Source organism: Balaenoptera physalus (genome assembly GCF_965194825.1).
Source record: "Balaenoptera physalus genome assembly, chromosome: 5".
Taxonomy (NCBI): Eukaryota; Metazoa; Chordata; class Mammalia; order Artiodactyla; family Balaenopteridae; genus Balaenoptera; species Balaenoptera physalus.
Window position 1 is genome coordinate 98,766,506 of NC_138884.1, and position 144,179 is coordinate 98,910,684.

Here is a 144,179-nt window from a genome sequence, read left to right on the forward strand (position 1 = left end):
TAAGGTTCACAGGTCAGCCTGGCGGGTTATGTGAATCAGAACCCATCTGATGCTTCTTGTTACACATTTAAATGTGTTAACTTGTTTAAAAGTTTCCACAAGTTATGAACCTGGTTAAGAGAATGTAACAGTATCATCCTGTGATTCTTGATCTTAAAGTCTGTGGTAGGAAGCCATCTACCTTTCACTTCTTTTACTTGTTCAAAGTAGAAAGGAGGCAGGATCTTCAACTTGCAACAAGCCCCGTCTTCCTGCCCTCTGTCTGGATCTAGCCCATGGGACGAAGGTGACAGAGGTAGACTAATTCATTCAGCAACAAATATTCGAGGCACTCTTTTGTGCCAGGCGATTTGTAAGTCCTGATGTTTACCCTGCTTCCTGAGATGGGCTTTTTCCCTTGCTTTTTCTGCAAACAATTTAGCATGTCCTCCAAATTCACCCACAGACAATATCCTAAGGTGAGAATGGACTTGCCTTTGTTATTCATGAAATGCGTTTTTGGGTATTATTTAATGTTCTGGGGTGGTGTGTGATTGTTAGCACAACTGATGCCACCTTGGGCACGTACAGTTCCTCCCGTCCTTCCACTGCCCTACCCAGGACTGTACTGTGCGGTAAATCACTTCTCTGTCAAGGGCATTGTCGTTAATAGATAATTGTTTAATAATCATTAGGACCAGGTGGTCTCTATGCTCTGTTAGTCCCCAAGCAATGATGGAGACCTTCCCTGACGTATTCCTGGCACCCACAAGACTAGTTACCCATTAATAAATCTTGACTTAACGAATGCACTTCCTGTTTCTCTAGGTGAACTATAAAATTGTCCCAGTGGTCCTTCGGCGATGCCGAGTGCAGCTGTGAATGCTTCCAGACCGTTGTCTGCTTGATCCCATCCTGTAAGTTACCGGATAAGCGGATCCATGGATTATATAATAGCTGCCTGCCTCATAGTCTGATCTCAAGATACCTTCTCCATCCTCCAACAGGTGGCAATAGATAATCTACATGGTGGGGGTCCAATATCTTTATCCGCTTAACAATCTTATGAAAACTGAATGCCCGTTTTCCAGAAACTTATCCTGAATATGAACCCTTATACAACACATGGAAAGGACTGTTAATAGAACTATACACTCAGTGCTACAAGACAGGGGAGAGTAACTACCTGCATATTATGAAACCTTCACAGAAGAGTATGAATTACCCAGAAGGCATGTATAACAACACAGGAAACAGCATAGTGTGAAGTTCCAGATGTGGCCATAGCACCTCATTCGTGTCAGTGGGAGTGGGTGGCAGGGATTGTTACTGGAAATGATCCAAAGTAGCCATAGGACAAGAGCTATTAACACACGGTGTTTCCAGCCTTTTCTTTTTTCTCACTGCCCCATAAAGGAGACTTTGGCTTTACCCACTACATTTCTTTGCCTTCCCCATTCTCTAAGGAAAACACTGCTTTGTCAAATTGGTTTACTTGTGCTTATGTGGCACAGGATCAAAAGGAAAAGGGGGAAAGGCCCAGAGATCAGGCATTAGTGCTTTTTAAGAAGGCAAGGACAGGAGATACAAATGTGCAGAGTGGGAGGTGGGAAAGGGGTGAGGGAAATGAAGAGAAAATAGACTTTAATAATTCCCATGATGTATATATCTATATCTAATCTATCCTCTTCCTAGTGCTTGAAAAGAAAATGCAGTGGCTAGCTCTTTTGAAATAACTTTTTGGTAGCTGGGCTGTTTCTTTGATTACTACACTCCCTGGGCTAGCTCACACCGATGGCACCTTTCCACATGTTATAACGGTGTGGGGTTGGATTCTGAAAGGCAGGAAGTTGAGAACAGAGGTTGTTGGCGCAGGGGCGTGTTGTTGACGGCATCACACTGGTTCATCGGTCATGCAAGACCTTAATTCTTGTGCCAAGGCTGATGATGGGTTAGAAAGGAAGGAAGACTAGTTGGGCAGAGGCGGGGGAGGCGAGAGGCGGGTTGCAGGAGGTGATTCCAGAGACATTTCTGAAGTAGGATAACAAGAACAGATTATTGATTAGATCGGGGGAATGAAAGCAAGGGAGTAGTCAAGACAGGTTGGGATATTTGGATGCACAGACTCAGGGAGTAGAGAACTGGTTGTTGTTGGGTGGGGTGGGATATAAGGGAAGTATGAGGGGAAGGGAGGGAAAGTAGACCAGAGCAAAGGAGTTCAGTGAGGACTACGTTCGGGTGGAGGTGTGGTGTGAAAATCCATCTGTGATGGACAAAAGGCAGCTGAAAAGGCAGGTGTGAAGGGGAAAGGTCAGGGCCTGAGCAGAGATGTGGGACTCACAGTGTACAGGGATGGAAGATGGAGTTGTGTGGGATGTGACTGATCCAGGCCAGGTGGAAAGGCTGTTATTTTGAGAGGCCTATGTTGAAGTCATAAAATAAGTGAAACATACAAAATAAGCAAATTAACTGGATTTGCTGGAAAAAAATAAATGTTAGTGATAGAATCTCTCTGCCCTGCCATGGTTGCAGTGGCACAAGTAATAACTAGAATGTGTCGGCTCATGTAAATTACAAGTCCAGTCATGGGGCCAACTTCAGGGCAGACTAGATCCAGCAACTTGGAGTCACCAGGGACCCAGCTGAAGGTGTGCACTACCATGAGGCTGGCTCCCCATGTGGTTGCTGGAAGACTGCCGACAGCACCTGGAGCTACAGGCTTCCTCATTCAGAAGGAAGAATGAGCATCTCTTCACCAGTCACAAGACTAAAGTACTGAGCTGGCGTTGTAATTAGACCAGCCCCTATCGTGAGCCTTGCTGAAATCACTCACAGGTAAAGGGGATGGAATTATGCCCAATAAAAAGTCCTCCCCAAAAGCTGGAGCGGATGTCAGTCAACCCTCTCCCAAATCCCACAGCAGGCACACAATGGAACGGGTGGGAATGATGGTGGCGAAGCGGCCCATCCATAGTGTTCAATATGACAATCGATCATTACTACTCAAAGGGTGGTTTTACGTTTGAAGTGCGTCTGGGAGATGTGGGTCTAGACTATCAGTTCGTGGTGCTTTGCTTGTCTCCCACGACCACTTCAGTTGCTGTTCGGAGAGCAACTCATGTGGCTCCCATCTGGAAAAAAAGTTCTAAGAGCTACAGAACCAGTATTCGTATGTATAGGAACTTACCTTAAGGAAATAAGATTTGAGTATAAGTACCATAGAGTAACTTATACATAGAGTATAAGTTCACCATAGAGTTGTTTACACTAGTGAAAAATGCAAACAACTTAGATGTCCAACCATAAGAGACTGATTAAATACAGTACATGCATACTGAAGAAGAAGAACTGTTGTTACAGGTATGAATTGATGTTCACAACATGTTTATGAGAAGGAGAGGATTACAAACAGTATATTTTAATAATTCCATTTTTGTGGGGGAAATTTTAGAGTGTCTATATAGCTTTTACACAAACTATCTTTGGAAGAACACACACATACGTGTGACAGTGGCTATGTCTGGGTGGTAGAATTAGAGTTACTTTTCATTTTATTTGACTCACCTGGCTCATGTATTAATTGTAAAGTTAGCAGGCAGCAACTTTTATTTCCTTTTGTCCTCTTTAAGCATGTGGAATGTTTAGGCCGTCTACCTCTCGTTTTGTCCCATTCCTCACCTCCACATTGTCAGAGGAAGAAGCCGGCCCATCTAATCAGCCTTCGTTTCTCAGAGATCACCGGATGTCACACTGCTAGTCTGCAGGGGTACTAAGCAACACAGTAGCGTGAGAACCTTGTGACTGTCCAGCTAATGGGATAAAACTCACCCCTCAGATCTCTGAGATCTGCTTGCTTACTTTTGGTGCTTTTTTCCCCCAGTCTTGCTGAGTTAACATTTATACTAAGTCGCTTGAAATCAAATAGTAGAGTTCTTATCTTCACTTTTTTGCAGTGACCTTCTAGCTGACCCTCAAGTAATTTTACCCATGTCCTAATGTTCCAATTAAAACCGCATCAAGTAGGTCAAATTGGATTTTCCTTTGCATTTTTTTAAGCTTTTCTTCCTTGGGCAGCTCTAAGTGTATTAGCGTCTTACTGACAGGCGGCACAGTTGGGTTTGGGGGCGTAAGTGGCTATCTCCATTCACCCGGTCCATATTTAGGAGCAGCTTCTACTTGGAGGGTGGAGAATGGTGTTAGCCTGGGCGCCTGCTTCCCAGGCTTGTGGGAGGAGGAATGAGGCCATGCATACTGCAACTGGTTGTCTCTGATATCACCGTGTGCAAGACACAGCTCTGGGAGCCAGTGAACATTCACGATGATGTCCACAGGCCCCTACCATCAACGAGTTTCTAATCTACATGGGGGAAACAAGCACAAAGAGTTGTTCTAATGCAGGGCATGATTTAAGCACCTGAAAAGAAGTAGAAATGAAAAGACACACAAACACACACCTATTTTTATTTCACTGGTAAGAGACGTACTGTTCCACTGGACACACCAACAAGGACATCACGAAGGAGGTGGTATCAGACAAGGAAGGACCTTTTATAGGCTGTGATTTTATATTTAAAAATTAAATATCTTGTTTTATTGTGCTTCGCAGATATTGTGGTTTGTTTTACAAACTGAAGGTTTGTGGCATCTCTGTGTTATGAGATGATGTTTAGCATTTTTTAGTAATAAAGTATTTTTAAATTCAGGTATGTGGATTTTTTTTTTTAGACAATGCTACTGCACACTTAACAGACTACAGTGTGGTATAAATGTAACTTTTAGATGCACTGGGAAACCAAAAAATTCATGCAACTCCCTTCACTGAGATCCTCAATTTCTTGCGGTGGTCTGGAACCAAACCCACACTACTTCCCTGATGTCTGCCTAGAGTCAAGCTTCTCCCAGATGCCTGGTATTTTACAAACTGCTTTAAGAAGGGCAGAAATCAACTTAAGTGTTTTTCTTAAAATAACCTTGAAAGCTGAATTATTCTAAGTTTAAAGACTTCCAGATAAGGCTGCCAATCTTGCTCACATAGCACATCCCAACATTTAAACCCTCAGTGTTGGGATAGTCCTCCTGTTGGCTCTGAATTCCTCCCAATATTGTTTAGGTCTGTTTTCCTTTTTTCAGTCCTTCTAAGAAAGAGAAAAAAGCAAGTCCTCTCCATATCTTAGGCATGCTTACCGTTAGGGAATGAATTGTGTCTCCCCAAATCTGCGTGTTGAAGTCCTAACCCCCAGTACCTCAGAGAGCAACTGTATTTAGAGACAGGGCCTTTAAAAGGAGATGACAAGTAAAATGAGGCCATCAGGGTGGGCCCTAATCCAATCTGACTAGTATCCTTATACAAAGAGGAATTGGACACACAGAGACACCAGGAATGCACACACATAGAAGAAAGCCCATGTGAGGACACAGTGAGAGGGTGCCATCTGCAAGCCAGGCACAGAGATCTCACCGGGAACTGAATCAGCAGACACCTTGATCTCGGACTTCCAGGCTCCAGAACTGTGAGAAAGTTAATTATTGCTGTTTAAGCCACCCAGTCTGTGATTTTTTGTTATGGCAGCCCTAGCAAATGAATACACCTACCACCTGAAAACCTCTAGAAAATTCCATGTTTTCATCAACTTTTTACTGAGCACCTACAATACATAAGAAAGACATGAAAGTATAAGAAGTGGGTACTGACCTGAAGAAACTGAAACCTTTCGGGGAAACAGAATCTGTCAATATAATCACAGAATAATACATGAAAAGTGCCTCAAATGTGGCGCAGAATAGGAAGGGGTTTGGAGAGGAAGGTACTGGCTGCTATCAGGGACTCACGTGAGGCTTCCCAGGAGAGAGTGGGACTTGGGCCAGGGCCTAAAGGCTCCATAAGACTTTAACAGACGGCTGTATGGAGGGAAATATTCCAAACAGAAAGAAGAGACTAGGATGAAAAGATTGGGGCGTACTGTAGAAATAAATCAGTCTAAATATCAGACTAAATGTAGGATAAAAAACTGAAATCTGATCATCCAGGGCCTTTACAAAGTAACTCTGTATTTCATTACATTTTATAATATAAACAAGAAGTAGAATGAAATTTAGCTGTAGTTATTTAAGAAAAACGTCCTTTTAAAAAGCTTAGAAAGTTTTATCTGTCAAATTTCAGGAATTTTCTTCTATTGCTATTTTGAGTAAGTATCTTAATGTTCAGATAGGCAGATTTCTAATTAGAACAAATGACCTCATCTCCCATCACACTTTACCTCCCAGAGACATTTTTACATTCTATTAGTTTATCCTCTGAGAAAAGAAAGAGATTAAGTCCTTAAAATTAGTATTAACTGAACAAAAAAACAGAACCATCAAATTTCCTATTTTTAACTCTCTAAGGAGGTAACAAAGTTTTTAAGTACAAAATTCCTGATTATAAGTAATACCCTATTTGCTCAATACGAAGATGGACATTTTTTTCACATTTCAATATTTCTGAAAAAAGATACATCTAAAATTTAACATATACAATTAATGAGATAAAGGTGTTTTCTCCCTGAAAAGCTATGATTACATCGAAAATGCATTTTACAATCGACGGTATCTTAAAACTAAGAAAATATGGTGATGATAAAAACCATTGGCCATCAGGACCCAATTCTTCAGCAGTCATGGTCCCTCAGCTGTCTGAGTTTCTGGGGAGATTTCAATAGATTTTAACCACGGTATCGTGGACACCATGGAAGTCAGGCAATGTCCACATCTATGCCTGAATCAGAGAGGGGAACTCTCACAATGATTGTACAAGGTTCATATCTCATCCAGTCACCTCAAAATCTGCCCCTCCTATCACCACAGGAACCCAGGTTAAAAAGGGGGCAAGAGAAGAGTTTTCTGATGCTTGTTAAGTCCAGGAGCTTAGCTCATCTTTTGATATAGCCTGATCTACCAGGACCACACTGATCAGGGGCACATGTGCGTATTCCACATCAGGCAACAAACCATCCTAACTTAAATACCAGGTGGAATTTAAATACCAGATGGAGTGCAGTTCTTCTACCTTTACTCTCAGGGCTAGCTAAGCCCAAGCAGAGATGCCTCCAAACCTGCTCTAAAGCAGTCATTTGGGAAAGAGAGAAAAGTCATTGTGCAAATACAAGCCATTCTAAACTACTAAGTCTTAAGGAGATAGTGAACTGTTTGTTCAAACTGCTCCCTTCCATGCTACAATACCTGACCACCCGGTGATTACCCTTAGTGCTCCGCAGCCATCTTCATTTGTTAACGTTTCTCACGGGTAACAGGAGAACTGAGAGCCAGGGGCATATGCCTCATTTAATTTCACCACAAACAAACCTGAGGTCTAACTATTATTGTCCCCATTATAATAATGAAGAAACAGTAGCTTCTAGAGAATGAATGACCTGGCTAAGGACATACAACCAGGAAGTGTTAGAATAGGAATGAGGATCACCAAAATATCCTGCCTTCTGCTACTACTTTTACAAAGAGAGAAACATACTGCCTAGGTTAAGAGACACGAAGATGACAGAGCAAGTCATAATTCTAAATACCTCACTCATTCAACAAACATTTAGGTGATTCTATACCATCAAAGGACAACTGCAAAAAGTATTTGAAAAATAAATATTTAATAATAATAATGTAACCATAATCGTAATCTTTATATCTTTAGACTGCCTTTGTCAAAATTCTTTCCATCATCTTCAGATTCTGTCTAAAAAAAAATTATATATTGTATTTCTCTTTACAAGTGGGGTTTAAGCCACTGTACAATACTTTAATATTTAAAATATCGAACTTATACTCTTATGTTCAATGTAAACAAAACCTCAGGTTTTCATTCTCATTTTCTTCTTTCTTCCTGCAAAAGGACGCTTTATGCCCATTTTTCAGATAAAAGAGGCTAAAATAATACGACTGGAAGAGATTTAAAGACAGAAAAAAGGCACTGAGAGCTAGCAAACCAGCTAAGGATGGAACAACTCCCCAGGTCTCCAGAGGGGCTGCTGGGGGTGAGGAGGTCTATAAACTAGCAAATACCACCTGCCTACTTTCAAGCTTAGAGAGGTGCATACCTTTGAAAGCGACAGAAGTTAAGTCCAGTGAGGCACTTTCAGAAAATGGCATCAAAGGTTGGACTATAAATCTTTCTTATTCGCCAGCCACTGGACATTTAAGAGCAAAGATATTGATGAGCTCTTTCTCTTCTCTTCTTCTTCCTTGTAACAGATGTATGATTCATGGACTGTCCTTTAGTGGTCTCCATTTTCATCTTATTGCTCTTTCTTTGCTTCTGCTTTCTGACAGCTCTGAAAAACAAGGTGCTAAATTATTTTGTAGAATGAGCACAGTGAATTATGTAATTATGTTGAAGTTTAATTAACTAGCTAACCAAATAAGAAAACAGAGGGAAAGAATTTACTGTATTATAAGCATAAATCCTCAGAATCCTAACCATAATAACAAGGAGATAGAGTCCTGACCAAGCAAAATGTTTGAGAAAAGAAATTTCTTTGAAAGATGGTGACTACAGATTTAGAACAATCTATTCAGGACAAACACACCACAGAAGTAAATAGTCAGGCCAATGAGTTGGGAGGTTTTTTGGTTGGTTTTTCTTTCTTTCTTTTTTTTTTGGTACATCTGTACTGCTCAACTCAGCACTTCAATCTCCAAATCCCTGAATTACATTTTTCATTAAAAAGACCAATACACTGGCAGTTAGCAGTGGTAGAAAAATGAAATAGCACAATGGAAAAAACTGAAAAGGCTTAAAGAGGCCCATCTTATAGTCCTACAGCTAATTTTCCTTTCCTCAGTAGATCTAAAAGTCCTGACAAGTGCCATACAGGATGCCCACATTTTGTGGTCTCTTCTTGAAGACTAGCTTCAAAATGAACAAGTTGAAGCCACTATGGAGAACAGTATGGAGGTTCCTTAAAAAACTAAAAATAGAACTACCATACGACCCAGCAATCCCACTACTGGGCATATACCCTGAGAAAACTATAATTCAAAAAGATACATGTACCACAATGTTCACTGCAACACTATTTACAATGGCCAGGACATGGAAGCAACCTAAATGTCCATCGACAGATGAATGGATAAAGAAGATGTGACACATACATACAATGGAATATTACTCAGCCATAAAAAGGAACGAAATTGAGTTATTTGTAATGAGAGGGATGGACCTAGAGTTTGTCAGAGTGAAGTAAGTCAGAAAGAGGAAAACAAATACCTTATGCTAACACACATATATAGAATCTAAAAAAAACGGTACTGATGAAGCTAGTGGCAGGGCAGGAATAAAGATGCAGATGTAGAGAACGGACTTGAGGACACAGGGTGGGAAGGGGAAGCTGGGATGAAGTGAGAGAATAGCACTGACCTACATACACTACCAAATGTAAAATAGATAGCTAGTGGGAAGCTGCTGCATAGCACAGGGAGATCAGCTCGGTGCTTTGTGATGACCTAGAGGGAGGGGATAGGTAGGGTGGGAGGGAGGCTCAAGAGGGAGGGGATATGGGGATATATGTATATGTATAGCTGATTCACTTTGTTGTACAGCAGAAACTAACATAACATTGTAAAGCAATTATACTCTAATAAAGATATTTTTTAAAAAAATGAACAAGTTGAAACCCACTCTCTAAAAAACATTAAATCACACCAGAAAAAAAAAAACCAAAAACCCAGATCCTTTGTTTCAGGTGCTCTCTGAACTACATTACAGGCAATCTATAGCTGAGGAAGATTACTGGTCTATCCATTCACTTTCTCCAAGCTAGCAGAATCATGCCATTTATCATATCATGAACAAAGGGATGGGCTGGGGCTGCCAGTAGTGGCAAACCTGTGCATTTCCATGGCTGCCCAGCAATATCAATTGTTAGATTCACTTCTCCTAAACCACCACGAGTCCTAGGGAAACGCTTCTTCTTGATCGTCCCAGGACCAAAACCTGGGAAAGGAGCTTCATAAACAGTATATAATCTCCTAGTGGACCAAACTCAGCCTCTCTTTTTGTTCATTCAGTATATATGTTAAGTGTTGGGAATACAAAAATGAATGGACACAGTCTTTGACTTCAAGGAGCTGGGAGACTGAGACAAGGCAGATGTCACCCTTCCCTTTCCTTCCCCCCAATTTTTTTTAGGGGAAGAAACAGAGGCTATGAAATCATCCATGAGGAAGTGGCAGAACTAGTTTGATTCAGGAAACTGTGTTCTGAATTACCTTGATACTACATACTCTACTATAAATTATTCAGGTATGTAAAATGCTAAGCATATAGTAATTAATAAATAAATATTAGCTATTATTAGTAGCTCCACATGACTACTACTCAGAATTTTGCTTGGCAATTTTATATTTTTCCATGTTTAGATTTTTCACCATGGACTGGGGTATCCTATAAGTTCAAAATAAAACAAATAAAACAGTCATCTTTATACCATTTTGTGCATGTTACATAAATCTCCTTTCCCTCCAGCCATTTTTTAAAAGTAGGATAATGTCCTGATAAGTGATGATTTAGCAAATTTAATGAAGTATAATCTCTTGATGGCAAAGTCAATGAAGCTATGCATGTCTGTATACAAAATTTAAACAAATTTTCTTTGGTTTGTCCACTCAGAAGAAGAACTAAACATGAACCAGATTTCACTAGAAGATACAGTAAACAAAAATAGAAAATATTCATTTGTAATATGAATAAATAAAACTTTCCAGAGATAAAGTCTCTCAACAGTGATAAACTGAGTATAATAAACTGATTGTTTTATTTTGCCTTAAAAATAAATTGACCTAGTATTTGTCCTCTAAATTATAGGTATTTATGTAACTGATAAAATGAGCTCTAACCACAAGAGGGAGCCAGCGCCATTCCAGATCACAACCAAAGGAAAATGAATACCAAGGAAAACCAAATTAACATGACAACTATAAAACATATAAGATGAAAAGATCTTTTATGCCATATATGCTAAAAAAGCTATTAAGATTATTTTTTACTATTATAAAGAAAAAATTTTGCACTGTCAATTTCATTGTAAAAGTTTTTTGAAAGCAATATCTGAAGATCACTGTCCACAGTTTAGGAGTCCTCTCTAAGAGAAGAAAGTGATACTATTTAAGAACTATCAGGTATAACACATCCTAAGGAATTTGGTCTTGAATTAAAATTGATAAAATCTAGTACTAAGAGATACTACATGATTTCCCTCAATGAAAACAACATATTACTATCAAATAGACTAGTCAGGGCTATTTAAGAACCAATAAAGAGCCTACATTGTATTACCAAAATGCAAATTCAGTTTCCACGTGTCATAAGATCACAGAATCAAAGGCTAAGCATGTTGTTTGCAAGCAGAATTACATTGTAATAGTGCAACAACCCCAGATCAATCCTTTATTAGGTTGTATTCTATTCTTAAAGCTTTATAAAAAAATATAATACTCTTCAATACACCTCTTTAATTAATTTTTAAAATTCCACTTCTACCCTAGATTACTTAGTGGAAATAATTATTTAAAGTAAATTTGATAAAAAGTAATGGAAAAGGTAGTTTAAATACTAGGCAGAATTCAAATGGCTGGGCTTCAATGGAAAAAAAATAATTTCTACTGACCAAAAAAAACAAATGGAAAAGAATTCTAATACAATCACAAGTAGCTACTAAACCATCACATACTTCTAATAATAATAGATGTTTTTTTTCATCACAAGTCATATGATAGCTCAAAATTTTTATCCTGATCTCAACGGTCATGTAATGTTAAACTTGGTTATCTGGTTTTCACATCAGTAAAACAAGAGGACTCAATAGCTATAATCCCTTCAGTTTAAAAGGAAAAATGTGTAACATTCAAGTTAGCCCAGTTGAAATACCAATAGTTTTTCTAAATATACTATTGTCATTGGTATAACTTTGCTCTGAACTACACAGCTATATTACACAAATATGTAGGAAGTTAGTCACTTTCTACCTTATATTTTGGTTATTTTCATGCCTTACCTGTAAAATTTTAAGCTCTTTGACTCACCTTCATATCCTCCCTCTCCCCATCTATGCAAACAATACCTAACAGTGAAAGCAACAATTAATTTAGCATTTCTGGATCCTCTGATTATTGTGTACTTCTGTGGATTGCTCCGTACAAATAAACAAGGAAAATTTTTTCTAGTAAATAAAAGAATTCAACTAACTTGTTAACTTTCTTAGATGTAGAGATGTTAGGACAAGTACTCCGTTTATGATCTAATTCACCACAAATAAAGCAGCCGTCTTTAGGGCCCGTGCAAGAATGATCTGGAAGAGCACAGTGATTGCAAATGTTACAGTGGATCCAGGCTGTAAAATAAAAATTAGGTATTAGAAGAGGTTCATTTAATATAATTTTTCATTTGATTAACCTTTATGATAATGAAGCGTGCATAGTGTTTACTTCAAATATTGTGATTGCTTTGCATAGCTAATTATAATTTGGCTAAAGAGGCCAAGGTTAAGAGGTTGGAATCCCATGTAAACCAGCTAACTTCTTTCTGATACATGGCAACAAATTCAGCCCTTCTGCCATGAGTCATGAGCTTAGAGCCACTGACAAAATGGAGGCTGGCTGAGTGATACAAAACCCTGTTAAAACAAGCCAAAGCAAATGCAACACTGAAACAGGGTAAAGTCATGTCTCTCTTAGAAGGAGAGAAAGTACATTTTGGCAAGTGTAAAAATTAAAAAGCAAGTAAATTCATGCAAGTCTCTATATTATTTTTTTCTTTTGTAAATAGTGAAATAAAAATCCTATTTAGATGAAGAAAAAGTCAAATATTTTCAGAAGATCTCAAACACTAAGTCTAAATACTTACAAGGCTTTACACACTTTTTGCAGAGAAAGCAATGATTCCATTTCCTGCCATCCTACAAAAACAATTTTTAAATTATGTTTAACTTGTCACTAAAAATCAAATTTCCACAATTAAAAATTAAAATGTCTTATTAAAATCTGTGTAAATTATTCATTCCTTATTTCTCACTTTCCTGGGCTTTACAGTTAAATACTTTGATTTTAATTTATGCATTTCTCTACTCAACTCAAACGCCTCCTTGATGGGCCCCAATTTCCTTAACTCTAAAACTGGAGGATTTATCTAAATGATCTTGAAAGTCCACTCCAGATTGAGCAACCCAATCTGCATAAAGAAGGACTCAATGAAAATTTCAAGAGAATTAATGATTCATAGTTTTTAATGTGTCTAGCTGGTATAATCCTTAATAACATTCATATTTGAGAACTTAATGTAATTTAGAAGGATAGAGGTTACTATTTGGGTAATTTAAAAACTGTGAAATAAAACATACCTAAAAAAGTACATGAGATGCATATGTCCAGTTTAATGAGTATTATAAAGTGAACACTGATGAACCCAACAAGTCAAGAGACAATACCATCAGTACTCTAGACACTTCCCCACATGCCCCTTCCCAACCCAGCATTCCTCCTTCCCCACTGAGAAACACCTATCTTGGTTTTTGTGATGGTCACTTCCTTGTTTTTGTTTATTTTTTCCACTTACGTGTGCATCTCTAAATAATAAAATTTTGTTTTCCTCATTTTGTACTTTGTATGAACTGAGCATAATTTTTTTTAATGAAGAATACAGATAATTTCTAAACTAATTGGAAATATATAATCAGATGTGTTACCATAGTTAAAAACCAGTATAACCAGTAATATAATTATAAAGTTATAAAAAATGTACTTTCCAATAGTTATAAAAATATAGCCTTTCCTCTGGAGAATAATATGTGCGTATCAGCCAACTAAACTTCACATGTTCTTTCTGACTGTATTTAGTTAAAATAACCGAGTAACCTAAAGGTGATCCCACCTTCCTAAAAAAATAACTAGGAGGTATGTCCCCTGTAGTCCTTCCTCATCTGTAAAAAGCCCTGTCTACTAGTGCTGTGAGGAGTAAATACACAGCACATGTTATTAATTATTGCTTCATCAGAACAGTGATGGTATCTAATAGTTCAATTCCTTATTTGAAACACCTTAATTTTGCCCTCAACAAAATTTAGCCCTTATTTAGTGCCTTATTTGAAACACTAATAATTTTAGCAGTCATACAGTACCATATAAAAATAACTCAAATAGTTGTTAATGATGATGAAGGCAACTAAGTATTTTTAAAAGCCTGCTGTACTTTATAATTAGAGAAAAAATATTATATTAAAGTATAATTAATAACTGATAATACATTAATACAAATTATAATATTAAAATTAATAAATGATAATACATTAATACAAATTATAATATTAACAAAACAACATTAAACAAATGTAATGAAACTAGTGACCTAAAATAAAACTAATATGTTTGAGTAAAAACACATTCTAAAGAAAACTGTACCTTGGATGTGCAAGAATTACAGTGTTCACAGTGCTGGTTCTCTAGAGAAACATATCGCTGACACAGAGGGCAAAATCTAAGGAGAAAAGAAAGACTGGAAGAAATCAGCTGCATATACTTACTGAGATTCACAAGGTAGATAAAAGTTCACAAGGCATTTGTTACAAAAGTTCGGTGTAATTCAAATTAAATTCAATATAACATTATAGGCCAAATTTAAAAGTAATAAAAGAACTACATGAGTCAATATGAAAGGCATTTGGTGTTAGATATATGGAACTTTATTTTCAGTGACTTGTGTATTTCAAGGTCTCTCTTACCTGTACCCTTCTTCAGTAGGAAGGATTATTTTGTTGGGTGGGATATTGGTGAAAATACGCACAGGAGACTGTTTCCGTCCTGTCTTTCCATGTTTATAAAGTGCATGATTATCATAATCTACCTAGAAAGATTAAAAAGGAAAAATTTCTCAAATGAGTCAACATTCGTTAAGATTCTTTTACCAATACATGAACAAACTGATGCCAAGATACAAATTAAATCAGAGTATTTAATAAGTTCTCAAAAGCAAGAGTTTACTTATTCACCAACAGCCTCAGAGGGGCCTCTATGAGAGTAAAATTTCATTATAAAAAAGGTAAAATGTTATGACACATTCATGTTACCTAGGATTCAAAAAACAACTCTAATCTTCTTGCCAATGCAACAGAATTTGCAGGAAAGGCTTTTATATAATTAAGACTTTAGCTTTGGGCATTAAAACATTCCACCTTTGATGATCTGTGCCAGCTTGTAGAGGGCTTTTCATTTTTTGCCTGTGAAATTCACTGCGTGTCCGTTTTCAGTTCCCCAAGGCTCAGTGCAGCCTCAGTGTGGCCCTCCACCATCACTCTCTGACAGAGCCAGGTGTGGGGGCCAGGCAGTGGCTCTGCCACTCACTTTGATGTGACCTCAGGCAAGTTGGCATCATTTTCATCTGGAAAAGGAGATTACTGATACTTACCTTGGAGTTGTTATGAAAGTTAAATGAGACGATGTATGTAAAACACTAAATTCAGGACCCGGCATATGGTAGAGACAGATAGAAGGATGGAGTGCAGAGGGACACCTATAACTATAGTTTTCCCCACAATGACTATTTCGAACGTTTACCTCTCTCCTCAAGATCCCTAACTCAACCTTCCATTTCTGCAGATTATCTGGAAAGTAAACTGAGGCCAACAAGCATGATTTCTATTAGCTTCTTGCTCCCGTCTCCTCCCCCACCCTATCATCCGTGCACATTCTCCGTTTGGTTTTAAGCCTGCCGTGACTCCACCTGGCCACTAAGTGCATCCGTCTTCAGGTCAGTCATTCTCAAGGCGTGGTGTCTGGGTCAGCAGCATCTGCGTCGCCTGGGCTCTCGTTAGAAATGCAAATTCTTGCCCACCTAGGACCTAATAACACAGAAACTCTGGAGGTGGGACCCTGCAATCTGTTACTTTTAACAAGCCCTCCTGGCACACTAAAGTTTGAGAACCACTGCTTTACATGACCCACAAGAACACCATGAGATTTTTATAAGGTTAATACAGGTAGATCGCAACTTTCAAGTAAGTTGTAATAAATTCTTTAGATTCTAAGTAAGGTTACACTTAAGAATTTACAACAGAACTGACTTGCAAAGTAGCTATTTAATGAGAGAATTACAAAAATGTAAGGAATCGATGACAATGGAAAGAGAGGCCTTTAATGGGAGGGAGATTCCTAAGCTCTCTCCATGGCCATGCCAATGCCTGCTAGATTTACAGGTGAACAAATTTAGGAAGACTGATTAACAAGCTTCAGCAGTGGGAAAAAAATAAGTACAGGATGAGGAGACTCAGCTAAATGAGAGACAGTGGCGGGGGGGGGGGGGGGGGAAGCCCTAGGGCGTTCGGCATGTGAGCACGCACAGTCCAACGTGGGGAGTCCACAGTCTATCACGAAGGTGTAAGAGCTGGTGCAGGCTCACAGCCAGCTTACACAGAACTGTAATGTCGTAACAAGGAAAGGAGACGAAGTTAGATCACATTTGAAGCCCTCCATTCAGCTGCTACATTTTAAGAGAGACATTAATAAAGCCAGTTCATTTCTATTGAAAGAAATGGGAATAAATAGGGCTTATAGTTTAACAGATTGGGGGTGTTTATTCAGAAAAGAGATGACCGGGAGGATCTGATAGCTATGTTATAACTGAAGGCGTGTCATGTGGAATAGAAATTAGACTTATCCTTTATTGCTTCGGAAAACAGAAGTAGGACCAATGGTTAGAAGTTAATAGGGAGCATATTTTATCTCCATATGAGAAAATTTTCTAACGATTAGAGCTATTAAATAAATTGAGTTGCCTTGTAAGGCTGTAGGACTTTGCTCAGGGAAAGCATTCAAGTGAGACTAGATGACTGCTTGTCATGAATTTAGTGGAAAGGATTATTACATTGGGAAGTCAGCCTATGTTAAAGCTATGCATCTTTACAACTTTAAAATTCTATGAATATACGTTACCTATTAGAGGCTAAGATACAAAAGTAGATTTTACTTCAAAATCACCGTAAAATAGTACCTTATGTAGTTTTCTTTTAAAATGATTTAAATTCATAATTTTTCCCTAATGCACCTTCTCTATGTATTCAGTAAATATACGGTACCATATTAAATTCAACAAAGATATTTTGAACATTTATGAGTGTCATAAGAAAAAAAATTCTTCCCAAGAGAATCTTATGAAGATTTTCAAATGCTGGAAAAGAGTATCTTAGAAAGATTTTTAGTAAATGGAATAGTCCATGCAATATAATAGATAGCAGATGGAAGAGAGGGGAAAAAAAAGAATTTCTTTATGGTTACCTAAGGAGTCAGAGAATGTGTGTGTCAGGGAGGTGGTTGATTACTTGATTTTGCATAACCTAATTGAGATTATTATTATTTTTAAATGTGGGTTTGTTGTGCTAATTAACTATAAACATATGGTATGTAAAATGCATGCTGCTAGGATAAATTAATGAACCTCTAACATACATCCATATTTCATAGCTTCATCCACACAAATAAACCTCCTATGGAAGTGCTGTAAAGCAAACACAATTTTGCAAATTGCGTATCACTAGTGGTAGAGCTGATACACCATTTTCCCATCATTATCCCTGACATTTCACTCACAATGATGATGAGAGGCATTTTCGAATAGAAAATTTCTCCCATGGAACTGATTAATGTGATGAAGTACTGTATAGAAATGAGGGAAAGCACAAAATCTCTGCAATTCCTAACTTTTAATTTTATCTACACACAAATTTCTTCTGCAACATGAGACTGAAACTAGTTATACGGAAAACAAGACATTCAAGTTGACAAACATTTATTATTCTGCACCTACTATGCTCCAGGTATCATGCTAGGAAACAAAGCTTAAATAAAACAGAGTACATGTTTGTATTTTCATAAATCCCTAAAGTGTGTTCTGTTTAATTTCAATATATTCAAAAGATTCCAAGTGAACTCTTCAGCTCCATCAATCAACTTCTACCATAGCAATAAGGTTTTTTAGTCACACCATATTCCATGTAACCTCTTATTTTAAATATCATATGTATAGATATATACACAGACATACACATACATATATGTCTGTGTGTTATTCCTCATCACTTCAAATCCATTAAATGTTTTATGTTTATTGTATATTGAATTTTGAGAATTTCACGTGTCACCTTATAATTTACAATCATTTCTCAGAAATTCCTGTCAAAACCTCTTCATTTCTGAACATAAAACCAGACTTGAAAAACAAACAGTTTTCTAAACAGGATGATTTTTTAAAAGACAGCTTTATAAAAAAGCAAAGATCTCTACTTTTAACAATCCAGACAAATGTCCCAGATTAAGCAGAAACAAGAGATCATAGCATGTTCAAGGTGGAAGAGAAGTGAGAAGATCTAGTTCAGATATGGTAAATACAGGACCTGAATGCCATCACTCCCTGACCCTGACCCTGTGGCAGACATCACTAATCAGTCACGCTACTCTCTGCCACTGAGCCTGGTATTCTCAACAAATTCTCCAGAAAGTCACTACCAATTTATCAGGCTTAAGTCTAAAAGTAAAACTTATCTGGCATCCCTTTTCTGGTTCAGTCATTTTATTTTATAGGTAAGGAAACAGAGACCTGGAAAGATAAAGTGACTTCCCTCAAGATTATATTTAATCTTCTGGAAGGCAGTGCTAAGACTCAAACTTCTTCTGACTCTAAATCAGAATTTCTTTTCATTACCAAATCCTTCCTTTCTAATCTGCCCTTAATAAAGCTCTTGGTTTTCTAGGTCTTTGATAGCTATTTTATTCTGTACTCATCAAGTGCTTTATCACTGAAGAGTCTACATGATTTATATTTTATGAAGATTTGCAGCATTTCCGCTTTCCTCTTACCTAAAAAGTATTTCCAAAAAAAGAGATTTAGTGATTTTTTTTTTTTTTTTTTTTTACTGCATTGTGGTTTCGGGGCTTATAATCATCTCAGGCAAAGTCAGAAAGAAGGCCTAATCAAGGTCTATGGGAAAGACCTGTGAAGGAGGAGAGGAACTTTCAAATTTTTCATTTGATGAAGGTGGCTAATATAAAAGGAAAAAAATTACCACAAAAAGAAGTTAACGTAACAAAAGAAAAAAAAAAGAATGCAAAAGGCTCAGAAAGGATAATAATAAGTCCAGAGAGAGTTTCAAAAAAAAAAAAAAATAGTAGAAAAATCATCAAAGGGGAGGTACAACAAACAAAGTTTACATATACCCTAGGAGACCTGGCAAAATCAGTTTCTCCCACTGAGCATATAATGGGCAGTAGTGTTCTTATCTTTAGTAGGAATCATAAAAAATGAAGGTTTTTTTGTTGTATAGGTTTTATTCTAATTCTTCTTCTCAACGGTTGGCTTTCTCTTTATTGGAAAGACTGCTTTTCACCCTGATACACATGGCCTAATTAGAACCTTTTCCACCAATGCACTGAATCATATGATTATTTTCAGTAAGCTTGGACCTCGGAACTAGTCCTTAAAATTAAAACTACAGTATTTCCAAAAGTTCTTTCCTAGTAACACAGGCTGTCTAAACAAACAATAACTGGTTACTCCACATTAATAATCGCTCTCATCTGCTTTATTCTGGATCTGCCTTCTTTGCCTCCTCACCAACTGAAACTCTTGCCCACAGTGAAAACTCATCTCTAAATGTGGATGAAACAGTTTTCTGAGGAACGATGTGTTTTGCAGTTAAAATAATGTGTTTCGTGACATTAAAATTGAAGAAAAGTTTTACCCCCACTCTGGGGCCATCTGAATGATGACTATAGTGATGGTTACGACAATGCTAATAGCAATAACCTTTTTTCTCTATTTGCTGTGTGTCAGGGATGAGGCTAAATCTTTTAATGTATTATCTCAAATAATTCTTAAAACCTTATGAAGCAGATATATTATTACTATGCTCATTTAACAGGTAAGATGAGTTTCAGAGAGTTAGATAAAATGTGTAGGCCTAGCTAGTAGGTGGCAGAACCAGCATTATAACCCAGTTCCTTTTCAACTCCAGAGTTCGTGCTCTTTTTCATTCAAATATTCATTCAACATGTATAGGGCATCTACTACGTGCCAAACATTGTACTAGATGATTATTCACTGTCAAAGGCAGCAGGTGCTCCTGGAAACCAGAAATAGTTTACTTAGTTAACGTCTTTAGGATATGTCAGCTATCTCTGCATTGCAAATGTCCATATTAGAAGCATCCTTCAGATAAGAAACAGAAAACTGGATGCCCGAAAAAGGAAAGTAAACCAGCTTTGAGAAGATATATGGTATGGATTTGCCTAAAGCAGAGCTCAAGAAGTCAAGGTTACAATGACTTGTGCTACACACTTTTGGAAAGGACACTGTTAATATGGTTCAAGAGCCATAAAAAAGTCCATTACATTTGATAACGTAACTTTTGTAATTCTATTTTAGTTTTGGCAATTTATTTTAAGGGAGTTATGGAAAATATGGAAAAATTATATGAATAAAAGATGTTCATGGCAGTGTTATTTATAGTACCTTAAAGGTGGGAGCAACCTCTAAGTCCAAAAAGAAGAGAATGATAACATAGCCTATTAATGGAATAATTTACTTATTAAAAGCATAAGATTATGTAGCTACATTTTAAAATATACACTTATATAAGGCACCATGAAGAAAGCAGAATTCAAATTCATCTTCTATGATTACAAATATGTAAAAGTGTTTTTTAAAAAGACTGGATGTGAATACAGCTGACCCTTGAACAGCATGGTTTGAACTGTGCAGGTCCACTTATTCGTGGATTTTTTTCAATAGTAAATACTGAACCAAAGTTGGTTGGATCCACACATGTGAAACTGCAGATATGGAGAAACCTCACATACAGAGGGCTGATTATAAGTTATACAACAATTTTCAACTGCACCCCTAATCCTCCTGTTGTTCAAGAGTCAACTGTACCTCAAAATTATAATATTTGCTATGTGAGGTAGAATCACAGGTAGGATCTGTCCCCTCATTTCTGGTAACACTGTTTCATTATTTCTAAATAATTTTCATAATAGTGTGTATCTTCAAGACTAGAAAGATTAGAACCAAGTGCTATAGGGAATTATACCCATTATCTTGTAATAACATATAATGGAATATAATCTGCAAAAATACTGAATCACTATGCTGTACACCTGAAACTAACACAATATTGTAAATCAACTATAAAAAAAAAAAAAGAAACAAGTGCTACCTTGGAACAACTAGTGAAGACGGTTACAGTTCTAGAGCTGAAAAGCCTTAATCAGAGGCTAGTCAACTGCTCAGAAAAATCAAATAGAAAAATGTCATTACAAAAGTGGAAGCAGTGCCCACTTGGTGACCACACATAGTGATGGCGACAACAGCGTTAACCGCAGAACCCAAGGAAACGAATCCAGGAGAGTGGACACTGAAACAGAAGGTGAAGGACAAGGATGCAAAGGAGGAGGTCCGGTCAGTCTGCCCTGAATCAGCACACCCACACCTCAGCATCTCTGCTTCTCTGACACACCACAACCTCGGGCACACCCCTCCTTAGAGCTCCTGGCATCCTCTGAGCAGCAAAGTGAAATGTACATGGCATTCCACCCACCAGAAAAAGCAATTTATTTCTCTACAGCCTCTGAATGGAGAAAACCCATGTTCATAATGATGATCCTGGGGTGCTGCACAATCTTCTGGTGATGATGAAAGATCAGATCATTTGGTCTAAAACCTGGCTACAGTTCAGAATCACCTGGGAAACTTGGTAAAATATTTGTTCTTAGGGCTTTACCCTCTGATTTTGATTTAGTAGGTTTATTTTGGTACCTAAGAATCTATATATATATATATTTTTTTTTTTAATAGCTAACATTTTTTTTTTTTTAAGTACATTTATTTTTTTTTATTTATTTATTTTTTGACTGTGTTGGGTCTTCGTTTCTGTGCGAGGGCTTTCTCCAGTTATGGCAAGCAGGGGCCACTCTTCATAGCGGTGCGCGGGCCTCTCACTATCGTGGCCTCTCTTGTTGCGGAGCACAGGCTCCAGACGCGCAGGCTCAGTAATTGTGGCTCACGGGCCTAGCTGCTCCGCAGCATGTGGGATCTTCCCAGACCAGGGCTCGAACCCGTGTCCCCTGCATTGGCAGGCAGATTCTCAACGACTGCGCCACCAGGGAAGCCCCTATATTTTTAATAAGCACCCTAGAGATTACAGACATTTAGGAACCACTGCAGTAAGTTACATATGATATAGTTTTAGTGTTTCATACAGCTTACAGTGTTTGCATTTACTAAAATTGATGAATCATCTTATCAGAATATTTATTTAAGCAGAATATCCATTCCCCAACCATGTCAGAAAACAGAATATTTACTATACCTGGTAATCCAGCATGCAGAAGCTTGGGAAAAACTGACAAATTCGAGATTCAAAAAAATAGGGAAAAATCCAGAATATGGGTAGTTCTTTGTGACTGTTATCTAATGGATCACAAAAAAAGAGAAAAGAAAATAAGAAACTGATATTAAAGAAAAAACTAAAGTAGAAAGCTGTTACTGAAAAACATATGGTATCGGGAGAAATTGTAATCCTTCAATACATTTAAATCATACAAAAGAAAGGATGATTTACCAGAGTACCATTCACAACTTGACCTTTCCCAAAAGTCAATGGAAACATTCTTTTATATCTAAACACAGCTACACACGGTATGTAAAAGTTATCTTTACATGCATATCACTATAGTCTAGGTAAAGGCAAAGATATTACAAAAAAAGTGGGAGATAAAAAATGAGCATCACTTTGAAGCACAAAGGTGGTTGTGATATGGTAGAAGGAATCCTGGACCAAAAGGCAGAAGGCCTTAGGTCTGAATCTTAGCTCTGCCATAACTCACTATGCCAGTTTGCAGGGTGAATCCATCTCTTCTGAATCATGGAAGATTCTTATGAACAATTTTATCCAAATTAATTTTTATGAGAGACAGGGGACATAGCTATTAATTACAGAGCACCTGATACAGGCTGAGTACAATGCTAGGAACTTTCTGTATGTTATCTCCTTAAATAACCCCTGGAGTTAGATGTTAATATAGTAATCTCATTTCACAGATGCGGAAACTGAAGCTGCAAAATTTAAGCAATTTGTTCAAATTTATGCAGCTAATAAGCAGCAGAATCAGTTCAAGCTCACAAAGCTTTTTATTGCTTTCCCAACAACGACTTTATCCACTCTGATAAGTAGACTTCACAACCAAAAATAAGTGGAATACTTAGCACTGTGAGTCATGTTTTAAATTTCATTTGCATCCCGTCCCCAAAGCACACTATTTATATAGCACAATTAATGGAGAAGCTTGATCACAAATTCCTGACACTCTTACATTTATCAACTTGCAGGTTGGAAACTGAAAAATGATTATACTGACTAATTAGATAATTACATAAAACACTTTGAAGTCCTAAGCCATTTTAAGCTGAATATCCCCCAGTCATTAACCCAGTTCTAGGGCTGGGTATCCACGTGACACTGATAACCACTGTTACGCTACTGGACAGCCAACCTTCCCACACAAATCTTGGCACAGTTTAGAGCTGCGGACCAGGGCCGCGGTGCTCTCCTAGAGTTCTGGGAAAGACTTTTGGAAGAGGAAATGTAAAGTCTATGAGGGCAGAGATAAGTGTCTGTCTTGTTCACCCTTCCATTCCCAGCACCTGAACAGTACCTGGAACATAGTGGCCATTCAGGAAATATTTACTGAAGAAATGCCAACAGTTCACTGCTATTCTTCATAATGTCCCCTTATGCCCACCAAAAACAAATACTTTACCTATGAGCCATTTTTAAAACACATGATTAGAATAATACGAAGTGCATCATGACGATAAAGTTATTATCAAATAAGCCTACTTTTAAAAACAAGACGAGAATGCAAGACGTGTATTTTATCAGTGCTCTGATTCACTGAGCTCTGCTAATTTTTGACAGGAAGTATATACCTAGATACATGTTTATTTTGCAGTAAGTAATAAATTACACACCTTGGCTTTGACCTTCTTTCCACATAGCAATTAACTTCTTGAATGTAACAGCCAGAGGTTCAACCAAGCCACCAAAAGGAGGATCTGTCACCATAATGACTCCTTCACCTTCATCTTTCTGTAAAAATGTTCTGCATACTTCAAGGGCAGCCTGGAACAAACAGAAATTCATTTCTAAATTAGGACTAAAGGGAGGTACTTCATCCTATTGGGAGGAGAATGCATTAGGCTCAGTCTCACTCTTCGTACTGAACTTCACCCATCCTGCCACCCGAGTCCCTCAGTGACATCCTCAAGCCTCTCTCATTCAGCCCCCGTAAGATTTTATCTTTGGGTTCCTTGATAAGTGGGTTTTTAAAATTGCAAATTCAAACACCATCACTATCAGAGGACTACACATTCAAATGGTTAAATTAAAAAACTAAATTTAGTAACCTAAAAGAGAGAAACTCATTACCCATGAGGACTATCTAAAATGCTAAATTCAATTCAACAAACAGAAGCAAGGACTGTGCTAAACACTGGAGACACAAAGACGAACAAGACATATTTTTTCCTGTCTGGTTTGTCCACCACCATAAGTTCAGGTTAATGAGAGCCAAGTTACCAGTTAAACATGCACATGTTTTTGAGTGCCAGGTAAATGACAGGCATATTTGAACATGCAAAGTAAATAAATGAAAGCTTACAAATAAAGCTTATCCAGGCCATAAAACCATGCTATTAACACATTTTCCCAATAAGTTGACGTGTTTTTAGTGATTGCAAAGTTAACATTAAAAATTGTCTAGGATATTTATCACTTTATTGCTTTGGGAGAAGTCAGTAAGAGACAGACCTATAATATTAGCTCTAATCTACTGACTTTGTAATTGCTTTCAAGTACTTATCTATAAAAGCAAATCAACACTTACAGTATACAAAATGGCAGAAGATTTGAAAGCTTAATGGCATTTAAACTTTAATAAACCTATATGTACTTTATAATAAAATATATATTGTTCTACTACTAAATCAACTTAGAAGACCCAACTGATTAAAGGAAAAAAATCACAACATCCTAATCCCTTTTCTCTAGTAAAGTCTTTATTAAACTTCCTCCTGAAAGTCCTACAGCAAAGGATGGTGTCAAGAAGGTTAATCATTTTTCAAGTGCTGCCTGGCACTTCCTTAACCTGCCTACACGAACAAGGACTAAAAGTACAGATGATGTGACTGAAAAACCTTCAAATTCCTTAGAGTAAATCAGCTATACTCCAATACAAATTTTAAAATAAATAAATTAATTAAAACCCCTTACAGTTAAAAGTAGAAAAAAGAAAATAAGTAAGTGAACGAGACCTGAACCCTTAACCAAATTAAAAAAGAAATTAAAGAATATCTTCCCAGGTAAGAATCAATGGTGGGATGTCCCATCCTAGGTTGCTGAGGGTCCTAATATTGACCACCTATGGGAAACAGACACTTGCTTATGCCACCAAGGTTGACAATAACTTAACTCTGTTCTTCATCTCAGTCATCACTAAAAAAGTGCTCGGCATTTTAAATAGCCACCCTCTGTACACACTTTAACCACCTTACCAATAAGGCATATGACATTTTTTATTACCCAAAAGACTATATTATTTGCTATGAAAAAAATCCTGTGCAGAGAACTCCTACTTTTTAATCCCATGAACTGTGAAGAGCTTCTGTGCAGTGGCAGAGGCTTAGATCCTCAAAGGCACATGGTACCTCAAAGGCTTATATGCCTTCACAGACAGACACCTAGTAGACACTTAAATACTTTGGTGATTGATTAGTAGATGGTAATCTCTACTGAAAACCCTGACTCCGTAAGTAGGTAGAAAAAGGGGAGACAGTAAAATCATTAAACAATAGTTTTCTGTAGATCATTCTCTACAGTTGCAGTGCTATTTAGTGGCTGCTCCTAAAATATAGAGAAAGGAGAGCCTGAGCTGGATGACTGTTTTCTTCTGTGAAACAGAACATGGAGCTCAGTCTTGGCAGCTTATTCCAACCGTTATTCTAGAAACTTGTAAGGTAATTCTATAAACTCTCAATAAAAGTTACATAGAATTTCCTAGAAAAGGCTACTTACATGTTACTTTCTTAAGATATATGAAATTGCTAGCCAACTGTTCGGTATTTAAATGTAATTTTACTCTTGTCTTTATTGTTCAAATTAAAAAGCAAAATCATGGTCTGGTTGGTATTAAAAACAAATAAACAAATACCTGACCCACTACTGCAGCATCAAGCAGTAATATGAACTCAGTTCCTTCCTCAGCTGTGTCACCAGTGCTGACAACCCCCCTGAGCTCAAAGCCCCCCAGTTTCAAGAGACCACATTAGACACTTGCACGTCGATGTCGTGCCAGCCCCACAGACTCAACACTTCCAAACGTCACTTCCACACTTCCTTACTCTCTGTTTTGAAGAATGGAAGATGAATCCAGATCACGGCCCCATGTCATCTTTGACTTCACCCCCGGTACACTTATCACCAAGTCTTCTTTTTTTTTTTTTAGATTGAGGTATAATTGACTATAACATTATATTAGTTTCAGGTGTACACAGAGTAATTACACCCAGTCTTCTGGTTTCCATCTGTGAAATGCCTTCAGAATCCACTTCTTTCCTCTCTTTTCCCCACTGTCACTGTCCGAGGTGAGAAGCCCCTCTTCATCTACTGTCAAGCGATCTGTCAATTCCTCGTTCTCCTTCATGCTCATCTAATCAGTTCTCAAATTCTAGTGGTTATCAACCACACAAGCGCTTTGGGAAACAGTGAAGTCTAATTCTAACTGTTATTTACTCCAATACCTGGTTTTCATAGCTTTCGCGGCTGAAAAATATGTATCCCCATGCTAAATGGATTCTGATGGAAGGAGTACATCACTGGCTATACTGACTAAATCTCATTTTTCAATGAGTCTCATTTTTTTAATCCCAACCAACAATTTAGAATCTATTTTCATTTCCTGAATGCTTAGTTTTTTAGTCTTGCTTGGTTTTCATTCTATCATTAGCTAATATCTTAAAGCACAATATATACTTAAACATGGCTCACAATTCTTTAAAAATTGATATATACCCATCACATATATGTATGGATATGCTTCAAGTAGTCTTGATAATTTCAAACATTTTTGACCAACCTCCTGTCAGGTGTGATTACTTGGTTGGTCATAGATTTTATTTTGTAATGGGACTGACAAAGAGCTCAAATTAGGAGTAGAAATATCAGCTCTGCTATGTTGTTTATTCACAATGATGTTATTAACATCATATTGAAAGAAGATTTTTTTAAACCACTCTCCCTTTTTTATACGGTTATTTTTTTTTTTAGAGTAGTTTTAGGTTTACACCAAAATTGAGAGGAAGGTACAGCGATATCCCACATACCCCCTGTCCCACACATGGATAACCGCTCCCACCATCAACAGCACCCACCAGAGTGGGACATTTGTTAAAAGTGATGAACCTAAACTGACACATTATCACCCAGAGTTCATAGATTGGAGTTAACTCTTGACACTGTCTATTTTTTAAGGATTAGTTTAATAAAACCATAAATCCCCTTAACTGGGACATGAAATTTATCAGGAAGGCAGACAGCAAACAACTAAACACAGAATTATTTAATTACAGGATCATAAATCTACAAAGGAGAACCTGACCTTGTCTGAGGGTCAGGGGAGGCTAAAGAAAGTGACTTGGAACAGGGTTCTGAAGGATGAGGTGATATTAACAAGGCAAAGAGAGAGTAGAAGGTGGAGGGAACAGCCTGGGCAAAAGCCCCTGTGGTGGAAAGGCCAGTTTGAGATGAAGGTCATATGTCCTGAACACGAACAGCAAAGCAGGAACAGGGAGAGGACAGGCTGAAGAGTGGCAGGGGTCAGATCACAAAAAGCTACGTGAGTCTTGGTGAGAAAGTGGCTCTTCACCCAAGAAGCAGTGAAAAGTCATGAAAGATGAATAACATGATCACCTCTAGGTGCTCAATACACACTCAGTGAACGAACAAAAATAAATATCAATAAATGGTAGAAAAGCCACCATTTGCTCTTGAGGGACCCTAGAAAAATAATGAAGGAAATACAATAAAAGAAAGAGATAATGGTCATAATTCTTACCTTTCCATCAAAGAAGTGATGGTTAAACATGTTATAATGGCAAAAACTATCTTCCATATAAAACTGTGAATACCTGTAAGATAATTTGTTTATTACTGCAGTTACTTGTCTGGTCATAGTTATACATAAATAAATAAATAAATGTAAACTAAATTTTAAAACTATGAAATCACACCTTTAATAAAATCAATTTCATCATCCTTTAGTTTTTTGAAATAAAGAATACTTTCCCAAAATCTCAAGAAGTCAGCAACAGTGGATGAATAACAAACTTAAATTATGGTCCCAAGTTTAATAAGCCAGTGGCGAAACTACAGAACACTCATATATAAAAAACACATATAATCTTCTGGTTCCTATGGACCAGAAGAGTCTACATAAATAGTCATGTTCCTGATAGATTATTATGCAACTTAAGCTTGAGATGGGCTGGCAATTAAAATACATCTCTCACAGTTAATAATTTTAAGGAAAATACTGAATCAACATTTCTTCTCAACAGCTGTTAATTATTTTCTTCCGTGGTTAACAAAAAAAGGTATTTAATACAGAGTTTTTCTTGTCTATTGTGAATTAGCTTAATAAAATATGCTTCTCAATATGTAAGAGAAAAGAAGTATGCGCATTTCATATATACTGAATTAGTGCCAGGAAAGAGGATATTTATTTACTGATTGAGTCATTTTATTCTTCTAACATACTACTTTAAAATGCAGTCAGTAATGAATGAGAGTACCAGCTTTGGGTATTAACATTTTATAAATTTTCGCTAATTTACTAGGCAAAATTCATACCACATTATGGCTTAAATTTGCATTTATTTGACTTCTTACAAAACTGAGTTTTCTTTATTCCTTAATTTTATTTGTATTGCCTAGCTCTGTTTTTCCCATTTATGTCTATGGGCTTTAATGTCTTTCTTGCCGACTTCTGAGGTTTTTTTTGTATAATATAGAAACCTCTTTTACCTCAATAGGATTTTGAACTTCCACAGTTTTGTCATAAATAATTCACATATGAACCACACCATCCTTCTACAGAATTCATAACCTAGTGGAAAGACTGAGAAAAAATCAGGGACACATCCTTACTTACACAGCTTCTTTAACCAAATCACGATAGCGGTGCTTCTTTGCTTCTACTTCTACTCGCAGTTACTCATGACCGTCTATAACTGATCACCAACCATGCTGAGTATTTAATACAATGGACAAGCCTAGTTTATCCTCTTCCTATTACACTGAGGCTAAGAGTACAGCTGTACAGTCGGGTGGTCTGGTTTCAAACTCTGGGTCTCTCACTTATTAGCTGTGTAATCTTAGTAAGTTATTTAACCTATCTGAGCCTCAGTTTCTTCATCTACAAAATAGGAAAATAGTTTCTATAATACCTCATAGAACTTGGTAAGAATAAATAAGATAATGTATGTAAAGTGCTGAATACAATGCCAGCTACAAAGCATATACTGAAATGTCAGGTATCATTATTTTAATAAATACCAACTATAAAGATGTATGTCTCAGTGACTCTAATGTTAGGAAATTATGTTTATGCCCAATCAAAATATCTCCTCCTATAATCTAAATCCGTTTCTTGTTATTCTGTGGAGATGGAAGAACAGCTGTTCGCCATTCTCAGTACAATATCCCTTAATATCACTTAAGATACTGTTAGTACATCTGCTGATTTCATAAAACAAATTTGCACTGAAGAAATAAACAGAAGGTTTGAATAACTGAAAAATATTTAAACTATATACTGTAACCCAAGGAACATTCCAAAACACTGTGGGACAATGTAAATTACCATTAATAAACAAATGTCTTCCTCTTTAACCAAATCCCAAATAGCTGATAATACAGCTATATCAGTTACTTAATTTACACATATATGTTAATACTAGTACAGCTGTGGATTAACCATCATTTGAGAGTGTTCTTCGCTCTTGCATTGCTTTGTGTGAGCAAGGGGAAATACAATCTCTTTTTAAATATATTTCTACCCTCCTCCATTTATTTTCATTGCTTCATGATGCAATAGTCATTTTTTAAAATTAAAAAAAAATTTTATTTACATAAAATTCAGCATAGCACACTCATCCAAAATGTTCTGGGCAGCAGTGGGCAGAGCCAGAGAGAGAAAAAACCAAGATTTCAGTTCTAAGTTTCCATCAAACACAAACAAGGAAGCATAATTATTCATATTTTAAATTATGAAAAATCACTCAACATCACCCTCTTAGAATGAAATTGGCCACAAAGAATTATTCTCTCCATTGAATAAGGCAAACAAAACCAATCAGAAATGCATGCACTTGAAAACTGCTCAAAAGGACACTCATTTAATTTGGCCATTCATTCTCTTTAAATCAGAGTCAGTTACCAAGTATGAAACATGTTCTACACAAAGGAAATGTAATCAAGAGCTGAATTAAACTAGTTCATGAAATGAGCCTAAGAAATACATTTTTTTGATACAACTTTATTTGGATGATAGCTTGCCAGTTTCATATCTTTCATGCTAAAATTAGAGCATATAGAAATCCATCTTAGCAAATGTTAACTTCATATCTTAGACCCCAGAAAAGGACATTTACCGCACATCTACATACAGCCCTGGTGTTGAGGCAGTTCTCTGCGTCCTTGCACGGACCTTACGTAGGGCAACAACAAGCCAAAGTCAAAGTGCCAGAAGGAACAATGCAGTACCACTTTACACCACAAAGGAATGTTTCCCTGATTTAACTGTGGTCCTTGTGAGAAATCTGAACCAACCCCACACTCCATCATAGTGTAAATACAGGCAACAGGCTGAGTTCATTCTGGCTACTAACATATGTCAATAAACCAGCTCTATCTTAGCACCCAATGTTGACCTTTTACAGAACTGACTCAGAAACAGAGTAGCTATCAAAGAACCTATGCTAGGATACCATAGTACTATACCTTCAGCTTTTGTCTGCAACACACACACAGAGGTTTATAGACAAAGAAAAAAAGCATCTGTGTATTCCATAGGTTATAAAACAACTTTATCCACATCCCCTACTCCCTATTCTGACCAGGGGATTTGAACTACAGGCTCAAGAAAGGTAAAACTACAAGGCATGGCATTTAAGGCAAAAGAGTTAAAGGGTCATATAAATCTTTCAAATTAAAAGTACATCAGGTAAGATGCAAAGAGTTTTGGAGAATGTGTACAACGATATGAATGTACTTCACTTACTTAACACTACTGAACTATACACTTAAAAAATGGTTAACATGGTAACCATATATTTACTATGTGTACTTTATTGCAATTTTTTTAAAAACAAGTAAACAGGGCAGTAGCAATGAACAATACATAATAAAATTTAAAAAAACAATTTATTTACCATAGCAACAAAAAGAATAAAGTGTTTAGGAACAAATTTAACAAAAGAAGTACAAGTCCTGCACACTGAAAACTACAAAATATTGTTTAAAGAACTTTAAGAATATCTAAATAAATGGAAAGACATCTCATATTCATGAACCAGAACACTTAATATTAAGATGAAAATACTCCTCAAATTGATCTATAAATTCAATGCAATCCCTATAAAAAGCCCAGTTGGCTTTTTTGTAGAAACTGACAAGGTAATTCTAAAATTCATATAGAAGTGCAAGGAACCCACAATAGCCAAAACAATCTTGAAAGAGAATTAAGTTGAAAGACTCACACTTCCCAATTTCAAAACTCACTACAAAGCAACAATAATCAAGATTGCGTGGGACTGGCATAAGACAGACATAGATCAATGGAATAGAATTTAAAGTTTACAAATAAATTCATACATTTATGGTCATTTGGTTTTCAATAAGGTTCCAAGACCATTCAATGGGAAAAGAATAATCATTTTAACAAATGGTGCCAAGGCAACTGGATATCCACATGCAAAGAATAAAGTTAGACCCCTACCTCACACCATATATAAAAATTACTCAAAAGAAATCAATGACCTAAATGTAAGAGCTAAAATTAAAAACTCTTAGAAGAAAACAAGTGTAAATATTCATGACTTTGGATTAGGCAATAGTTCCTTGGTATGACACCTAAAACACAAGCAACCAAAGAAAACAGAATGATTGGACTCCATCAAAAGTGAAAAAACACAAAGAATGGGAGAAAATATTTACGAATCATATATCTGATAGGGGTCTAGTATCCAGAATATATTAAGAACTCTTTCAATTCAACAATAAGACAAATAACCAATTTTAAAAATGGGCAAAGGACTGAATAGACATTTCTCCAAAAAGATAAACAATTGGCCATAAGCACATGAAAGGATGCTCAACAACATTAGCCACCAATAAAATGCAAAACAAACCACAATGAGACACTACTTCAAAAAGATAGACAATAACAAGTGTTGACAAAGATGTGGAGAAATTGGAACTCTCATACATTGCTGTTGGGAAAGTAAAACAGTGCAGTCACCTTGGAAAACAGTTTGGGAGTCCCTCAAGAAGTTAAATATAGAATTACCACATGACCAAGCAATTCTACTCCTAGGTATATACCTGTTATGGCCTTGGTTGTGTCCCCCAAACTAATTCATATTCTGAAGCACTGATCCCTCAGTCTCTCAAAAAGTAACTGTATTTGGGGAGAGGGCCCTTAAAGAGGTAATTAAATTAATTTTTAAGCATTTATCCTTTTTAAATTTTTTTTAATTGAAATATGATTGATGTACAATGTTATGTTAGTTTCAGGTGTACTAAGATGTTACTAAGTTAAAAGGCGGTCATTAGGGTGGGCCCCAATGCGTATGACCAGTGTCTTTATAAGAAGAGGAAATCTGGACACATAAAGAGATACCAGGGATGTGCACACACACAGGAAAGACCATGTGATGACACAGTTAGAAGGCAGCTATCCGCAAGCCAAGGAGAGAGATTTCAGAAGAAACCAACCTGGGACTTCCCTGGTGGTGCAGTGGTTAAGAATCCACCTGCCAAGGCAGGGGACACAGGTTCGAGCCCTGGCCTGGGAAGATCCCACATGCCGTGGAGCAACTAAGCCCATGCGCCACAACTACTGAGCCTGCGCTCTAGAGCTCGTGAGCCACAACTACTGAGGCCGTGTGCCACAACTACTGAAGCCTGCACGCTTAGAGCCCGTGCTCTGCAACAAGTGAAGCCACCGCAATGAGAAGCCCATGCACCACAACGAAGAGTAGCCCCTGCTCTCCACAACTAGAGAAAGCCCGCACACAGCAATGAAGATCCAACACAGCCAAAAATAAATAAATAAATAATAAAATAAATTAAGGAAAAAAAAAAGAAGAAACCAAACCTACTGACACCCTGATCTTCGACTTCTAGCCTCCAAAACTGTGGGAAAATAAATTTCTATTGTTTAACCCACCCAGTCTGTGGTATTTTGTTACGGCAGCCCTAGCAAATTAATACAATACCCAAGAGAGATGAAAACGTATGTGCTGCTGACATATATTGTCTTGAATAATTCTGTTGTGGACATTTTTTTTTGTCTTTTTTTTGTCTTTCCAGCACCTATATCTCCCCTCGTTTCAGTCAAACACCTATTTCCTATGGAGAACCCACTCCATAGCACCCTATCTGCCAGGCCACGGTGATGGTTCTGGAATGGCTATGTAACCCCAGGCAAGGTAGGCAGAGTACTCACTGGAGTTTTGCTGCTGGAGCTCTCGGGAAAGATTCTTTTTCTACTGGGCAGTTCAGCTGAGACTATGTAAGTTTAAAGCTGCTGCCCACCAAAGTCCTTGGCAGAATGAAGGAAGCTGTCTGCAGAATAAGGCCAGTACAGAGAGAAACACAGAATGAGAGGTAGAGAGAGAAAGACAGAGCTCTAAAAAATTATGTGAGGCCCAGGATCTCAATTGGACTGAAGCCTGTTATACCCTAGACTCCAGCAGTGTGAGCCAATACATTCACAGTGACATAAATGGATTTCTGGGACTCTAATGAAAGAAAGATTCCTGCCTAATATGAATGCCTGACTCTAAATACATGAATAACAGGGAAACCAGTTATTAACACATTTGAAAACTGTTGTGGAACAAAGCAGGGGGATAGGTGGAAAAAGGGAAAGCTAGAAGGATGACAAGAGAGAAATATAGGCTATATAAGAAAGGCTTATATACACTTCCAAAAGCAAAGTTATTTCCAGAGGATAATTTAATTTTGGGGGCCAGACTGACTGGGTTTGAATCCTGAGCTGGACATTTATAAACTGTGACTTTGGTCAAGTTATTTAATTTCTTTGTACCTCAGTTTTCTATTCTGAGGAAAAGGAGAATGTTAATAGTATCTACCCTATAGGGCTATTGTGAGGATCAAAGGATTTAGAATAGGGTTTGACACGTGACAAGTATTCACTAAATACTAGTTATTGTTAATATTGTTATTATAAGACCTCAAAAGTTAAATTTCTACCTTTAAAATAATACATTTATAATAATTTAACAATAATACTTTAGGAAAGAAACATGGTAGTTAAAAAAGAAATTGAGATATTCATACAATGGGATATTATACAGCCATAAAAGGAAGTACAGTTATATGCTATGACATGGAGGAATTTTGAAAACATTATGCTAAAGTGAAAGAGGCCAGACATAAAGGTCACACATTGTATGATTCCATTTATATAAAACATCCAGAATAGACAAATCCATGGAGACAGAAAGCAGATTAATGGTTATTAGGGGAAGTAAGGAGTTTCTTTCTAGTGTGATTAAAAATGTTCTGGAATCATGGGTGATGGCTGCAAAACCCAGTGAATATACCAAAAACTGCTGAAATACACACTTTAAAATGGTAAATTTCAAGTGCATTATACCTCAATTTAAAAAAAGAATTTGAGTTTAAGACGAAGTCCATATTATCACTTATGGAATTCCATTTTCCCGAGGATTACTCACATCAAGCAGGTATTTGTAAAGTGTGTGCTAGTCCTGTTAATAAGGGATGAGTGTTACAGAAAGTGTGGGTTATTTCTGAGAAATATATGTGCTTATATTAGATAACCTAAAGTTGACTTGGAAATCTAAAGAAAAATAAATAACGAAAGCCATACTTTTTATTGTGACTTTCTACACTTTAAAAATCTGTCTGCCTGTTTTTAGGGAGAAAAAGCATATGTAATTTCATAGAGAACCTGAGTAATAATACTAGAGAGAATCCAGCAAATGCTGGAATATTGGCCAAATAGACTCTATCAGATTAAATAAAAAGAAACTCAAAGCCCGATTCCTTCAATACACTCAAGAACAAGTAAAATATACTAAGAACACAGTGTCTTACAGACTCACCATGAACTCCCGGAAATCAAACAATTACAGAAACTAGGACGAGTACTTCAAGTTTACAGAATCAGAGAGTCTGAGGATGGACACATTTGCCATCCTGTGTTGTAAATCAAACGTCTGTATCTTCTCAATTACCACCAGAGGGGGGGACTCAAGATGTGGTCCACTGTCTCACCTGTTTGTTCCAACACATCAGGTGCCATTTAATTCTGACCCTCTCCCACAAAGCTTATCTGTTTGTTTATCCTCTGCCTCGGGACTTTTCTATTTCCTAGTTAGCGCTCCCTTCACTTCAGGTCATGTCCAGTGAAAGACAGTATGCACATCATCCAGTAAAAATATTAAAATACATGTCTTATCACACTTAAAACATCATGATGAAACAAAATTCTGGAGGAAATTTGGAATTACCCTTGAAAAATAAGTATATTAGAAGAAGTTTCACTCAATTGAAATGTATCTCTAAATTATAAGCCTAAGACAACTAGACATATTCACAGAGAAAATTTAGGAAGCACACTAGCAAAAGGAGAAATCTACCACCTCCCTGTTTGAAATATGGAAGATTACATGTTGAGTCTATATGACTAAAATGATACCTTATAACCAATCACTACTTCTAAATGTTAAGTAAAGGATTGTAATAGGATTAATAAGACGAAAACATTAAAAAGAAACAGAACACAATGAAGGAGAATAAATATTATACTTTGTAAACCTACCGAAAATCAATATCCAATAAAAGGCTTTTAATGTTAGACTTCTTGTCACCTGATGCTTTCAACCTGATCAGCTCATGCAACCTAAAGCAATTAGTGAAAGCAAATTTAATAAGAAATTACAAATGCCATAGATAACAAGCAAACAAAAAACCCATCAATGTTCTCCTGATACTTCTAATATTTCAGTGAAACACTGAAGAAAATTTGGCAAGTATAAGCAAAGTTTAAATTTCACAAATATTTTTAAAACACTGGATGGGTCTCATCTGAAACAGAAAACTCTAAAATAATAAATAACTTAAGAATCAAATCAGAAAGAATCTCCTATCATATATGAGAAATCTATAAAGATTTCTCTCAAGTGGAATAAAGATTACAAACTCCTCAGAGAGGGACCATGCTTTACACTCCCTTTGCATACTTGAAGCTTCAGGTCGTAACCTGCACATAGTATTGGGCTGGACGAAAAGTTCATTTGGGTTTTCCACATCTTACGGAAAAACCTGAACGAACTTTTTGGCCAACCCAATAAATAACTACTTAATAAATTTTCTTACAGTTTAAATAGCGGTGATGGGAGAATGTTTAAAATACCATATAACATACCTTGGTGTCCCAACACACAGTACTCTTCTGAACCCAAGGGTAGAGAGTAGGTCTACCAAGAACAGACAGCTCCTATCAGCAAACAAATACTGGGCATTTGTCTTCTTGTTTTCCAATGGATAAAGGAGTTGACTGGGCCTTTTTAACTGGGTGATAGAAATATCACCCACTATCTGATGCTTGCGATGCTTTTCCTCATCATCTGGCAACAGCAACTGCTGACATCTTTGACAAAACTTTCTCTGAGACAAGGGCAACTCAATAAACTTCAAGTACCTTCAAGACACAACAAAACACAAAGGAATACACTTTAAGTTTGTTGCTTTAAAGACAATTGATTTTCGCCAGGTTTAACATGCAAAAAGTATCATTACTTCCTAAAGAGTACTGCATGAAGAAGCAAAGGTACAAAACAATCTGTGGAACGTTGGCTAGGATTTATGTCTGGCCGCATACCTACAAAGTGGAAAAGAATCAGCGATTTCTTAAAAATTGAGATGCTCCAATTTAGTCACTGGCTGAAGATCAATATCCATTTAAAATGTGAATGTAATATATTATTCAAACAACTTAGTAGTAATGGAGACTACTATCACCTTTAAAATTATTGACAAATCCATGTGTTCTAACTTGGAGGTGTTAAACAGTCTGGCTCAGTAAGACAGTCATTTTCAAATGAGAAATTAAGATCATTCTTCAATTTCTTATGGCATACTTAGCAAGAAAAATTACCTCCTAAAAGAAAAAATGTTCCCACAAAGTTCCTCTATTCTTAGCAGTACTGATGGAGGCAGTTCTGAGAAGCTCACCCCCAAAGCAGCAAAACAATAGTCAAAGCCTTAAAAAATACGATACCAGATAGCCTATTTGATCCCTTTCAAGTCATCTTTATATCTGATTTCAAAGTCACTGCTTTGGGGTTTTTTCCCCTCTCTTTTCATTTTATTACTGATGATTAAAGAGAGAAGACAATCACAGTACGTTTTTAAAACTGCTGATTTTGTATATGCAATCCAGCTAAGAAATCACAATAAGATGGGACTTCCCTGGTGGCGCAGTGGTTAAAAATCCGCCTGCCAATGCAGGGGACATGGGTTCGAGCCCTGGTCCAGGAAGATCCCACATGCCGCGGAGCAACTAAGCCCATGAGCCACAACTACTGAGCCTGCGCTCTAGAGCCCACAAGCCACAACTACTGAGCCTGCGTGCCACAACTACTGAAGCCCATGTGCCTAGAGCCCGTGCTTCGCAACAAGAGAAGCTACCACAGTGAGAAGCCCACGTGCCACAATGAAGAGTAGCCCCCGCTCACCACAACTAGAGAAAGCCCACGCACAGCAATGAAGACCCAAAGCAGCCAAAAATAAATAAACAAATAAATAAACTTTAAAAAATTTTAAAAAAGAAAGCAGAGTAAGAAAACAAAAGAAAAATAAGTAAGATTATCATGGCTCATACAGGGTCAGAAATGTCTAGATCTAAGCATGTCAAATAGTGCACTAAAGGATTCTTAGAGTTTGAGAAGAGTCATATGATTTCAGTTGAACTAAACTCTGAACTGCATTGTAAAAACTGTGAACTTAGCACAGAATCAAAGTGGGTATTAAAACTTTCTGTATATAAGCACAGTTTCACTTCAAAGCACCCAAGGCAGTGAGAAATAGATATTCTGAATGGCTATAGCAAGAAATAAGCTCATCATGCTGGTAATTTAAATGTTTCTATTTCTATGATAACTGTTCTTTTGACAGCTTTATCTATGACTGGAAAGAAAAAGGAGCATGATATTAGAAGAAACTTTAATAGTAATTCAAAGTAAGAGTGTCAGTAGAGAAAAGGGCCCCTAAGACATGAGATGCAAGTGGAAGGAACCAGCACCCTCCCTGGCAACAGACACACTGAATTCACTACTATTACTATTCATTAGTAGCTGTTCTTTGTTGAAGACTTCCACATTCAGCCACGAAAAAGCAACAGAGACCAGATTTACCATCCTGGCCCTCAAAAAATTGATAAAATATATGAAACCACAGTTTTAAGATATTGGACAAAAGAAAAAAGTAGGAAAAAAAAAGATATTGGACAACTGGCAGCCCAAACAGTGAATGCCGAGAGGAGGGAAGAGGTGAGTGAGCAGTACAGCTGCTCAGCTTCCTGCCCGTGGAGAGCTGGCTGCACAGGATGGAGGCCCCAAACATAGCACAACAAGTTGATGAGGTAGAGCTGAGAAATCGTGGAGGCCGAGGCAGCTGGATCCACAAGGCAAGCACTGGATGGTACGCATGGAGTACACGGAAGGCAGACAGCAGACACTGAGCTAGTGCTCCAAGGCCTGCTGAGATTCCCCTCCAGTCTATGCTGAGCACTGATTAGCAGGTGCGTGAAAAGACTACCTACCAAGAGAGAGAGGACTGCTGGAAATGAGCAGGTAGAACAATCACCCAGGGCCCAGAGTGAGAAACCTCTGAATCCACAAGCATCAGGTAGGGCGCTCGGGACATACAGCCTCAGGAGTGGGAAGAAATCAGCCCTACCCCAAGGCTGCTCTGGTCCTCCAACAGGCTTAAAGATAAGCCTTCAAAAGCAAGGGCTTATAAAGGAGCAGTCAGTAAATACTTTGAGCTTGGCAGGCCATCCATTCTCTCTGTCACGACTATTCTATCGCTGCAGCACAAAAGCAACACAAACCCGAACAGAAATGAACAGGCATGGCCAGATTCGGCCTGCAGACTGTCGTTGGCCAACTCCTGCTCAAGAGTATCAAACATTAGCCAAGTAACTTAACTGTATCTTAGAACAAAACTCAAAAATAGGTAAAGGAATAAAAAATATCCAGTATACAACAAGGTAAAAATCACACTGCCAGCACTGAATCAAATATAACCAGGTATGCAAAGAAACAAGAAAACATGACCCATGATTAGAGAAAATTAAAAAAAAATCAATCAATTCAAACCAACTCAAAAATGACAGAGATAATATAATCAGTAGGCAAAGACATTCAAGCCATTTTATTATAACTATATTCCATATGTTCAAGAAGGTAGAGGAAAGCATGAGCATAAGGAAAGCCATGGAAAATATAAAAAGACCCAAATCAAACCTATAAAGATTTTTTAATTGTCTGAAATGAAAAATACCCTTGATGTGACTAACAGCAGTTCAGACACTACAGAAAAAAAAAAAAAAAAATTGGTGTACTCGAAGGCACAGCCTTAGAAACTATCCAAAATGAAACACCAAAGGGCCTAAATACATGAAAATGGACCCCCGAAAGGGGGGAGGGGGCAGAAAATTTTTTGAAAAAATAATGGTTAAAATTTTCTAAAATTACGTTCAAAGATCAAAGAAGCTCAGTGAACCCCATGTACAAGAAATGAAGAAAACTATAAGATACATTATAATAAAATTATTTGAAGATCAGTTGATAAAGAGAAAAATCTTAAAAGAAACCAGAGGGAAAAAAGACACGGAAGAACAAAGATAAGAATGATACCAGATTTCTCACTGGAAATTAGAAAACAGTGGAACAATACCAATTCTGTATAAATTCTTCCAAAAAAACAGAAAGGAGGGTATAATTCCCACTTCATTTCATTAGGCCAACATTACTCCAATACCAAAACCAGAAAAAAATTATAAGAAAACTAAACACCAATATACTTCATGAACACAAACTCAAAATTATTAACAAAACTTTAGTCAATCAAAAACACATACATAAAGACGGTAATACATCATGACCAAGTGTAGTTGACCCCAGATATGCAAGGTTGCTTTAATGTTTGAATTCAATCAGTGCAATGCACCGTATTAAAAATCTAAAAAAAAAAAAAATGATCTCATTAGATGCAGAAAAAAGCCCTTGACAAAAATCAAACATCCATCTGTGATAAAGAATCTCAGAAAATGAGGAATAGAAGGGGACTTCCATAACCTGATAAAGGGCATCTAAGAAAAACTTACAGCTAACACCACTGATGAAAGACTGAAAGCATTCCTCCTGAGACTGGAATAAAGCAAGGATGTCTACGCTTACCATTTCCACTCAGCACTGACCAGAGATTCTAGCCACTTTGATAAAACAAGAAATAAAAGGCACAGATTAGAAAGGAAACATTAAAACTTCTTTACTCACAGACATGATCATGTATATAGAAAGTCCTAAGAAAATCTTCAAAAAAGCTGTTAAATAAGTAAGCTTATCAAGTATAAAAGATAATATACAAAATCAACTCTATTGTTACAGACTAGCAATAAACAATCAGAAACTGAAATCTGAAATATAACAATTTAAAATAGCATTAAAAATATAAAATATTTAGGAATAAATTTGACAAGAGACATATAACCCCAGTACAGTACACTGAAAATTACAAAATTTCATAGAGAAAAATTAAAGATGACTTAGTAACTGGAGAGATATACCATGGCTATGGATTATAAAACTCAGTATTATTAAGATGTCAATTCTTTCCAATTTTATCTATAAATTCAATACAATTTCAATTAAAATTTCAGCAGGACTTTTTGCAGATACTGAAAAACTGATTTTAAAAGGTTCAAAAGCCTGATCCTATTCATATCATATTTAAAAACTAAGCAAGGACTTCCCTCCCCATCCAGTGGTTAAGACTCCATGCTTCCAATGCAGGGGGCATGGGTTCAATCCCTGGTCAGGGAACCAAGATTCCACATGCCACGCAACACAGCCAAAAAAAAAAAAGAAAAACTAAGCCAAAATGGATCATAGACCTAAATCTAAGAGCTAAAACTATAAAACTTCTAGGAGAAAACATAGGAGAAAATAATAATGATTGGATTTGGCAAAGATTTCTTAAATAGGACTTAAAAAGCACAAAGTATTAAAAAAAAACCCAATAAATTGGAAATCAAAATTTTAAACTTTTCTTCAAAAGACACCCTTATCGTAAGCAACAAAAGAAAAAATAAATTGGACTTAATCAAAATTAAAAACTTTTGTGTTGCAAGGGATACCACCAAGAAAGTGGAAAGACAACCCAAGAACGAGAAAATGTTTGCAAATCGTGTATCTGGTAAAGGAACTGCATCCACAATACATAAGAATACTTACAACTCAACAATAAAAAGAACTAGACCAACTAAAAAATGGCAAAGAAAGTGAATAGACATTTCTCCAAAGAAGATATACAAATAGCCAATAAGCACATGGAAAGATGTTCAACATCATTAACAATCAAAGGAAATGCAAATCAAAACCACAATGTGATACTACATCACACTTAATATGATGACTATAACTTAAAAAGTAATAATAAGTGTTGTGTAGAATGGGGAGAAACTAGAACCTCATAAACTGCTAGTGGGAATGTAAAATGATGCCGCTACTTCAGAAAACAGTTTGGTAAGGTTAAACACATTTATCGTATGATCCAGCCATTCTACTCCTAGGTATTTACCTAAGAGAAATAAAAACATGACTCCATACAAACCCTTATACACAAATGTTTGTAGCAGCTTTATTTGTAGTAGGCAATAACTGGAGGCAACCTGAATGTCTACAAACAGGTGAAAATATATCCATACAACACAGTATTATTCAGGAATAAAAAGGAATAAACTAATGATACAAACACTTAAACATCGATGAACATCAAAAATATTTATGCTAAGTAAAAGAAACTAGACACACATCCCCTCAAAAAATACTATATACTGTATAATTCCTTTATATAAAATTCTAGAAAATGCAAACTAATCTATAGTGACAGAAAGCAGATCAGTGGTTATCTGCGGCCTTTGGGGATGGAGGAATATAGGACAATGGTAGAGGAGGAAACTTTTGGGGGTACTGGATATGTTCATATTGTTAATTGTGGTGATGGTTTCATGAGTAGATGGTTTCACGTCAAAACTTATCAAACTGTAATTTTAAATACGTGCAACTTATTGTACATAAATTATTGTACTTCAGTAAAGCTGAAAAATTTGGGGAAAAAATGTTAATTTTCCCCTAACAACCCACATTCCTCCAGGGTGCCCATACATCCCTGTTTGCCCAGGACAGTCCCAGTTCACATCTGTTGTCCTGGAGTTCCATCTAGTTAGTGCCCCCTTTTACTCTCAGAAAGTATTCTGGTTTGGATTAAAATTATATGGGCACCCTACCTATAACTTCCATCATATTGTAAAAATTAAATCCAATTCAAAAAGTGCTATACCAAAAGGAATAATTTCAATTAACTAAAAAAAAACTGAATTTTTAAAATACATGTTTTCATAGTGATATTAAAAATAAAAGAACAATGACCCTGATAAGTCAACTTTGTAAGTTGCTGGGGTACCAAATCATTATTCTGAAAACAGGCTGAAAACAAACAATAAGAGGGGAAGAATTAAACATTTATCTTGACTTCCCAGATGAACTGTAACACGGTTAAGTCAACAGTTGATGAAACAAAGTTCTTCTTTAAAGAATGGCAACTAATAAATGCATGAGTGATGACAGGAATTTGTAAACCCTTATAACTCTAGGTAATGATCATCAATTATTGCTGAAATCATTAAAAGAAACAGTGACATAGAACTTTATAATGGATGGTATAGGCTGGCCTATACCTATATGACCTGAACACACAACCAATCTTATAACACACTAAGTGAACAGCCAGACATTATCTGCCTTTTGATGTGATATAAAAGGAAATAGACCACACAACTTACAGAAGAGTGTTGCTCCTAAAACTGAACTTGATTCTGGGGACGCCTCTACTTTCCAAGAAATACAGGGGATAGAATAAATGTTAGCTGACACTATAGGATGCAATCAACCAAATTCAGAATATGGAAATTTCTATCAGACAAATGACTCTGTTTCTTCAATGAATAAAAGATTAACGATATCAACCAATTGCTATGTGTAAAGCCTCTATGGATCCTGATTTGAACAAACCAATTATAAACTGGCATTTATGAGGTAACCAGAGAAACACTGAACACTAACTGCATGCTACGTAATATTAAAAAATTGTTTATGTTTTAGGTATTTTAATAGTATCATGATCATGTTTTTTTTAAAGGCCTTATCTCTTAAGATACATAGAGAAGTGTTTCCGGGTAGAACTATATAATGTCCAGATTGGAGGTCGGGGTAGAGGGTACAGGAGAAACAAAATTAGCCTCGTACTGATGACTGATGAAGCTGGGTGTGGGTGCAGGAGGTTCTTAGTATACTGTTCTCTCTGCTCTTGTATATGCTTGAAATTTTCCTAAATAAAAGGTATTAAGAAGTGCTTTAAAGTAAAGGGAAGAGTTAAACTCAAAGAAAACAAAGACAACTCCAGAAGATCACTAAGCAAGACCCGGGTTGTACTCAGCCCTAAAATCATGTGAGACTTGGTTTTTCATTCTTTGGCAATAGGGACATAATCTGGGAAATTTCTCAGAACCCAAGAACATGAGTTTCCAGTTTGAAAGGATTTACCTAACACCAAGCAAAATAAAATAAAACAGACTTACATCAGATAGATCATCATGACATGTCACATCCCTAGGAATAAAAAGATTCTAAAAAACTGACAGAGGGATCAAACAAGTCACAGGTCACACATAAGAGATCAGAATGAACTTGTTAAAAAAAAAAAAAAAGAATGAACTTGTTGAACTTGAACTTCTCAACAGCTATAATGAAGACAGAAGAAAATGGAGCACTGCCTTCCAAACCCTGAAGGAAAGATATTCCCAACCTAGAATTCTATCATCTGTATAGGTATCAATCAAGTAACAGCATAAAGGTATTTTCAGAAATGCAAGATCTCAAAATATTTACTTCCTTTTAAGCATTCAGGAAAAAGATCAAGTCAACTGCTGGGTGATCAAAATCAAACTGGCCCCAGACATCTACAGTACCTACTTAACTCTAGAACAGTGCTCCGCAAAGAGGGCCATGCACTGGAGCTGGCCGCCAAACGCTTCCAGTTCCTGATGAGACAAAGACAGACATCCAGAGTACGTGTTTAGAAACTTTTATACCAATTAGACAGAGTACTTTTAGGTCTGTTCAATCTAATAATAAAAAATGTGGGCTTATATTTTATGTCTTCTCTTTTTTTCATTTTATTTTCTAGTTATTTATTTCTATTATATTTACAGAAGTATCTGATCCCAGTGGACTAGAAATAAAAATAAAAACATAAAACAAGCAAACAAGCAAAGACTGACCCTTTAACACAGATCATTTTAGAAGCACTGCTCTGGAGGACATGAAGCAATCCTGCAAAGTCCCCAAGTAAAACATACACCCAAATAATTTTATACTTAAGTACCATGCCATTCAAGAATAAAGGAGTTACACAGACATAAAAAACAAACTTATGGTCACCACAGGGGAAAGATGGGTGGGGAGAGATAAATTAGGAGTTTGGGACTAGCAGATACACACTACTATGTATGAAACAGAAACAACAAAGTCCTACTGTATAGCACAGGAAACTATGTTCAATATCTTATAATAAACTATAATGGAGAAGAATCTGAAAAAGAATATATAACTGAACACATATATATATATATATATATATAGAGAGAGAGAGAGAGAGAGAGAGAGAACCGAATCACTTTGCTGTACACCAGAAACTAACACAACATTGTAAATTAAACAATACTTCAATTTAAAAAATATATATGTAAAAGAAAAAATAAAGAGATCAAATTTCTAATTTTCAAAAAAAAAGAATAAAGGAATTAAATATTTCTGGACTTGGAAGAACTCAGGTTATATAGTTATATTACCTGGATCCTTCATGAAGAACCTGCTGGACAGCTGGATGCCAAGGAGAAAGGGCAACCATTACAGATGGGAACATTTCTGAAAGCTCTAGGACAAATTTCTCCAAGAAGATGAAACCAATAGATTATGCTACATTTGAATGTTCTGAAAGGATTCAGACAACAGGCAGAGAGTTTGCAGTTGAATCATTTCTGAAGCACATAAATAATTAAGCAAATAGTCACTATAACAACAAATTCAAAACTGTTATTAACTAGGAGGAAAATAAAAAGCTGTGTAGGACAGAAGTTATTATGATATACATATTTTATATAAATGGAATCATACAATAGCCACTCAGATATTTTGATTTAAATTTTTTTGATTAATAAAAGCCTTTTGTAAAAAAAGTAAAACTGCTAGAGGATGAATTTCAGCCAAATAGGAGATGAGTGAAGAAACTACAGCAAAGGGGCTATCAGTCAGCACTAAATCCATTTGACCACAGACTAAAAACAGAAAAAATATGGGTATTACAGTTAGAGTACAAAATGTAAATAATATAAAACCAAAAAAAAACTGGTATGGGAAAAGGAAGGGAAAGGGAAATCAAAAAGTATATTGATTTTCTCATGTTTTAGAGCCATCGGCCAAAAGATATAATTTAAAACAGAAAAACCAAGTAAAAGAGCTATAAGCAATATTCAAAGGCATAAAGGTTAACCCTAAAAAGAAATAATCAACTAAAATCAGATAGTAATTGAGCCCGAGTGCCACAACTACTGAAGCCCACGCATCTAGAGCCTGTACTCTGCAACAAGAGAAGCCACCCAATGAGAAGCCCGCAAACCGCAAGGAAGAGTAGCCCCCGCTCACCGCAACTAGAGAAAGCCTGCGCGCAGCAACAAAGACCCAAGGCAGCCAAAAATAAAAATAAATAAATAAAATTTTAAAATATTATTAATTTAAAAAATCAGATAGTAATTATAGAGAAGGAAAGAGAGAGGAAGAAGAAACATATTAAGTAATCATTTCTCATTTTTAGATGGAGGAAGGCAATCTAAAAAAAAAAAAGAATTAAATATGGTTTAAAAAGTTACAAAGGCAACCATTAGAACAAAAATACAGAAGAAACACACGTTAAAAAAAGAAAAACAAACACAGACCATAGTGTGAAAGAGAATAAAAAGAAGCAAGAAAAACAGGAAGTATAAAAATATATAACAAAACTAAGACCAAGCATATCTGTCATATCCGCTATGAAAACGGGCTAAACCCACCCATTAAAAGAAAGCCTGGGGACTTCCCTGGTGGCACAGTGGTTAGGAATCCACTTGCCAATGCAGGGTACATGGGTTCAAGCCCTGGTCCGGGAAGACCCCACATGCCGTGGAGCAACTAAGCCCGTGAGCCACAACTACTAAGCCTGCGCTCTAGAGCCCGCAAGCCACAACTACTGAAGCCCGCACACCTAGAGCCCACGCTCCACAACGAGAGAAGCCACCGCAATGAGAAGACTGCTCACCTCAACGAAGAGTAGCCCCTGCTCGCCGCAATTAGAGAAAAGCCTGCGTGCAGCAACAAAGACCCAACACAGCCAAACATAAAACAAATAAATTAATTAATTTAAAAAAAAAGAAAAAAGAAAGCCTGTCAGATTGGATCACAAAGCAAAATCCGATCACTTCTAAGATGCAAACGTTTTCACATTTTAGCATCTAGGATATTGAGACATGATTTATAACTGCCATCAGCCAGACTGTAGGTGAAGTGTCACTGCCATTATCCTATGACTCAGTCCCAAAACACAAAGTTATTGTACATACACTCAGAGACCAAAACAGAGAAACGGAGCAGAAGCACACTTTTGATATTAGAGAAGTAAACACGTGTCATTGAATGAATGATGAAAACAATCAAGGGCTTTATAGGAAAAAGGAGAAAGGAAGCTCCCCAAACAGATGACGCTGTGCCAGCTTCTGCTACTTAAATATGGTCAAAAGGACAGCCTATCATACACCAAGTGAAGCCAACTGAAGGCAGCAGAAGCTGCAAAATCACCAGGAAGAGATGAGAGTGCAAAGCAAGGGGCTAGTGTGGCAATTCACTCACTACATGGGACTATCTTAAGGCACTAAGCTTAATTATTTTTAAATGAAGGAAAAAAAGAACAATGTTAAATGAACCTCCACTGATGTATTTTGTGCCTGGTCAAAACTGTCCTTCAGAAAGCTTTTATTGCTAGTTTATTAACCTTCTCTTGACAAAAGATCAACTGAGATCTTGTGCATATTTCTATTCAAAATTATATCATTATCATTCAACTGCATGGCTTTAAATGTAACATTCAGACACAAGGGGTTCTTTTTAAGTTTGGTAGGAAGAACTTGAGACTCCCAGGAACTCGGGATTACTCAGTGCTCCTTCCTCATTTGTACTTACTACACACACCCGGGGGGGAGAAGAAATTCATTCTGCTGCATGGCTCAGCATGACGCACAAATTGCAGGCTAGCATTTTGAAATGTCATTTTTATTGATCTCCATTTGATGTTCCATTTGACTTTCCGGGAGTAGACAAATTATGTTTATGGCATTTCCCTAATAGCAGACCTTGAAAATCTGAGTTTAAATGAGCTCTGAAAAAAACATAACCGAATGAAATATCAACTAAACAAAACTATCGGGATGCACATAAATTAATGCTGATTTTAGCATTAAAATATATCTTCCCTAAGACTTCAGCGGTCACGATAAAGATGTCAACATACTACATAATAGAATAACACATGTCAGGGCATAACAGGCAGCTAAAAACTATAAGGAAAGTCAAGTCTCAGGCACAAAATGTAAATCTGTCAACTGAACACATATGGAATATAAAGCATGGTTGAAATTAGAAATATGAATATCAAATCCTATTCTGTAGAACCTAGAAGTCTGTGCAGCACTGCCAGTTCCATAATAAAAATCAAGTAAGAAAGGTCAATTTATCTCAATAGCTACCATTATTCCTTTCTAATAATTTCAAAACTAAATCAGTCAATGAAAAGCTATCGTTATGTCACAGTAACAGATAAAAAGTTTGCTTTATAGAATGGGTATAATGTTTTAATGCATTTTAACACTTTCAAATATAGTAGTTATTTAATAAGATAACATAAATGAGTTGTGTAAAGTTAAATTAGAAAACAATTATAATCTCAAGTAACAGTAGGTCGTCCTTACGTCCATTTACACACAAGAATAATCTGCCAGTCTCAAGCTGAAGACACACTGAGTAAGTAATTAATAACATAGAATAGGTAATTTAGTAAGCCTTTGGTTTTAAAAAGGCAAAATTTTTAATTTTGAGAAATGACTGATTTCAAACCTTTCACTCTTGTCGAAAACATGTAAGAAAGCATAAGAGCATCAATTATAAAGTGATCCAGTGAAATCAATGATATTACATTTCAAAAGCAAAAACTTTTACCCATCCTCCAAAACCTGTTCGCATACTATATCCTTAAACTGAATTGATCAGCTAAGGCACAAGTTAGCTGTAAAGTTTCTGATCTTCCAGAGTACTCAATCTTTTCTATGAATACTGTCAACACAAACCATTCTTCTTTTGCACTGTATTATGTTTAAATATATCTCAACTCCATTACTAGCATTTTAAGTTCTTTTTGAACCCTCAACAAAGAATGAATAAATGACTGGATGGATGGAACGGATGGAGGCTTGGACAACAAAATCTGAGGTTTTGGGTCACAGATGATTTAGGATGTTGAAAATGACTTTATTAAGACATGCTCTCAAGAATCAACACTAAATAACAGATGAAATTATGGCCCCCAAGAAATAACCTTTTGAAAATTCTTTAATATTCCATAGTCTAGCCAGTGTTTTTAAATTCTAATTAACACGAAATGTGAATTTCAAAAATTCTTCAGTATCAAAAACCATACTCTGGTAGTACAAAGACTTGCACAGTGGTTTAGCTCCAGACTAAAATCTTATTACACAAGGAAAGAAGATCATCTAAATTTTCTTATAGAGTGTAACTGTATCACCAATATCCTTATGTAATAATATGAAGTACATGCTTATCAGCTAAAAGTGATACGGCAGAGTACAAAACTATGTCCACATTATGACCACAATCTTGTACAATAAAACTTTGCATAGGAAAAAAGGCCAGAAGGAAGACTACAAAATGACCAAGGTGATGGGTTCAAAGGGAGAAACCATTAGTGATTATTTTCCTACTTTCTGCATCTTCGATATCCTCTCATTATAATAATCTCATAATAATATATCTCTATATAACTCTTTGTTTTATATCCTTATATCTCCTTAAATTAAATCACTACACATCATATATTAATTACTATCTGCTTATATGCTTAAAAATACCGTTTTAGAATCTGGGAGACATAAGTTTGAGTCACTGCTCATTCATTCTAATAGTATGAAGGTGATGAAGTTACTTAACTTCTCCAAGCCCTCAATTTTCTCATCTAAGTAAACCATCTTGGCAGGATTTAAACAATATATCATGGAAAACACCTCGCACAGTGCCTAGCTCAGTGGTGCTCAATTTACATTAATTCCTTTTTCAACATTTTTTGTTGTTGATTTAATTCCCATAAATTAAGTAGACTTAATCACTGATTAAGTACTGCAGTTAAAGGGCAATCAAGTTATCTCAAGAAAAGCCTCCCCTATCAAAGGACTTTAAAAGCTACTAAGAAGCTCAAGAAGACATTTTTAACAGATCCCAGTATTCCTTTACACTTAGCCTAGATATGACCTCAGAATCCTTCTAAACACAGCAGCCCAGGTAACCAGCAGGAGTTATCATGAGAGTGAAAACCTATTTGTCGGGGCTTCCCTGGTGGTGCAGTGGTTGAGAATCTGCCTGCCAATGCAGGGGACATGGGTTCGAGCCCTGGTCTGGGAAGATCCCACATGCTGCGGAGCAACTAGGCCCGTGAGCCACAATTACTGAGCCTGCGCATCTGGAGCCTGGTGCTCTGCAACAAGAGAGGCCGCGATAGTGAGAGGCCCGCGCACCGCGATGAAGAGTGGCCCCCGCTTGCCACAACTAGAGAAAGCCCTCGCACAGAAATGAAGACCCAACACAGCCATAAATTAATTAATTAATTAATTAAAAAAAAAAAAACCTATTTGTCATCAGCAACCCAGACAGAGGCTTCTTAAGAAGTCTCTCCCAGGGCTTCTCTGGTGGCGCAGTGGTTAAGAATCAGCCTGCCAATGCAGGGGACACGGGTTCGAGCCCTGGTCCGGGAAGATCCCACATGCCGCAGAGCAACTAAGCCCATGCGCCACAATTACTGAGCCTGCGTTCTAGAGCCCGCGAGCCACAACTACTGAAGCCCGTGTGCCACAACTACTGAAGCCCGTGCGCCTAGAGCCTGTGCTCTGCAACGAGAAGCCACCGCAATGAGAAGCCTGTGCCCCACAACAAAGAGTAGTCCCCGCTCACTGCAACTAGAGAAAGCCCGCGTGCAGCAGCAAAGACCCAATGCAGCCAAAAATTAAATAAATGAATAAATAAATAAATTAAAAAAAAAAAAAAAGAAGTCTCTCCCAGCACACAGAACACAACGCCTATAACAAAGGAGAGGGATGAATTCTTTTCACAAGTTTGCCAAAAAATTAAATCTATGACTCAATTCCAGTTCACCCAATAAAACATTTAAAAAATGCAGATTTTTAGGGACTTCCCTGGCAGTCCAGTGGTTAAGACTTCGCCTTCCAAAGCAGGGGGTGCAGGTTCAATCCCTAGTCAGGGAGCTAAGATCCCACATGCCTCACAGCCAAAAAACCAAAACATAAAACAGAAGCAATATTGTAACAAATTCAATAAAGACTTTAAAAATGGTCCACATCAAAAAAAAAAAAAAATCTTTAAAAAAATAAAAAAATTTTTTAAATTAAGATTTTTAAAAATAAATGTTTATAGCTTTTAAAAGTTTTTGTTTGTTTGCTTTAGTATTTCAAAAAGGAAGATTACAGTAAATCTTCATGAGATTGGATTTGACAATGGATTCTTAGCTATGATACCAAAAGCACAAGCAACAACAACAAAAAAATTGAAAGCTGGACTTCATCAAAGTTAAAAACTCTTGTGTATCAAAGGACATCATTGAGAAAGTGAAAAGACAATCTACAGAATGAGAGAAAATATTTTCAAATCATCTGATAAGAGTGTAATATCTAGAACATATAAAGAACTCCTGCAGCTCAACTACAAAAAGACAAACGACCTTATTAAAAATGGACAAAGGACTTGAATAGACATTCCTCCAAGAAGATATACAAATGGCCAAAAAGCATATGAAAAGATGGTCAACATCATTAATAATGAGGGAAATGAAAATCAAAACTACAATGACATACCACTTCACAACTGCTAGGATGGTTATAATCAAAAAAACAGAAGATAATGTGTTGGCAAGGACATAGAAAAATTGGAACCCTCATACATTGCTGATGGGGATGTAAAATGGTGCAGCCACTGAAGAAAGCAGGTTGGCAGTTCCTCCAAAAACGAAGCATAGTATTATCCTATTATCCAGTAATTCCACTCCTAGGTATATATGCAAAAGAAATGAAAACAGGGGCTCAAACAGATATCTATACACCAACATGTGTTGAGTATTATTCACAATAGCCAAAAGGTGGAAACACCTGAGTGTCCACTGATGGATGAATGGATAAACAAGATGTGGTACAGGGACTTCCCTGGTGACACAGTAGTTAAGAAACTGCCTGCCAATGCAGGGGACAGAGGTTCGAGCCCTGGTCCGGGAAGATACCACATGCCGCAGAGCAACTAAGCCCATGTGCCACAACTACTGAGCCTGCGCTCTAGAGCCCACGAGCCACAACTACTGAGCCCCCATGCCTAGAGCCTGTGCGCCGCAACTAGAGAAAGCCCACGCACAGCAATGAAGACCCAATGCAGCCAAAAAATAAATGAATAAATAAATAAATTTATGAAAATAAAAAGATGTGGTACATGGATACAAAGGAATATCATTCAGCCATAAAGAGGATGAAGTTCTGATACATACTACAACATGGATGAGCCTTGAAAACACGACGCTAAGTGAAATAAGCCAGACACAAAAGGACAAATATTGATGATTCCGCTTATCTGAGGTACCCAGAATGGTCAAATCATAGAGACAAAAAGTAGATTAGAGGTTACCAGGGATGGGAGGAAGGTGGAATGGGGAGTTATTGCTTACTGGTGACAGAATTTCTGTTTTGGGTGATGAAAACGTTTGGAAACATATAGTGGTGATAGCTGCACAACACTGTTAATGTAATTAATGCCACTGAATTGGCAAATGTTATCTTATATATATATTCTACCACAATAAAAAGAAATTAATTACTGAAAGTAAACTTAAAGGCACAGAGGGAAAAAACAACAATAGGATAATAAATTAAAATGACATGGCATCAGTACCTTTCCACACACTGCGAACGGGATAAAGGAGGCTGATATCTTCGGTTATGAGCTTCTCGGGCAGCAAGTCTGGCTCCTGACAACTGAAACAGAGTACAAAATAAACTTAATAAACCATCAACTTGCTACTATCCTAGAAAAACTGGTATCGCATTCTGCCATCAAGAGGCCAGAAATTCGAGCAACTCTAAGCTGTAAACAAGCATTCATTCCACGGGAAAACAAAACACATTAACCTGGGAAAATTCTAGAGCAGTTTGAAACAATAACCAACATATTAAAGCACTGAGGGATTAATTCACAGAGAGTGATCTTAACGAGTCTACAGAAGAGTGGCATACAGACTGTTTTCCAACAAACCTAACAAAGCTGAAAGTTTTCTAGTCAAAACTTTCAGAAACTTTAATTGGAGCTGAGTCCAAGAGAATTCCAAGCTCATAACTGTATCTCTAAGTGCTTTCATCAGTCATCCAGTAGCGCAATAAGGGATGGTCGATGCAAATGCTTCCCAAAAAGTGTTTTTCTAAAGCACTTCCTGGAATGATCATGACCTGCACTCTTTAGGGAGAAATTTATATTGGCAAAACCAATACTAACACCTCAGAAAGCCTTAAAGGGAAGTCAGACTTTGAGACAGTAATTTAAGACATCAGTAATCAGAGTAAGTTCAGAGTAAATATAAACTCCAGTCTCTCAAACCAAAAAAACATGGTATCTTCATCTCTTAAGAGATTTATCTCATACATTCTCAATGAAATGACATCAACAATTTAAAAAAAAATATATATATATATACATATCCAAAAAGTTCATATACCTTTTCATCTTCCCATTGAAAAAAATTACAATCTTTTCTATCTCTACAAGCTGAGCAGGCATAAAACCTCCGTGTTTCTTCTTTCCCTTGGTTCGCCTTCACAAACAGAAGAGTGGGTCCTAGTTCCAGAATAGGAAAAAATAAGTCAAACAGTCATCTACCTCAAGTTCCTAGTTTTCATCCCCTTTAAATAAAATTTGTTTCAATTTTATGCACAATTTGTCACAATTAAATGCACTACTCTGTTTAATAATTTTTTTTCCCCAAAGTCACAACATTCAGGCAAAGACTACTTAAGAAATAAATTTTGAAAACTGGTCTCTCCAGAAGGAAAATGCTATTGTCAGGACAGTTGCAGCCCACATGGTGAACGGCCTGGGTCCTGACACAACAACAAAGACGGAGTCCAAACAACTGAGCACTTTGCCACCTCCGCTCAGTTATCCTTTCAGTGAAAATCTGAGCTTTTAGAGTTGGACACACTCTCTCTCCCCAAGAAAAACTGGGTCTAGTTAAGCAAGAATTCATTCTATCGGGCTCCCTAACGTTTTTTTAATCTTAATGGAAAAGACAGTAAATCAACAAATGAAATCTTCAAGTACTTGGCAACGGGAATTACTCAATAACACATATCCTTTTTGCCTAGCCTCTGCCTCGTTCCTTCAAAAAACATGTAACAGCCGTAAAGCCAAAACCACAATAGTGGGGACTTTCTATGACGGTTTCTTAAGTAAGTGGAAAACCACAACTTCCCGGAGCGTTTTCTAGATATCACACTCGGTGGGAGAGAGGCGGATCTGAATCCGGGAGCCCTAAAAGCCCATGGCACCTTCAGGCTCACCCACGCCCCTTGGCTCCCGACAGCCAGGCTGAGCCCAGACGCGGACCCACCGTGAGGGCACAGCGGGGCGGGCGGGGCGGGATCGGAGAAAACCACCACCTCGACTCCCGAGTTCCCCTGGCGACCCGAGCTCCCCTCTGCCTCTACGGCTCCAAGCCGCTCCCTGGGGGCCGCCATCTTCCCGCCGCCGTCCCGAAAGCCTCAGTCCGAAACAAAGAGGCTGAGAAAGAGCGCCGCCATGACCCGCCGTGACTCAGAGCGCCCCCTCTCTCCTAGGAGGAGCTTCGGCCACTGGGGCAGAGGTCACGCCCCGAAACCCAACTTCTGCTGGAATGTCTGAGAAAGAAGCCATAAGAGTTCCATGTTGTCATCTCAGTGATTTCTCATGTATCTGAGGGGTTCAGCTCTCTAATCTTACCTGAGCTAAGTCATGTGTCTAGTGACCGGCTGATCTAGGTTCACCTTGGCAAGAGTAACTCAGCTCTGCTCCATGTGTCTCTCATCCTCCTGCTGTAACCAGCCGGCCAGCCTGGGCACATTTCTTTCATGGGAGTGACAGAAGCACAACAGAGCTAGGAGAAACAGACAAGGTTCTTACGGTCTAGGCTCGGAGCTGCCACTGTCACTTCTACCTCATTCTTTTGGCTCAAGCAAGTCATGTGGTCAAACATTGCAAAGTTACATGGCAAAGGGCATAGGTCAGAAAGGGGTGAAGAATTGGAGCCAATGACACAGTCTATCACAAAAGCACTCTTCACTGGGGCAACCAAGTGTCTGGTGGTTTCCCACCACTTAAGGAGCACCTGCCTTAGCAAGAAGACAATAAGGAGAAAGCAAAACTAGGAGGTAGGCATGTGTGACAATACCATGTGAGCGCCTAGATCCAACCATACCTGAAGTTTCCAGTTACATGAGTCACAAACTCCTCTGTCGGCTTAAGACAGTTTGAGATGAGGTTGGTTCTATCTATCACAGCCAAGAATGTCAACTAATGCTCTGTGGTCACAGCACAATATCAGGTGGATATATCTGTTCATTAATATGCCTGGATGCCCTTTTCCAGTCAAGACCAGCTAACCCTGCTCTCCGTTCTCCCTGCTACGATCCCTGTCAGTCTGCCTGCTCTGCTCCCCTCCATCCAATCTGGCCCTTCCGGCCCTTGTGGTGGAACCCAGTCTCCTCAGCTGCCTTTTGCCTTGCTGCCCAAAATCAGCACACAGACCCACTTCTCTTTAAGGGGAAAACTGTCAGGGGAGACAAGAAAGGAATCCTACAAAAGACTTTACCATGTCAGTCTCTGCTCTCTTGTTCTGGATCCTGACTCCCCTGCTGACAGGGTCACTTCTATGGACTGAATTGTGTCCCCCCACAAAGTCCATATGTTGAAGCCCTGCCCCCCAATGTTATGGTGTTACAGGTGGGATCTTTGGAAGATAATTAGGTTTAAATGAAGGCATGAAGGTAGGCCCCCAAAATGGGATTAGTACCCTCATAAGAAGAGACCAGAATGCGCATGCTCTCCTCCCTCCCTCTCTCTCTCTCTCTCTCTCTCTCTCTCTCTCTCTCTCTGTGCCATGTGAGGGAGGACACAGTAAGAAGGGGGCCATCCACAAGCAAGGAACAGTATCCTCACCAGGAATTGAATCTGCTGGCACCTTGATCTTGGACTTCTCAGCCTCCCGCACTGTGAGAAATAAATGTCTGTTATTTAAGACACCCAGTCTACGGAATCCTGTCATAGCAGCCTGCACCGACTAAGGCACTCATTATGCCCCTTGACTTCTGATCTCTGCTTTAAATTCTGAGAGCAGACCTCTCCCACCTCTGAAAAGCCTTAACTGTAACAACTTGGTTGGGGAAGGACTTGGACACAGAGGGGCTTCGTGTAGCCTTCCGCACATCTTTGAAAAACAGCAACAACCCTGCTGAACCAAACACCCCGAAAGTAAGGACACCTTTCAATAAGCTACTGAGATTCACTGGTCATTTCTGATGCACCGGGCTTGGCATGCATCCCAGGACACGACAGACAGCAGCCCTGATGGAGGAGGCCTTTTAGAAGCCAATGCCGGCCAGAGGACATGGACCCCGGCAGCCATACCATCAGCAGGCTGAAGGGGCTGGCCCTCCACGTTTCTCCCTGCCTGCATATGTCCCTCCAGAGAGAGAGCCAGGAGCAAGGTGCAAAAAAGAGCATGAATTTACGTGCGTGAAAGTGACTGTTCCTTGTCTACACATACAAATGAAACCTGGAGATAAATAAATCTTCTGAAAGTTAAAATCCTATGGGTAGTAGGCTGAATAGTGTCCCCCAAAGATCCATGTCCAGTCAGAACCTTGAATGTGACCTTATTTGGAATTAGGGTCTTTGCAGATGTAATTAGTTAATGATCAAGATGAGGTCATACTGGATTAGGGTGAGCCCTAAATCCAATGAGAATGTCCTTATAAGAAGGGGAGAGGACATAAAGAAGAAGGCCACGTGAGGACAGAGGTGGACAGAGATTGGGGTTATGCTGGCACAAGCCAAGGAACGCCTGGGGCCACTAGAATCTAGGAAGAGGCAAGAAAGGCTCCTTCTCCTCTAGAGACTTTGGAGGGAACATGGCCCTGCTGACCCCTTGATTTTGGACATCCAGCCTCCAGAGCTGTAGGAGAAGACATTTCTGTTGTTTGAAGTCACCTGGCTTGTGGCACTCTGTCACAGCAGCCCTAGGAAACTAATGCACCTTGTCTGAGGTTTTGTCTTGAGACCTTCTTGCTGAGAGCCCCACCGTTTACTTTCCAGGTGACACTGGAGAAGTCACTATCTAAGCTTCAGGTTCCTCGTCTGTAAAAATAACACTATTGGGCTTCCCTGGTGGCGCAGTGGTTAAGAATCCACCTGCCGGTGCAGGGGACACAGGTTTGAGCCCTGGTCTGGGAAGATCCCACATGCCGCAGAGTAACCAAGCCTGTGCGCCACAACTACTGAAGCCAGCGTGCCTAAAGCCTGTGCACCGCAATAAGAAGCCCGCACACCACAACGAAGAGTAGCCCCCATTCGCCACAACTAGAGAAAGCTGGCGCACAGCAATGAAGACCCAATGCAGCCAACAGTGAATAAAAAAAAAAAAAATAGCACTATTTACTGTCAAGGAGAGGGAGTGTTCGAGTACATGAGGAAATGAACACAAGAGCTCTTTGTCAACAGCCAAATGATATGTACATATTATTACATTCCTCCTTTACAGCTATGTTCCAACCTATAAAGGTGCTACTCTATGGAAGAGAATTCCATTTATTCTGAATTACTCAACACGGTAGAACCTGGGTGAAATTATAAGGAGGCAGATTTTGGCTGAAAAAGAACATACTGTGGGGTTTCTAGAAGCAGAGCCCGGGATGGAGATTGTTGTGAAAGTGATTTTTTGAAAGAGAAAGCTGTAAGGAAGTGAGAGAAGCAGGAGAAGGCAGGGGTAGAAGTGAGGCAGAGTCCAGCCTCAGCCTGATGCACAGGGAGCTATGGTGCATGACGGCACCGTGGTGTTTCCTGCTTTGGCGGGGGATGGGGGCTATTGTACCCTGCCATCTGTCAGTCCCAAGCCCAGACTAAGTAGGAGTCCTTCTTAAGGGAACCAACTCAACTGGGAGGTTTATCTCCTTATTCTTTCCCCCTACTCCTCCCTGCTGGTGGAATGCAGATACAATGATGGAAGCTCCAGCAGCCATTTTGGACCCTGAGGTCCAAATAGGAGAAACTGGACTATCAAACTCAACTCCTTTTATGTGACAGTAAATTCTTGTCTGTTTAAGCCACTTGTTTTTTGTGCTTTCTCTGATATATACTTAAACTTAATTTTAAAATAGGGTTTTCTTTTTTTTGTAATGGCACTTCAGGTTTCAAAAATGTTATTTGTAACTAAAATCATGTACTGTATGCTCTCCAGACTATGATGCTCCTCCTTTGAAAATGGAAGGATTACAATCTGAATAGCTATTTAAAAAAGAATATTCTACCACCGTGTCTGGTGCTTAAATATATAAATGTTTCATTTATATATCACCTCGCGGGAGCTATACTATTATATACACTTTACAGGTGAGGAAACAGGATCGGAGGTTGGGCTGTGTAGGGTAATCGTGAGGAAAGTTGGCTCTGGAGTCAGATGGTCTTGTTTCTAATCCCACTCCACCACTTGCTAGGTTAGGCAAGTTACTTAACCTTTCTGTGCCTCAGTTTCTCATTCTGTATACAGAGGGATGAGGTCCTGTTGAGAGGATAAAAAGAGATGATTCATGTAGTGCACTTACCAAAGTGCCTGGAACGTCGTGAGCAGTTATTCTAATGGCTCAGGGTTAGAGATGAGGCAGGATTTGAACCAAGATCCCTCCAACTCCAATGCTCAGGCCCCTTCAGCAACCTCTGCAGCAGATAGGCCACCCTAGTCCTTGCTTCCGGGAAAGCGCATGCTGCCTGCTCCTCATCTGTTCACCTCTTACTCCTGTTTGCTTGGTTAACACCTAGTCCGCTCTCATGATTGCTTAGACATCACCTCCTCTGGGAGAGCCTTCCCTGGGCCCCAAGATTAGGTTAGATGCTCCTCTTATGTCCTCCTGTAGCATAAGCTACTGAGATTGTGTACTGTGTGTACACTGAATGTACATCAGTGGTATTGATGATCACTTTACATTATAATTGCCTGATTGCTGGCTTGTGCTACCCTTTACCCTGGAAGCCCTTTGAGAGCAATGATCATATATTATCCTTATATCCACAGTGCTAGCACATAAGAGACATTTAATACATATTACTGATTAAATGACAACTAAAATCAGACTTTAAAAATGTGAGGATGTTTGAGTTGGAAGGAACCATTGTGTCATCTCATCTAGTGATTCCAACAAGGGCCGTGCCACCTCCTAGGGGCACATTTTAGAAATGCCAGGAGGTGTTTTTGGTTGTGACAGTGATTGGGGGACACTACTGGAATGTGGAGGGCAGGGGCTGTGCTAAAAGATCTGTAATGGTTAGGACAGTCCTGTGCAATGAAGAATTAACTACTCTCAATCCTGCACAACTTCCTCTAGAGTCTGGAAAGACACTTATGTAGGTGAGTAACCTGTTTATAGTTATTTGAATCTACACTCCAACTTTAATTTACACAAAGTAGTTTCTTACAGTTTTAATATATCTGAATATGCCAGGAATGCAACAACTGTGTATATCAGGGGGCAATTATACTTTGCTTTGTCCAGAAAAAAAAAAATTCTTCACCACTGCGGAAAACTCACATGATCAACAACAACGTGACTCATGTAATCTGAATTCCCAGTACACCCCATCTGTATCTGCCTTTCAAGCTGTTACCTTCATTGCTTATCTGTCAGCAATTTCTGTATAATAAGCTATTCTAAAACATAGTGGCTTAAAACAAGTCATTCTCTCGCATACATCTGTGGGTTAGCTGGGGGTTGGCTGATTTGGCTGGGCTCAGCGGGGGGGTCCTGCTTCACACTTGGTCAGCTGAGCCTGCTCCCGGCTTGGGTTGGGCTCAGGTCTGCTCACTGTGTCTCATCGTGGGCCCAGGCTGGAGGGGCAGCAGACACCTGGGAGCCGTTCTTCTCATGATAATGGCAGAGGCACAAGAGGGCAAGTCCCACTGCACAGCACGTTTCACGCCTTATTTCAGTCTTGCCTGGCTCTCCCACTTGGCCAAAGCAGGCCACACTGGCAAGCCCAAAATCAAGGGGTGGAAAAGTAAAAGTACACTTCTCCCATGGAGGTGGAGGGCAGAGAGTGAATATTTTTGAGCAAAATCTAAGCCACCTCAGTGATTTTACACAAATATCCTAATTTAGCTCTGATTTCAAAATGTCATATAAGAAAAATTCAGTTTTGTCTTACTTATCTTGAATCCAAGTGTATTCATTATAAGAAAGTATGTGCACCTGACAACTTCATTATAACGTAACAGTGTGGTCATACTGAGCATTTACATGTGAAACACATATTTTATTGTAAGTAACCATCCTTTTATTTTAAAATATTTTGTGGGCTTCCTTGGTGGCGCAGTGGTTAAGAATCCACCTGCCAATGCAGGGGACATGAGTTCGAGCCCTGGTCAGGGAGGATACCACATGCCGCGGAGTAGCTGGGCCCGTGTGTCACAACTGCTGAGCCTGCGCTCCAGAGCCCATGAGCCACAACTCCTGAAGCCTGTGTGCCTAGAGCCCGTGTTCTGCAACAAGAGAAGCCACTGCAATGAGAAGCCCGTGCACCACAACGAAGAGGAGCCCCGGCTCACCGCAACTAGAGGAAGCCCGTGTGCAGCAACGAAGACCCAACACCACCGAAGATAAATAAATAAAATAAATAAATTTAAAATATTTTGTGTATTTTATTTGAAATTAGGTGTTTAGTTAGATTACATTATCTATGAATTTCATTTTAAGAGGGTCAAGAGGACCGGCAAAGTATTTTTTACGAGAAGAGGACAAGGGGAAGGGGTTGGGACCATAGAGGTGATCCAATACCGCTCAGCCTGATGCGGGGGGTAGCTGAGCCATACAGACCCCCACTTTGAATCCTGCTCCACCCTTCACAAATTAATTATGTCACTTCAGGCAAGTTGTTTAACATCTCTGAGCCTTTCTCAGGTGTACTATGTGTAATAATACACGTGGCTTCTGGGTTGCGGAAAGAATGAAATGAACACACGTGTGTGACATTCAGGATCCTGGCAGGAAACAGATGGCACATTCACATGGGGTGATTGAAGGAAGCTTCATAAGGGGGCTGTTTACCAGGTTGTGGGCAGAGTTAAGTTAAACTGCCAGGGAAAGTGCATTCCCTTAGGGCTATTACTAGCAGGAAGTTATTTCCACCCCAGGTCTACAGGGCCAAGGAAGTTACTTGAAACCCAAAGAGAATAATTATATGGAAGGAACAGCCCTACAGAGCGATGGCCTTCAGCAGAGGGCCTCAGCTAACCATGACAGGCCCACAGGGAAGAAGCTGGGGTCAGCGTCAGTCTCCTCCTTTGGCCCTCAGATCTTTCGTCTGTCAGTGTCTCCTACTGGAAAAAATAAAACAACAGCCAGAGATGAGATGTGGAGGTGACTTTTGATGGCGTCCATAAAGGTCAGCCTCCCAGAGCATAGAGCAGAAGGGCAAAGCGGGGAGCAGATCTGGAGGAGAAAAAAGAGGATGATTACACAGCATGAAAAACACAGAACATGGCAAAGTAAGAACTTTATAAGTGGTAGCACATTTAACTAAATAAGTAAACACACCCACACACATACATATACACATACATACAGGGGAAACTCAAATAACCTCCCCAAAGTATGAATGGAACCTCCACTAGAATCTAGTTGATCTTGTAGGGAAGGAAAAACAATCTCTTTCCTCTACCCATCTTGGGTTCTCTGGCTGAGGCCCTACAAATTAAACTAACAAAAAAACAGATTAATAAGAAAAAAAACAAGCAGACGTTTATAAACATGTGTGTCAAGCATACACATGGGAGCACTTAGAGGTGAGTATCTCAAAGAGGTGGTTAGAACCTAGGCTTACACAGCATCTTGACAAAAGAACAGTATATTTTTAGAGACATGACATGAGAAGGACTTTGAGCTCCTACAGGTGGCAAATTGTGGGAAGGCGAGGAGATGGGGAAACTAAAGGTAAATAAGGGTCTAGAATTGTCTATAGTGATTTATTTCTGTTCTTCTTGATCGAGAGGGGAGGTGGCGGGGAGGAGGGCATCTTTACGAATTATGTTCTGCATTTAGGCAAATAAGGGGAGGGCAGCGAGCTTTTCTTATATCTGCTGATTCTCAATTGCCTTCAGCTCCAAATCATCCTTAAACCAAAGTGGCATATTCTGCTACCTTTCTGTCTCTTCATTCAGAGTCAAAGGCTTTTTCTACTGCATTCCTCTATAGATTATATCAAATTTCCACGTCAGCAATGACTACTTGCCCTCTCTGAGCCACAGACTTTCGAAACTTTAAAATAAAGATAGTAATATTTGCCCTCAAAACATATTAAGGGGGATGTTGTCCCAGTAATTGAGCAGCATTTAAGCAAGAGACTGAGGGAATTAAGCATATCCAATTCCTCATCTACAGCACGGAGAGTAGGCGTAGCTGAATGTTACATTGCTTAGAAACTATGCCAGGGCAGTGGCGACCTTGGTCTAAACTGGTGCCTTGGTTGAAATACAGTTACCTGTAAGTGCTGCAGTTTAAAACAAACACTTGAAGGGTAGAATAGTTTTCTGGATTGTTCCCAAAGCCACACTGAGATTAAAGGCAGTCTTATTCACCCTGACAGACGTTTGGGCACAAGCATTGCTGAACCTGGTTAAACCAGTTCCGGCAGCCAGGGGATCAGCCCTAAATGTTTACACAACTTTCTGACTCCTGGGAAAGGCAAGGCTACCTGATTTTTCTACTGTTTCTGAAAGCTTCAATAGTTTCAGAAGCCTTAACAGTCAGGTGGGAATTGTGTAACCAGAGGTGAGGAGCAACCAGGGTTCCTGGAGTCAAAGGAAAAATAAACACATCTCTTTGCATACAGAGATTAACTGCTTCTTTTTGATATCACACGCTTTCCATTTTCAGGTCTTAAAAAACCCACAAGGCGACCTGCAGAGGTACCAGCCACCAGCTGCCCGATTAGCATTTCACCAGCTGGAACCAGATGTCAGGATTCTGAACAAATACCGTTTTGAAAAGTCACTTAGTTTCTCAGGGAGTCAGGTTCGGACAAATCTCTCACTATTACCCAGTGACCTCAGGTGCCTTTTCCTCTCAACCCCAGATCAACCCCGGGTGTCACACAATAGAAAACTTTAAAATAGGCTTTGATTCCAAATCTGTCACCATGCTCCAGGAAAGATGATATCCAATCTAAAAATTTATGCAATAGTCCAAACCCATAAACACAGATGTATGCTTTATTTCATCATCTAAAACCAAAAATCCAAAAGTGCCACTAACACACACAGACAGCTGCTCCGATAAAAACTGAATCCGTAACAGAATTTGTACCACACTTTTCACAAAATCCGTGAAATGACATTATATGTCATCTTTGTTACAAAACTTTGAAGTTAGCATTAGCTCATGTATTTTACACGTGGAGAGAAAGCTGGTCTGGGAGATTGTAAGATCTGCCCAGGGGCATAGAGCTAATGAGCAGAGCCAGGACTTAACTACAGGTCTATTCCAATCTCAGACTCAGCCAAATGAGAATTGTGGCCTATCTTCTATTTATTGAAGATAAGCGATATTAGAACATAAGTAAGTTTGCAGTATTTCAAAAAAGACAATAGTTAAATCTATTGTATTATTTAGCTTTAGAATAAAAACTTCAAAGCTTAAGGATTTGTTTTCTCAGAGAACTCTTTACATGGAATCTGAAGCAGGTTAAAATTTACTGAATAAAATGATGCTGATTAAGAACGCAATTTGTTAGATAAATGTATTTTCGTTATATACTTTCACAGTTCAATCCATGGGCCCACTTAACATTTGGGGATCTTCAGATGAGAAACACTGAGTAAAAGCAAAATAGCTCACGGCAATGAATAAAAGCTCTCAGAAGTCATACACGGCTTTGTTCCAAGTTATGTATTTTGTTCCTCAGATTTTATGCTTAATTGCTACCATTCATGACAATATTTTTTTGATATTATGACAGATTAGTAGACTTGCTTGATGGAAACCAACTCATCATCATCATCATCATTATCATCATCAAAAAAGAGCTAAATAAGAAAAACTCATTGATAAAAAAAGATGGGACAAGAATTAAGTTTTCAAAGAAATGGGGGTAGGAGGAAATCTAACCACACTCCATAGACAAGAATATGTTTTGATTTGTTAAAAGAGTTCCTGCTGCCACAGCTCTCTGGCTTTTTTTGGGATTTCCTCTCCTAAAATGATGAATTCGTTGATAAAAATTAAATCTTTCTTTTCTAACTCCTGATATAAATGCAATATGAAGTACACAGAATCATTTGTGAAATATTCTTGCCAAAAATGTTTAACCTGAACCTATTCAAGCTTTTAGATCTCATTTCCAATTTATAGGAAATACAGGGGATAGACAATCAAGTTGAACACTAAGAGGAAATAATGAGACAGATCCAGTATGGGGAATATCCCAAAAGTTAACGTCATGGGGAAAGTGAAGGAACTGTTCTAGATTAAAAGCTAGAACAACAAATGCAATGTATAAAACTTGATTGGATCTCGATTCAAAGAAACCTAGCTAGAAAATATATATTTGGTGAATAATTAAAAAAATATGAATACGGTCTATATAACAGATAATAGGAATTATTTTTTAATTAATTAATTAATTAATTAATATTTATTTTTGGGCTGTGTTGGGTCTTCGTTTCTGTGCGAGGGCTTTCTCCATTTGCGGCGAGCGGGGGCCACTCTTCATCGCGGTGCTCGGGCCTCTCACCGTCGCGGCCCCTCCCGTTGCGGAGCACAAGCTCCAGACGCGCAGGCTCAGTAGTTGTGACTCACGGGCTTAGTCGCTCCGCGGCATGTGGGATCTTCCCAGACCAGGGCTCGAACCCATGTCCCCTGCATTGGCAGGCAGATTCTTAACCACTGCGCCACCAGGGAAGCCCAATAGGAATTTTTTGTTAATTTAGGAGACATGATGTTATGGTAAGTAGAATGGCCTTATTCTCCTCTCTTTCATTGTAGTCTTTCTACATGACTAGCTTGGGCTTCCTCACAGCATGGTGGACTCTGGGTAGTTGGACTTTTTTCTTTTTTAATTGGCCGTGCCACATGGTGTGCGAGATCTTAGCTCCCTGACCAGGGATCAAACCCATGCCCCTTGCAGTGGAAGCATGGAGTCTTAACCACTGGACCGCCAGGGAAGTCCCATTTGACTTCTTACATGGCAGCTGATTTCCCAGGGTGAGTGGAGGCTGCCAGTCTTCTTAAAGACTAAGCCCAAACTGGCATAGTTGCACTTTTGTTACATTCTGATGATTAAAGCAAGTTGCAAGCCCAGCCCAGATAGAAATGGGGGAGAGGTAGACTCCGCTTCCTCATGGGTGGAAAAGTACATGCTTGCAAAGAGGGAAGGAAGTGATGACAGCCATCTTTGGAGACTATCTACTCCCTTACCTCCAAAGAATGGATTAAATATATTGAGATGTTGAATGAAAGCCACGCTCTCCGCAATACAAACCTAGACATTGAAAATATGCTTTTATTAATAAATAAGAAAAACGTTGAGAGCTCAGGTCAAAGCCAGTGAAGCATTTTGTTTACAAAGCATTTCATTTCCCTCCCCTGTAGGCAAAGAATTCACAGTCTAAGAGGCAAAGGTAGAGATGTGCACACATGATCAAAGATTAAGACATTATTCCCTCGAAAATACTTCATTTTAGACCTATCACCATTTTCCGGTTTTCCTTCTGCCTTTGAGCAGTATCTGAAGAGTGACTCCAAGAGCTGAAACTGTATTTTACTGATTTCTGTCTTCCTACTGCCTTTTGGAGAATCTGGCATACAGTGAGTACCCATAAATAAATGTTTGTTGAATTCAGTGAGTGACTTTTTTGTTGTTGTTGTTATTGCTATCTTCTAATTTTATTTTTATTTATTTTATTTATTTATGTCTGTGTTGGGTCCCCGTTTCCGTGCGAGGGCCCTCCCCAGCCGCAGCAAGCGGGGGCCACTCTTCATCGCGGTGCGCGGTCCCCTCACTATCGCGGCCTCTCCCGCCGCGGAGCACAGGCTCCAGACGCGCAGGCTCAGTAGTTGTGGCTCACGGGCCCAGTCGCTCCGCGGCACGTGGGAATTTCCCAGATCAGGGCTCGAACCCGTGTGCCCTGCATTGGCAGGCAGACTCCCAACCACTGCGCCACCAGGGAAGCCCTCAGTGAGTGACTTCTATCTATCATACAAACTGTTGTCCATACAGGTGTTGGGATTTTAGCAAATGAGAAAAGGCTAAAGCAAATTCATGTATCTGCCATGATTGAGAAACGGAGCTGTTCTGGTTCACAACTATGCGGAACAGAACCAGGAGCGAGGCAGTAAGCAAGACATTTATCTCAGCTGTAAAAATAATTATTACGAATCCAGGTTGAAAAGTCCTACACATTGCTAAGAAGAAAGCCTCTCAGACTTCACTTCAGAAAATATTTACAGATGGGTGTTCTTATTATTTCAGTGTTCCACTGAGGATATGACTAAGGAGGTGGCTGGGATTGCAGCAGTGGCCAAGGTCGAGGCTGAGCCTGGCCGCATTCAGAGAGCCTAATGCATGTGGAGGTGCCTAATAGGTTTTTAGTTTGGGTAGTGCTATGGACTGCATTGTGACCCCTCCCCCAAATTCATATGCTGAAGCTCTAGCCCCCATGTGACTATATTTGGAGATACAGCCTTTAAAGAGGTAATTACAGTTAAATGAGGCGGGCCCTCATTCAATAGAACCGTGTCCTCAGGATGTGAGTGCGATAAGAAAAGGCCATGCGAGGACACAGTAAGGCAGCGATTTGTAAGCCAGGAGAAAGTCCTCACCAGAAAACAACCCTGCTGGCATCTTGATCTTGGACTCCCAGCCTTCAGAACTGTGAGGAAATATATTTCCATTGTTTAAAGCCACCCTGTGATATTTTTTCATGACAGTCATAGCAAATCAAGAAAGGTGGCAAACAAAGCATTCACATAAATGTGCTCCCATATAAAAGCTTATTTTTAAAAATGAAATAATTGAAGCATACGGAAAATAACAGAGAATAACATATAAAAACTCACCTACCACCCAGATTTTAACAAATGTGGTCATCTGGTCATATTTGCTTCAGGTTTTTTTTAGAGATAAAATTTTATACTTAAAGTGTACCTGGTAACCTTTAGATCTGCTTCTATATCCTCCTAGCCCAGAGGTAACAACTATTCTGAAGCTGGAGAAGGACATTCCTGTCCACTTTTTAATATACTTACATGTATGCATATGTCAAAAAGCAACTATAAAAAAGTACCGTAGTACTGTTTTGTATTTACATAAATGAGATGTGTAAATACTTTTGCAACTTGGTGTTTTTTTCCTTCAACATCGTTTTCAAGTTTGTGTGTACATTTCAATACATGTGGCTATAGTTTATTTTTAGTGCTCTGTGGTCTTCTATTGTATGGGTATACCACAATTTATCCATTTCCTGTTAATATTCAGGTTGTTCTCAATTTTTCAGTATTATAAACACTACAGCATTGACCAATCTTGTATGTGTTTCCTTGAATGCATATACTACCAGGTACTTGCATCTTCAATTTTACTAGAGACTGCTCTCCAAAATGATTCTACCAACTATCAGGCTTTAACTTTTGCCCGAATCTGATAGGTTTGAAGTGGTAATTCATTGTTTATTGTTTCATGAGAATACTTTACATACAATGAGCTGTGCAATTTGATGATCTTTGATAAATGTACTCACCTGTGAAATCAGGACCACACTCAAGACACTAAGTATTTCCATCATCCCTTGAAATTTCCTCAGGCCCCCATGCAAACCATCCCCGCCGCCCCCACCCAGTAATCCACCTCAGTCCCCAAGCAATCACTGGACTGTTTTCTTTAACAATGGATTAGTTTTCATTTTAGCAAATTTTATATAAAAGGAACCATATGGTACGTTCTCTTTGTGTTTGGCTTCTTTCAGTTAGCATAATCATTCTGAGATTCATCCATGTTGTTGGGTTTATCAGTACATAGACTTTTCCTTTTCATTGTATGGATGTATTTTTTGCTTATCCATTCACCTGTTGGTGAACTTGGGTTGTGTCCAGATTAGGGTATTACAAAAAAGGTTGCTGTGAACATTTCTATGTAGCCGTTTGCTTTCATTTCTCTTGCTTGGGTGGGTAAAAGAAAAGGAATGGCTGGGTGTGCAATAGGTGTTAAGTTTAACTTTACTCATTGTGGGTTTTATTTGCATTTCCCTAGTGATAATGTTGAGCATCTTTTCATGTGCTTATTGGCCATTCATTTATCTTATTTTGTGAAGTGTCTGTGTAAAATATTTTGTTCATTTTTTTTTAACATCTTTATTGGAGTATAATTGCTTTACAGTGTTGTGTTAGTTTCTGCTGTATCACAAAGTGAATCAGCTATACATATACGTACATCCCCGTATCTCCTCCCTCTTGCGTCTCCCTCCCACCTTCCCTATCCCACCCCTTTAGGTGGACACAAAGCACCAAGCTGACCTCCCTGTGCTATGCGGCTGCTTCCCACTAGCTATCTATTTTACATTTGGTAGTGTATATATGTCCATGCCACTCTCTCACTTTGTCCCAGCTTACCCTTCCCCCTCCCCGTGTCTTCAAGTCCATTCTCTACATCTGCATCTTTATTCCTATCCTGCCCCTAGGTTCATTTCTTAAATGGGTTATTTTACTTCTTATTCCTGAGTTGTGCAATCTCTTTATATATTCTGGAATTCTTTATCAGATATATTTGTCAAATATTTTCTCCCAGTTTATGATTTGAAATTTTATTTTCTGAAGTGTCTTTTGAAGAGCAAAAGTTTTTAGTTTTGATGAAGACCAATTTATCAATTTTTTCTTTAATGGTTTGTGCCATTTGTGCTCTAAGAAATCTCTGTAAAAACAAGGTCACTAAGATTTTCTCCTGTTTTCTTCTAGAAGTTTTAGCTCTCATACTTAGGTCTCTGTATGGGGTGAAAGTGAAAGTTCACTCTGTGTGTGTGTGTGTGTGTATTACGGTATCATTTGTTGAAAAGACTTCCCTTTCTATTGAAATGCCTTGGCACCTTTGTTGAAAATCAGTTTACCATGTATGTAGGGTTTATTTCTGGATTCTCTTTTCTGTGTCCTTGATCTTATGTCTATCTTTACCCCAATTATCACTGTTTTGATTGCTGTAGCTTTATAAGTTCTGAGACCAGGTAGCATATAAGTCCTCCAACTTTTGCTCTTGTCTCATAGGTTGGCCAGAACATTGCCATATACATTTTAGAATTAGCTTGTCAATTTTTTAAAAAATCCTGATGGGATTTGATTGTGTTGAAACCATAGACAAACTTGGGAGCATCAACATGCTAATATTATTTATACATAAGCATGGTGTTGCCCTCCATTTATTTAAATCTTGAATTTTTCTCAATACTCTTTTTATAGTTGGTGTAGAGAGCTTACACATCTTTGGTTGGACTTATCCCTAGAAATCTGATGTGTTTTGCTGCTGCTATAAATGGTATCTTTTAAAATTTTCTTTTTCTAACTAATGTTGCTGGTATACAAACATTGCAAAATTCACTTATCAATTCTAACAGTCATTGGTAGATTCTTTTTAATTTTCTACATGCATAATTATGTCATCTATAAATAATGACAATTTTCTTTCTTTCTTTCTGAACCTCATTCCTTTTACCTCTTTCCTGCCTTTACTGCACTGGTTATGCTCTCCAGTACAATACTGAATATGAATTGTGAAAGTAGGCACCCTTGTCACATGACTGATCTCAGAGAGAAAGTGCAGAAGGCAGAATACTGGCCCCCAAAGATGTCCATGTCCTAATCTCCAGAATTTTTGAATATATTACATGGCAAAGGGGAATTAAAGTTGAAGATGGAATTAAGGTTACATATAAGCAGGCCTTAACATAGGGAGATTATTCTAGATTACCTGGGTGGGCCCAGTGTAATAACAAGTGCCCTTAAAAGTGCACGAGGGAGGCAGAAGGGTCAATGTCAGAATGATGTGAAGAGAAAAATATTCAGCCCGCTGTTGCTGGCTTTGGAGATGGAGAGGGCTACAAGCCAAGGGATGTGTGAGGCTCCTCGATGCTAGAAAGGACAAGGAAACAGATTCCCTCATAGAGCTTCCAGAAAGAAACACAGCCCTGCTGACACCCTGATTTTAGTCCAGTGACACCTGTATCAGGATTCTAACCTGCAGAACTGTCAGACAATGAATCTGTGTTGTTTAAAACACTAACGTTTGTGGTAATTTATTACAGCAGCAACAGAAAACAAATGTAGAAAGCTTTAGATTTTCCAGCACTAAGTATGATGTTTGCTGTAGAGTGTCTGTGGATATGTTGTCTATTTGCTCTCGGGTTCCTTCTAGTTTATTTCTGAAACATACTGTTAACTCCAATATTTCCTCTGAGCTCTGTCAGCTCTCATTTTATTTCCTCCTGTTGCTTGTCCATCTAATTTTTGAGCTTTTCTGATTTTGATGTTATATTGTTCTTTCTTGGCTTCTATCATGTCTTGAATTTCTTCAGCATTTTAACAAATATTACTGTTTTCTTCTGCTTTGTAAAAGTTTCTAGGATATCTTCATTTTCTGTGGGTATGTTATACACGCTGTTATCCTGTTTTCTTAAAGCATATTGTATGATGTGGTCATGTTTAAGTGAAATGGACTTTGTCATACTTTCCTCCTATATTTTCAGAAGATTCCTGGGTAGGTGGTGAGGTAGGCCTGGAGTTTCCTGGTTTTGTAGTTCTACGGTTCTCTCTTCTGTAGTTACTACAAAGTTTTAGATAACATTTTTTTTTTAAGATAACTTTTATTTTTATTATTATTTTTGTAATAGCTGATATTTTATTCTTATTTATTTATTTATTTATTTACTTATTTATTTGACCGTGCCACTTGGCTTGCAGTATCTTAGTTCCCGGACCAGGGATGGAACCTGGGCCCAGCAGTGAAAGTGCTGAGTCCTAACCACTGGACCGCCAGGGAATTCCCAGATGACATAGTTTCTTATGAACCTTCTTAGTACTTTCTGAATTGTCTCATCTGGTCCCCTTTTCTATCTGTATCAGAACCTTGTCTCCTTTATCCCCAGGGTCCTTCCCTTGTCAATGTCTATTCTATATCCAGTAGCTTCTCTCAGGGCAGGCCTATGTGCTCTCACCAGCTACTTCTGGGAACCCTGAAGACCAGGTTGCCCTGGCACCCTCATACCTTCCTGCAGGCTCCCTCTACCGCTGCCAGTTGAATGCTGGACAGCCCTCTCCCAATTTTGATTGTGGTTTTGGATGCACCAGCTGAGACTGCCACGATGACTGGGGGCGCCTCCTTTTGGGGCTGACGACATGTCAGCAGATTCTGGGCTCTTTGTACCATCACAGGCCCCCCTCACTTTCCCTCCGTTCACTCCTCCAAAGCTGTTCTTCCCATGTGATCCTTTTGCTATTGATGGATTTAGCCCAAACTGCTCATTTCTGGGATCCATAGGGATATTCTATCATCTAATTTTAGTGAAGATGGTGTCACTGTGATTTTTCTTTTGCTATCCTAGTTGTTCTATGGGGATTTGAGATTAAATACTCATTGCTGCTGCCATTCAGCCTTCTATAATTGGTTTTTTATTTTTTTATTTTAAAATGATTTTTTTTCTATTTACACTGTTAACGCCCAGGATAGGACAGACTATGGTAAGTTTTAATAAATAAATGCAAAATTTTAGTGACTAAACACAAGCACTATTTCTTGCTCATGTCACAGTCCAATGCAGTCAGCACGCTCTCCTGGTAGGTTTCCAAGCAGTGACTCACATGCCCTGGCTGCTTCCACTTTGCAAATTCTTTGTTTATAGCCAAACGGGAAGGCAAGAGAGTGGTCAATGGTGACCACTGGTTGTGACGCAGTGAGTTTTACTGCCAGGTCTGGAAGCCCCATATATCCCTCATCCGCACATCTTACTGACCAGAACTCGGTTACATGGCTCCAAACTCACCATAAGAGAGGCCTGGAGACAAAGCCACACTGAGGATCTCTGCCACTACTCTGTACAGCTGCCCAGGCAACTTTGGGAAAGAAGGCAGACTATAAAACATAAGATGCTGCCTGTCTCTTCATATATCTGTAAAAGGATTTAAGATGTAATCTGATCAAAGAACTGGTCACCATTGTTTTTAATAAGGTTTTAATTCCATTAGTAAAAAACTTTAAATTAAAAAAAAAATTTTGTGAATCAAATCGTTTTCAAGACTGCAAAAAACATGTTTCCGTAGTCTTCAACCGCTGACAAATTTGGGGGAGAGTAAGGCAGCTTATATTCAAATAAAAATGAAAATGTCTCTAATTATAAAGATTCCAGTTAATTATGTCTTTTGGAATGATAAAGTATTAAACTATACTACTAATATATGCAGTAAGAAAATGGTGGTTTGGCATCATTTATAAACATAAATGTATTTACAAACATTCTAAATATTCAATATACATACTTCAGGAGAAATCTAGTCTTAAGACAGTGATTTTTATTACCTTTCGTCTACCATGTTTGACACTATAAATATACTCACTGAAAATATTAACACAATATTTAAATAAAAATGAAGTTCATGAAAATTTATAAAATAAAACCAATGTACTGACTTGTAATCATATCTTAAATATTTCAACTCTACTTTTCTGGCCTGGTCAGACCATTTAAAAATATTTCCACACTATTTTAATTTTAGGGTATAAAACAGTAGCAACTTACTAAGTTTCCATTTTTAAAATTAATATAGAAATTCTCAAAATACTGAAAAACCTGTTTTATGAAAGCAGTACCCACATAACAACTTATTTCATTAAGAACACATCTTCAAAAGGCACATTTTAATTACTGGTATTTATCTAAAGATATTAGCTTGAGTTTTGAATTTCCAGTCAATCTTCCATTATCTCAACATTAAGATCATGGAGGGTCAGAGGAGGTAGGAGAACACAGGTTTCCAATGGACTTCCACTAGGACAGCAGTATCCTCACTCATCACATCCATGAAGACCAAGAGAAAGATGTGAAGGAAGGGAGAACGGCAGATCTGACTTCCATCCTAATTCAACCTTCAGGAAATACTTTTTACATAAAAATAACTTAATTTAAAAAATTACAGGACAGAAAGCTTAACAACAAAAGGCCAAGACCACAAACTGCCCAGTTTAGTCTGAGTGGTGATGTTATTTGTTTGGAGCCTAAGAAGAGAATGAAGCTCCTGCTTCTTTGGGATCAAATCTTCGTATCGGGCTCATCTCAATTTCAATCACTTGGTAAGTTAAAAGTACTACAAATTCCCAGGATGCCAGAAATACTGATATTCAAAATCAAATAAAAATGACTTAATGGTTATCTCTGTTACGTCCCCCTTTAATTGGGACTAGTATTCTAAAGTTGACTGTAATTGTAATAACATCAGTAATTTCAAGTACCCTACACACTACTATTATTTTTAAGAGGTTATGTCCTAGGATCTGAAAATGCAACCCAGTATACAGTTTGAGTTATGGTTTACCTTTCAGTGAAGTTTAATACTAATTGAAGTACTAAATTGAACGAGATCAGTACTCTGAGGTACTAACTGATTAAGTATTGATCCCATGCAAGAAACAGAAGGGAATTTTTAATGTTATTCTGGAATTTCAAAATACTGGGGATCTATCTTAATTTCATATTATTCCCCTCAAGTCTCAGTTGAGTGTTTCCATTTTTTTAAAGGGGGAGATAGCATTAGATTTTTTTTCCCCTCACTATAACAAAATAATTGGCCAAAAATATTCTGAAGTACACAAAAGAAAATAGTCATTGGTAACTTGAAATATAATTTTCTGGTCCCTAATAATGGTCACTTTAGGAGCATTTATTCAAGTTCTAAAATAGCAGCTTTTTAAATTAAGGCAACATTGCTTTATTCTTAACTATTTTCTATTAACTACTCTATTAAAGCTCATAAGAGCAGTTTCATCCTCAAAGGCCTTTTATAATGTAAGAAGAGTTAACATGACCATTCTTCTCAATATTAAAAAAGTATATAAAAAGTTATTGTATTCAAAATCAACAAACACCTTATTTTTCTGTTTGGAATTCTAGAGTAATTATAGTCATTCCAGAATGTGTAAACTATGAAATTACCTCTGAAACTAACATCAACAACATAAAATACAATTTTTCTACAAAAATACGATATAGGAGATATATCACCTCTTCCCTGAAATAGAAATTTAATATTTGGACAAAAAACTGTAAACTTCAATTACATTCAAAAGAAAACCTTTTAGAAACTTATATTATTTGAGGTTTTGGCAACTGGAGCTCTTACCAGCAGGTTTACAGGGCGGTAATGTTGTAACAACACAATAATGCCAAACAGTTTCTTTCTCTCACATCTGCTACCAGGAGGAAAAAAAAGGCTTCCTGCAGTGGACAGTCTGGGTGAATGAATTGCTGAGGTGGACGATCCGACCCTGACCTCCACCTTGACTGCGCTCCACAATCACACAAGGCATCTGTACTAGCTGGACAGGACTCCTCCTGTCTCTCAATGCCTGAGTAAGATTTAAGATCTGTGGAAAGAAGAGAGGTTTTCATCAGTTCAAAAAAGATAAAAACCTTCCGTTCATTGACATTAATTTAACCATCTATTCATAACTACAATTTTTATTTCATCCATTTATGCCCAGCAGAGAATGTGATGAGGAGTAACTGCTCTCAATATATATATGTGGACATATGTATGCTTATACACACACATACATATACACAGACAAATGCACAGGATTAAAATCAAATAATTTTTGCCAATTGGTAACTTTGAAATATTCTAGAATGCATCTATGTCCAGGAGCAATGGAGTCAGAGACTGAATGAAGTGAATGGTTCCACATACGTACCCCATTTGACACTGGACCTAAACAAATACTGGTCTAAATAGTCTGGTTTTTACTAAATACTTGCCTTACCCACTCATTCAACAAATAAATTTATTGCATGCTTGTTACGTGCTAGGCCCTGTTCTAAGTGCTGGGGATGCAACAGTAAGAAAACAAACAAAATCTCTGCCTTCACAGAGCTCATATTTCAGCAGAGGAGGAGTCAATAAACATCACAAACAAGTAAATTATACCAAGTACTAGAATGAAAAAGTGCTATGGGGAAGCATGACGCAGGGCAAGTGAGTTAAGAGAACTGGGGAAGGTAGCATTTAAAGTAAAGTTTTATTTAAGAGTCTATTCTTAAGTAGGAAAAGTAAAACTAGGAAAAGTAAACTATATTACATTCCATGTTTAAACATACTCTTGGAATTGCTACTTGAGCATATAAATAAGGTTATGAAACAATGCATAGCTTACAGCCTATTCTACTCTGTTCATATAAAAATTTAATAATTCATTTTCTTTTTTTCCCTGCATATCAGGTAAAAAATTCCCTTTGTTGTGTACTTTAGAAATAAGGATGTCTCCTTCAGGTATTTGAAAATATTTAATATACAGATGGTGTGCATTTTACTAGTTGTTGTAAAGACTGTTTAATAGTGAGATAAGCATAAAGGTTTCAACATAAAGCCATACTAATAAATAAATGTCATAATACTTGAACGGTATAAACTAGATGGTTTAGATCCTGGAAGATCTGAAGTATTTAATACATCAGAGAAATAAACCTTTACTAGTAATAGTAGTTACTCATTGTATTTATGGTTTAGGATTCCTTTTAAGCTCTTCCCTTAAAATCTTCTAGGCTGGTTATGTTTGGATGAAAAGACAAAAAGAATTTACAAAATTTATGTTTATAAGCATTGTCCTTACCATGAAAATAAATGTGGGTACCAGCATGGCTAAGGAATGAAATATTCAGTTAGTTTCCTCTTTTGATTTTAAAAATCCTATTCTAAACATGTTAATCTAAACACACTAATTTAAGTAACACCTAATATTTTCCTGACTCTAAAAACAATATATGATTGTTGTAGAGAATCTAGAAGCGGAATGGTACAAAGAAAATGAGAGTCATTCTACAAGACTAAAAAATTTCAAATATATAATAGCAAAAATTATTCAGTCTTAAAGCTATCCAAAATATTAGTATTTCTTTGGGAGTTGAGAAGACACTTGATGATCTTGCATTTATTTACTGAGCACGCACTGTGTTGGGGAGAAGACTAAATACGAGGGAAAAAACCCATTTGAGCCTTAAAGTGCACACATTCTAGAAACAAACAGCCGCACGAACAAATAACTGGAATGTAGTGTGACAAACACTTCAGCAACAGTGGATCTATGCCCTGACTTTACAATCTGATCCCCTCCTTTACATACCACTCATTTTTTCATTTCCCAAAGAATAAACACATCTATTACTACATCTTTACATCAGAGAAGATTATTTTTAGAAATAGACTAAACATTGCAGGCAAGGAAAAACATTTTAGAATGCTCCATCTATGCCACATTTGATACCATGGTAGGGGTGCGATAGGTCAAGGGCAGATGGTGTGAACTCACAGACTTCTGCATATAGACTTTGCTTTCCTTTGGATTAGTTCACTGGTCCTCAAATTTTAGTGGGCATGAGAATTACTGTACTATCTACATAAAACTACATATATTCTACTTCCCGGTTGGTTTTAAGCTATTTTTCAACTGTACTATGCCCAATTTGCAGTTCTTTTTTTTTTTTGGCCTGCACCATATGGCTTGTGGGATCTGTTTCCCGACGAAGGATTGAACCCGGGCTGCAGCAGTGAAAGCCCGGAATCCTAACCACTAGGCCACCAGGAAACTCCCCCAATGTGCTGTCTTAACATCCAATTTCTGAGTGAAATGTGACCCCAGTACTCCCATGGAGTGCTAGGGAAATCAGAACTCCTTGAGTGGCAGGAGAAGCCTAGGAAGACAGAGCTGGAGCTTGAAGGAAAAACTGTTCTCCAGAGGAAGAGGAAAAGGCACCCAAGGAGAGACGACAGCATGCAAAGGGCACCACTGGGAAATGTGAACTGGGACTGAAGAACAGTTCTGAGTGCCTAGGCTTAGGGGAAGCTGAAAATGACAAGAGATAAAGGCAGGTATGTTGGGCGGAGGCAGACTGCAAAGGTGCTCAAAGTCAGGGCTTAAGCCTATACTGACTGACAAATCAGGGGAGTTTTAAATCACAAAAGAGAGGATCCTATCTGCTTTGAGAGAGATTGTTCTGGTCTAATGTGGAAGAAGGATGGGAAAAGAGGTAGGGACACCACTTAGAAGATCATTAAATCCAGAGAAGAGATGATAAGTACCCCAGGCAGAGGCAATGCCGAAATGTTGCAGATTTGCCAGACTTAGACTCCCTTATTAAACAGATGTAACATGTTAACCCATTTGAGCCAAGTTACAAAATGCAGACAACTATGTAGAGCTGTTATGAGGAAAAATAATAACAAACATAAAAATATCTAGTAAAGAGTCAAGTACTCAGGAGGTACGAAAGCGTCACTTTCATTTTCTTTAACATCAATTTTTACTGAATCTGCAAATGAGCTTCTGGTTTATATATCACTGAATAGAATTTCACCCTGTATTAATAAAACTGTTTTATTAATCATTTCTGCCACTTTTTTCAGATTGTATATAAAATATATTTCAAATAAATAAGTATTTCTGAGGTCCAGTGTTCCAAGTAGGCACAGGTAGAATATAAAATGAATGCTCTTATTGAGCTTGATCGTGACCCTACTGCTATTTAATGTAAAATTCAAAAATTTTAACTGAATAAACATTTCTAGTCAAATTTTAAAAGAAATGCCTTCATACTAGTTCCTAATTCCAGTCCACATCTTTATATGTAGAATGAGAATTGTCACTGATTATGTGTGCAAAACTAAAAACTTACTATAAACTAGGACAAAAGACTTGGTTGTACGAAGCACAAATCATGATGTTAATTGGTAAAATTAGAAGGGAGAGGGATTCAAGGGATAATTATAAATGATTGAAATAATGAAACGGAGCAGGACCCTATGTCCTCTGCCTGCCTTTTGTCTGTGGAAAAATCTTAGCCGGAGAATAAGTTTAATCAGAGAAATGAGAAAATGCGGAAACAAAGGAAGACAGCCAAAGGAGACCAAATAATAACAGGTTAGTCACTAAGCATAGTCAAAGACCTTTAGTTCCTCCTCAAGGGCTATAGATAATATTCTGGGCCATATCCTGTGAGCTGTCTTATAGATACTGAAACCCCCATCAAGTGGAAGAAGTTAACTACATGATGACCAGACTGTAGCCATGACCTAAGCTGCCACAATTCCAAGAATTGGCCTCAAGGAAATGGGAACAAACCGACCCTGGAACTGAAGATTAACTGTACTTACAACAACCAAGATGACGCTGGTCAGACCACCGCATGACCAATTTCAGGACGACTGTCAGAGCTGACTGTGCTGTTTCTGCATGTAGCCCCCTCCCTCCATCTATAAAAGCTCTTGCCCACTGGTTGTAGGAGGGGGGGAGGGGAGTTGGCCATTGGACAGGCGTCCGCCCTTCTCCCAACCTTGCCTCTTTTTGGTTTTTGAGCAGTGAGCAGCCGGATCCCACTTTCGGTTTCAATAACACAAGTATTTTGACTCAATTAAGGAACTGGCTGAATAATGAATTCTGTTGCTTGAAACACAGGTATTCGTTTTTGTTTGTTAAGCCTTGGTTTCAAAGCACTGATTTACTTTAGAATATAAAATAATACCTGATTTTTTTCAGACCAGCTTTTTAAAAAAAGGGTTAAAACCAGAGAGCTACACAATCATGTACATGGTCAGAGTACCTTACTCTTTTTGGCTATCAGAAAGGTCAAAACCAAATTAAAATAAAAAACCAAAACAAAATCAAATTAAAACATATAAGGTTTTATTTTATTTTTTCTTTCCCAGATCCTGATCCTGTCACTTTTATACTCTATTACACCCATTTGTATAATACTTTACTCCTTTGTAAACAAGACAGGATATGAATAAATAAACCTAAAACAGCAGATAGCCACTGGTATATCTTTGTAATAGACCTCAGAACTAGAATGTCCCCATATCTGTTCAGACAAGCATTTTAAAATTAAAGTTAAAATTTCTCACGTACTAACTTTAATCTACAATTAAAGCTTACAAGATTATTTACAGCTTTTATTTTAAAAAAACACACAAATATTTCTGAAATAAAGATACATCTTTAGGGATAAGAGAATTCCAGAAGATGGAGCATATTGTTAAGTCAAATAGATTTGTTTCAAGCAAAAATGCCAAATTAGGGCATAATTACCTATGCCTGAAAATTTAGTTCAAATATAGTTTAGGGTGGTAACACTCAGCAACATAATTACAATCATCAATCATCTAAGCCCATCATTCATACCTGAATTACTGAAAACACCTCCCCACAAGGCTCCCTGGCTCTAGACTCATCTGCTGAGTCAATCTGCACCCCACTGTCCAATCTGCAGGGGTTCTTTGTTGGGTTATGGACACCTTTTGCTGGGATATAAATTCTATCGCCCACTCCATGCCCAAGACGCACATATAAACAGAATTTAGCACATAATCTCAGGGAGTTGATAGGAGAAACCCCAGGGTAAGGTCTCCTCTCGGGAAATGTAAGTCTCATCATGACTCTCTCTTTTAAAAAAATATTCTGATTCCTTTTTTATTATATACAATATATTAGCAGCTTATACATACCATTATGCACTACATTTTATAACATAATATATTCTGGATATCTCTCCATACTAGTAAATAGACAACTTAGTCATTATCACAACCCTTTTTTAAAACTTGAAGTATAGTTGATTTACAATATATTGCATTAGTTTCAGGTGTATAGCTTAGTGATTCTTTTTTTTTTTTTTTTGCAGATTATACTCCATTAAACGTTATTACAAGATACTGGGTATAATTCCCTGTGCTATACAGTAAATCCTTGTTGATTATCTATTTCAGGTACAGTAGTTTGTTAATCCCATACTCCTAATTTGTCTCTCCCCTCTCCTTCTCCCGTTTGGTAATCATAAATTTGTTTTCTATGTCTGTGAATCTGTTCCTGTTTTGTATATAAATTCATTTGTATTATTTTTTAGATTTCACATATAAGTGATAATCATGTAAGTTTTGTCTTTCACTGACTTATTTCGTTAAGTATAATATGCTTTAGGTCTATCCATGTTGCTGCAAATGGCAATATTTCATTCTTTTTTATGGCTGAGTAATATTCCACTGTATTCTAAGCCAATCATCTGTTGATGGGCACTTGGGTTATCACAACTGCTCCAACCCCTTCCATGTGGAATCTATACCTAGCACTTAAGGCCCTCTAAAATCTGGCTCTAGCCTGCTTCTCCAGCCATTTCACTAACTATTTAAAACTTATGACTCTAGCAAAGCACTGTATAAGCGCAAGAGAACACAGAGAGATGTACATGCTAATAATCTGTCCCTTTTCCTGACCCCCAGCCTCATCAGAGCAAGAGCTCCATCAGAGTAGTAACTTGGTTTTTACTCACTGCTGTATCTCAATCACTAGGACAGTTTCTGGCTCTGGTTCTGTCAATAAATATATGATGAATACATAGTTATCTAATTTAACTATATCTATTTGTTGATGTTATATAATAAATAGTGCAAAACCTAGACTTGTCTTCTTTGTCACAGGTATGCAGCAAATAGCTACCTTAAATGAAATGCATATTTTAGGAAGAAAAAGTTAATTAGTAAGTCACTAAAAGACAATGTTTACACTATAACATTATAATATTTTCATTTCAAGTCTTCCTTTTGGAATCTAAATACTATTAGTAGAGTAGAAGAACCAGACATCACCTGTAGGTCAGTCCAGCCTGCAGGTCCACACCAGCAGATGTAACTAATACCCTGTATTGCTAATTAAAGGAGGTGAAAAGGAATGAGAGGACTGAGTTACAACTAGTATTTTTATGTCCCAATGAGTGCTCAACCATGGTGACATGGTTATTTACTGACTGCTCTAGCAAAGGCCAAACATATTTTATGAGGAAAATAATCAACAGGAAACAGAACGTGGTATTGAAACATTCAAGCAAGTGGATTTGAGGAGGAAAACGATACCAACACTCAGGAAAACAGTTATCAAAATGAGGACAAGAATTAGCAGTAGGAGGAGACTGGCTAACTAAACAATACACAACAAGGTAAAAAAATCTAATACAGAAGACAAAAGAGTATTGAAATCAACTTCATTTCTAATCATCTGAGCTATTTTGGTTCAGAATAAAGGACAGTGTTGAGAGCTGCATCTTTGGGTCACAATGGAAAAAAAAAAGTTGACTACTGTTTCAAAGAGAGAGTTTTTCCTTAATGAACAAGATCTTAAAAAGGTGACCTACCTGACCCCTCATCACAGACATCTGCCTTTCAAAAGTGGCTTTGTCGAATCTTCTGTCAGTCTATCACAAAAAGGAAAGAAAACATTACTATAATTCCAAAAATCAGGATCTTTGAAAAAAAAAAATTGAAAACAAATGAACTCTTCAACTCAGCACATAAGGTCATTAGAAAGCATTCCTAATAGAAAAAAATAGCATGAAAAGATTATTTTTACTTGATGCATTTTCGTATTCCTCCAGAATGACAATAAACAGTGTAGTTATACTCCAACTTGTTCCAGAAAGGATTTAAAATGACTTTCCAGCCAATGGGTTTAGGCTTTTTTAAAAAGAAAATTGAATCATAGCAGATCACCAAACATTTATTATAATTCATAGAGTAATTTTGTAAAAATTCAACTTTTGAAGAAAACAACTTCTCAGATTATAATGTAATTTCACTCCAAAGAATACTCATAGTGTAACTTCATAAATTTATGCTCCTATAAAGTAAAACTGCTAATTCCTTTCTGTTATGTCAGGTTCTACTGCAAGCAGTGATACCAGAAGCAGTAAACTGCAAATTAGCTCTATTAAGAAAATCTCTTTTAAGATTTATTTCATTTTCTGTAATAATTAAAACTAAAAACTTATTTACCTTAAAAAGTTCATAAAGATCTTCACATAAATCTTGCACAAAGTTCATGTCAGAAATATATGGTAGAACCAAGTTTCTTATTTCTTCAGAAAAAGGAACTTTTGCTTGAGGAAGCCAAGCCCAGTGAAATGGATCTAAAAAAAAAAAAAAAAGTATTCTTATCAGTGAGGGGAAATGGTTTATTTAGACCTAAATTTACCCTGTTTTTTCCCTACAGTTCTTAGGTTAAAAAAAAGACAGGAGACCTAGAGGGGTGGGATAGGGACGGTGGGAGGGAGACACAAGAGGGAGGAGATATAGGGATATATGTATATGTATAGCTGATTCACTTTGTTATAAAGCAGAAACTAACACACCACTGTAAAGTAATTATACTCCAATAAAGATGCTAAAAAAAAAAAAAAGGAGAAAGGAGGTATCAGAGAGAACAATTAGTTTTTGCCATCTAAATTATTCATATTTCTAAGTTTGGATGGTTAATTCAGATGGTAAAGCACAGTAAGGTATTACCTGAACTGGTTAGGTTTCTGAGTTTTAAATACGAAACACTAAGAGTTTTGATAATGAGTCTATCTCAAACAGCCCTATATCAAAAAATATATCTGAATCTCTGGTTCCTGTGTTTGGAAACTGAGGGGTATCTATAATTTGTTCACAGCCCCAGATACCATGGCCGAGGTCTCCCTGCGTTTTCAGCCACAAATTATCAGGAACTGACCACTCATATCTGTATATGTGTGTCTGATGTTCCAAAATTTTAAATCATTAGTAGGTAAACAGGTAATTGGCTTTGAGGGATAATAGATCCATGATTCTGGGCTAACTCTAGTTCTCTCCCAAGAAGACCATTAAATATACACAGTGCCAGGACTAGAAAGATTTGTAACGTAGTGAGATTGTCTAGATAGGGTACATATTCAGATTCTTGCAAGAAAATGTAAGGCTTATGAGAATATGATCACCCATTGAACTCCAGTGGGTACATCCAATGTGAACCTCCAGCTCCTACCACTTAGAAAGCCCTCAGGAAAAAACTCTGCCTTTAGAGTCATTCCTTCTGAATTCTCTTTTATCTGTCTCTTTGAACACTGTGGGAAGTACAGTCCATTCCAAAGAAAGCCTTTCCTGTGGCCTACATCTCTGAAGCTATGTCCAATTTCCCTTTGACCTTTCCCTGACCAATTATATAAAAGAAAAGCCCTCATTCTATGCCTGCCTCTACTTCCAATCCCTATCCCTCAACTTCTACTATCACCATTCAAACTCTCCCCTAAGATCACCAGTCATCTCATAAGGGTTTCTCAAAAAGCCCATTTTCAGCCCTCATGCTACTTCATGTGTCTTTGCAGCAAGCAGGACTGTTCTCTATCATCTCCCTCTGTGAAATTCTCTTCTATGTGGTTTTGGAGATACCACTCTCTCAAACTTTACCTTCTGTCTTTTAAGCCACTTCTCTTGTTGGCTGGCTTTTCCTCTCATTTTCAATGTCACCATTCCCAGGTTCTATACTTAGTCCTTCCTCTCCTTCATCTACTAAATATTCATGAAACATTTATTGAGTACCTATGTACCTCACACATTGTCCTAGTGATGACATTTGTTCACCATGATTTTCCCAGGTGATAGCAACACCACCACGGCTTCCACTTACCAAGGTGACAGTTTAAAAATGACATCCTCAATACCAATTAATCTTTCAAGTTCTAGACCCTTAATCCCCAACTGTGTGTTTGGTAAAATTTTCCAGGTGTACTGTAGGCATCTTAAACTTGACACTTTTAAAATGCAATTTGCATATAGATTCCAAACCATTAGAGGAAAAAAAAAAATAGAACAAAGACATCTCAAGTCAGTTCAACCAAAGATAGGAAATGAAAAAAAGAAAAAATTGAAATTCATGGTAAATAGAAAAAAAAAAAAGATGGCAGGAAAAGTTCAAACACATCAGTAGTTTATTGAGACAAACTACAGAGTTAAGTGTACCTATTAAAAGGATCTCAGATTGGGTAAAAAAAAAAAAAAAATTCAGCTAAGAGCTGTTCATATGTCATATACTTAAAATAATGAAAGTTGAAAATAAAAGTATAGAATAATACAGGTAAATACTAATAAAAAGAAACGAGGTACAGCAATGTTACAACAGACGAAATAAGAAATGCCAAAGACACTGTGAGGGATAAAGTGGGATATATTTTACACTAATGAAAAGAACAAGCCAACAGCAAGATAAAACGCTGGGCCTTTGTATGTGAAATACAAAGCAAAAAATGTATAGAAATGCAAGAAGAAATTGACAAACTCACAATCACAGTGAACTTTGTCTCTCAAAAATTAACAGATCAAGTGGTCAAAAAATATATCAAGAATATGATTTGACTAACAAGCTTTCATTAGTAGACAGACACAGAACTTTGTGCCTAACCGCATTCTTCTCAAATACAGTCCTTCAAACTGGCCATAAAAGTTACAAAAGAATTACTAAAAAATTTCAAAGAGCAGAATTCACACAGTTAACATTCACAGATCCCAAAGCAATAAAACTTGAAAATAACAATGGACAGTTTTTTTTAAATCAACTGCCCTTGAAATTTAAAACCAAACAAAATACTTCTAAATTATTCCTGTCAAAATAAAATCGGGAAGTATGAATATGTAAAAGCAGAACAACAATGCAACACCTAGCCAATCTGTGCTTTAGCCAAATGATACCTAGAAAAAAAAAAATAGGAAAAAAAAATAGCATGAACACAATAGAAGAAAATAATAATGGAAAACATAAATTATGAAAAAGAAAAAGCAAATAAACAAACTGGAAACCTGATCAATAGAAGGCCAATTATCTGATAAAAGCAAAAAAAATTATATATAAAATATATTTATATAATTATGTATATTATATTTGTTTTGTATATTATATTTATATATAATCATATATATTATATATATATGGGCCAGTGCTTTATAATAGACAATCTTGGGCAAGTCTAGTAAAAAAAAAATCCAATAAACAGTAGGAATTTAAAAGAGGCATAGTCATAGATACAGAGATTATTTTTTTAATTTATTACATATATTTCAAACATACGCAAAAATTTTAAAAACTAGTACAATGAATTCCCATATTCTGAATAACCTAATTCAATTATTCCCAAATTTCTTATAAAATTTGTTTCATCTATCCCTGTTTTTCCTCCCCCTAAGTATTTTAAAGCAAATTCCATTTCATTTCACCCCTAAATATTTAATATGCACAGAGGGGATTTCTTAAATCATAAGAGAATTCTACAAAACACTTATATGCATAAATTACAACTCAAGATAACATGGATAATTTTAAGCAAAATAACAACGTCTAAAACTGGCTCAAGAAGACGTAGAAAACCTGACCATTAACTGTAGAAGAGACTGGTAAGGCAGTTAAGCCACTACTCACTAGAAAAGGGGGAGGTAGGCCTAAATTGTTTTAGAAGTGAATACTACCCAAATATGAAAATAAAATTCTACCAAAATATTAAAATAGATAATTCCCATATTACATACATTTAAAAATTGGAATGCTATCAAACTTATTTTACAAGGCTAATACAAGCCAAAAAATCAAAATCAGACACAGTCATCCAAAAATAAGCAAACAATACATGGCAAGACCCACAGAGTGTAGTAGACATCTTTGCATCCCTAGTGCCTAGAACTGAGCCCTAATGAATGACTGTATTTCACCCAGTTTTTCCTCTGCTATTGTGATATCCATAAATTTCATCCCCTCTTATTCTGGAAAAGGGGTAACTACAGAATCTATGGACAGTTCTAAATACTCACATGCTCTCCACTCATCAGGATGTTTAAAAGGAAATGCTAGACCATTATCAATTGCAGCTATTTTAATAAGCGTTTCTTTATCATCAGTCCGTTTTGTTTCCTAAAGGGGAGAAAAATAGTCTGTTGATAAAAAATTTATATGCATATTTCCAAAAGATAATTTATAACAATTGTTGAGGTTTAAAGACATTTTATCTGAAGAGCTTATAAAAATAAAGTTGCCAGAAGGTACCAATTTACCCTTTAAGGGAAGAGACTGTCTTAAGAATCAGTAAAAACTTCATAATCACTATTTTTTTTTTAAATTTGGTATTACAAATTCATGCATTAATAGTTTCATTTTTTTCCTCTTTGTGGAAGAGGGCTGGGAATTATCAAGACTTTAAAAAGTGTACTTCTGGATACGTTATTGTTAGATACATTGCTTAAATGTATAGTATTTGCAAAATATTGATATTTTTAAGATAACAACTTAAAGTTACCTTATTAAAATCAAGTCTTTCCTACGGTCTCATAGAAATAATTAGTTCAAACACAAAATGTTTCTAAATAAAACTCCCCAATGACCATAGCTAAATATAATAAGGTCCAGTAGAAGGAACTTCAAGAAACTCTTGATTACAGAATGTAGGCCATTCCTAACTTCTCCATTCTTCTGTAACGGAAACGAAGACCTCAGGGACAAGAGACTTTTCATGTTAAACAGTACCTCCTATTATCAAAAAATAGACGGTTGCCATTATTAAGTGGCCTAGATAAAATAACAAGACGTGAAAAAGATAATTTTTAAATTGAAAGTATTAGAGTGAAGGTCCAAGTGATATATGCCAGGTTTGTTCCTGTTAGTTTATATCAAGTATCTCGATGAAAATGCACAAAATACTTAAGAGTGGAAGAATAAGGTTTTCAGTAAAATCCAATTGCTTAAGATATACCAATAAAATATATTTAGGAACTGTTATAAATATGAATATTTTTATATGTGTATTTTAAAACCCATTTCTGCTATAACTGCCATTTATTTGTATTTCTATCATTTTTTTCTATTTACAACTTTATTGAGGTATAATTTACACACAATAAACTTTACATATTAAAGTGTACAATCTGACAAGCACTGACAGATGTGAAACCACCCAGAAGTTTCCTTGTGTCCCTTAGCAGTCCCCTCCCTCCCTCTACCCCACCCCAGGCAACCATGGCCTGCTTTCTGTCCCTAGGGATTAGTTTGCATTTTCTAGATTTTTATATAAAAGGAATCAGACAGTATCTTCCCTTTTGTGTAGCTTCTTTCACTTGGCAGGATTTTGAGCTGCATTCACATTATTGCATATATCAAGCTTATTCTTTTTTTATTGCTGAGTACTATGAATATGTAATTTTAAATTTCTTTGATGAACACGGAAAACTACAAACTTTTAAAGTGATGCAACAGCTTTAAGTGATGAGAATACACAGACTGTAAACATTGGAGAAATTTATTTTTAATCAGTTAAAACTCTCTTAAATGTTTAAACTGATTAAAACTAGTAAAATTATTCTGAAAATATCTCTCATGTAAATATCTAAAATTTGAACTTGGGTAGTCAAAGTTGATAGGAATGGATCTAAAATCTATCATCCTGATAGTGTTGAGGGTCTTCACAGTCTATTATGTACATGACAACCAGCTTCTTATAAGCATTAGAAGTATATTTTTTTAAGTTCAATGGCTATAATTCACAGGTAAAGCACATAGGTTCCATTTTATTGGGTAATTCTGCATTATCTAATCCTGAGTCATAAGGCTCAGAAAGAAGTGAATTAGTAAAATATAAACATTTTGGCAAAAAATACTAGAAGCCTTTCTTTATTACATAAAAGCAAAATAAATATGGTGGTTATACAACAAATTTCCAAAGCCCTAAAAAAAGTACTGAGCTGATATCATTCTTCTATACTAATACAACATAAAAAATAAAACTGCACAGAGATTTTGAAAGTAGAACAAAAAATACAATGTAAACAGGTGAAGGAAAGAAAAAAGAGGATAAAAACAGAAAAAGAAGATAAAAACCAAGGATCTAGGTGAAGGAGAGGATGTGATGAAGAATAACTTAACGTCAAGGAATTTTTTACAGAAATTGATAGTGTGTATGTGTATATACATATATATATTAAAATTTCCTTACCGTAATTTCATCTTCTTGTTTCTGGTTTTCACATCTGATTAACCAGTTATCATTTCCCCTATCTTTCAAAACAAACAGACAAAAAAATCTGTTACTTCATTTTTTTATGGATATCATAGTTTAATCAAGGGGAAAAATTTAGTCATCACTTTTTGAGACCTTCATTTGTTATCTGTAGCATATGGACATATTAAAGCCTCCAATTTAGCACATACAGACTAAAAATACTCATAAATGTTAGCTAACATTCATTGAGATTTACTCTGTGCCAGACATTGTTGTAAGTGCTTAACATGTATTAGTTCACTGAATTCTTATAACTCTGTGGTAGGTACGATTACTGTCAAGAACTCTTAAACCAAGGTTATTAAAAAGGATAATTTCTCTTCACCTTGGGAAGAAAAAGCATCCACCCCCATTTCTGTTTCCTATGTAGCTTCATTTGTGTTATTTTTTTGGATTCCACATATAAGTGATATCACATTATTTTTGTCTTTCTCTGTATGATTTACTTCACTAAGTATAATATTCTCTGGGTCCATCCATATTGCTGCAAATGGCAATATCTCATTCTTTTTCATGGCTGAGCAATATTCCATTGGACTCTACGCTAATTTTAACATTAACTTAAGACCATATGATTTAATAAAGGTAAATCTAAAAAGGTACATAATGTTTTTCCAGAAACTAATATAAATGAGCAAAAATTTTGAACCAGTGGTTCTCAAGCTTCAGGGTGCATGAGAATTACCTGGAGGACTTATTAAACCACGAACTGCTGGCCTCACATTCAGCAGGTCTGGGCTGGGCTCCCAGAAGATGCATTTGTAACAAATGCCCACATAATACTGACCCTGACAGTCCAGGGAACCACATTTGGGAACCACTGTCGCAGATTATCTATTATGCTGGCCAAAAAGTTTGTTCGGGTTTTTCCATAAGATGTTACAACATTTCCATTTTCCAGCAGGCTTTGTCCTGTTGCCAAGAAACTCCCCGCTCCCGGCTTTGTCCTGTTGCCAAGAAACTCCCCGCTCCCGAGGGATAGGAACTGATCGTTATCACCTGGGCAGGAGCCTGCTCTGAGTCAGAATATCCAGTACGAGATTAATTCTGCCTGGGAGAGTTGGTACTACATCTCTGTTTTCTAAGGAACGTAAAGAAAAAGTGGCCTCAAGACTACTGCATCAAAATTTTACATCTTTGATTTGGATAAACAAGAGTTGAATACAATTTGAAAGTTAACAAGATTTGAGTGAACAAATGAGAGAACTTCAGTACCTGTATTTCTGATGAGGTAATCCAAAATAACTAATCTTTCAAACTGTGACTGAAATTGTTTTCTAATATTCTCCGGCAAAGGGTCAGCTTCAAATTTCCTAAGCCAATATTCAGCCTCCTTGTAACCTTCAACAAATAACTGAAAGGAACCAATCTATAATTTTAAGAATTATAGTTAGGAAAGAAAATATAAGAACAAAGAGACTACTTTTTAAAGTTCTCAGCAGTATTGTCATAAAATACTTTATATGAACACAATAAGAAAAATCGAAGTTAACACTAATTTAGATAAGCCACATTTATCAAGAAAACTATTTTTATACACTAATTTAAAATAATCACATAAAGAATACATAGTAAATTAAAAACGCTCAATCCTAGACTTTCAAGGAGCATAGCAGCTATTTCAGGATAACTAAAAAACAAAATACACACGTGCCTTTAAGGTGATATTCTCAACAAGAATGCTGTTTTCTAAAAATATTCATTAACGTGAAGTTAATTTTGAAGACCAAATTTTACACCTATCCTGGTTATTTATTTAATAATAGTATAATTTTATCTTACTGAAAAAATACTTCAGGATTCTTTTTACAACATAAGATACAGAAAATGACTTTATTTTTATAAAAGAATGAATTCTTTGACTATGTAGTTTAAAGATCCTGTCATAAATTTTAAAGAAGTAACCAATTAATCATAACCTCTATAGTGGTTTTTTAAAAAAGTCCTTTCCTTGAAGATATGTCTATTTTATAAAGTTTTCTATCGCTAAAATTACTAGTTGTTAATATTGAACAATTTTTTAAAGACGGAAATACAAATTTAAACAGCACAGGACACATAGGTAATGGGTAACCTAGCTGGCCTCATAAATATTTACAAACAAATCACTACAAAGAAAACCTATTTAGGACTCCACGCTTTCACTGCCGAGGGCCCAGGTTGGCTCCCTGGTCCAGGAACTAAGATCCCACATGCTGGGCGTTGCAGCCAAAAAAAAAAAAAAATCTATCACTTATCCTAACACTTTATGTTATGGTTGGCATGAAATTTTAATGATTTCCTAAATGTTTTCTCTAAAGCACTCATAATGAAGTCCTAGTAGTCATAAATACGGAAATAATATCCTTCTTTAGTCACACCTATTTCAGCATATGCAAGGAGTAACAGGCCTTGTAAATTTTTTCAAAACTTCCTGCTTACTTGGAGTACAATATTAAAGACAAGTTAGGATAACCATGCATTTTTACTCCAATTCTTTTATATAGATAAATGCATAGCAACAACAAAACAACAAAATTGCAGGTTAAATAATAATTAAAAAAATAAATAAATAAAGCCTAGTGCTGGGCTTCCCTGGTGGCGCAGCGGTTGAGAATCTGCCTGCCAATGCAGGGGACACGGGTTCGAGCCCTGTTCCGGGAAGATCCCACATGCCACGGAGCAACTGGGCCCGTGAGCCACAATTGCTGAGCCTGCGCGTCTGGAGCCTGTGCTCCGCAACAAGAGAGGCTGCGATAGTGACAGGCCCGCGCACCGCGATGAAGAGTGGCCCCCGCTTGCTGCAACTGGCGAAAGCCCTCGCACAGAAACGAAGACCCAACACAGCCATAAGTAAATAAATAAATAAATAAAAATTAAAAATTAAAAAAAAAAAAAGCCTAGTGCTTTTTCTAGAATGTTTTTCCCATTAACCCTCCCTACCCTTGCTTAGCTAGTTGCTAATCATCCCTTAGGTTTATTTAAAAGTGATAAGAAAAAACAAAATCTAATATGTAGTGAGTAAACTTGGCTACTATCGTTTACTATGCGCCAGGTACTGTACCAAGTACTTGACATATATTTTTTCATTTCTCACAACCCTAAGAGGTAGTTTTTTATTATCCCCGTTTTACAGAAACTGGGGCTTGGAGAGTAAGGGACTTGCCCAAGGTCTCAGAGCTAACTCGTGGAGAGGGCTGGAATAAAACCGAGGTCTAATTCTCAGCCTGCCCTTTCAGCCAGTACTTTATAAAGCCTTAGGTGCAGCCTCCTCTCAGAAATTCCCTAGCCCTCCAAAGTGGGTTAAATATCCCTCCTCTACCCTCTCTGGGCTCCTTGCACTTAACCATGCTCAACAGCTTTATCACATTGCGTTGAGACTGCTTGTTACTATAAGCTCTTGAAGATGAGAAAACCGTTTTTACTAACATATATCCGCAGTCCACAGCACAGTGCCTAGCGCACAGAGCTCAGGTAATGTGTGATGAACTTCCCCCCAAATAAAGCTCATCGCAGTAACTTACCTTAGGAGGAAGTCCTATCCGATGAAATTTTCTACCTACTTTTGGCACTTTCTCTAAAGCATACTTTTTGCCTCTAGATTTTGCACGGTCAATTGCACTGTAGTTAAATGTCTCACTGACAAGCCAAACCACCTAGAAACGTACAGTTTAGAAAAATGGCTATTAGAATTTGCATTATAGTATTTCTATTCACATACACCATGGCACTCACTCTAATGCTGTAAATTAGCAAAGTTTAACACTATACTAAATGCTCCTGAGAATCTAAAATAGAAAGGCTAAGGGATTTGGCAAAGTTGGTTCAATGGCACACATGTATTTCTTTCTGAGAGAGGCAGCCTAAAATTGGCCAGTGGAAGAAAGAAGTAATAGTCTTGAAATGTAGAATTAGGAATGAACATTTCAAGTAGAACTTCAAGTAAAAATGTATAAAGGTCAGAAAGAAAAAGATAGCAGTCTTGTGAGCATATTAGTTATCTCTACCTTCAAAAGAATTGCTAGGTTTTTTTCTGCTTTCTAAATGCTAGTTCTTTCTCCTCTTTTTGTCAGCATCATCTCAGCTCACCTGAGCAATAGATATTCCCTTGGATACTTTGTGGATCTACACTAGAATCAACTTACTAGTCATTTGTGACTCTGGATTACAAAAAAAGGGGCTCAACTTTAGGTTCTGTCATTACAAATATTACTAAAGTGTTCACAGAGAAGTGGGCTGTAAATTAGAAGTACATGATTAAAAACAATTTCTGCTTTACCCTTGTTTTTGGTACAATGCCCAGATGAAGCTTTTCATCCACAAGGGAGGCACCAGCTTCGGAAAGGTATCCCTGATTAGGAAGCAGGCAGCCTCTGCCAAAGCAGCAAGGGCAGCAGACCTTATGAACATATTTGGTCCATTTTGGATTCAGGTGACCATAAGGCTCTTCCGATTTGGGTTTAAACACACCAATAATGTTCTATAGGGGGAAAAAAGTAGAAATTTTATTAGACTTTTAATACAGAGAGATAATAATCCATAAAACGCATTCTGATCATTTTCTACTTCTTCCCACCACAAATTTGGGCATCACTCTTAACTATTAAGAGGTTTAATTCCAATAACAGTTTTATACGCATTCTCATTCAACAATCTAAAATCAATAATCCTTTGGGCTAATGGTTTTCAAACCGTGCTCTGAGAAATTCTAGGGAAGGTGAGAGAAGAGGGGAGGGCAGGGCTCTAAGACCCCATCCACTGATTTCACGTATTTTATGTACTGGACTTCCTAGTTAAGAAGGGGTCCCACTGATTTTAAAATGTTTGAAAACCACTGACCTAGGTCAAACAGTGTTATTATTCAATATCTATTAAATACCCAAATTCTATGTTTATTTATTGTCTACTTTCCCAGTAGATGTGTATTCTAAAAGGGCAGGGACTTTCTCTGTTAGGGCTATATCCTAAGTACTGTGTACCTGGTACACAGTAGACATTCAAGCATCTGTTAAATGAATAAATCCAATGACAAAAAGTCATCTCTAAGATACAAAGGAAATGATAGGATATAGTGACATCTATGCTGCCAGATTCTCCTACCCTAAATCTTTTTTCAGTTATTTCTTTGTGAACCAATTTTTAAATAAATTCTCTCCTCTTAAAAAAAATTGCTCATGGATGTCTAAAAGTTTATAATCATTATTACTGGTCTGATAAAATACATTAATATTAAATTTAGAAGCTGAATTATCCTTAGACAAGAAATAAAAATCTTATTATAAGTATATAATTGTTTTATAATGCAATAAAGTCTGAGTCACTAATAAAAAAGTCAACAAGAACAAATTAAGAAATCAAGCTTGGAATAAAGATTGAGAGATTGACATTACCTACATATATATATTTAAATCTCAAAAAAGACTATGTTTTAAAATATAACTTCAGTCTTTGCAAAAAATATTTGGATGGAATTATAATCTTTTTTCCTCCTGAAAAAGAGAACTGCTGGCTATGCATCATTCAGAAAGCTTTTAGAAATAATACAGATTTTTGAAAAATTCTAGACTAAGTGGAACAAAGTCCCATATCAACTTCTCTTTTCTGCCTTAGAATTATACTTTGGTTCATTTCACTTTGTCACATTCCAACGCCTTCAAACTTCAGACTGCAGGCTCCTTCTCTGGTATAATGCTGGAAAAAATATTCTGAGGGTAAAATAAAACTCTGCTTAGTTTCTGTATGGTAAGGACTTGTGAATATAAACCCAACAAATCTACAGCTAAATGTTGAGTATTCAATAAATACTTGAAACCAAATATTAAAATAATAAAACAGAAAACTATGGCTTAAAATGAATAGCTCAATTTTTAAGTCGTAGAGTGCTTTAGTTAATAGTAAACTGACCTTTATTTCTGAAAAGAAGGTGCAATCAGATTTATTAGGAAAATATCTTCAGAAACTCACAATGACTTCACATTTAAATTAGTGTTTTCCAAAATGTCTGTTATGTATAGTAGGTCTGTGAAATTCTCACCCTCTTAGGATCCTTCACAAAGTAACTTCCACTTGAACCTTGAGAGATTCTTTCTGGATAAACTCCAAATTCTATTGCTTGCTCTGCTTTCAATATAACATCAGCAAATTCTGGATCATCCAAGAATGTATTCAACTCTGAAGAACCAACAATTATTGCATTAAGAAAAATCAATGTCAAATAGAATGCTAAGAAGAAAGACCAGTAACGAGCATGCTCACAATATGGACCTGTAATACTGGATTAGATTATTAGCACTAAAACATTTAGGTACAGAAAAATGTAATTAAGTATTGTATGGGCTGGTTTGATGGTTTTTTTTTTTTCTTTCTCTAACCCCACTTCAAGCTATGACATGTGAAAAACAAGATCTCCTATACTGAAATAATGACACTAATGCCTTGTGTTAACTTGAACTCCTCCCTCCCAGTGTTTTTGTTCTTCATCCCACCTCAGCCTCTGACTGCAGTCATACCTCAGATCTGTCATCACCAATACCTGCAATCTCTACCTACTTTTCACTTCAAGCATCTTCTATTTTTCCTAGTTCACTCCCTCTGGCACCCTGAGTCCAAAAATTCTTCCATCCCACTAGGACGTTCAAAGCACCAATTTACCATATACTGTTCAAGGGTCTTCACCCCCTTTGTGTCCCTACTTCCCTCCTTGGCCAGCGTAAATTATGGTTAATCATCAAAAAATCACTCTCGGGCTTCACTGGTGGCGCAGTGGTTGAGAATCTGCCTGACAATGCAGGGGACACGGGTTCAAGCCCTGGTCTGGGAAGATCCCACATGCCGCGGAGCAACTAGGCCCGTGAGCCACAACTACTGAGCCTGCGCGTCTGGAGCCTGTGCTCCGCAACAAGTGAGGCCGCGATAGTGAGAGGCCCGCGCACCGCGATGAAGAGTGGCCCCCGCTTGCCACAACTAGAGAAAGCCCTTGCACAGAAACGAAGACCCAACACGGCCAAAAATAAATAAATAAATAATAAAAATAAAGGAATTCCTTAAAAAAAAAAAAAATCACTCTCTTCCTCCCACCCCTCATCATGGTTACATGGAAAAATCCCAATCCTGGATAAACCCAACTGACTGCTGACTATGCCTATGCCTGGACAGCTGAACTTGACTAGATAAACACAAAGCCTGGTGTCTCCCCTTAAATTCATCACCGCAATCCTCAGGTGGACCCTTCATGTTGCCCTGGGAGCATACTACATTCCTGTTAAAGACTCAATGCTTGTGTCCCTCAAAACACGTCGAAGCCTTAACCCCTAATGTGATCATACAGGGAGTGGGGTCTTTGGTAGGTAATTAGGTTTAGATGAGGGTGGGGACCCCATGACGGGATCAGGCCGTGTGAGGACACAGTGAGAAGGCTGCCATCTGCGAGTCAAGAAGAGAGCCCCCAGCAAGAAGCTGACCATGCTGGCACCCTCATCTTGGACTTCCCAGCCTCCAGAACTGTGAGAAATAAACGTCTGTTGTTTAAGCCACTCCAGCTAGGGTATGTCATTATAATGGCCTAAACTAGGACGACTCCCCTAATACACAGACTTTCCCACTCTTCTGGACAACTATCTCATACCCTCCCCTCTCCTCAAATTCCCAACACCACTTTCCTCTCAGCAGATGATCTTCCTATTTCAAGAAGAAAAGAGAAGCAAGCAGAAAAAACTATCATCAGCCCTCAGCACCATATCTACCCATCCACAACCTCTGCCTCCTGCTTATTACTATAGATGGATGATCCAAGCTCTAAGATCAACTCCTCCACTTTGTATACTAGACCTGTCTCTTCCTGACTTCTCCAGGACATTTCTTCTACGATTCTTTCCTGTATCAGTATTTCCCTCTCTGTTGGATCATTTCCGCCACCATACAAAGCATGGTGTAATTTTTCTCATCTCAAATCTCTCTTAGCCCCCAAAGTCCCCCTAGACACCCCCTCATTTCTTTGCTCCTTTTTATAGCAGAAGACTTCTATAATTATATTTACCATCTCCAATTTTTCTTCTACCACTCTCTTTTGAACCCATTTCAGTCACGCTTCTGACCTGACCACTCCATTGACACAATTTTTGTCAGGGTCCATAGTGACATCCACATTGCTAAATCCAACCTCAGAACTGATCTTCCTTGACCAACACCATCGTTCCACCCTGTCGGTCACTCCCTCCTCCTGAAAACACTTTCTTCACTTGGCTTCCAAGATGCCACTTCTCCAAGTTGTCCTTCCATTTCATTAGCTCCTCTTTTTCAGTCTTCTGTGGGCTCATTTTCATCTCCCTGACCGCTTAACTTTGGAATGCCCAGGTTCAGTTCATGGCCCTCTTCTCTCCCTCATCAGCACTGATGGCTCCCTGATTTATATCTCAAGCCTGGACTTCTGCCCTGAACCCCAGACTATTATACTCAGCTTCTCCATTTGGATGTTTAGTAGACAGTTCAAACTTTACTGCCTCAAACTCAATTCTTCATTTCCTCTCAACTGCTTCACTCCCAGTATTCCCTGTGTTAGTTACTGGCAACTCCAAATCTTCTAGGCGCTCTTGCAAAAAACCTTGGAATCATCCATGGTCTCACACCCTCACCCCCCCACAGCCAACAGCAAGTTGTGTAGCTGTACCTTAAATGAATATCCAGAACCTAATCACCTCTTACCACCTCCATTCCTTCCATGTGATTCAAGTCACTATCAACTCTAGCCTAGATTGTTACAAGAGTCTCCTAACTGATCTCCCCTCTACACTCAACAGTGAAGGTACAGTAATCCTTTTAAAACATAAATCAGGGAATTCCCTGGCGGTCTAGTGGTTAGGACTCAGCACTTTCACACACAGGGCAGCCCAGTGGTTCTCCATCTCACTCGAAGAAAAACTCTAAGTTCTTATATTGGCCCCCAAGACCCTACCCAATCTCCCCTAACCTCCACTTTATTTTTCTGGTTAGCACTTATCACCTAACATATTATATAACTTATTTATTTTGTGAGCTCCAAGAAGGCAAGGATTCTCTCACTGCTATATACCCAGAACTTTTATAGTTCCTGGAACATAAAAGGCATTCAATAAACACTTGCAGAATTAATAATTAATCATTTAAAGTGGTAGACAAGCCAAAAATTATTCACATTTTACTCTGAAAGGCATTTAAATGCTATTACACAACAATCTTATGAAAATTCAAACTATAAACTTTCCTTAATTTAAAATTTTCCTTAATTCAGACATAAATAAAACTATTATTTACTAATTTTTAAAAGTTTATGCTGAGAAAAATACTACAAAAAGGGCCCTTGGGCATATTTAACCTACTTAAAAGAATAAATAATCCAAGTACTTTAGTCATGTCTATACAATTGATATACTATTTCCAGATCTATTCCATGAAAATTCTTAAGAATGAAGGGAGAAACTTTGTCTTTCTTGTTCACTGTGCATCCCTAGCACCCGGAAGAGGAACTGGCGTTTAGTGGGTTCTTCATAAACATTTAAATGAATTAAATGAAGTATTAGGTGTGTGGCAGAATAGGCCAATAATAATTATAATTAGTCAAATGATATTTCTTCTAGATCAGGGCTCTTAACAAGAAAGAACTTGAAAAGCTATTTATTTCAGCTTTGCTCACAGTACTGATGTACTTTCCATAATATATCACCAAGCAGGTGGTCTCTGGACCAATGTTTAAACACTTCCAAAGAGAGATCACTCCTTTTTCCATACTTTTTGTGTTTGTTTGAAAACAAATATAAACTTTCTTTTTCAGAAATAGGTTTCCTGTAGTTTCACCCAATGTCCTAGACCTGCCATCTGGAGCAAAACAAAAGTCTACTTACTCCTCTCTTCCCAGGGATAGCCCTTCAAATAGCTGAAGATCATTTCATGCTCCCCTAAGTCTCCTCTATTCTCCGCCTCCTTCCATATGGAAGTATTTTCAGGTTTTTCAGCATCCGAGTTGCCCTCCTGCTTCATGCTTCAGTTTTCAATGTGCCACTTTAAAATATGGTCTCCAGAACCAAGCAACCCATTGCAGAGAATAGAGATATCTCTCAGTCTTGACACTATACCAAAATAAGAAGCACTCTAGTATTACAATCGTTGTTTAGGAGTCCTGTCATACTAATTCATGTTGAAATGGCTAAACTCTTGGACCCCTTTTGGTCTCTCCCATCCTGTTCCAGTTCTTTTGGAAACTATGTGCAGACTTTGACATTACTATTAGATGCTATCAAATTGCTTTATGGGTTAAGCTTTATGAGTTCACCATAGAACCTGCCTTTGTTACTCTCACGGAGCCCAGGATCATACTCTGAATACTTAATAATTCAGCTTCAACCAAAATCAGATCAGAACGATTCCTATAAAATCAGCCTGGATGTTCTCAATCCCTTTTTCTTTAACTTGTCCCTTTATTGAGCAACTCTTTTGGATAAATGAGATTATCTCCCTACATGAAAACTGGCATTCTTTGAAAATGGTCTGGATTTACCATCACAATCCAGAAAGGCACTTAAGAGACAACTGGTCCTACCTAACTACCGCCAGAAAAAAAAAAAAAAAAAAGACTATATATCAACTATTCTAAAAATCAAAGTAATTATTTTTTAGTAATTTTTCTGATTCATAACTCACAATTACATTCTACAACTTTCTTCATTTTATTTACCTAAATGTGTATTTAGCAATGAGTTTAACTTGGAGAACACACCCTAAAGTTACACCACTTCAAGATAAATGTGCCATGGAGATTTGGTTTGAAGGTCTGTTGTCATTGTTTGGTTTGATTTTTAATAGCTGAGGGCTTAATTAGCTATATTTTCTTTAAATTTTTAAAATTACTTTCTCCCTTTTAAGAAATAAACTATGAGATTTTTATTTGTCCCTGTAACAAAAAATATCCAAATTTTCTGAGAATGTGAGTTCTATCTCTGTATACTCTCTTTGGCACTCCTCCAAGAAGCAGTGGCCTTCTAGTCAAGTTCCAGTCCTATTCAAACTCCACACTTTTCACAAGGCATCCAGCCCACCCTCTGAACCTTTGCCCATGCTGTTCTGATGTATATGCCAAGCTTCCTTTCTATAGCTAATTCTTATCCATCCTTCGACTTCATCTGATCACCTTGCAACGCTATAACAAAATGATCTATGTTCCAGGAGGGCAGAGAGCTTTGTTTTGCCCTGTGATATATGCCAAGTGCTTAAAACTGTACCTGGCACATGGTAAACCCTCAATAAATTTGTGAATTATTTATTAACAAACCCTTAACCACACGTAAGGGTTACAGCTGATCCTCTGATAAGCAGAAATGGAAAATGGATTAAAAGAACCCCTTGTATAACCTCTTATATTTAGTTTTATATAAGTGTGCATGGTAACTTATCAAGTTCTCATTTTAAATAAATAAATCAAAATGAACTCTTCCTCACCTAAGGGTTGGGAATATATCTTACCCACTGGCAAGAATATTTTCTAAAAAGAAAAGTAGCTGGCTCACAAGTTTGGTGATCTGACCCAAACTGGAACCCTCAGGGGTTCCAGTGCTATTCATCCTCAAGTCTCAAATTGGACGCTACTTCCTCTGCTAAACCTTCCCTGGCCCCTAAATCCAGGGTATGGCTCAATGGAAGCCTTGGCTTTCCCCATCCCAGCACATATATCCTCTGTTAGAACTGTTTGTTTTAACTGACTCTTTCCTCCATTAGGTTATAAGGTTACATGGGGACAAGGCTCGTGACTGGACATCCATTTGATATCTGGCCACCACGGTTTCCCCAAGGCCTCAATTTCCACTGGCACCCCATAGACACTGAAACATTTGCTGAATGACGGATCTCTGCAATAAATGGAAAACAAGAATAAGTGTATTCTAATTATTGGCTGAGGAATATCTCCAACACACTGCTGCTCACTACCTTTCAAAAGTTCAGCTTTGGAGGATTGTCAAGATCCATGGGATATCCACTCTTCTAACACCTTCCTCTAAATTAAGCCAGACTATCAGCATCTTGAATCTAGACCTAGCAGTACTGATACCACCACCCACTAGAATTACTTCTACTGAAATGAACTTCAGGGAAGTTGTAAGAAACACTCCTGTGAAATTCAACACTTTTATTACCAAGATATTACTCAGCATATAATCTCTTCTCCAAGAGAATACATGACAGTTTATCCTTTGCCAGTTTTGTCTTGGTTCAAATAACTAGTCTGTTTATGGACAGAGTGATTGTCTTGCAAGTGACTGTGTTTCTCTCAAGTTGGCTGCTCAGTAATCTTAATCTTAAATATCTTAAATATCTTAAATATCAAATTTGTGGGCTGCCTGTATCAAGTGTGTGATGTTAATTTTGTGTACTCTTATTCCAGCCTCCATCTTATTTATTTCATTGCTCTTATTTCCCATTCTCATATTTCTTCCTTACTTTTAAATGATTTTATTTTGTTCGTACATTTATAAGCCACCATGAATCATTAAATGGCTTATAAATACACACTTTCTTTTACTTTGGAAGCTCTCTGTGAATTCTAACACCATTCTCTAATTGCCAGGCTCTCCAACAAAATTGATAAGTGCCTCTGGTTTATATTAACTGGGACCTTCACTTCACCTCTCTGTGCTTCCTTAAAATGAAAATAAATAAAAAATAGTGCTTACATCATAGGGTTGGTTATAAATTAATACATGTGAAGCACATAGAACTATGCCCTGCACGTACTGTTTTGTGGGTATTAACTATTATCATCTTTACTACTCTTCAACTCACTGATTAAAATGACAGCTGGAACAAGGAATGCCACTAATCCTTTTGACAGTGATCCAACAACACTATGTTTATGCTGGTTCTAGACTTTGTCACATGTCTTGTTCAAGTAAAGATAACAGACATATGACATTCTTCCACTGGGTAAAGTACATAAAGCTCCTGTTTGCATAAACAAAATAGTTAAGCATCATAAATGACGTTAATATTAATCTAAAGGCAAGAATATCTTGGAACTAGAGAGGTGGCTTCATGGAAATTGGATGGTAAAGGACAAAGCAAGTTAATGGACTCAAAAAATAACTAAACTTAATCATCTAGTTAAATTAATTATGAACTTTCTAGGAGAATGGTTTGAAATTTTAAAAATAGTTTTTACGGTTCAAAACTATTTTTAAATCCATTAAAAATAAGACCTCCATAATAAGTAAACAAAAGTTAACAATTATTTTATAACACTTGGGGATCTACAGCAAAATGGAAAAACTGTAGGACGTGGAAAAACTAGGTTCAGTCTGGCTTTTCCACTTCCTGGACCTTGACTTTGGCTTACCTCTGAAGTTCTATCAACTACTAGTCATTACAGTTTTCATTCATTTTCAGTCTTCACACTCAGGATGGGGGTAAATAACAACTAACTTGCTGTGCTATTGTGAGAATTAATGAAATATACAAAAAAAGATCTTAGCAAACTGTAAACTGTGATATAAGTAAGTTACTGCCATTCAAAAGGTTGGAATTCTCTTTAATAATCCATTTGTATTCAAATATTATACTCTATCTCCACTTTTACTTTCCCTAGCCTAAATATCATTTGTTTACAAAACCTCACCTTCATAGAATAAATATATTTTCAAGGTTGTAGGCTCTTTTAAAATCTAGCTACACAGGTAACTTTGGGTAGAAAAAGGCCAGCTAGCCGCACAAATCTTCACAGATCGGTTTCTAGGTAATATATACCCATATTATCAATGTAGCTGGGTGAATGTGGATCCATTTGTGATTTGATTGCAAATGCATGTTTGTTTGTTCTGTTAAATGTTGTACTGTCAATGCATCCAAAAGCTAACATAATGGTAGCTAGCCGACCTGTATATTAGACAGGTTTGTTAAAGCTTTATTCATTAAAGTCTGCTTCCCTTGCTTGGGCTGCTCTGATTTATTTACTCTAGAATATTTGACCATAAATTCAACTACAACTAGAATAACCTACTCTATCCAGAATTCTTTAAATTGTAGAAGCCCCATTAGTGTACTAATAGCAGGACATGTAAAATCTAACCACTCCAGAAAAACTTAAGCAGCATTAATGAAAACTACATTTTCTGTGCCTTTTCTTTAAGCTCACATGTGGAATGAACTCCAGGCACAATGCACACATCTGGTCATTTAAACCATCTTTACCACCAGCAAGTAGGTGTTATCACGGCCATTTTACAAACTAGCCTGTCTCAGCTCTACCTAGGACTCTTACAAGCCTATTCTATTTTACTATCCAATTAGCCTTATTCGACTCGATCATGCCAAAAAATTCGATTTATCAATAAATATCAATGCCTGCAGTCGCATACCTTTCAACATCATTTCAATTATCCTCTCTTTCACGTGAGGCTGTCAGTCTGCTTAAGAGTGAAACAATTTTTTTCTTTTTCTTTTTAAAGTATAAAAATAGAAATGACTCAAGAAAGGAAACTTTGCAAGAGAGAGAGCAGGTACAGAAATTCAACAGCTTCTGCCCCCTTTGGCTAATGTTACAGTAACAATATTTAATTTAAAAAGTTTTTGAAACGTGTCCCAGTGGCAACCGGATATTCTTGCTGTCTCTCGGCTGTCATCCACCTTGCAAATTCACCAACTTTCCTGGTAGTTCAGGGTTCTTAACCCAAAACTCAAGTCCAAACTTGAGCAAACAACTTACGTCATTTTACAGTGTTAAATTTTCCTGTCTGTTTCCAGAAGTTTAGGCTCACTCTTAGGGGAGGCCTCAAGGATCAGTGTTTAATGACAACCCCGGGCCTCAGGTGAAGCAGCTTATAGCCCCTGGAAAAGGTGCGAGTAAACGGGGGAGCAGGAGAGAAAGGCGCGGTGTCCAAGGTGTGACCAGCGGCTGACCCTCGGCCTGTGCGCCGGACCTGATGCCCGGCGAAGAGCCTTTCCTACTGGGCAAGGGCTAGCGGGAGACAGCGAAAGAAGCCGGGGGTAGGGACCCAAGGAGGGGCTTGAATGGGGGTCTAAGCGGCGGCGGCGACAGGCGCTCTGCGAGGGCGCCGGGGAAGGGAAGAGCCGGATCGCACCTGAACCTACGGGGCGGTTCCGGTCCAGGTTGGTGGGCGAGCTCCGCAGGCACCCCAAACTCAGGGAAGAAGAGGAAGACGCATCCCTGGGCAGGAGCAGCAGTTCCCGGTCACTGGCCTGGTTAGAGGAGGCCGCGCCCTCCTCCCCGGCAGCCTTCTCCAGCCTCACGGCGCCCCCCGGAGCGCCCTTCCGCGGCTGGGCCCAGGCGATCCGCGGCAGCAGCGGCTCCCGCTCCTCGTCCTCCTCGTCCTCCTCTTCCAGGCTCCCGCCGCCCGCGGACGCCTGCCGCCCGGGCTCGGAGGGCTCCGCCATGGCCTCCCTCTGTGCCTTCCGCGCTGAGACCGACTCACAGAGGCGAGGCGTCCGGGTCTGGCCTCGGCATCGCGGAGAACCGGCACCGAAAGCACCTCTCCAGTGTGTGGTCCCGCTCGGCGCCCGCCCGGCGGTTGCCCCGCCCAGCCGCCGGCCGAGCCCCACCTCGCGCCCATCCCGCGCCTGCGCGGAAGGGCCGAGGCGGCTGAGATGGGGGGGCGCGGCGCGCGGGGCGGGGCCGCCACCTGCTTCCTAGGGGCCGGAAAGACGGCGGGAGGGGCTGACGTTACTCCTCGTGGAGCGCAGGGGTTGAAGTTAACTTACCTCTGCAGAGGTGCCCCTCTCCAACCCCAATCGGCCTCTCCCTCCCCTGCAGAATTCTCATAGAGTTTACCACAGTCTATACCTGTATATTTCTTTGTATGACAATGTACATGTTTCCCCCACTAGAAGTCCACGAGAGCCAGGACCTTGTCATTTTTTCAAACATCCCTGATTTTGGTATTTTGCATTTTCTCTTTTTTTTTTCTACTGACTAATATGGCCAGAAGTTTATAAAAATTTTAAATTTTTTCAAAAAGCCATCTATGGTTCCATTGATTATCTATTCTCTAGCTTATTGACTTTTGTTCTTTATTATTTCCTTCTTCCTACTTAACTGGGATTTGACTTCCTCTTCTTCTAGCTGATTAGATATTATTTTCTAGATATTATTTTAAAATTATTATATAGATATATTTTTAGGGAGATTGCGATTGACACATGTACACTATTTATTTTTAATTTATTTATTTTTGGCTGCGTGGGGTCTTCATTGCTGCGCACGGGCTTTCTCTAGTTGCGGTGAGCAGGGGCTACTCTTCGTTGCAGTGCATGGGCTTCTCATTGTGGTAGCTTGTCTTGTTGCAGAGCACGGGCTTTAGGCGTGCAGGCTTCAGTAGTTGTGGCACGCGGGCTCAGTAATTGTGGCGCACAGGCTTAGTTGCTCCGTGGCATGTGGGATGTTCCCGGACCAGGGCTCGGACCCGCATCCCCTGCACTGGGAGGCGGATTCTTAATCACTACACCACCAGGGAAGCCCTAGATATTATTTTTTAATTACAGTGTAGTTGACATATGACATTATATTACTTTCAGGTATACAACATAATGATTCAATATTTGTATATATTGCAAAATGATTCCTGGATATTATTACTGATTTTTAATTTAATTCTGTTGTAGACAGAAAGGAGTCACTAAAATTTCAACCTTTTGGAGTTTATTGAGACTCATTTCATAACCCACCATATTATCTACCTTGGTGAACATCCCATGTGTGCTTTAAAAAAGAATGTGTATTCTGCAGTTGAGTAGTTATGTAACTGTCAATTTTTTCTATAAATATTAATTCAGTTCGGTATTGATAGTGTTATTCTGATCAACTATATCCTTATGAATTTTTAAATTTAGTTGTTCTATCATTCTCCAAAAGGAGAATATTACAATCTAACTGTGAATGTGGATTTGTCTATTTCTTCTTTTAGTTTGATGAGTTTTGCCTTTATGCATTTTGAAGTGTTATTAGGTGCATATATATGTATGATTTTTATGTCTTCTGTTAGGCTTTCAAGTCTTCCTGATGATTTAACCCTCCCTTTCCTCCTTCCTTCCTTCCTTCCTTTCTCTCTCTCTCTCTCTCTCCCCCCACCCCCCCCTTTCCTTCTTTCATGAACTGCCCCTCCTTATCTCTCTTAATACTCCTGGCTTGAATTCTATATTGTCTGATAATAATACAACCTCTCCACCTAATACAACCTCTCCACCTTTCTTATGTTTACTGTTTGCCTGGTAAATCTTTTTCCTTTTCTTTTCAATCTCTTTGTATCTTTATATTAAATATGTGTCTCTTGTAGATAGAGTCTAGTTGGTTCTTTTTTTTTTTTGGCTATGTTGGGCCTTCCTTGCTGTGAGCAGGCTTTCTCTAGTTGCGGCGAGCGGGGGCTACTCTTTGTTGTGGTGGCTTCTCTTGTTGCAGAGCATGGGCTCTAGACATGCCGGCTTCAGTAGTCTCGGCACATGGGCTCAGTAGTTGTGGCTTGCGGGCTCTAGAGCGCACGCTCAGTAGTTGTGGTGCACGGGCTTAGGTGCTCAGCGGCATGTGGGATCTTCCTGGACCAGGTCTCAAACCTGTGTCCCCTGCATTGGCAGGCAGATTCCTAACCACTGCGCCACCAGGGAAGTCCTATAGTTGGTTCTTGATTAAAAAAAGAAAAATCCAGTCTGATAATTTCTGCCTTTTAATTGGAGTTTTTAGTCTATTTACATTTAACGTAAGATTAATATTGTTGGATTTTAAGTCTATTATTATTTGCAATTTGTATTCTATTTGTTTCATCCCTTTTTTGTTCTTTTGTTTCTCCTTTCCTGCTTTCATTTGGGTTAATCAATATTTGTTTATATTTCATCTTCATTCCTTTATTGACCTTCCACTAAACTTCTTTACATTAATTTTTAGTGCTTACTCTAGCATATGCATGCTTAAAGTGTCTCAATGCACATGACCTCATATTGTAGTAACCGATGTAAAATGTAAGAACCTTGCAAAGGTGTAGTTCTATTTATCCTCCATCCTTTACATGATTGCTTTCATATACATTAGGCCCACCTATGTTCTTTTTTTTTTTTTTAATAAATTTATTTATTTATTTATTTATTTTTGGCTGTGTTGGGTCTTCGTTTCTTTGCAAGGGCTTTCTCCAGTTGCGGCGAGCAGGGGCCACTCTTCATCGCGGTGCGCGGGCCTCTCACTGTCGCGGCCTCTCCCAGGCTCCAGACGCACAGGCTCAGTAGTTATGGCTCACGGGCCTAGCCGCTCTGTGGCATGTGGGATCTTCCCGGACCGGGGCACGAACCCGTGTCCCCTGCATTGGCAGGCGGATTCCTAACCACTGCGCCACCAGGGAAGCCCCCCACCTATGTTTAAATGCAGTGAACTATTTTTGCCTTAAACAATTACGTCTTTTAAATAAAATTTTTAAATGTATATTCTTTTCTATTTACCTACATATTTACCATTTCCAATGCCCTTTATTTCTTCCCATAGATCTGAGTTTTCATCTAATATCATTTCCCCTCCCTCTGAATAATTTTTAAAAAGCATTTCTTGTAATTCATAAATTCTAAGTTTTTGCTTCTCTGAAGTCATCTTTATTTCACTATCATTTTCAAAGAATATTTTCTCTGCATATAGAATTCTGGATTGATGTTGCCCCCTACCCCTGCTCCAAGTTTAGCTCTTAAAAATATGATTCCATTGTCCTCTAGCTTTCATTGTTTCTGAATCCTGTCCCTCTACCCACCCACTCAATTTCTACTATGTCATTTTTCCCTAGCTGCCTTTAAGATTTTCTCTTTATCTGGTTTTCAATAGTTTGACCGTGATGTTTGTGGTATGAATTTCTTTTTTTATATATCCTGCTTGGGTTTTGCTGGGTTTATTCATTTTTAAAGTTATGTATTCTACCAAATTTGGGGAAATCTGTCATTATTTTTTCAAAAAGTTTTCTGCCCCATTCTCTCTTCCCTTTCTTTCTGTGATTCCTATTACATGTATGTTAGGCTCTTTAATATTGTCTTGAATGCCACTAGGGCTCTGTTCATTTTTTTCAACAGTTTTTATCTCTGTTTTTCATATTGGATAATTTCTTTTAATCTGTTTCTAAGTTTGCCAACGCTTCAGCCATTTCTAAATAGCTGTTAGGACTACCCAGTGAATTTTTTATGTCAAATTTTGTACTTTTCAGTTCTAGAATTTCCATTTCTCTCTCTCTCTCTTCTTAGAATTTCTATATCTCTGCTGAGTTTTTCTGTTAATTCATTATTTTGACCATATACTTTTTCATGTCCTTGCATATATGTATAATAACTGTTTAAAACTCTTTTCTAGCCACAGTGGAGAACGGTATGGAAGTTTCTTAAAGAAGAAAAAACAGAATTACCATATGATTCAGCGATCCAACTCCTGGGCACATATCCAGAGAAAACCATAATTGGAAAGATACATGCACCCCAATGTTCATAGCAGCTCTATTTACAATAGCCAAGACATGGAAGCAAGCTAAATGTCCATCAGCAGATGAATGAATAAAGAAGATGTGGTATATATATATATATATATATATATATATATATACACAATGGAGTATTACTCAGCCATAAAAAAGAATGAAATAATGCCATTTGCAGAAACATAGATGGACCTAGAATTTATCATCCTAAGTGGAGTAAGTCAGAGAAAGACCAATATCATATGATATCACTTACACGTGGAATCTTAAAAAAATGATACAAAGAACTTATTTACAAAACAGAAATAGACTCACAGACATAGAAAACAAACTTATGGTTACCAAAGGGGAAAGGAAAGGGGGTGGGATAAATTGGGAGTTTGAGATTAACATATACACACTACTATATATAAAATAGATAAACAACAAAGGCTTACAGTATAGCACAGGGAGTTATATTCAGTATCTTATAATAATCTATAATGGAAAAGAATCTGAAAAAGAATGTATATCACTTTACTGTACACCTGAATAACACAACATTGTAAATCAACAGTACTTCAATTAAAAAAAAAAGTCTTTGCTAATTCTTACATCTGAGTCATCTTGGAGTCAGTTTCTACTAACTACCTTTTCTCTGAAATATGAGTCAAACTTTCCTGTTCCTTGGAATCCAAATTGGAAAAGAAGAAGTAAAACTGTCACTGTTTGCAGATGACATGATACTATACATAGAAAATCCTAAAGATGCCACCAGAAAACTACTAGAGCTAATCAATGAATTTGGTAAAGTTGCAGGATACAGAATTAATGCACAGAAATCTCTTGCATTCCTATACGCTAGCAACAAAAGATCAGAAAGAGAAATTAGGGAAACAATCCCATTTACCATTGCAACAAAAAGAATAAATTACCTAGGAATAAACCTACCTAAGGAGGCAAAAGACCTGTACTCAGAAAACTATAAATACTGATGAAAGAAATCAAAGATGACACAAACAGAGATGGAGAGATATACCATGTTCTTGGATTGGAAGAATCAGTATTGTGAACATGACTATACTACCCAAAGCAATCTACAGATTCAGTGCAATCCGTATCAAATTACCAATGGCATTTTTCACAGAATTAGAATACAATTTGTATGGAAACACAAAAGACCCCAAATAGCCAAAGCAATCTTGAGAAAGAAAAATGGGGCTGGAGGAATCAGGCTCCCTGATCTCAGACTATACTACAAAGCAACAGTCATCAAGACAGTATGGACTGGCACAAAAACAGAAATATAGAACAATGGAGCAGGATAGAAAGCCCAGAGATAAACCCACGCACCTATGGTCACCTAATCTACAACAAAGGAGACAAGAACAGACAAAAGAAAAGACTGTCTCTTCAATACTGGACAGCTACATGTAAAAGAATGAAATTAGAACCTCCCTAGCACCATACACAAAAATAAACCAAAATGGATTAAAAACCTAAAGTAAGGCTGGACACTATAAAACTCTTCGAGGAAAACATAGGCAGAACACTCTTTGACATAAATCACAGCAAGATCTTTTTTGACCAACCTCCTAGAGTAATGAAAATAAACAAATGGGACCTAAGTAAACTTAAAAGCTTTTGCACAGCGAAGGAAACCATAAACAACACCAAAAGACAACCCTCAGAATGGGAGAAAATATTGCAAACGAAGCAACTGACAAGGGGTTAATCTTCAAGATATACAAACAGCTCATGCAGCTCAATATCAAAAAAACACACAACCCAATCAAAAAATGGGCAGAAGACCTAAACAGATATTTCTCCAAAGAAGACATACAGATGGCCAACAAACACATGAAAAGATGCTCAACATCACTAATTATCAGAGAAATGTAAATCAAAACTACAATGAGGTATCATCTCACACTGGTCAGAATGGCCATCATCAAAAAATCTGCAAACAATAAATGCTGGAGAGGGTGTGGAGAAAAGGGAACCCACTTACACTGTTGGTGGGAATGTAAATTGATACAGCCACTATGGAGAACAGTATGGAGTTTCCTTAAAAAATTAAAAATAGAACTACCATATGACCCAGCAATCCCATTCCTGGGCATACACCTGGAAAAAACCATAATTCAAAAAGATATATGGACCCCAATGTTCACTGCAGCACTAGTTACAATAGCCAGGACATGGAAGCAACCTAAATGCCCATCAATAGAGGAATGGATAAAGAAGATGTGGTGCATATATATAATGGAATATTACTCAGCCATAAAAAGGAACGAAATTGTGCCATTTACAGAGACGTGGACCTAGAGACTGTCATACAGAGTGAAGTAAGTCAGAAAGAGAAAAACAAATATTGTATAATATTGCTTATATGTGGAATCTAAAAAATGATACAGATGAACATATTTGCAAAGCAGAAATAAAGACACAAACGTAGAGAACAGTATATGGACACCAAGGGGGGAAAGGAGGGATGGGATGAATTGGGAGATTGGGACTGACATATATACACTGCTATGTATAAAATAGATAACTAGTGAGAACCTACTGTATAGCACAGGGAACTCTACTCAGTGATCTGTGGTGACCTAAATGGGAAGGAAATCCAAAAAAGAGGGGATATATGTATATGTATAGCTGATTCACTTCGCTGTACAGCAGAAACTAACACAACATTGTAAAGCAACTATACTCCAATAAAAATTAAGTAAAAAAACCCAAAACTTTCCTGTTCCTTTATATTCTTGTTAGTTTTTTATTGTGTACTGGATATTGTAGGTGATACATTGTAGAGCCTCTAGATTCTGTTATCTTCCTCTGATAATTGTTGATGTATTCTTGCATGTAGAGTAAGTCCCCTACATACGAATGAGTTCTGTTCCGAGAGCACATTCATAAGTCCAATTTGTTTGTAAGTCCAACGAAATTAGCCTAGGTACCCAACTAACACAATCGGCTATATAGTACTGTACTGTAATAGGTTTATAATACTTCTCACACAAATAATACATGAACAAACACAAAAATATAATGAGGGCTTCCCTGGTGGCGCAGTGGTTGAGAATCTGCCTGCCAATGCAGGGGACACGGGTTCGAGCCCTGGTCTGGGAAGATCCCACATGCCGTGGAGCAGCTAAGCCCCTGAGCCACAATTACTGAGCTTGCGCGTCTGGAGCCTGTGCTCCGCAACAAGAGAGGCCACGATAGTGAGAGGCCCGCGCACCGTGATGAAGAGTGGCCCCTGCTTGCCACAACTAGAGAAAGCCCTCGCACAGAAACGAAGACCCAACACAGCCATAAAAATAAATAAATTAATTAATTAATTTAAAAAATATATATAAAGAAAACATTTTTAATCTTACAGTACAGTACCTTGAAAAGTACAGTAGTATAGAACAACAGCTGGCATACAGGGCTGGCATCGAGTGAACAGGCAAGAAGAGTTACTGACTGGAGGAGGAAGAGGAGGTGGGAGATGGTAGAGCTGAAGGATCATCAGCAATAGGAGACAGAGGGCAAGCTGCAATTTCACTGACGCCTGACGTTGATGGCACAGGTTCTGGGTCCTAGCTGGATTCAATTCTACCTACCCTCTTGAAAAAAACGATCCAGTGATGTCTGGGTAGCTATTTTTTTCTCATTGTAGATGACACGGTAGCACTGGATTGCATTCTGAACGGCTACTGCAAACTTCGTGTACTGTTCTACGTTCGGGTCCTGTGCCTCCAAAAGTAACAATGCCTCCTCACATAAAGAAAATCCCCTTGCCATTTCCTGCATTGTGAATCTCTTCGGTTCTGCAGTTACTTCTTCCTCTTGTCTCTCTTCATCCTTTCTCTGGGCCTCCAATTCCTGGAGCTTCTTAGCGGTACCAGCTACATCACCACTGCTCTTACGCTTGCTTCCGGACATCCTGGGCTTGAAATAAAGATACTGTGCTACTGTACTCTATACAGTACTGTACAGTAAAATACACAAAAGCGCAACCACTTGTAGAGGATGCACGCACGTGACAATGTACAGCAGACACGTGAACTAACTTACGTGATTGGACACGAATACACGTTCACATCTTTGAAAGCTGGCAACTTGAAGATTCGTATGTAGGGGACTTACTGTAGTTAACTTTTATCCTATGCACACAGAGTTCATGCGTCAACCAACGATTTGGGCAGAGTGTATGTGTAGATTTTGGAGCTCTCTCCCTCTATTACTCCTTCCTTTTCAGGAGTTTCATCCTAAACTTCCAGCTGCTCTGGGAGCCCCAGGCTCCATTCTCTAATTCCTTAAGCCATTAAGATTGTGGCTTTCTGAGTTCCCGCTGCTTTTCACAGTGCAGACAGAGTAGTGCCCTCAGATAAAAAGATGTATGAGCATAAATCACACTCATTATATTTCAATTCTTTGAAGAGTAGCCATCCCTTAAAATCCTGCCTGCCAGCTTTTGGTTACTTTCCAGCGTCTTCAAATAATTGTTTTTATATTTTATCCAAAGTTTATAACTTTTATCTATAAAAGGCTTAGTCTGATATAATCTCCTATAACATATTTTTATGGAAATGTATCTTTTAGTGAGGTGAATGGTGCTATTTTTTTGTCCATAGTTCACATGTTAGTAGAGGAATATTACTTATTGCTAGATAAGACAGGATTCAGCATCAGTTCTATTCATAGTTTTAGTTTTTATAAACACTGAGAAAATATGTTCAAATAAATAGATGCTTATGGTGAATACTTTGTAATAGCAATGTCACTCAGATCTTTGATCTTCCAAGATAAATGCTAAAAGTCATATAGCACTCTATCATCAAAAATTATTTTTTATGATCTATCATAAGGCAATTCATTTAGGTCCTCCTTTGTTTGAGTTATTCACTTTGTCAATCTCTGGGAAGTATACCAAAAAGGCTTTTAAAAGACTTATCAGTAATTAATAATTGTACTGTAACTCTTTCATTTCAAGGCACTTTATTTTTTAACTCAGAATTGAGAAAATAAGAACATTAACATTTCTATAGACCTTTGGCAATACAATATTATTGTTAAAATGTTTTTATCTTCTCATGAGTTTTAAGTATATTTTTGCCAAAACTTTAGAACTGCAGATTTGGCTCATTCAATGTATGTAAAAAATCTAACTTAAAAGTTGATCGGTAAAGCCAATGTTTATTACCAAATCAATCAGCCAAAGCAGACTTTTTTTCAATTCTCGTAAACATGGTAAAATATATCCCTGTGTCAGCATCTCAGTTTTGAATTCTAAGGCTCTGCTGCCTCCAGTATTTCTCACAGATATTTCTTAATTTTGTTCCCATGGAATATTCCCTTAGGAGTCCATTCTTCAATAAGAGTCAGGGTTTAGAAGATGCAAGATCTTTAAATGAAACTTGGCATCGCTCGTACAACATCACTCTACAATACCTATGTATTCAGAACATCCTAACACAGGCCTAAATGCACCATGTCCAATGTCACCATCACCTGTAAAATAATGCTCCTTTAATAAGAAAAGACACAGAGCGCTGCTGCTATTTGATGGGGCTTTTGTTAATGGAGGCTGTGTCAACATCTGTATTTCAAATCCAGTCTTTGTTGAGAGCCTCAGGTTTTTTAACACCCCGGAGCAAGGAGCCATTGGAAGATTCAGGATAGGCGTTCCAGCACCACCTGGCATACTACAATTCAATTCTGCCACTAACCACCCAGAGTTACCACAGATCCCACAAGTTAAGGGGTCAGTTCTCCATGAGACTGTCCTTACTACAGATGCCAGCTACACTTCAGGGGTCCCCAGGCCACCCCCTTTTGTGACCAACTGGCTATAAATTTGGGGGGCCCATGACCTCCTCAGGTTCTGTAATTTGCCAGAACAACTCACAGAACTCAGCAAAGATCTCAAGGTTTTTGCCGTAAGGGAGAGTATGATGAGATGGAAATTACAAACAAATAAACAGGCAGTTACAATACAGTATGCTGTAGCTATGTGGAGGAAGTACAGGCTGCTCTGAGAGCATATAAGAGGGGCCAAGATCAGGAAAAAGGGTTAAGAAAGAGAATCCAGGGGCAGGGAAGAGACTTGGCTGGAGTAAAATCCCACCTGAAATTTCTGATCTTTTTTTTTTCAGCAATCTGGTTGCTGCTTTTCGCTAGTGGTACTGGTTGGGCTCCATCAACAGCCCTCCTCCCTCCAAGGTACCCCAAATGATCTTTATTTTCACCCCTAAGTAGAAAACCATCCTTACTGAGCAAACATGGACTCAAGAAAGTTTCCTAGTTCCTCCATACCTTCAACAAATAAATTGCGCCAAGTGCTATTGTAGTGCTGGGAAGAGAGGAGTGAACACACCTCTGCTCTCATGAGGCTTCCATTCTCCTGGGGGAGATAAACGATAAAAAGTAGCCAAGAGAATATTAGAATGTGAAATGATGACAAATGTTATGAAAAAGAATAATGCAGGGTGAGGAGTACAGAATGATGGTAGTACAAATGGGTGGGTGCTATTTCATACAGGGTGGTTGTAGTGGGTTGAATGGCGATTTCCCCCAAAAGATAATGTCCTTGTCAAATCCCTGGAAACTGTGAATATTATCTTATTTGGAAAAAAAGGTTTTGCAGATGTAATTAAGTTAAGGATTTGGGGATGATATCATCCCAGATGGCACTAAATCCAATGATAAGTGTCCTTATAAAAGAAAGGCACAGGGAAGTTTGAGACAGAAGAGGAGAAGACACACTTCAGGCAGATGTGAAGATGAGGCACAGATTGGAGTGATGTGGCCACAAGCCATGGAATCCAAGGAATGCCAACAACGGTAAGAAACTAATACAATAGTCAAACGCTCAAAGACAGAATTGAGGGTGAAAGTGATAGCTATTAGGCTATGGGATAAGAATGTTCCGAATACCTGGTTACTTCTAAATCCCTTCTATATGAAAATTCTGGAGCTTCTACTTCTGTATATGTTTTTGGCACTGTTTCAATTTTTGTTTTTTGTTTTTTTTTACTAAAAAGTTACATTAAAATGATTTTAGTGCATTACAAGGTTTTTATAGCAATGGGGGAAAAAAGAAACAAAGACTACTTGACTTAGGTGAATGTCTTAATTAGATGAGGTTGATTTTTAAGGTTATGATTCAACTGATATGCCATGTGTAACCATGGAAAACAGAAGGAACACTAGCCTTTCTGATATATTATAAATACCATAATATTATAAATCTGATAATAGCCACTTGGTTGATAATCTATATTGGCTTTGTTTAGCTAGCTGCAGTGGGCTTTTACTTCATGGGGAATTATCATTGTCTTGAAGAAACACAAAGATCCTCCAGAAGAGCACTTTGTATCTTTGTATTCTGCTCCACTTCAATATTTACATGTATATGTTGTGATTTGAATACAGATATATTAAAGAAAATCCTGATTCCCAGTTTTCTGTCATTTCCCAAATTTATCTTACACTAATACTGGATCTTGCTTTAAGCAGAATCTGTTCCCAAAAACTTACATGCAGATAAAATGCTTGTGAAACAAATGCTGCTTTTATGCAGTGATAATGAAAGCTACAGCTTATTGAGAACCAGATGCTGTTCCACATGCTTTGAGTTTATTAGCTTATATACCCTCACAACAGCTCACTGTGGCAGGGGTTCTTATTATCCCCTCTTTACACATGGGGAAACTAAGGTATATACAGATTTGTCCCAGATCACCCAGCTGTAAGTGGCAGAGTTAATGTGGGAACGCCAATGGTCTGGCTCCACCCTTTTAGCCATTCTATTATACAGCCTCTCTTCGCTTAGGAAACCAATGGAAGGTTCTTTCTAAATCACAGGTCTGATCATTGTCACTGACTTCTTTTTTTTTTTTTTTTTAGGAGATAGTTTTTTTTTTTTTATTAAAGTATAGTTCATTTTAAATGTGTTAATTTCAGGTGTACAGCAAAGTGATTCAGTTATATATATGTATATATATATTCTTTTTCAGATTCTCTTTCATTACAGGCTATTACAAGATGCTGAATATAATTCCCTGTGCTATACAATAGGTCCTTGTTGGTTATCTATTTTATATACAGTAGTGTGTATCTGTTAATTCCAAACTCCTAATTTATCCCTCCCCTCCTTTGGTAACCATAAGTTTGTTTTCTATGTCTGTGAATCTATTTCTGTTTTGTAAATAAGTTCATCTGTATCATTTTTTTTTATATTCCACATATAAGTGATATCATGTGATATTTGTCTTTCTCTGTCTGACTTACTTCACTTAAGATGATAAATTCTAGGTCCAACCATGTTGCTGAAAATGGCATTATTTCATTCTTTTTTATGGATGAGTAATATTCCATTGTATTGAGATATATATATATATATATATATATATATATATATACACCACATCTTCTTTATCCATTCATCTGTTGATGGACAGTCACTAACTTCTAATGTTATCCCATTGCTCACCGAAAAACAAAAACAAAAACAAACCTAAAAATTTACCATTGCAGGGACTTCCCTGGTGGCGCAGTGGTTAAGAATCCGCCTGCCAGTGCAGGGGACACGGGTTCGAGCCCTGCTCTGGGAAGATCCCACATGCCACGGAGCAACTCAGCCCGTGAGCCACAACTACTGAGCCCACATACCACAACTGCTGAAGCCTGTGCGCCTAGAGCCCACGCTCTGCAACAAGAGAAGCCACTGCAATGAGAAGCCCGCGCGCACACCGCAACGAAGAGTAGCCCCCGCTCGCTGCAACTAGAGAAAAGACCGTGCGCAGCAGCGAAGACCCAACATAGCCAAAAATAAATAAATAAATAAATAAATAAATTTATTAAAAAAAAAATTATCACTGCATGTAATTCCTCCCAGACTGGGCTCTAACTGCTCACATCAACCCCACGGTTGACCTCGTCCCAGCTGCAGCCATCCTGAGCATCTCCCTATTCCTAGAACCAGTTATTTCATGCCTCTGTGGCTTTATTCTTGCTGACAGGATATCCCTACCCTCTTCTCCACTTGGCCAACCTCTACCTGACCTCTAAATCCCAGTTTAATGTCAATTCCTTTGGAACACTGTCCCCACTTTCCTAAGCAGAGATCACCATGTCTCTGTCCTGTATTCTCCCCAAATCCTTGCTCTGACTTCCTCCAGTGGCACCTCTCCCACTGAAGTTTAATTATTTCTCTATTCAAAGGTGCTGTGAAACTGTGAGCTCCTTGCAGGGAAGGATGTGATGTTCTCCCTGTATTTCTCTCTCACTCCCTCCAGTTCCTAGGAGAGTGAGTAGAACATAATGTGTGCTTGACAAAGCATATAAATTCATGAACAAATGAATGAATAAGTAAAATTAGATTTAAAGGAGTTATGTAAATAAACTTTGTAGTGAAAGCCATCAACCCTCCATTTCTCTTTGATAGTATTGATATTTGCTCCCCAAATATCACAGAGAAAGCCTGTGTTGGGAGGTCCCCAAGGGCATCCCCAGGTTTGATGATTCACTAAGAGGACTCACAGGACTCAGCATATAGTCATATTTACATCTATGACTTATTATAGCGAAAGGATACAAAGCAGAATCAGCAAAGGGAAAAAGCACCTGAGACGAAGTTGGGAAAAACTAGGCCCTTACTTCCAAGAGCTCTCTCCCAGTGGAGGCACCACAGGACACTCTTACCTTCCCAGACTACAAGTTGGGACAACACGTGTCAAATGCTGTCTACCAGAGAAGCTCATTAGAGGCTCAGTGTCCGAGGTTTTTATTGGGGCTAGTCATGCAGGCACCCCCTGTCTAGCATCTACCAAAATTCCACATCCCTAGAAACAAAGCACGTGTTCAGCATAAACCATATTGTTTGCACAAACATTTTAGGCATAGTGAGACACTCTTATCAGGAATGGTGGGAACCGAAGTTCCCAGATGTCAGCCAAGGGCCATGACGACCTCTTCAGTGATGATCACATCTGCCAAATGAGAAGAGCTCCCAAAGGAAAGGGTACATCTCAACAAGAAAAGAGGGAAAGGGTTGGCCAGCCCCACACTCCAGAATGAACATGAAGGACAGAAGCCTAGTTCCTCAGAGGCCATCTCAGAAGAGAGTTAAGCAAAAACTTGCCAGATTTTCTTTTCCAAAACCCTGGTTGGAGATGGGGATGGGTTCATGGCATACAAGGCTGTGGTGGTGGTTAAAAATATAGGTACTTGATGAAAATGCATTGGTACTTCCGATTTGTGCAGTTTATATCAATTTTAGGAAATATTTAAAAATTTTTATAACTGTAGAGAAGTATACAATTCAATTTTTGTTTGTTTTTTGTTTTAACAGACAGAAAGGAAAAATACCCAAGTGCCAATTTAATTGCAGACGCTAGATAACTCCAGGAACAAGACAGACCAGAAGAGCAGTGGTTTAACAAGTTTTATAAACCTTGCAATTTCCCCCGCAGTCTTACTTGTGTGGTTGCCTGTCTGTCTGTAGTAATTAGTGAAAAAGAAGTAATGAAAGCAAAGAGAGGACTATGAGCTTGTCAGCAGGAAAAGGAGGACCTGGGAAAATTGGGTACCACTCCGCTGCTGGGCTTGGGTGAGGGGAGTTTAGCGGGTGGTGACAGTTGCTGAAAGAAAAGGAAAATAGGTCATCCTTAAGCCCCTGGTGGAGAGGAAGAAATGGGGTCAGCAGGCGTGGGCCTGCAAAGAGATCTGGGGCTCAGCCTTTGAAGCCTGTATTAGTTTCCTGGAACTGCCCGAACAAACCATCACAAACTGGGTGCCTGAAAACAACAGAAATTTATTCTCTCACAGTTCTCAATGCAAGAAGTTTGAAATCAAGGTGTCAGCAGAGCCATGCTGCCTCCAAAGGCTCTTGGGGAAAATCCATCCTTGTTTCTTCTAGCTTCTGGTACCTCCCAGAAATCCCTGGCCTTGTGGACACATCATTCTAATCTCTGCTTCAACATCACATATCCTGCTCCTCTCTGTGTATCTCTGCTTGTCCTCTCCTCTTTTTATAAGGACACCAGTCATTAGATCTAGGGCCTACATTAATCCAGGATGACCTCGTCTTAACTCATTACATCTGTGAAGACCCTATCTCCAAATAAGGTCACATTTTGAGGTTTTGAATGGACATGATATTTTCTTTTTTTAAACAGGGGACACTATTCAACTCACTATAAAACCCCATTGCAGTAACTTGCATCTGTCATTATTAGATGGAAGGTCCCCTACCAAAACCTCAATGTGTCTATTAGCATAGCTTTCCTGGAATCTGTGACTATCAAAAAAAGGAAACCACTGAGCAAACCTAAGAAGTGGTCAAAAAAAAGATAAGGAAAATTTCTTCCTATACATGACCAGATTTAATGCTTTTCCATGGATGAAAAGACCATGATTCCAAACCTCACAATGAAAGCTCTTTGTTGATGGAAATCTGCCAGAAAATCTGCCTATGAAGCACCATATGCTGAATGTGGTTGCATTAACTCTTTGGGGTGTCTTGAATGTGCTCTGAGCTTCCTCACACAGTCCTTTCCTCACTGGGTGTGTGACAGGCCCACCTGCAAGGATCCAGATGCAGTCAGATGACAGGATGCACATGCATGTAACCATATCCAGAACTGTCCAAGCCACCCACAAAGACGCCCCAGCTACACTAAAATGACCTCTGGCCACTCGCTTCTGGAGACTGCTTCTCTGCTAGGCTTTCCTGTCAAGCTGGCCTCAGAATAAAGGAAATCTTTATTTGTTTAAGGAAGCTCTAGCAATTGGAATTTGTTACACTTGGTTCTGAGAAAACACTGGAGAGTGGCTGCAAAGTCGTTTCTGCTCCCAGAATTATACTTCTGGACTCTGGCACGGATTAAAAAACAAATGAACAAACAAACCAACTTATATGCTGATACTATTTTTAACTTCTATCACAGAGTTTGTACTGTTGGCCAATGAATGAGATGCAGAAGAACCTCAGAAGTACAACTGCAATCATTTCTGGTTCACAAGAAATTTTCAAAGGGCATATTAAACTATTAAGTAATTGCCATAGATTGTGTTTCTCCCAAAATTCATATGTTAAAATCTAATCCCTAATATGATGGTGTTTGGAAGTGGGGCCTTTGGGAGGTGATTAGGTTGTGGGCGTGGAACGCTCATGAATGGATTTAATACTCTTTAAAAAGACCCTAGAGAGCTTTCTTGCCCTCTTCTACCATGTGAGGACACAGTGAAAAGATGGGCACCTATTAATCAGGAAGCAGGCTTTTACCAGACACCAAATCTGCTGGCACCACAATCTTGGACTTCCCAGCCTCCAATCAATTTCTATTGCTTATGGGCCACCAGCGTATGGTATTCCTGTTACAGCGTCCCAAATAGACTAAGACAGACATTGTCAACATGGGATATGGCACGGAAATTTCCTAATGATTTAATCTAACCATCCTTCCATTCATCCACCCCTCACCCTATTGATTCTACTTCTGAAATATCTCTTGAATCATCAACTTCTCTCTCTCTTCACCACTGCCACCCTTGTTCATCATCATCTCTGTCTTGACCACTCCAACAATCTCCTAATTGGACTCTCACTTGTACTCTAGCCCCCTAAATAGTTAAGAAGTCATAAGCAGCAAAAACAGAAATCCTAACTCAAATTGGTTTAAAAGAAATTCATTATCTGACTTAGGAGAAAGGCCAACAAGAGGGCACGTTTGGGAGCTGGTTCACTCAGGGTCACCAGAGACCCAGGTTCTTTTCATCCTTTAGCTCATCCACGCTTAGTTTGTTGGCTTCACTCTCAGGCTGCCACTCTCATGGGTGAATGATGACTGCAGGTGTTGTCAGCAGCTTCATAACCAGACACAGCCACATCCAGAAGCAGAAAGGTACTGTTTCCTAGTGCATTCCTACAAATGAAGATGCCATTCCCAGAAGTCTCCCACGACAGGCCTCCCCTCAAAGCTCATTAGTCAGAACTGGTTCACATGTCTACTATGGAACCAATCACTGACATGGAGAATGGGACCATCATATTGACTTGGACCAATCAGAAGTTACCCTTGGAGTTGGGAATATGATCCCATTATCCTGAATCACCCTGAATAGATGTACACCAGACCAAATTATAATTCTGTCTGCAAGAGGTAAGGGAGGAGAAGATATTTGACAAGCAACCCAAGGTATCAGCCAGGCATTCCACCCAAATCTCTTTTCTGTAGAGCAGCCAGAGTGATGTTCCTAACTTGCATTTCCAATTGTGCTCCCCCTCTGCTTATATATTCCGTGGCTTCCCATGATACTTATTATATAATCCGAAATGTTATTTGGGTTTACAAGCTGCGGTCCAGCTGAACTGGAGGGAAACCTGATAAGGAACTAGCTTCTCTCCTTGCACCTCAGGAGCAAGGAGTCACCAATTCCCTGCCATTCTGCTGATTCAGCTCTGCCCCATCTCTTCTGCTCTTCTCCTGTTACTACCCACGAACAACTTCCCATCTGTCCACACCTTCCTGACCTTGTGGCAGCTGTTTATGAGTAACACGGGCTCACTCATGCCTTCTCTTTGCAAGTTTTCAGAATCTCTTCTTGAGCCCAGCTGATTTTCTCTTCATACTTTCTAGATCTAATTTCTGACCAAGGCACTCTGGTTGGCGTCTTTTCTTCCTACGCTTCCTGTTTGGATAGAGCTTCCCAATTGGTCCAACTGGTTGTGATGGAGGAGGTCAGGAGACAGGCAGATCACATGGAAAAGAACATTCCAGAGGCTGTGGGGGAGGCCTTTTTTTTTTTTTCCCCCCCAGGATCTGAGAGTGAGGCAGGTACCCTCACTGATCTGTCCAATACCGCAGAAAAAGGATGGCCAGAGTTTTTGGATAATAGTATAAAGTGTTACCTCCTGGCAAGGTATAGTAGTATTTTAAAGAGGCTCAGTCTCCCTCATTTCTGGCAATATGGTGGCTCTAGATTTTCTTTTTCAGGTTAAGAGGCTGGGAGTAAAACATGTTGGGGGCAGTGTGAAGGAAATGGGAAAAACAGTGTCAAATGGAAAGAAGTAAAATAACCCGAAGATTATAACATTATTTGATTTGGACAATAACAAGTGAATTTAAATGAAGCTGGATCTCTAAATGATTTCTATGAAACAGACAGCTAAGTTTTATTTTTCTTCCTTTTTTTTTTTTTATAAAAATTTTAATCCAATCTGGTCAAGTAGAAGAAAATAACTCAATGTTCTGAAAATAAATTTCTCAGAGGAGGCCATTAAGGCAGCCCTTTTGTTTCCTGTCGTACTCGGAATCAGTTACAAGGACAAACTCTATTTGTTTGGGTACATTAATTTTACTCAATGGCCTTTCTATAAAATGAGCATCAAATTGATGGGACTGGACCTCAGCAAAGAAGAAGTTCCAATCTTCTCTGGATGGATTGTTCTGGACGTGCGGTGGAAAATTATTATTAATAGTGAGTCACGTTTACTATCCAGTGAACACGAAAGAAAGAGTTAGAAATGCAGCTGTATCCAACTAAGCACTGAACATCATAGGACAAATTACTATGGAGTGATGACCCCAATCTTCCGCTCCTGTGTGGCTAGTCTATTTAGACCACATTTGGTGTGTTGGACCATAGGTGTTCTCTGAATGTGCTTTGGTTCAATAACTTCAGGGAAGCAAAATAGGTTTTTGACACAAGCTATTCATTTGAGTTGTCTTCCTGCATGTACCACATAGTGCTTATACCCTGAATGCATCCACATGTTTATTTCAGTCATTCAGCTGGGCACATGGAGGTGGGCTGAACAGACATGCTTGCTCCCTTCCCTCATGGAGCTGACATTCTAAGTGATAAAATCTGGTGCCTAAGGTCTTCCTGATTCAGAGCCAGCCTTCAAAGGTCAAACCAAATTAGAGGCATACGGTAGCTCTAGATTTTCCTTTTCAGGTTAAGGAGTAGGGAGTAAAGCATGCTGAAAGAGGGTGTGGAAAAGGAAATACAAAGAAGTAAAACAACTTCATCTTCCTGCAGCTTAACCAGAACCCAGCTAGTCCCTGTGATCAGTGGGGTACGGACGGTTGCTGTAATGCTCATTTCTCATAAATGTATATGCCTTTGTCATTGGCATTCTGTGCGCTAAGCTCATTCCCAAGTTCATTTCTCTTTCTCTTCTGTGGAAATAAATGAAGGCCAACCAAATGAGAACGGGCAAGATGTCTTTGTTTAGAGTTTGCTATAGTAAGGGAGTCAGCCACCATTACTTGACTTTTGGCAGAGACTGAAAGGCAGGCAGAGGAGTGGGAAAGTTTTATAGTGAAACAAAGCGAAGGCTTCGGGTATGCCCTGATCGGAGCCTGTTGGCTTGGAGAACCTGGAGGTGCGCTAACTAGAAGTGGGGCATCCTGTGTGATTGGTTAGGGGTGCATATTGGGCTGTGTCTGATTGGTCCTAAGTTCAAAGTGGGGACAAATATTAGGAAAGTTCAGTTATTAATCAAGTCCTGGCTTGATTTGGGGCCAACCGTTATAGCGATTATTATTTAGCTTCCTGGGCTGGTTGATAGAGATAGCAGTCTGACTTATAGAGAGAAGACCGGCTTTCCAGTCTGGTTACTATAAATAATAGATTGGTTTCCCAGGCTGCTTGCTACAGGTTGTGGGTCAGAGCTCTATTTTTGTATATGGTCTGACCATTGTCTGTTTGTATATTCAGTTTCTCACTTATTATTTACCTAGGTTGCTTCATCTATTTTAAGTTTTACATCCTTTATCTTATACATATCTATTAATATCCATCAATTTTTCAGCCTTCATGGCACATTTTCAAAAAACTTTTGATTATGAAAATAATGCATGTTCATTGAATAAAAAGTTTTAAAGTAGAAATAAGCAAAAGGAAAAAGAATTTTATAAACTCCCACCAACCACGTCTCTACTGACAATTTGCTGTATGTTCTTTCTATGCATGTACAGTAATCAATATAAACCCATAAAACTTTGTAACTCTCTTATAAACAGTAGTTGGTGTATGTTTCTCCCAGTAGAGATTTTCAGAAATGGGGAGTATTTCTTATTCAACCTTTACTCCCCAAGCCTTGCATAGTGCATTGAACATGGCAGTATGTTCAATAAGTATTAATTGAATATTTTATATTGAACCACAAGAAGTTGCGTTTCTTGTAAGCCAAAAATGATCAAATAATGGCAACTTCATGTTGTTAAACCTAGTGGATGGATAGATGAGTGGATGGATGATTGGATGAATGAATGGACGGACAGACGATGGATGGATGAATGACGATGGATGGATGAATTGTAATGCCTTTTGCCATTGTCAGTTCTATTCCACATAACTAATGATTTGAGCATCAAAATTCTAGATCAATGTGTTGTGACCTCTTAAAGATGATGGGGAAAATTCTGACGTCTGCTCTCAACTTGGTTATTTCTTCCATTTGTTTATGACTGTTAGCCAATTAACCAAATGGCAGTGTCAATCCTTTTCATCCATATATGCATTCAACTTTTTTATTAGACTGCAATCTCCCTGTCATGAGTAGATGGATCATTTTCATTTTTCAATTATTTGAGCTTCAGTTTATGACTTTGGTTAATGATTTTGCAAGACATTGATTAGAGAGGTCTTTTTCTTTCCTGATTAAAAGCATGTATGATGTCTTCTCTCCAGCTCTCTTTTATTTGTATCTAGTAATTGTGGATCTAAATATATGACAATGGTGATCTGTCACATACTATATTATGTGAATTTTTAAGGAAGCAAAATCTTTTTTATTTAAAAAAAAAAATCATTCCAGAAGGTTGTCATTAATCAAACTAAGGATTCTGGAAGTAAGTCTTCAGTAAAATGAATTGTTTTCAATAAAACACTATAATAGCAAATCACTGCTGCAAACTCCTATTCAATATTCCTCCTATTATAGCATCTTTGTATAATATCTAGAGAAGAGTTGTCACATAAATTATCTCTAAGGGCTTGTCCTTGGGGCTTGGTCTCTAAATACAGCTAAATTTGGTAGTTTAGTATGGTGGGTAAAAATACAAAGTTGGCTGTCCCAAGTTCTCTTTCTTTCCAGTTCTGTCTGGCATAAGTTCTGTTACCTCGGGAGTGTCACCTTCCCTCTTGGAGTTTCAGATACCTCCCTTGTAAAATGGTTCTATCTATATATCTGAATGTTTGTGGCCTTCCCCTCAAATACATATGTTAAATCTTAACCACCGATATGACAGTATTAGGAGGTGGGGCCTTTGGGAGGTGATTAGGTCATGAGGGTAGAGCCCTCACAAATGGGAACAGTGCCCTTATAAATGATACTCCTGAGATCCCCCTCATCTTGCCTGCCATGTGAGGTTACATCAAGAAGACTGCCATCGGGGCTTCCCTGGTGGCGCAGTGGTTAAGAATCCACCTGCCAAGGCAGGGGACAAGGGTTTGAGCCTTGGTCCGGGAAGATCCCACATGCCGCGGAGCAACTAAGCCTGTGTGCCACAAGTACTGAGCCCTCGTGCCACAACTACTGAAGCCTGCGCACCTACAGTCTGTGCTCCACAACAAGAGAAGCCACCTCAATGAGAAGCCCGCGCACCGCAATGAAGAGTAGCCCCCGCTCACTGCAACAAGAGAAAGACCATGTGCAGCAACGAAGACCCAATGCAGTCAATAATAATAATAATAAAATAAATAAAAATTAAAAAAAAAAAAAGACCTCCATCTACGAATCAGGAAGTGAGACTTCACCAGATGCTGAATGTACCAGTGCCTTGATCTTAGACTTCCCAGACTCTAGAATTGTGAGAAATAAATGCTTGTTGTTTATAAGCCAACCAGTCTATGGTATTTTGCTATAGCAGTCTGAAAGGACTAAGACAAATGGGGGTAATGTTATCTTGTAGGATATAGTCATTCATTCTTTCATTCAATACACACTTACTCATGTGTCCAGACCCTGCTCTCAGCAGTGCTATTGGTGGCACAGTTTCATGTAAAATATGTTCACATAACACAGGCGACCCTTCAAATCTGTGGGCTCTGAATCCTTGGATTCAACCAACTGTGGAGTGAAAATATTTGGGGGAAAAATCCAGAAAGTTCCCCAAAACACTTGAATTCGCTGCTCACTGGCAACTATCTACATAGCACTAACATTGTATTAGGTATTATAAGTAATCTAGAAATGATTTAAAGTATTCGGGAGGATGTGCTTAGGTTAAATGCAAATACAGCACCACTTTATAGAAAGGACTTAAGCATTCTTGGATTTTGGTATCTGTGTGAGTCCTGGAACCAATCTCCCATGGATACCAAGGGACGACTGTACTTTCACTTTGCTCTCTAGGTCCTGAGGATGCAGTGGGAAAGGAGGAAGGCAAGGCTTTTTTTGAATCTTTTGTTCTAGTGTAATGTTATTGGCAACTTAAAGATACGAGCCAATTCTTGAAATAAGCATGTTGTAGTTGGGGAAGTTACTTGGGTTCAAGTCTGCTTGATCTTGGGAAACTTCTGAACTCTGGCCTCTCAATTCCCTCCTGGGTGAAATGTAAATAATGGTTTTTGCCTCACTTACCTCCCAGAATTGTCTACACAGTTACACCTATTAGCAACTTTACATACATTATCATAATTCAATGAGATTATCAAACAAGATGATCTCCATGATGACCTTTGTAAATTGTAAAGACAGAAGTAGCAATTAAAATTCTTACTTTAAAAAAAACAAAAAAGACAAAAACCTCAGGTTGGTTTGAAGAAAGCAATATTTTTCTAGTGTTTTGGTTAGAGAGTTAAATGTTCCCAGAGGGGTTTTAGAACTCTTCCCAGCACTTTACATGGAGAATTTATCCACAGTATTTCCCGAAGCTATCACTCTCTGCTCTGCTTATTAGCATTAACTGGGAAACATCTTAAAAATACCCACACTCGGGCCTCACCCTAAACAATAGATTTCTTATCTCTGGGGGTGGGGCCCTAAAAAATTCTCTCAGGCCATTCTAATGTGCCTCCTGGGCTGAGAAGCACAGCCCCAAGAAATGCTTTTCTAATCTAACACCTGCGGTTTTTCCAGATAAACTCTTAAGCATTATAATTGTTCTGGGTGGGCGGTGGTGGTTTGCCCAGCCTCCCCCCCACCTTCCGGAAGGTGGCAGCTGCACAAAACTTGAGTGCTCGGGTAGTTGGTTAGTGGATCTGTCCTCTGACTTTACAAATGGTATTGCCAGCATTTAATATGTTTTACAGTAGTAATGAAATCACTTTTATAATTGAATTGCTTCATAGATTATGGAGTGCTTTCAAATGCATCATCTCATTGAAATAAGTTTTTTTTTTCAGGCATAAAGAAACATATGCTCATCATAGGAATCTTTAAAAAGTTTAGAAAGGTGAAAGATGACATTAAAAAAAACTCCCAAACCCCATTATCTAAAGACAACCATTGTTAATATTTTACAAATTTCCTTCCAGTTGTTTTTAATGAATTAAAATTTTGTCATAAAATGCATCTTCATTGTAAAAAAAAAAAATCAAATACAGAGTTTATAAAGTAAAAAATGAAAGTTCCTGTCCTCTCCCTAACCGTCCCCCATCCCAACTCCTACAACCACCTTGCCAAATCATATTCTTCAGAGACAGACATTGTTAATGCTCTTTTCATGCAAACACTCTCAGGCTTTTTCCTCTATAGGCATAAGTTTAAATTTTTTTGTTTTTCATGGTTGTATTCTTAAAGTAAATGCAATTTCTATTCCGGTTTACCCCAATGAACATTATATCATAAGCTTTCTTGAGCATAATTTTTTTTTTTTTTTTAAATGAAAGCTTCTTTCTTTCCTTCTTTCTTTTTGGCTGTTTTGGGTCTTCGTTTCTGTGCGAGGGCTTTCTCTAGTTGCGGCGAGCAGGGGCCACTCTTCATCGCGGTGCGCGGGCCTCTCACTGTCGCGGCCTCTCTCGTTACAGAGCACAGGCTCCAGACGCGCAGGCTCAGTAGTTGTGGCTCACGGGCCTAGTTGCTTCGCGGCATGTGGGATCTTCCCAGACCAGGGCTCGAACCCATGTCCCCTGCATTGGCAGGCAGATTCTCAACCACTGCGCCACCAGGGAAGCCCTCTTGAGCATAATTTTTAATGGCTGAATAATATTTTATTGAATATATGCATTATAATTTGCTTAATTATGCTGTTGAATAATTAGGTTGTTTCCAGTTTTTCACTATTATAAATTCTGCAATGACTATCTTTGTACATAAAGCCTTTTGTGTTCTACTTAGGCAATTTCTATAGAAAAATCCACACTCCGGAAGAATATTCCTGGGTCACAGTGATCATTCTTTTCATGACCTTGGTAAGTAGGCTATGCAGGTGCCTGCCTGTTTTATAGTAACACAGAGAAAGGATCATGGGCTTTGGAGTCTGATAAATTTGTATTCAAATCTCAGCTTTGACATTGATTAGCTGTGTGACCTTGGAAAATAACTTAATCTCTCTGAGTCTCATATCTGCAAGATAGCAATGCCTACTTGATAGTGTGATTATGAAGATTATTTTGTAAGGCACTTAATACCTTCCCTAAATAAAGACTGAGTAAAAAATGTTTCCTATACCTCCTTTAAAAAACAAAACAAAAACTTCTTTTGCCCTTTAAAAAAATTGAGGTATAACATATACAGTAAGGTATACACGTTTTAAGTGTACACATTAATTTTTTTAAAATTATTTATTTATTTTATTTATGGCTGTGTTAGGTCTTCGTTTCTGTGCGAAGGCTTTCTCTAGTTGCGGCAAGCGGGGACCACTCTTCATTGCGGTGCGCGGGCCTTTCACTGTCGCGGCCTCTCTCGTTGGGGAGCACAGGCTCCGGACGCGCAGGCTCAGTAATTGTGGCTCACGGGCCCAGTTGCTCCGCGGCATGTGGGATCCTCCCAGACCAGGGCTCGAACCCGTGTGCCCTGCATTGGCAGGCAGATTCTCAACCACTGCGCCACCAGGGAAGCCCAATTTTTTTTTTTTTTAAAGATAGTAGTCATCTTTTCTTTTTAAAATTTATTTATTTATTTATTTTTGGCTGTGTTGGGTCTTCGTTTCTGTGCGAGGGCTCTCTACAGTTGCGGCAAGCGGGGGCCACTCTTCATCGCGGTGCGCGGGCCTCTCACTATCGTGGCCTCTCTTGTTGCGGAGCACAGACTCCAGACACGCAGGCTCAGTAGTTGTGGCTCACGGGCCCAGTTGCTCCGCGGCATGTGGGATCCTCCCAGACCAGGGCTCGAACCCGTGTCCCCTGCATTGGCAGGCGGACTCTCAACCACTGCACCACCAGGGAAGCCCCAGATTAATTTTTTATGTGTATAAACCCATATAACCACAATTCTGATCAAGATGTAGAACATTTTCATCACCTCAAGAGATTCTCTTATGTCCCTACTCCTCACTAATTCTTCACCCTTCCCAGAGGTAACCACTGATAGTTCTATCACCATGGATTAGTTTTTTCTGTTCTTGAACTTTATTTAATGCAAGCAAATAGTATGTACTTGTGTGTATATTGTCTTTTGCTCAATAGTATGTCTGTGAGATTCATTCATGCCATTGTGAGTATTAACAGTTTGCTCTTTTATGTTGCTGTATAGCGTTCCAAAGCATGAATATTACAACATTTATTTGCCTGTTCTTCTGTTGATAGACATTTGAGTTGTTTCCAGTTTGGAGCTACTATGAACACTGTTTCACATGTCTATTGTGGACACATAACACTTTTATATATATATATCCAGGAGTGGAATTGCTGGGTCAGAGGTAGATGAAGATTAAGCTTTGGTAGATATTCCTTTTATCTCTTATGAAGACAAATTTTGAAAAGTTAAAATAATTCATTTATTCATTCAATAGATGTTTGTTAAGTGCCTAATACGCACCAGGCACTGTTCTAAGTCTTGAGGTGCAGGAGAAGTTCAAAGATGTCATTAAGGACCACTTTTCCTTTTAACCATCTTTAGAGTGTTTTAGAGTATTCAACTTCATCCTCAGGTTTGTGTCCTCATAGTCTCAAGAAGGCTGTGACTGCTCCAGGCATCACATCACTATAAGACCTTATCCAAAAACAAAAAGTAGGGGGAAAGAGCCTCCTTCTTGTGCATGTGTATTTTATTTTTTTAATCAGGGAGAAAACTTTCCCCCAAATCCCCAGCAGACTTCCCCTCAGGCCCCATTGGCTAGGTTGCATCAAAGCTCATGCCCTAGCAGCAAAGAAGTCTGGCATAAAGTGTATTCAGCATTTTCAACTTCTTTAATGAGAAGTATGTTCAACCAGCAAAGAGGAAGGAAATAGTTATGCGCAAGCAATCAACAGTGTCTGCCATAGATATTTTATAGCTATTTAAACTTGGGTAAATGACTTCCCCTCTTTGAGGCTTTCCCATCAGAAAAATGGGGGCAATGACACCTGATTTAAAGGTTAGGGTTAGTATTAAATGAAATAAAATATGATGAGATGGGCACATAATAGGTTCTGAATAAATGTTAAGGCCCTCCATTTATACTATCCTTATGCCCATGCCACTCAATGTTTGTGGAGATTTCATCAAGAATTGTTAAAATGAAAAACCAGTTGAGAAAGGTGAAGAGGAAAAACAAAGAACATTTATTTCCTGTTGTGATATGTCTATGTAATTTATAAATTATATGGCTAGAGAAATTGTAGCTTATTATTTTAGGATGCAAAAGAGAATGTGGAAATCTGAATCAGTTACAAGGAGATGTATTGCAGTTAACCAAATTTCATTGCTTCACAAATACATGAAAAAATATGATCATGTGAAGGATACTGGATACCAAATGGGCTTTATTTTTAACTGTTTTAATAGCTTGTGAAAATATGGTGGTGCTTTTTATGGCTGCAATGAATTTTAGAGATATAAGACTTCACTGCAGCTTTCTAGTACTAAATCTTTTTAGTGGAGATACGATACTCAGTTTGCTGGTGTCTCTCCATGCATCCTGGTAGCCAATTCCTCCTTCTGTTGCTATTCATGCTTTCCTAGAAATTGCGGGCTATAAGTATTGGTAGAAGGGGGACAGTCTCAGCAGTTGGTGCCTCGGAAATTGGTATCATCCCCCATGAGCTTCATTTGACTTGAAACCAAGAAGGACCCTGTGGGACTCCTGGGCACAGAAGCCTTTTTGTCCCCCGTTTCTTGTAGGCAAGACTCCAGCCTCCATGACCTTCCCTGAGTTCCAAAGGGCAGATTCGAACAGTTGCTAATCAAGGGAGGAGCAGCCAAGCTCCCATCTGAGGCAAGGTTAAAGGGACCAGGGATTTCCCTGGTGGTCTAGTGGCTAAGACTCTGCGCTCCCAGGTTCGATCCCCGGTCAGGGAACTAGATCCCATATGAATGCTGTAACTAAGGGTTCGCATGCAGCAATGAAGATCCCGCGTGCCACAACTAAGATCCAGCGCAGCCAAAATAAATAAATAATTAATTAGTTTTTAAAAAAAGATTAAAGAGGCCAGAGAAGCTGATCAAGATTAGGAGACTGACCACCTGAGATGACATTAAGCGAATGCAGGCCTTGCACACACCCTAACCTTGTCAGTAATCCCACTCTTGAACTATTGCTATAAAACTCTTCATCAAATCCTCAAGCATTGGGACACATAGTTTTCAAGGGCAGGAGTCTGCTGTATCCCCCTTTGCCTGGCAAAGCAATAAAGCTATTCCTTTCTACTTCACCTAAAACTCTGTCTCCAAGATTCAATTTGGCACCTGTGCAGAGAGGCCAAGCTTTCCACACCAGCCTTCCTTAGGTTTATTTTCTCATTTCTTAAAGACGAACTTTTCCCCTTCCTGTGAAGGGCACAAGATGGCTTCTTTGGCATTGGAACTTTAAAAAGAGGATAAATATATAGGTGTATTAAGACTCTTTGACTTCAATAGCCGACACTCAACTTCTTTCCCATAAAAAGGGAATTAATTGGCTCACATAACTGAAAAGTCTAGGCCATTTGACTTCAGGCATGGCTGGATCCAGGAGCTCAAATGCTGTCAAAGGCTTGATTCACATGTCTCGGGTCTTGCCTGCTTTCCTCTATAGTGGCTCCATTCTCAGACAGGCTGATCTCTAGTGCTGACAAGAGAGCTGCCAACATTTTGTCTTCTCAGAAAACCCAACAGAAAAAAACACATTCTTTCTTCAATAGTTCCAAGAGAATGTGTCCACTCTGGAGGATGAGGGGTAAGGACAGGGTTGATGCTTACAGATGGGACAACAGTTTATCATTGCCATCAATTGGGCAGTGTCTATGCTGTACCTGTTGTTAACTAATCTGAAGTAAGGAGAAGTGGCAAAGAGTCATCCAGTTGGGTTTTTAATAGCTTTTACTTCATTTCATCCATTTTCATTTTTATTTTTCCCTTACCTCTTTCTTTGCTCCTCCAAAGCCTCAAGAAGTGGGTGGGTAAGATTTGATCTTAGTTTGGGGGAATGAGTGTGATGTAGTTGTAGTAGTGGTGATTGTGTGTTTGAGGAGTGGGGGCTGTTTTCCACCACAAATCCCTTTGTCCAAGAAGAAAGTAGGAAAAACTTCAGCTTCACTAGGGCAAGTGCCTAACGTCTAATTCACCATTAATTTCCAGCACATCATAGTCCAGTGCCTGGAGTGCTTCGGAAGTATTCATCAAGTATTATTTGAATGTAGGAAAAAAGAAACTTGAAGAAGCTATAGGATTTTTTCTCCTTTAGTTGTCTTAAAAAGCATGAGCTATGGAGGTAGAGTTCCTGGGCTTGAAACCTGGCATCGCAGCTCTTCCCTTACTACCTGTGACACTTTGGGTATGTCACTTAACCTCTCTGTGGCTCAGTTTCTTTATCTGGAAAATGAAGGTAGTAATAGGGGGTTGTCGAGAGAATTAAATGAATTAATACACATAAAAACACTTACGTGGTAGACAGGATTTCTAATCACCTATACCTAATCAGCTATGGGAAGAATGTACCTCACCACCCCCTTTGAAGTCAAGCTTGGCCTTGTGACTTGATTTAGCCAAAGATGTGAGAGCAAATGCCACGTGTTACTTCTGAGTAGAAGCTTTAAAAGCCAATGTGTGTTTTGACATATGCTATGTAGTAAGGAATTTGGCCTTGCCCAAAGAAAAAACTGACTTTGCCATCAGCTACTAGGAGGTAATCAATGTCATACCGGGTAGGAGTGTCTTTGGTTAGTGTAGGGGCTAGCCACACCAGAAAGACCACCCATGGGGTTCAGGGGGGTGTCTTTGAGTCATGTATTATCTCAACTCAGGAGACTGAGTTCAACCGTGTGGATAATCATTCCCTCAATCATGCCTCTGTAACCGCATAAAAAGTCTGGACACAGAAGCTCAGGTGAGCTGCCTTGGTCAGCAATATTCTGTGTGTATTGTTACATACCGATGCCGGCAGAGGAATGCACCCTGAGGACAGCATAGCTTTGTGTTTGGAACCTTCCCAGAGTCTGCCCTATATGTCTCTTCCTTTAGCTGATTTTGATCTGTACCCTTTCCTTGTAATAAACAGTAACTCTGAGCATAACAGCTTTCAGTGAGTTCTGAGTCCTTCGGTGAATTATTGAACCTGAGGGTAGTTTGGGGAACCCCTGAACTTGCAGTTGATGTCAGAAGTGAGGACAGTCTTGGGGGCTGTGCCCTCAAATTTTCTAGTTTGGCCACCTCTGGGTATTGATGCTGAAAACTTGGACTCTGTGCACCGGTGCTGAACTGAACCTCAGAGACAGAGTCTTGGGTGAAGTAGAAAAGAATAGCTTTATTGCTTTGCCAGGCAAAGGGGGACAACAGCAAGCTTGTGCTCTAGAAAACTGTGTGTCCCCACCTGGGAAGATTTGCTGAGGAGTTTTATAGCAATGGTTCAAGGGTGGAGTTGCTGATAAGGATCAGGGCGTGTGCAGGGCCTGCACTCCTTTAATCTGGCCTCAGGTGGTCTCCTAATGAGCTTCTCTGGTTCTCAGCCACCATTCTACTGTTTCTATGAATTTGACTACTCTAGATACCTCACATAAGTGGAATCAGATAGTATTTGTCTTTTTGCGACTGGCTTAATGTGACTTAGCATAATGTCCTAAGGCTCATCCATGTTGTAGCATGTGTCATAATGATTTTCTACCTAATCACCTAACATGTTGTTTATTCATTTACCTATCAATGGACACCTGGATTGCTTCCACCTTTAGACTACCGTGTAGAGTACCGCTATGAACATGGGTATACGAACACCTCTTTAAGACCCTGCTTTCGATTCTTTTGGATATGTATCCAGGAGTAGAATTGCTGGATCATATAGTAATTCCATGTTTAATTTTGTGAGGAACCACGATACTGTTTTCCGTAGCAGCTGCATCATTTCATATTCTCACCAACAGCTGGAGCAGTTTTAAAATAGATTCTGCATTGAAAGCTCACAAGGGGCACTTTAAAATTTAGCCATGGTCTATTCTTCCTATTATCTCTTCCATCATAGAAACGTGGGAACTAAGAAGGATCTTCTTGCTCGATTATATAGGGGGAGGACTATTCAGAGAGATCAACCATGATAAGGGAGTAAGCCATACCCTTATTTGACTTCCTCAAAGCCTCATCTTTTTATACCACTCACCTCCCATATAGTCTTAATCTCTCATCCAGAATCTGCAAAGAGGACAGAGCTCGAAAAGTTTCCACATTTGATTTTCAACCATTACTTTTTCTCCTCTTTTCTAAAAGGAAAAAGTTTTTTTTCTTTTAAGGATTATATGCTTCTTTTTACTCCACCTGTCTTACCAGTACATGGGTGGCTATTAGCCCAGGTTAATTTCTGGTTATCTATTGCTTTGTAACAAATTATTGCCACAATTAAAACAACAACCATTTAATTCTATCTCATGATTCTTTGGGTCATGAATTCAGGCAGGCTTAGTTGGGTGATAATTCTCCATCGTGAGTATCAACTGGGGTCACTTGATGGTGTTTAGCTTGTGGATGACTGCTCTGAAAGGCTTCACTAGCTTGTACAGTTTCTTGGAAGGGATGACTGAAAGGCTGGGCTTAGCTGGGACCCTTGGCTGTGGGACGCTCCCACACAGGGCTTCTCCAGCATGGTGGTCTCAGGGCAGTCACTTACATGGCAGCTTAGGGCTCCCAGAGAATGTTCCAAGGACAGGAGGTGAATGCTTCCAGTCTCTTAATGCCTAAGCCCAGGCACAGAGTGAGCTTTTGCCATATTCTGTTGATGAAAACAGTTACAGAGCCCACCTAAATTGAAGGGGAGGGGACACAAACCCTATCGCTTGATGAGAGGAGTGTCAAAGAGTTCTTGGCCGTTTTCAATCTTTCACGCGATTTACATAAGAAGAGACTAACAAATACTGTGACTCAGGTAGAGTCGAGTCTGAGTTTCATAGTGATCAGTGATGGGAGGATTAAATGACTGTCGTAGGTCTAGGCAGAATAAAGATTGAGGTTCCAAAAAGTTAGCTATAGCCAAATCCCCAAACTGTGAATGAAAGCGTCATAGATTAATAAACTAATTAAACATTAAAACTACTAAATAGAAAAAATAAACAATTTACAAGGGAAAATAGTAATATGTTTAATAAATAAAGGGTTACTATCCTTAACATAGAAAGTACTTTTTGAATTAATAGTAGAAAAATACGTTTGGAAATGCAAGGGACCCAGAACATCCAAAACACTCATTAAAAAAAAAAAACACAACTATTTTGGAGAACTTACCTTTTCTGATTTCAGAAATTATTACAAAACTATTTTAATCAAGACTATGTGGTACTGGCATGAGGATAGAATACCGATCAATAGAAAAGAATTAAGAATAAACCAATTTATGGTCAATTAATTTTTGACAAGAGTGCCAAGAACAATTCAGTGGGGGAAAGATTCATCTTTCTTTCTTTCTTTTTTTTTTTTTTTGGCCGCACCTTGCAGCATGAGGGAGCTTAGTTCCCCGACCAGGGATCGAACCCGTGTCCCCTGCAGTGAAAGTGTGGAGTCCTAACCACTGGACCGCCAGGGAGTCCCAAGATTAGTCTTTTCTAATAGTGCTGGGCCAACTGGATATCCACATGCAAAAGAATGAAGTTGGACCCCTGCCTCATACCATATACAAAAAAGAACTAATAATGAACCAAAGCACTAAATGTAAGAGTTTAAACTATAAGACTCATAGGGGTAAATCTTCTTGACCTTGCATTAAGCAATGGTTTCTTAGACATGAAACCTAAAGCTCAGCAACCAATGAAAAAATAGATTAATTGGATTTCATCAAAATTTACAACTTTGGGCTTCAAAGGATGCTATTAAGAAAGCGAAAAGACAACCCATAGAATGGGAGAAAATTTTTTCAAGTCATATATCTGATAAGGAATTAGTACTATCCAGAATATGTAAGGAACACTTATAGCTCAACATTAAAAGGAAAAATTACCTATTTAAAAAATGGGCACAGGATTTGAATAGACATTTCTTAAAAGAATATAGACAAATGGCCAGTAAACATATGAGAAGATATTCACAGCATTAGTCACCAAAGAAATGCATATCAAAACCACACTGAGATACCACATCACACCTACTAGTACAGCTATAGTAAAAGACAGATAATAAGTGTTGATGAGGATATGGTGAAACTGGGACCTGCATACATTGTTGATGGGATATAAAAACGTGCAGTTGCTCTGGAAAACCATCTGACAGTTACTCTAAAAGTTAAACATAGGTTTGCAAAATGAGACTCAATTTCACTCCTAGGTATATAACCAAGGTCATTGAAATGATATAAACTGCAATAACATTTCTAGAGAACGAATTAGAAATAGTTATCACAACTTGAAAAATACATACCCTTCAACCCATATATTCCACCCCTCAGAATATATTCTAAGGAAACATATTAAGGCAAGAGTACAAAATATATATCTAAGATGTTCATTGAAGTATTGTTTAGTAAATTTGGAAATAACCTATGATATCTATTAATAGGAAATAAGTTCTGATATGGTTTCTTTTAGGCAGTGGAATTCCTAGCACTTGTTTAAAAGGATATTATGTGGCTGGGCTGATGACTCTCTTACACTGTAATTTTTTTTCTTTCCTGTGGAGATTGAATGAACAGACTAGGACAAACATCTATATTTCTTATCCACCTCCGGGCCCAATTCCCAGAAGATGGACTGTGTATTTGAAGCAAAGGAGGAGAATGTGTGATACTTGTAAATTTCTTTTCGATAGTTTCTGTTTGTTGGAGGTTGTGCTGAATTGCTTTCTAGGTTGTCTATTTGGGAACTGGGGGAAGAAAGATGCCCCTCAGTGTCCCAAATGAGAGAACAGAAGTGTGATTGGGAGTGGCTAAGGGTCACAATTTCAGCCTGGAGGAAGGTTAATAAAAGAGGTAAGGGCAGCTTCCACCTTAGAAAGGCAGTTCTCCTCAAGCCTGCAGGACATCAGAGGCTGCTTGACATCAGCTCCCAAATCACTCCCCGAGCCTCCCTGACTTGGGCCCAGCATCACTTGGTAATCTGTGCATCCCACCTTCAGGAAGAAGGTTGGAACAGTATGGGACTAAAGGCTGCACTTTGCCTAACCTTGAGTGGTCTTTGACTCTCTTGGCCCTGAAACTTCTACCTCATTCCAAAGAGTCTAAGTAAAACCTAGGCCTGGGTGGCGGCACAGCTGGCCAGGCTGAATTTTGACAGGTCTTAAGATAGCTATTTATAGAAAGGGAAATATGTCCAGAATATATTAAGTAGAAAAAACAAAGCTGAAAAATTATATATGTTATGATTTCTACTTTTTATATTAAAAAGCACACAAGTCCTTGCATAGACAAAACATTCTGATGCACATACAATGAATGTAGTTAACAGTGACTATCTCTGGGTGTGTATTTTTGGAGGTGATCTTATTTTCTTCTATATACTTCACCAGTGTTTGATCTTTTTTTTTTTCCCCCAATGAGCATATATTACTTTTATAAACAGAAGAAACAGAACTAATTTTTTAAAATGTGCCAGTGTGAGAGGGTCAGGTAGATATTATTGGCCTAAACAGGTGGACTTTGGAGCCTGGCAGGTCCATGCTGACACGTGGAAAGCACAGAGCTCGAGGGTGACTGCAGATTACAGGGCAGAGGGTGTTTACTCTCTGGCCCATTTATACCCTTCACTAGATGCCAGCGTTCATGTTTCGTCCTGTGTTATGTGGAAGTAAAAGGGATGTCAGAACTGGTCTGCTTAATGGAAGAGTGTAGTGGGCTGAATTATATCCCCCTAAAATTCCTATGTTGAAGCCTTGACCCCTAGCGCCAAATACACCCGAGACTATATTTGGACATAGGGTCTTTAAAGAGTAGTTAAGTTGAGGTCATTAGAATGGCCCCTAATCCAATCTTATTGATGTTCTTATAAGAAAAGGAAATTAGACACAGAAAGACACCAGGGAGGTACAAGCACACACACAAAAAAGACGTGAGAACACAGCCAGAAGGCAGCCATCTGTAAGCCAAGGAGAGAAGCCTCAGAAGAAAATAAACCTGTCGACACCTTCCTCTTAGATTTCCAGCTCCCAGAACTGAGAGAAAATAAATTTCTGTTAAGCCACCCTGTCTGTGGTATTTTATTATGGCACCATTAGCAAACTAAAACAAGGAAATTCACAATTTTAAGTTTTTGCATGTTGAAATGTGTAAATACTTCAGCCCAAATATTTTCACAGATGCTGACTTTTTTTTGCCTTCATTCAGAGTGACTTTCTTCAACAAATATTTCGTAAGAAAAACCTCATCAAATAAGTTGTCTCTACTTATGATTCTGCATAATTATAGGCCTCCTAAATTTCATTTCATTCCAGTATAGAACATAAATTTACCCAATTAAAAATAGGTACTTCAGCAAATGATTCATCCTGCAAGTTGAGATATCCCAAAATGCAATTACAGAATTTCAATATCAATATTGTATACCATTTAGGGGCTCATTGTTTAATTTGTTCAGTAGCTCCTGTGCTCGTGAAGTTATTGCTTCCAATAACTGCATTTTGGCATTTCATTTGATAGATATTTTGATTAAACATTTTCATAAGCACACGAAAAGTGTCCAACTTTATTGGTCATCAGAGAAATATCAATTAAAAATCACAGTGAGATACCACTATACACTAGAATGGAGGAAGTGAAAAAGACTGACGCTACCAAGTGTTGGCAAGGATGTGGTGCACCTGGAACTCTCAGACATGGCTGGTGGGAATATAGTCACTTTGGCAAACAGTATGGCATTATCTTAAAAAGTTAAAGATTCATTACCATACAACCATACCATACAAGCAGAAATTCTACTTCTGGGTATTCACCCAGGAGAAATGAAAATATATGTCCAGACAAAACATGTATATGAATGGTTGTAGCAGCATTATTTGTAATAGCCCCAAACTGAAAATAACTCAAATGTCCATCGCCTTTGAATGGATAAACAAAGTGTGTTGTATCCATACCATGGAAAACTACTCAGCAATAAAAAGGAAGGAAAATACTAACATAGACAACAATATGGATACATCTCAAAAATATTACGCTAAGCGAAAGAAGTCAAACACAAAGATTCCATACTGTATGAGTCAATTTATATGAAATTCTATAATATGCTAAACTATAATGATACAATGGTTGCCTGAGCCAGGGTGAGGGGAGATGCTGGGTATGAGGTGAGGAAACTTTTTAGGGTGAGAGAATCGTTCTATTTCTTGATTGTGGTGGTGGTTCAATGATTGTACAAAATTACAAAAGTTCACCAAATTGGACACTTGAAGTTAGTGTAAATATTACCTTGCTTAACAAAAAGGAGGAAAAAACTTCCAACTAACTGTGAACAACATACAACCAAAATTTAGAGGACTTACAAAAAAAATAGATACACTGGTAGAACATATATTCATTTGCAAAGTAGTTATTTCAAGGCTCAAATGTTTTTAATGTCGGATTGATGTGTTGGTTTGCATCCTTGGGAGTTCCCTGGTAAAATTCAGAATTGGTATCCTTACGTGGAGAACAAAGAGAGACCAAAGAAAGAGGCAGATAATTGTAGATTGGTAGATGGCGGTTTTAATAAGCAAGAGACCTTACATACGAGGTTTGTCTTGGGTGGCTGCAACATGAGTAGATCTCTCCACCTACCCACCAGAATCTTAAGAGTTTGTGTAGAAGCCTTAATGGGGTTCAGTCATGTATACTGTCTAGATGTTCTCAATAATACATTGCTCTGTCAAAGCTGTGTCCTTTAAGTGGCTCCTAGTGCAGGTACAGTGGGCAGAATGTACATTCCAAGGACAGGGGAGCAGGGAGTGAGAAGCCTCTGATTGCTTGGGTCCAGCTTGAAGGTCAACTGGGGTCATGTCCTCTTAATGACCTCCTCAAACATGATGAGATTCCAACAATGCTTTGAGGAAGTATGATCTTCCTTTTGAAGTTGTTAAAGCAGGCCAAGAGACCATGAGTAACTTGCCCAGGGAAACAGCTAGTAAGTGGTGAGGCTGGGATTCAAACTAGGTCTGAGGCCAGAGCTCATATTCCATCTACTACATGCCTTTGACTTCTTAACTGAATCCGACATTAGTGTTTAACATGGTCTTTGGGGGCCATTTGGACATGCTGTGAATAGAATTTAATGATAAATCTCATTTTTAGCTTGTTTTAAAAGTTGTTTTCCTCTCGAATCCTCTACCACAGTCACAGTGCTCTACCAGTGGTCTGAGAATGTCTCATGTGTCCTTCTCCACACCTTGGTCTCTTCCCTTTGAATCACCCTCTCACATTCCCCTTCGCTATCCATCAGTGGTTCACACACCCAGTAAAGTTCAGCCCTCCAGGGGGTATTTGGAAACGTATATGTCGGGGAGTATTTTGGATCCCTGGTACGTAGCAGGCAGGAGTCAGGGGTGCTAAGCATTATGCCATGCATGAAGCATGAACGAGTCATCCAGCCCCAAACTGTCAACAGCACTCCCTCCAAAACTTTGGCTAAATCCTAACTGTCTTTAGAGACCCAGCTCAAGTCATCCCTGCAACCCAGCCCCAAGTCACCTCTCCCTCTTGAATGACTCCATGCCATTGCTACCCCGCCAACTCCTGAGTAGCTTTTCAGTCTTACTTTCTCTGGTTTCCTTCTCTTCTTGATGTAAAAGCCTATCTGTCGAAGCATATTGGAGGCACTCTGCCTTCAGAAAGCCAGTCTGCTATTCAGTTGTATCCAGCACTTCAGAAGCACAGTGTTTTGCTTGCTCAGTCAGGCATAAAATGATTTTAAAAGGCTTCCATAGGCAGTGCTTTAGGAATTTCTTTAGAGATTGTAGCTAGGGAGACATGAACATGGGCCTTTCTACAGAATGAGTATAAATGTGTATGCTACGGATGCCAATGAGAGACCTGGGGGTGGGTTGGGTTGGGATGGGGGTTTCAACCACGGCTGGCCTTTGATTGGGGCTCTAGGAGGCATCAGAGATGGCTCTCCTGGAAACTCCTGTTAGCGCTTAATTCTGTGCGGGTTGTCGCCATGATTCATGCACCAGACCATTAATCCAGTAAGAGGCTGCTAAATGGGCAGATGAACAAAAACAGGAGGCCCTTCTGAGAGCCATAAATTATCTCTCATAATAGCTTTATATACTTGAAAGTGAAGGGTATTCTGAGAGCACTGCGGAAAGTACCTGGAACCTCAGTTTCTAATAGAAACCTGGGAAATTTGATTCAACTACTAACAAATTGAAGACTTATTTTGTACAGGTGGCCGGGCTGGTACAGAGATGAATAAAAAGACAGTGCTTAATCCTTCTGGAGTTCAAAAACTTGAGAGAGAGAGTAATTTTCAAAAACTACATTTCCTTCCCCTACCCCGACCCTATAGCTAGCCCTAAAAACTAGCCCTTTAATACCCTCTCCAGACCTTGTGCTCCTCTCCACCCCTATTGCTACTGCCAGGTTTTCTGAAAGCCTGGATGGATAGCGGCAACAGCCTCTCTACATGGTTTCCTTGACCGCTCCTGCCCCATCCGGATCCAACATCCTCAACGTGAACATTTCCAGAAAGCAATCTGATCCTATCATTCAGTAACTGATGCAAAACCCTTTAACGCAAGGGTCCCCAACCCCCGGGCCGTGGACCGATACCTGTCCGCAGCCTGCTGGGAACCAGCCGCACAGCAGGAGGTGAGCGACAGGCAGGCGAGAAAAGCTTCCTCTGCTGCTCCCCATTGCTCCCCATCGCCGGCATTACTGCCTGAACCATCCCCCCCCACCCCCCATCTGTGGAAAAACTGTCTTCCGTGAAACCGGTCCCTGGTGCCAAAAAGGATGCGGACTGCTGCTTTAATGGCACTCTAATGTTTTTAAGGATGAAATCTGAACCCTCGCCAAGGCCCTTCACCATCACAGGTCTGTTTGCGTCTTCAGCCTTTCTGTAATAAATTCTCTAATCCAGATATACCGACCCTCTGGCAGTTTCCCAGGCCTCCATGCTCTCACTCGCTGCTCCCTGATGCTATGTGTCCCAGCCCAGAATCCAGTCAACCACGCTTTCAAAATTCAGCCCAGGTTCCATCTCCTCCTTCTCCTCCTATCCCCAGGCGTCAGGGGCACCTCTATTTGGCCTCCCATCGCCACTATGCTTTCTCACTTGTCACACACACCATACCTGACTCCTTATTTGTCTGTCTCAGTCAACTTTGATTTTCTCAACTAAACCACAAGAACTATATCTGACTCATCTCTGACTGCTCAGCACCTAGCAGTGAGTCCGGCATCTGCTAGGCACACAGTAAGTGCTTGCTGAATGTATTTGAATGAGTCCTATGCGAGGTCATAATAAATAAGACGAGAATGGCTTATTCAGAGATGCTGTATTGTGCCTTTATGTGGTCCCTGCCTTGTTTCTAACATTGCACTTGGAAAAGTTGTCGTGGACAATTGAATGCCTCATTGTTCCTGAATGACGTATGGGAGGGGTATGATCTTAGAAAAGAGACAAGGTTTGTTTTCCTTGGGGAAATCAAAATACAGGTTTCCAATATAATTCTATCTCACAAATGATAAGAACATCCATGTTCAAAGTGATATATGCATAGAAGATCTATAGTTTAGTGGGCTGAATATTTTAGTTAAGTAGCTGAGTTTGAAATGCCATGATTTTGTTAAACAATCTGCCTTGCTTTTGACTCCATTTGATTTTTTTGGACTGTGTGTTAGTTTCCTAGGGATACCATAACAAATCCCCACTAACTTGGTGGCTCAAAACAACAGAAATTTATTCTCTCACTGTTCTGGAGGCCAGAAGTCCAAAAGCAACATGTTGGCAAGCTGCGCTCCCTCTGAAGGCTCTAGGGGAGGATCTCTCCCTGCCTCTTCCATCTTCTGGTGGCTCCAGGCTTTCCTTGGCACAGGGCTGCATCTGCATCACTCTAATCTCGGCCTCCATCTTCACATGGCCATCTCTTCTCCCTGTGTCTTCTCCTCTTTTGTCTCTCCTAAGGATACTTGTCAATGGTTTTAGGTAATTCCCCAGATAATCCATGGCAATCTCATCTTGTGATACTTAATTACACCAGCAAAGACTCTTTTTCCAAATAAGGTCACATTCATAGGTTGCAGAGATTAGGGTGTGGATAAAACTTTTTTTTGGGGGGGTGCACAATTCAATCCACCATAGACTAATTTAAATACATTTATAAATGCGATCTGGATGGAATTCTAAGAGGGGAAATGATTATTTTGTCATTACAAATTACAAATAACTATTTTGAAATGCCTGAGAGGGGTCTTATTTCCTAAAGTAAGGGTCTGAGACTAGGTGAGTATTCAGTATCAATATTAAATGGAGATGCCACCACCCACTGGTTGCTAAGATCCACAATTGGCAGAGCTCGGAGGTAACAACACAAAATGCAGAATAACATGTGATATCACGGATAATACACTTAATTATGTGGTATCTGTTAGCACTTTTGAAAATGCAAAATGGCCATTCAAATACATTGGATATGTTGAGCCCAGCAAGGACAATTGGCAACTTTATTTTTCTCTTGGGCTTTGAAGGCCTGAGTTGAATGAGTAGGGTTAGAAGCCTTTTTTTTTTTCCCCTTAGAGCTGTTGATATTTCATGTTCATTAAGG

At 38.4% G+C, this 144,179-nt stretch overlaps 2 protein-coding genes across 8 annotated transcripts; both read right to left on the reverse strand.

The window, feature by feature from the left end:
- Nucleotides 1-3,231: 3,231 nt before the first annotated feature.
- ZCCHC4 (zinc finger CCHC-type containing 4) lies at nucleotides 3,232-56,215 on the reverse strand. Of its 5 annotated transcripts, XM_082464570.1 has the most exons (14): nucleotides 54,762-56,215; nucleotides 53,871-53,989; nucleotides 53,054-53,136; nucleotides 36,817-37,092; nucleotides 36,211-36,291; nucleotides 28,171-28,243; nucleotides 24,032-24,182; nucleotides 22,371-22,471; nucleotides 14,736-14,857; nucleotides 14,416-14,491; nucleotides 12,866-12,917; nucleotides 12,209-12,353; nucleotides 12,046-12,083; nucleotides 3,232-8,297 (listed from the first exon to the last, which is right to left on the reverse strand). In XM_082464570.1, the coding sequence occupies exons 1-14, from the start codon at nucleotides 54,886-54,888 to the stop codon at nucleotides 8,257-8,259; spliced, it is 1,485 nt and encodes a 494-aa protein (XP_082320696.1). In that variant the 5' UTR covers nucleotides 54,889-56,215; the 3' UTR covers nucleotides 3,232-8,256. The 5 variants fall into 5 exon arrangements, with proteins under 5 accessions (XP_082320696.1, XP_082320699.1, XP_082320698.1 ...); XM_082464573.1 differs by lacking the exons at nucleotides 12,046-12,083; nucleotides 53,871-53,989 and adding an exon at nucleotides 44,711-44,778 and having other exon boundaries at nucleotides 54,762-54,895; XM_082464572.1 differs by lacking the exons at nucleotides 12,046-12,083; nucleotides 54,762-56,215 and adding an exon at nucleotides 54,513-54,643.
- A 5,569-nt stretch (nucleotides 56,216-61,784) lies between these two features.
- PI4K2B (phosphatidylinositol 4-kinase type 2 beta) lies at nucleotides 61,785-104,097 on the reverse strand. Of its 3 annotated transcripts, XR_014264519.1 has the most exons (11): nucleotides 103,634-104,092; nucleotides 94,573-94,709; nucleotides 92,818-93,018; nucleotides 92,063-92,194; nucleotides 89,775-89,928; nucleotides 88,494-88,555; nucleotides 86,323-86,422; nucleotides 82,504-82,637; nucleotides 81,867-81,926; nucleotides 74,815-75,058; nucleotides 61,785-61,881 (listed from the first exon to the last, which is right to left on the reverse strand). XR_014264519.1 is itself a non-coding variant. In XM_082464576.1 (10 exons), the coding sequence occupies exons 1-10, from the start codon at nucleotides 103,944-103,946 to the stop codon at nucleotides 74,885-74,887; spliced, it is 1,467 nt and encodes a 488-aa protein (XP_082320702.1). In that variant the 5' UTR covers nucleotides 103,947-104,097; the 3' UTR covers nucleotides 72,893-74,884. The 3 variants fall into 3 exon arrangements, 2 of the variants coding, with proteins under 2 accessions (XP_082320702.1, XP_082320701.1); XM_082464576.1 differs by lacking the exon at nucleotides 61,785-61,881 and having other exon boundaries at nucleotides 72,893-75,058; nucleotides 103,634-104,097; XM_082464575.1 differs by lacking the exons at nucleotides 61,785-61,881; nucleotides 92,063-92,194 and having other exon boundaries at nucleotides 72,893-75,058; nucleotides 103,634-104,093.
- Nucleotides 104,098-144,179: the final 40,082 nt, after the last annotated feature.

Bases quoted from the DNA above. Each gene is read 5' to 3' on its own strand.
- ZCCHC4 (XM_082464570.1), bottom strand. From the start codon at position 54,888: ATGGCGGCCCCCAGGGAGCGGCTTGGAGCCGTAGAGGCAGAGGGGAGC. The intron at 53,137-53,870 runs GTATATGAACTT...ACTCTGTTTCAG, and splicing joins TTCAATGGGAAGATGAAAAG to TTGTCAGGAGCCAGACTTGC. The intron at 24,183-28,170 runs GTAAGAATTATG...TGTTTGTTCCAG, and splicing joins ATCACTTCTTTGATGGAAAG to GCTGCCCTTGAAGTATGCAG.
- PI4K2B (XM_082464576.1), bottom strand. From the start codon at position 103,946: ATGGCGGAGCCCTCCGAGCCCGGGCGGCAGGCGTCCGCGGGCGGCGGG. The intron at 94,710-103,633 runs GTGCGATCCGGC...TTGGTTCTTCAG, and splicing joins GAACCGCCCCGTAGGTTCAG to AGTTGAATACATTCTTGGAT. The intron at 75,059-81,866 runs GTAGGTCACCTT...TTCTTTCCACAG, and splicing joins TGTCTGTGATGAGGGGTCAG to ATCTTAAATCTTACTCAGGC.